The sequence below is a fragment of the Microtus oregoni genome, unplaced genomic scaffold (genome assembly GCF_018167655.1).
Source record: "Microtus oregoni isolate MIOR12 unplaced genomic scaffold, Mior012 000010F_ref0000083, whole genome shotgun sequence".
NCBI lineage: Eukaryota > Metazoa > Chordata > Mammalia > Rodentia > Cricetidae > Microtus > Microtus oregoni.
This window is the reverse complement of record NW_024543069.1, coordinates 17,279,150-17,423,328: the sequence shown is the minus strand read 5'-3', so window position 1 is coordinate 17,423,328 and position 144,179 is coordinate 17,279,150.

The following is a 144,179-nucleotide window of genomic DNA, read 5'->3' as shown; positions in this document are numbered from 1 at the left end:
TGCACATATACATATCTAGAAAGCTTATATCATAATAGATTTATATATTTGAAACATCCTTACTGTTATTTATCCTTCTCTATGTCTCTCCTGTACCCTACTCTTCATAGCTTTTTTCACTTAAACTTCCCACCCATTATCCCATTGCCCTACATATCGCTCATGTTCTATTTCCCCTCCCTTGAGATTGTTTTCCTGCCCCTCCCCACAAGTGATCCTTCTCTAATTTCCTGGGTTTAGTAGGTAATTTAATCAAACACACAAATCTGAAAATCCACACATAAGTGGGAATATGCAGTGCTTATCTTTCTGGTTCTGGGTTACCTCACTTGTTTTATTTTTCTTTATAACTGAATAAAATTCCATTGTATATGGTAGCACATTGTTTATCCACTCATCAGTTGATGGATGTCTTTACTATTTCATTGCTCCAGCTATTGTTAATAGAGCAGATATGAACATGAATGAGCATTTGTCTCTATAGTGGGAAATAGTGTCTTTTGAGTACAGTATAGTTGGGCCGTATCAAAGATTTATTTTGAGATTTTTAGGAAACCACATGCACATTGATTTCCATAGTGGTTATGCCAATTTGCAATTCCAGAAACATTGCATGGAGGGTCCCAACTCCTCACATCCTGGCCAGCATTTGCAATCTTTCTTAATCTTAGCCATTATGATGAAGAGGATAATAAGCCTGTTAACAACTTTTTAAAACAACTTTAAAGCTTCTTCTTCTGAGAACTCTAGTTCCATCACCACTTTTCAATTGAGATGTTTGTTTTCTTGGTATTTAGTTTCTTGCATTCTTTCTACATTCTAGACACTTTACACTAATCCTCTTTTAAGTGTGCAGCTGGTAGAGACAATTTTCCAGTTATGCCGGCTGCTTTATTGTTAAGTGCTTGAACTTTCCTTGGGAAAATGCAGCAGATAAGGAACTCATGGCAGACTATACCATCCAAGTCCAATTTGGTGAGCCAATGAGTTCTTCTGGGATTCCTTAGGGGAATGTGGGTGAGGTATTACTTGTAGGAGCAGAAATTATTCAAAAAGCAACTGTGTCATTAAATCCCATTCCAGTATGGGTGATGACTCACACAGTTGGGAACCTGGAGCCCACTATGCAGCTCTAGGCTGCTCAACAGTTTGGAGAGAGTCCTTTTCAGGGGCCTTGGCTAGTCTGAGTCTCTGGAGCCCATATATATATATATATATATATATATATATATATATGTACTAATATTGTAGCAGGGTGATACCCTTAGAGCCAAATGAAGGCATACCTCCCATTAAGGGGTTGAAGAGGAAGGACTGTTAAAGGTAAAACCACAATTACTTAATATTTCTGTGGATTTGCAACTCTGTGATAAACTGCCTCACTCCCCTTGCATACACACATCAGTAAGTGAACTACAAAACCAGAGTAATCAGTTAATCATTTCACAACAGTTACACCATTCTGGAAAGGACACAAGATGTCAGGAACTTATCTTTCAGGAATTTATGTCAGAGGAAAAAGCCTACTAAAATGGGTACCTGGTACAAAATGGAGTTTCCTTAGCCATCACATTCCCCACTGGCTCTAAATCATATGAGTCAAAACAGTGATTTGATCTGAGCTGGGCTGGTTTCTGCTTCTTCCAAGCACCTTATCTGTTCTCAGCCTTCTTTGTAGATCACTTTTCTTCTCTCTGAAAGACATCCAGCTTCTTTTTGCTTATTCTGGCAGGGCGGGGCCTAGTGAATCTGGTCAGTTTTAGGAACTTCCTGAAGCTTTTTTGAGTTGTTTACCTTTATGCTTAAGTTGTTTCCTGCAGGAGGGAATGTTTTGATCTTAAAGGAAGCTTTTATATAGCACCCTTTCATCAGCTTCCTCTGCAGCATAGAAGTTATCTAATCTCTTGAAGTCCACCTGTGGGCTGTTGGTACTATTTTCTGGGCAACTAGGGTCCCAGTCAGCAAGTTCCTCCTTGAGTTTTTTATCCTGTCGCATGTTCCTTACTCTTTCTTCTTGTACTTGCAGAGTTTTGGGTCTGCAATGAGATCGTTGTCCACTTTGAATTGATTTGTGTGCAAGGGAAGAGAGGACGATCAAGTTTTGTTGTTTTATGTGTATGTATTCAGTTTTTCCAACATCATTTGCTAAACATGCCATCTGACCATTATTTTTAAGGATCAAGCTTTTAGAGATCATAATTACTAACAAATCAGTGTGAATTTTAATATTTGAGAACAGTGAACTGGATGACATAGTAAATGATTTGTTTGAGGCATAATTTTTACGAAAGTGAAGACAAACCTTAAATTTTTCTTATGCAGCAGAAATGTCTTCATAGGCTGGAATGTGTGACAGTGATATTTATAAATTATGAACGGATAGAGGTATATTAGTCTAGTGGAAATTTTCATAGGGGGAATCAAATCAGAGAGTATTATATAATTTAAAATCAAAATTAGTGACAGAGACTGAAAAGGGTGAATTCTGAAGTCTTGGTGAATTTTATAAGGCCTCAAAACAGAAATTTGTCAATCTGAGCATACAAAACATTTTCATTACAAATGTATTCCATGTTTCTTTTTATTAGATACATTGCTACTTCATTTTAAATCTAACTAAATTTTCAACATAAACTCATTTCATGTAAACTCACTGAGGTTATTCAATTACTTTAAATACATTGTAGTTTGTAATGAAACAGATTTCATTTGCTGCCTTCTTGAAATAATGATCAATGAAATCTAACTAAGTACAATATAAAACCTCTTTGAAGTAAGCAAAGACTGATGCATGTTTGCGTGTGTGTGTGTGTGTGTGCGTGTTTGTATCTGTGTGTCTGTGTGTGTATACACAAAAGTGTCACATATTTACTCAAAGTGGAGAGTTCAGATTTAAAGAATTCAAAGTTCTTGGGATATGTATAGTACAGTAGTAGACTATCTGCCTAAAAATACAAGATTGTGTGTTCTATTCATAGATCTGCAAAAGCAAGAGAATAAATGAGCAAATAAAATTCTTTGATCTTTAAAAAGAAAATATGACTTTTCAAGTATGCTCTCTTGGAAAACTGGCCAGAATAACAACATTTACCACCATTTAAGCAATAGTGGTATGTTCATAAGAGAAATACCTATAATCTTTGGGTAAACAAAAAGAATTGCCCTTATCTTCCTAGGTCATAACCAACAAAAGCCCATTGCTTGTATTGACATATTTGTCAACATCTTTCTTTGGATGGGAAATACCATGTGAGCATTACAGAGATGTTTGAGTGAATCTCGCTGTGGAAAGAGAAGATACCAAAGAACGCAATTCTTTGACTGTTGCTCTAAGGTAAAAAAATTACAGAAAAATAGTATACTAAGTAGATCAGTTTAGACCCTTTATGATTTTCATAACTCCTTTGCCCTATAATGAAAATCTTGTGAAGTTACTGACAAGGATTGAAATTAGGAGATTTTATTTCAAAACTAAATAAACAGATGTGCAATGATTAAAACACTGGAAAATTCTTTTTGAATTCCATCCTTCTAGCTTTGCCTTAGATGTGGGACTTGTGACAAACCAGGAATGGCTATGCTCCATAAAGGCTACAGCCTTGGAGCTCCCTGTCCAACTTGTAGGCAGCTCCACTGGAGAGTCTCCTCTTCTTTGACATTTAATGTTTTATAACATTAAGAGTGGCCTTGCAACCTTGGAAACCCTTGATCCCTTTATGTTTCCTTAGTTTCCCAAATACTTTAGGGAGGAAATTATTTATTTTTACTTTTAATATTTATATCTTTTATGAGTATGAGAGTTTAGTCTGCATGTTTGGATGCACATGAATATCACATGCATGCCTGCTGTATGTGAAGGTCAGAACAGCATGTCAGGTCCCTTGGAACTGAAGTTATAGATGGTTATAACCAATCATGCAGATGCTGGGAACCTAACTAAGGTCTTCTGCAATAGTAAACGATGCTTTTAACCGCTGAGCCATCTCTCAAGCTCCTAAGAAGAAATGTTTTATTTGAAAGGAAATAGCTATTCAATACGATGTCATGAATAAGTCTAAGAAAATGCCCATGAAATAAAGAGCTCATGTCTTTGGCCAAAGGTCACATGATAGGCTTATAAATAGGCCTCTCTAAGTGAGTCTTAGCATATCTGAAGATCTGGAATCAAATTGATTGCACTTTCGTTAGAGATCTTGATGTAAAAGTACCCAGAGAAATAATATCTGAGTTCCTGGTTCACAAGAATAAAAAATGAGATGAAAAATATTCATGAGATAAGTCACTACATTCTTTTGTAATTTGTTAATGAAACCAGCAACTAAAATAAAAGAATTATCTGCTGAACTGTTCACAAAATATCCATCTACCTGCAGAACTGTAGGAAAACATTAATAGTAATTTTATGACTAGGTCTTTTCCTTGCAACTTGTCTTAAATGTAAAGTCAAATTACTTAATACAAAGGTATAAGTTAATGTTAACATAGTGCTTTTGCTATGGATTACTTCCTCAGATTAAAAATAGAAACATGTTGATCAATTTCATATTTTTAGGTGGATGGACATCAGCTTCAGGTCAAAGTGAGCCATCAACTGTGGTAGATTTTTGTCATCTTTATGGGACTGTGCCTGTACTTTCAAATGCACTGAACAGCTGCTCTCAACATCAGAGAGTTTGAGCTTGACACCAACTTTGCCACTTCATAACTTGGCAGATTTGGGCAAGTCAACTGTCTGCACATTCCTTTTGTCACATATAATGAAAGAGGACTAAATCATAAATTTAAATGAGATATACAAAGAACAGTCAGCACGGGTGGTGAAATCCATGGCCAGAAGAAAATAATATTTAATTTCATATTTTCATGGAATTTTCTCAAGGAAATTTTATCTCTCTTGTTTTTGCAATTGTTTGATTCTCTGAAGGGTGATTGGGTGTCCTGCCAGTCACAGAGGGAGCATCTGTGCACTCACAAGGAAGATGCACACGGTCCAGTCTAGTGCTCCCTCACAAAGATGCATCAAAGTCACACGGACACAAAGTGTGGAAGCACCATGTCCAATGAGGAAGTGACAGCCTAGTGTAGCTATTGAGTGTTTGAAATGATGCCAGTCCTGATTGGGAGGACCTGCAATTGCAGACCATTTCTTAGCTATCAGACAGCATTAAGAGAACGCAAAATGTCTTCTTAAATATTTTTGTAATGTTAATACATGAAAAAAAATGGTTTTTCAACACATTTGTGTTAAATAAAATGTGTTATTACAACTACCTTCATTAAATTTTTAAAAGTGTGGTAACTAGAAGTTTTATACTTAAACATATGACTCACTTTATTATTTCAGAAAATCTTCCCGTGGCTCTAAAGTTGCTTAAGAAAAGTAACTGCATGTCTTCCTCCTTTCCTTCTTCGCCTCCACCTGTAGTAAACCCCAGGTTTTCACGTTTGTCAAGTGTTTGGGTTAGAAGTAACTGTTAATTTATCTCTAGATAAAGTGAGATTTTTGTTTCCTTTTTTGTTTGTAGCACCTTGCGTTGACTTCATGTTCAGGGCCCCGCTTGAATGGATGACTTCCGGTCAGGCTCTCTCTTCCGTCTTTACACTTTGTTCGGGGCTGGTTCCCACCTGACAAACGGTGGAACAGTGAAGCTCTTTCAGCACAAGCTTCGGGGTTTTTTAAATACTTTTTTTTTTTTCTGCTTTATTTTCTGTGTTTCTCACGCACAGTCACACCCCTGAGTAGTTTTCTGAAAGTCATCTAAGAACAGCAGGTGTGTCTGGTGCTTTTGTGGTTTCATCTCTTTTGGGAAGTCGCTCCATAGCCACGGGCTTTGTTTTCAGTCACACTGGGTGCTCTTTTCGTTCATCATAGTCTGGGAATCCCGTCTTGGGGCCTTCTGGGGTTCCCCTTCCCGTGCGGGCACTGTTTGAATCATCTCTTCTGATCACCAGCTCGAGCCAGGACTTCCTCTTTCAGGTCCGTGTCTTCCTTGTGATGCGGCACATTTCCCAAAGGCTCCAAGAAGAGGCCAGGGACCCCAAGTGTTGGTCGTTATTGTTTGTTTTAAGATTCATTTTTATTCATGTGTAGATGTCTTTTTGGTATGCATCCGTGCGCACACTCACGAATATCAGAACAGGGCTTCTAATCTCTTGAAGCTTGGGTTGCAGACAATTGTAAATTATTAATGTTGATACTGGGGACCTGAACTCAGATTTCCCTGAAGAGAAGCAAAAGCGCTTAACCTGAGTCATCTCTGGCACCCTGAGTGAGGGGTATGGTTTTGAGACATGTTGCATTTGCAGATAGCTGTCATGCTTGTTGGAGCATGCCTAGATGAAATGGCACTGAATTTCCTTTTTTTAATTTGAAGCATTTGTGTAGAATTTTTTTTATAGTAATGATACTATTGAAACTTCCAATCATTGTAATTCCTTAGACTTTTTCTGATATTTCCCTCTTGCTCTGGAAGTTTCTGTTTTTCATTTTATTGCCAGTGTAAGAAATTCCAATATGATGTGGATTGGGTCCACTTTCAAATAAAGGCCAGTCTTTTTGTCTGATTATGATTTTTAACCATTCCGTGCTTGTAATCTCCTTTCCTCTTATGACACTTCCATGACTCTTCTCTGAACACTGCCCAGACTCCACACCACCCCCAGTTTTTCTTCCTAGGTCCAGTTTACATAGCAATGAGTATCTGATTATGTCCTCAAGCCCAGTTTATAGTTTATTCTCTCTTCAGTTTGTCTTAATCTACTGATTGTCCCAGTTAATTTATTTCAATTGTTATTTATTTATTTCTGAAGACCCTTCTTTTAAAAAAAAATCTGCTTAAAATATTTTGATAGTCTTTTTCCTAAACCATGATTTAAAATTTTCTCTTTTATCTACCCTATGTAGGTTTATATGTCAAATATATTTTATATTCAGTATCGAATGATTTCAACATCTGAACTCATTGATGTGACCACTGACTTCTATGTACTTGTCTGTGTGTGATAGAAATCACAAAAGTTTAGATTCGTAAATTCCCTATGAGAACTCTGTGGACCAGATGGGGAGAGCATTTACAGGGTCATTAACCTATCAGTATAATGAGATTTTGTTGGGGAGACATGTTGGGGTGACATAAACATGATTCCAGGCTTTTATCTCCTGGTTTGTTCTTATTAGGCTCCTTTCCTCCACGTTAGCTAAAACATCAATTAGACACCGCTTTAGTCACAGCTATTAAGAGGAAATTTTGGGATCCACGGGAGCCTTTCATGGAAAGTCTTTAACACAGTTGTGATGCACCAGGACACTGTTAGAAGTGTCCAGTCTGTCCTGGATTTTTCTCATGATCTAGCACATGTTGGAACCATCACAGTCCATGTTCATCAGTGGTTTTCTTCATGGTTCTTTAAAACAGTAATGTTTGTTTCTACTACATGGTTTTCCTGCTTGTCTTACCTCATTAGAGAAAACTTGTAAAGACCCAGCATAGATACGTGGGAATTTCTTGGTCAGTTCTGAATTTGCCCTCTTTATCTTAGTTTCTTCTTCATTGCACTCTGACCTTTTGGCAAAGCTGATTTTCAGTTTCTGCTTTGTTCTTTCTGTGTCAGAAAAAGCTTGCAACCCTCACCTAGGTGGCAGAAATTCACAAGTATAATGAAACTGGGGATTCCCAGATTTAAAAAAGAAGAAACTTCAAAAAAAAAATGAAAGGAAAACTTACCAAAAGAAGTATGTTCAGGGCTACTCAACCTTTGCTGCCAAGGTACTCAACAGAAAATCACAGGGGGCAGTGCAAACAAGTAAATATGCATAAACAATTACCGAAATATCTACTTTCTCCTTACTTGTTGAGCCCCTCCCCCAAAGATATATCAAAGCTTTAAGATCAAATACACACATTAGCAACTCATTGTATATATTATATCCGTTAAAATAAAATAAAAAAAAAATCCCCTGCCAATGTTCTGAAAGCCAGAGTACTTGAAGATACATTTCATGCCAAAGCCAGTTCAGGAATTCTGCAGATTAAAGGACAAAGGTAAGCTGTAGCATGGCGTGAGAGGCCATCCAGAGCCCCATAGTCTTTGAATGGTTTCGGGCTATGAACAAGAAGCTTCAGACAGACTGTGCAAACAATGTAGCCTTGTGATTTGCGTGCCTCCTGAGAAGCAATTTGAATGGCATATATTTAAGACAATCCATTCATGTTTGAATACACTGATGCAATTTGTATCTCCTGGATGTCAGGTTGAACAAAGAGGTTAACAGAATAGTGGCTCTTACTCTCATCTTATATAAAAATCATGGATGCTCTTGATTTCATCTAACAGAAGTATGTTAGGTGATAAAATAGCATGTCCTCACTTTGCAGGTGATGGAATACACGATTGCAAGCTTCTATATAGAGTGATTTAGAAATCTATATTCAAAAAGATTAGGCATATTCGTAATTTTACCCTTGTTAACTTTTCAATGAGATAGGGAGCCTACCTCATTTAGATACTGTCATTAATAAGCCTTATTTAAATACCTAACTTATTTAGTTATTGCACAACAGCCTCCTAGAAATGATGACTTATAGCCTCTGAGTTGTAAGTAATATGATGTTTTTCATCTGCTTATATGAATGCATAAAATATTTTCAATAATTTTAAAGACACCTAAAATTTTCTCACTTTTGTATTTTCTTTTCATTGTTACCAGTTTTTTTGGGGCGGACTATACCATTGACTATGTTGTAGATTCAAACTAAAAACAACAAAAAAAGATATAGCGACTAATTCATTTCTTTATGTTTATTTAAAATATAGTAGCTAAAAACAAACTTTTTACTATTTGGGAGTTCTTTGAAATTCTGTTTTAAAATTCTCAAATTTACAAAATTTTACTTTTAATATTTTATGAAATTTATATACTATGTAGTAGATAAGAGTAATAATTTATTATGCATTAGTATTCTGTAATTCTGTTTTTGATACCATCAGAGAAGTGCTGGAACGACTGGAAAATCGGCACCACGCCATGTAGCTTGGGCAGAGTTGCTGCTAACCTCAGAGTGTAGTGTTACTGACCTTGGTGCTGACTGGGAGCCATGCGCAGGCTTGGGCTTCATTAAGCATAAAATATCCTCCCAAAATATATTTCAAGTCTAGAAACAAAGCATCCAGTACTGCTAAGATCTTGATCAAAATTTTCCCAAAGCCATGTCTTCTGGTTTTTAAAGTTTATCTTATTTATTTATTCTTATCAAAACCTGTTGTACAAACAGTCCCAATTCAAAGGCAGAGAAATAAAGTAGTTTACATAGGTGAAGAGAGGAATCACTGGGGGCTAACTCTGGAAAATGATGACAAGAAATATTTCAGTATTAAAGATCCAACAATGTGCATAAAATGGATGAATTTAAAACCAGAAACAAATCTCAGTGACTCCATGTTTAGTTATCATTCACCCTACTGTCAAGAAAAGAGATTCCTGTCATTTTTGCATGATCCTGCTTGGATCTAGGAGGGAGACCTCCCCATAATTGGCCATTATGGACTTCATTTGTGCAGCATATGGATCAGAAAATTGTCTTTCAAAATGTTTATTTCTATTATTTTCAGTTATGTATATATGTGTAGTTATGGATACATGCACATGTATGCTGGTGCCTGGGGAGGCCAGAGATGTCAGATTCCTCTGGAGCTGAAACTGCACATGGTTGTGAGCCACCGACATGTGTGTGGTATCAAGAAAATTCTGTCCACCTGCTCCTATCACACCAGGCTTTTGTGCTTCGTGCAGTTGCTTAAACCATATAATATATTAAGATAGGAGCAACTGTGCATCTATTCTGAATTCATTATCCCCTCAAATGACAGACAGGGCTGCATAATCAACCAGGGGACATATTTAGTTCCTCCTGGGGTCCTACCAGATTGCTTGCAGCAATTCAGATGCAGTTTTTAGTGACCAAGATATAGCTTTATGAAAAGTTTAGCAGCAAAATCATCTCTAGGAGATGTGGGTTTTGTTTTCTACCCGCAAGATTCAGGAAAACCAAGTATGTACTCAGAGAAAGACAATGCTGATTTTTGTACTAACACACATATTTAACTGTTTAATGGGTTGTATTTATCATCTCAATAAATATTAAAGTTTATTTCTGAAAGGTAGATGAAGCATCATAATGAACTTATAAATATAAACCAAACACTACAATGTTTTTTTTTCCAGCTGAAATCTCATATGTATGAAAAGAAAATTCAGTGGTAGCACTGAAGATTTCATGAAATATTTATGGGAGTCAGGTTTTGTGGAGACTATCAAAATGTTTGAGTTATGTAAATTAGGCAGCACAATAGTTAAAAATATGTGTGTGCATTTAAACTTCCTGGAAAATTTTGGCTACAAATAAATATGGATTTTTCCAAAATTCAACCACGAGTCAGTTCCAATATTTATAGTCTGTCACTGCATTCAAAGTACAGTACCTATGCTTAGAAAACTATAAAATGTGTTTAGCTTCAGTTAGAACTATAGCAAACTTTACAGCTTAACAAATCCAAGTGATCGCTAGATTTGTTAACACAAGTACTTTAAGCCTTTGCATTAAGAATAAAATAGAGCAAGGGAGGTGGCATTAAGCACACAGACAGTGGCTCTCCCTGTGTGAGGACCTGAGTTGGAATCCATAGCATTCAAATAAAGAGCTGGGAGTAGCTGTGTGTGCCTCTAAGCCCAGAATTGAAAGATAAGAGACAGGTGGCCATGACACACACCTCTAATCCCAGTACCCACACTAACTTGCCATAGAAACCAAGCAACAGTGGTGCACTCCTTTAATCCCAGAACTTAATCCCAGAACAGAGAGGATTATAAACGGGAGGAGACAGTTCTCAGTCTCATTCTGAGGTTTCCTAGAGGTAGGGTCACTGTTTTCAGACTGAGGTCAAGCTAAGTGTCAGTGGCTGACTGCTTTGCTTTTCTAGTCTTCAGGTTGAACCCCAATAACTGTCTCTTAGATTTTATTAATCACACTTCACTTTGTGCCCAACTTTTGGAGTACAAATTTATGAAGAAGCCTTTTGTGTGATGCTTTTTAGCCACTGGCACAAGCCAGAGTTGGACTCAAACTTAGATCTCTGGGTTTGGGAGAAAACTAGTGTTTTCAGTTTCGATTCACCCTGGCTTAGCTTCCATATAAAGATGGAAAATACATAAATAATCTGAGTATCATATGTTATTGTGTTGTCTTTGAATTGTTTGACTGCCGAGGAAGGAACAATAGCTGCTAAAAGAAATTTTATTATAAATGCTGCTGGATTAATCCAACCTATATAATTTGAAAATTCCTTGACTTCAAAATTTAAGTCAAAGATATATTACTTTGGAGAAGAGGTTTTGCTTTTGTTTAGACAGGAAGTGAGAGCCTGTGAATTCATTCTGGGTTAAGAAAAATAAGATTGGATCAACAAAGACCCTCTGAAACGTTTCCAATGGGAATAGATGGCCTAGATTATACAACATTTCAGATTACCTCTGTTGCGGTTTCTTCTGAGTTCTGCATCCAGAAAAGCTTTAAGACTACTGATTAAGACGATCCAGCCTCACAGAATACTCCAGTCAGGACTTAACCATAATCCTAAATTTTCTTTGGCTCCCCATAAGATTATCAGCAACCACAGTCAGCAGGAAGTAGCCTCAAAAACCATGTCCACATTCCCCTAAAATGGATTATGGATGTTTGTCTTTGTTTAGTGTGTTGGTTACAGTTGTTATGGATAATGGTTAAGAAAAAAGCTAAACAAAAAAAAAAGAATTTATTCAAGGCTCTTGATTTGAAAAGAAAAAAGGGAGATAAATATATCGTAGGATAAAATTGTAGATTATTGAATCTACTCTGAAAAGAAAATGCGAGGATATGGATATGATCTTGCTTTGAAAAGAAAAAAAAGCACATCGATGTGATAGGATAAAAGGATCGGTCATTGAACTTACCCTGAAAAGGAAAAACGGGAGGATCTAGATATGATAAGATACAAAGGTAGACTGTTGAATCTACTTTTAAAAAAGCAGTTACCAGTTTTAAATGTTTTTACATTGGATTGGACTTTTGTGTATTGTATAGAAATTTTGTATATTGATACAGATTTGAGATTAATTTTTTAGAACATATTGTATGTATTTTTCTACGCTTGTTCAAGGTATTATACTTATATCATTCCTTTAACAATGTAATGCAAACATCTAGTCCTTAAAATTATTATTATCAACTATTTACAATAATAAGGAAATATAGGGTTAATAATTAACTACCTATTACAATCAAACTTGTAGTCACATTAGGTATGTTTTTAAGGTCAAAGAGATATATTTTAGATAGACAAGGCATCTTCAAATAATTCAGAGTTCTACTGAATATGGTATTTAATATGTTTTAGTAACATAGGCTTTTCATGACAATGAGACATGTATGCTCCTGGCAGCACTAATCTACATCAGAGAATATAATGTAGCATGACTAATAAAAACCCAGAGACAGATATTGGGGTTCCCAACCTAAAGGTCAGAAAAACAAAACAGCCAGCCACTGAATCTTTCTTCTACTTCAGTCTGAAATGGAGATCCTGCCTTCAGGAATCTCTGAATAAGACTGTGTCTGACAACTGTCTCCTCCCTTCTTATATTTCTCTCTAGGATTGGGATTAAAGCCATACACCACTACAGTACAGTTTATATGGCAAACTATAGATTAAAGGTGTGTGTGAACACTGTCTGGGCTATAAGGCTGACTAGTAGGGCTGTTTTACTCTCTGCTTTTCAGGCAAGCTTTATTAACTAAAAGACAAATGAAATATAACTGCATTTCTGTTTTTTGTCTAAAATGAAAGGAGGTTATGACTAATATAAGGTAACTATACACAAAAATTACAATAACTTTATGCACTATACACAGGCAATAAATATAACAGGAATGTCTAGTCCATTTGCATTTGACAAATTCAGAGAAAATACTCTATTTCTATCCTCTCTTGGTGAGTATAAAGTCTTGCACTTAATTTACTTTCTATCATAACTTGCTTTCTGTGTCAGGTAAACAAAAAAGAATTATAACTATCTAGTCTTCAACTCCCTCAGAGATCCAGCAGTTCCTTAACTATTTTAGACAGTGCATAAGGCTAGAGTCGGTAAATAACTCAAAATTCTGAAAGAAAAAGCTTGTATTTGCACCGCTATAATGAAAGATATCAAATGTATCAAAGATCACAATGTAATAACTGAAATTTTGAAACAGGAAAAACACTTTAAGAGAAAGACATAGACTTGGATTTTCTGAATAAGATTCTAGATCTTCAAGAAATAAAGCCAACAAATCTGACAAATAGAACCTTATGAAAAAAAGAAGCAAGCAAAAAACTTCTCCATGGAGAAGGAAAGTTAATCATGTAAAGTTCTACAAAATAAGAGTAACCTTTGTCAGCTGCACAGCTGTCAAAGGATGATATTTATAATATAAAAGAACTCACAAAACTGAACAATAAATAAATATAATCTATATATTAGTGTTGTGAACAAGAATTCCTGAAAAGAAGCTGTATCTTCGGACTTCACTAATTAAAGCTATAGGGATTGTGGACTGTTTGGAATGCTGCAGGTCCAGAAGCCCAATTTCAATTTCTCTTGGTGTATCTTTCACCCCCACAAAGAGCCATTCCTTGTCCAGAGGTGTCAGATATAACATCCTCATGAACAGACAAAAAGATTTAAAATAAATTGTTTTAACAAAACCATTTTGTTTGTCAATCAAAAGGCTAAGAATGAAATAAGATAGCATTTGAGGTGCATGGTTGGAGTTTCCCATCTTATTAATATCACCTATATAACATTCCCACCAGTGTATTTTTAAAATGCCTTGATTCATAACTTTCTTTATTCTGTTACTATAAAACTCCATAAAATTACTTTCACATTGGAAAATATGGAGGTGGAATAGCCTAAATCTATTTTCCTGAACCAACATCATTTGAATTTTGGTTCTAGAATAAGCCATTTCAGTACTGTAAATGGACATATTTTTCTTTCCCAAAATTCATATAACAAATTCTTCATTGTAAGACGGGAGAAATAATTTGAAAAGCAATACTACTTTATGATTTCTCTTTGCCTTTATATTTGGGTATATAAAGTGTTACCGCTGGACTTCCGATGTATAGTTTATTGTTATGCCCAAATCTACAAAGTTCCCACAAAAGCCAACAAGGACACTGAGTCCCATATGTAAAAGCAAAGAGCCTTTATTTTCATCAAGTTTGCAAATTCGGTCTCTCTGCATGCCTATCGCGGTGGTCGGGTAATCTCAGCTTGTGGTTCTTCCTGTGACCAGGTATTGCTTCAGGGTAAACTACTGAGACTCAGGTCTCTTATTAAATTTATGGATGGCCAAGTTCTACTCTGGCAGTTTAGAAGTAAAGAACTTGTTTTGGGCGACCTGCCCACACTTAGCTTATTATGGCTGGTCCCTACATTTACCTTTTAGTGGAGTGGTTTGCTAGACCTTGAATTAAATCTTTCTTTCCTTCTTTCCTTTCCATTGTTTTCTCTCTCTCCCTCCCTCTTTGCTTCTTCCCTCCCTCTCTTCCTCCCTCCCTCCCTCCCTTCCTTTAGCAAGACCTCACAGTGGCTCTACCATTGCAGCAAAAGCTAAAAGTTTCTCCAAAGTTCTATACTGTGGCTTAATATTTGTATCGCTTCATACTGCGGTGGAGGTTCACAGCAAGCTGTGATCTGCATGAGATCCAATTAGGAAGCCAGTTCATTTTTTACAATTAAGAACCAGTTGAGAGTTAGCTGATGAATACAAACGATTTGCTTAACCAAATAAAATACTCACAGGGCAACAATCACTTATAAGATTTTTGTCCTTTCTGTTTAATATTCATGAGTGGTGATCCATGTAAATGTTCTCTTTGAAGGCTCAAGAAATACTAATTAAATGGAAGTTTGGGTCTTGTATCTGCAGAAACTGTTTTCTGACAGATGTCATTGTAAAGATGCTTACCCAGAATGAATGTTCCGACGCCTACTCAATGTACTAGCCAGCACTGCTTTCCCAGAAACTCAATCTCTGACTGCGTTTTCCATGCTGACAAGCAGAGTACCTTGAACAAATTCAACAAAGCCCATCTGGTATCAGAAAATATTTGCTTGTTCGGAGCAGAGATTTAATATCAATGAGGGGTTAGGATTTACAGTCTTGCAGCTGACTATTCTCCATCTCCAACCAAACTATGCATAAGATAAGCGTTGTTTGGTCTCTGGCCCCAGTTTCTAACACAGAGGTTCTAAAGTCCTCGTGAATTCTGAGATGAATTGGGTCCTAGGATCATTCTGTTGCTATAATGGATTGTCTTGATCCTTGCTTCTTTACACAGAAGTTTCTAAGACTGACTCTCTAGAGTGACATCTGTCTCGATGCCTGCTGGCTGAGAGCCACTAAAGTATTCTCAGCTTGTGGAATGATCACTGAAAGATCAAGGATGAATTAGAAGGCTAGAACTTTCAGTCCTATACAAAGATCTGTAGGGAGTGGAGAGGGCTGAAGACATACCACTTATAGCCAATTATTTAACCAGCCATGCCTCTATAAAAGCCATAATTAAGAAGCCTCTGACAAAGCCCTGAGATAGATTTATTAATCCACAAGGTTTGTGCTGGGAGTTAGCGTTCTTTAATTACATAAGAACACAAGCTTCTGTTTATGACCCATCTTGACCTCGTTCTATATATCTGTTTGTTTACTCATTTGATTGACTTATAATATTCTTCATAAGCCAATTAATATAAGTAAAATATCTTCCTGAGTTCCGTGAGCTGTTATAGCAAATTATCAAACAGGAAGTGGGGATCATATGAATCCTTACTTTGCAGCCAAGTCAGACAGTTGTATAAATAACCCTGGGACTTGCTACTTTGTAACTGGGAAAGAAGTGGACTCCAGATTTGTGTTACCAAGCCTGTAATGTTTGAAGTCTCCAAAAACTTAAGAAGATTACTATCACTTAATTGAATTAAGTGATAGGACAATTTATTGATGGTCAACATGTTGCGGAACCAATAGTTGTATGAAAGACCTAAATATTCAGTGTATCAGTGTCATAAGTGTTGTGTCAATAAAGTTTTTTTTCCTTAGTTGGTTATGTATAAACAGATGAGGAGAGAGAGAGAGAGAGAGAGAGAGAGAGAGAGAAGCCTAAAGCCTAAATAAGAGCAAATGAAAATCATAGAGACTGGAAGGATCCAGAATGTTTAATGCAGGTTGCCTAGTTTCAAAAATAATTTATCTTCCTAGGCAAAAATAGTCTCAATTAGTGACTAAACACAAATATGAGTTTAGATGTTAGACAGTGTGGAATTTCTTAGATGAAGTGGGTAGCATGCTACAGAATGCTGATCAGAGATCTGGAGAGTGAGACATTTATTTTAAGAAAATAAAATTACTGGCCCCAGGCAAGATTTGAGGCAGCAATTCAGCAATTTTGAGATTGTGTTGCAAAAAGAAATGGACTCTTGCAGATTTAAATTTTAGAGTCCTGGATGTCATTTAATCACCAGGCTTGGTTGGCAGTTAGATAAATGGGCTCAGTAGGAAGGTTTTAAGAATGTAAGGAAGAAAGTAGAGATGCCAAAGGGGCAGAAAGAAAATATCAGGTAGAGACCAAAGAAGGCAGGGTGTAAGAAAGATGATGGACGCTTAGTCTAAGTCTCAGGAAGATCTCAGGAAGGTTTCTGTTAACAGCCTTTGAAGACACTCGTACACATAAAGAATCAGCATGAAGTACAGAGGAGGGGTGGGCACCAGTTACAATCTCCAAATGCTACAGATTTAAAGATGTGCTCATATCTATCTGTAGCAACTTATTTCATTCCATCCACTCTTGATGGGCACAGCAGGTAAATTTCATATAAAAGATGATATGAATGGTGCCCATATTGCCATATTGTATGGATCTTTCTGGTGTTTTATGACCTGTATTCTCTAGTGTGTTGACAGCAATCCCTTTTTGCCCTCCCAGGGTATGTGGCATCTGATAAATGTCATGGTTTCAGACCTTGGAATTTTTGTGTCTGACAAGCATTTAAGCCTGTTAGTCACCCAAATAGACCTGATTATCAGTCATCTTAAAAACTGGGACTCTTTCTCCACAAATAGCTGACTCTTGTTGGTCATTGTAACCGACTTCAGTCATCTTGGATAATTTGTTTTTGCAGTTTTCATCTGATAGGAGAGGCATTAAGCACGAAAACCTACTTCATAGGGATTAGAAGTCTAGAAGAATGTTTCAAAAAAATGACCTGAGGAAATCAACAAATCTCCAGGCAAGAGGAGCAGAGGAGAATGGGGTTCAAATAGGGGGAGAAATTGTTCTCTGGAGATCAGGCCCCACAAATGTAATCAAAAGCAGTCTAGGCACAGAGGACCTGTCTCTGAATGCGTTTTTAGTGCGTTTTTACCCTGCCTTCTCCTCTTTACTCTTACCTTTCAATGTATGTTTTGTTGTTGTTGTTGTTTTGTTTTTTAACAACTATCATGATTTGTCCTTTATTATGAGAGCTAACAGGATTCTGGTGTAGTTCAAAACTGGGCTGCTCAATGTGGTAACCACTAGTAACATGTAACTGCTAAGCTCTTGAAATGTGGGCTAGTTTAAGAGGAGATGTGGAATTATATGAAGCATACATTAGAGTTCCAGACCTCATACAAAAGAAATTTAAAAATCACATGTGTGATAGTTTAAATTGAGTATGTTAAGATAATACTCTGGTAGGTTGCATTAGATAAAACCTCACGAAACACCCCTTCCTCCTAACATGGCCTACTCTGTTGACTCTACTGGGCTAATCCTTGGATGTCTTTTTGTTTCAGAAGTTTTTTTCTAGGTGCTCCAGTCTTTGCTGAAACCTCCCTGTTATTTCCTAAATACAGAAATTGTGCTTAGAGAACTCATAGAAAGGGGGCATTTGGGTTTAGTCTTTAATGATTATGGAATGATAGGATGAAAGGGGAAGGGAGCAGGTCTTCCACTAAGTTCCTCACTCCTAGGTGTCAGAGTCCACTTTCTCCCTTTCTGTATTCTCCATAAAACAGTATAGGGCATGATCTATCAATGTATGTGGCTGATGAACCTAATGCTTTGACTGAGGGGAGAGCAGCTTTCATGGAAGTGGATGTAGCCATGGGACTTAGAAACAAGGCTTTCTTTAGGAAACACGTGCATCCATCTCACAGCGGTGTAGAAAATCACCATACTAACATTTGTCTGTAACTTGATGACAGCAAATTTTGAGCTTCTGTGATGGTTACACAAGATATTAGACATCTTATGATAGTTTCTAGAACGTCTTAAGCAATTTTGTTTTGTGTGTCCTTGGTTTTATCTTACACGTGATATGATTTTTCTTAATGGGCAGAAGAGAGATAAAAAGACTTCAAACAAATCCTCTTCTCTGCTCCAATGCTTATATTCCTTAAGGCAGACAGGAAGCAATCCCCTTTCTAGATATTCTGATATCTAGATAACACTCCATCCCCCTTCCCAATCTTGTACTTTTCAGTTCCTTCTTATTTCCTGTCTCTAACTCCCATCAAGCAACGTTAAGACAGACAGAAAAATGATGCTATCCAGATATAAAAGTAGAACTTATAAAATTAAAAATAAATAGATTATTAGATAAATAAAAAGTTAATAAATAAATAAGCAAACAAAAGAAACCATTCTGTTCTGCTCTCTCCGTGCAACTTGTTGTCCTTCAGGCCACTCGAGTACACGAATTCACTGCACTCCTTCTCTCATAGAACATTTTTAGCATCTTAACATTTAAGATTTCCCAGAAAGGGCCATTCAGCCACCAGATGCCCAGATGCTTGCACAGTTGCTCCAAGCACTTCAACAAGTTTTTGCATGAAAACACCATTTGATCTTTGAAGACTCCTCATGGGGACAAGCAGTGCCTGCTGAAGAATCAGAAGCTCCTGCTTCTAGAACACTTAATCCTTCTGAACAGGAAGAGGAGTGTCTACTTATGAATACTTGTGGAGACTCAACAGTGATGTTTTAAATTCAGCTGATGTATAAGATACATCCTAAGATAGTGAGGGACGTGAGAACGGCTCATTGTCAAACCGTAGATCAATAATTTCTCATGATGAAAAGTAAATAAAAAATGAAGTCTCAAAAATAAAGTTTCTTACATATCAACCAATTAAATAATACAAGACAAACATGAGGTTGAGTCAAGACATTTTATTAGAATCCCTGCAGGTGTCTTCAGTTTATCTACCATGTGTTTTCTGATGGCTTCACTGAAGAGAAGAATGTCTTAAATTACATTTGTGATATATCCAATAGTATTTATGCATATATAAGTTTGTATTTTGTGGGAAATGTCAGTGTAATTGATATATAGTAATATAAGTTAGTTTTAAAATGCAGAGATCAATTTTAAATGGGTAACAAAATACCTTTTCCCCACAAAACCTACATATTTTCATCATTATATTTTCCCCCATTGTCTTGGTTTAGCGTTTTCCATGCATTTGTACTGTTGGCAAAGGCGTGTTCCAATGTGTCACTTTTCAAGATCAAATGGGACTTTTCTTTAAAGACTAAATATTATGAATTCAGTTGACTGGGAATATATTTACAATGTAAAGCTTTGTAATTATAAGATATACCTGCACCTCTCGAGAAACCAATTGGGCATTAATAAAGAGAATCATACTTCATTTATTTTCAGCTGGAAGCAAGATCAACTCCTTCATACATAGCAACTTTTGAGGCTACAACCTAGCCACAGAGCCCTGGATTTTGACTGTTTCGGGGAGCTGCCATGTTGAAGCTTACTGCTTGTCTGTTCTCATGTCCTAGTAGTCATGGAGTAGCCACAGTTCAAATATCTGAATTGAGCTCTCAGGTGGAGTTAATTGACCCAAAGTGATACCCAGTTAGCTTCCTATTAGGTCTAAGTTACAGGAAGTTGTTGCCTGGTCTGTTGCAATTTGGTAGTGTTAGTTTTTATGACATTTCCTGCAGCATTTTTTCCCCCATAGGTAAAATCCTTGTTCCTGTGCTCCAGTTGCATCTGCTCAGTACCTGCCTTGTATAGGTAATACTCAGTACCTGCCTTGTATAGGAGCTGCTCAATACCTGTCTTATATAGGAGCTGCTCAGTACCTGCCTTGTTGATATGGCAGTGCCTCTTCTGTCTGTCTCTCCAGTGCCTATGTGTGCTAGCTACTTCCTGCCTATGAGAACTCTAGGTGGCCTCCCATCTCCTCTTTTCTGCTCCTCCATCAGTTATGCAGGATAAATGCGAGCTACTCTCTAGATCCTCTGATAGGGTAGATTTATGTATTTCTGATCTCCCGAAGCTTCAAAAATGACCACTATCTCCAAGATTTGTCTCACAGAGCATTCATTGCCAATGATACTGTGCAGCTACAAAAACTGGCTGTCTTGTATCAGGAACAGGGCAGTCTTCTGATGCATATTCTTTCCCTAATACTTTTCTCTTGGGATTAAGCAAAATATTGGGCTTCACTTGAACCATATTCTTGCTTTATTCCTTTTGTCTGTCCTGCTTTGCTTCTCTGGAAGACGTTCTCCTCAAGTGGAAGCAGTCAGATGTCCACAAATCCCTGCTCAAGCTGTCGTTTCTACGTGGGCTGCGTAACCAAACCCAGAGTTTTTGCAAAGTCGTCATTTTCTTGGCAGCGTCCCAGAAGATAGAGACTCTCAGCATCTTACTTCCTAGAAAACACAAGTGAACCACCACCACCACCACCACCACCACCACCACCACCACCACCATAGCAACACAAGTACAGTATCTGCTCTATCTGGAAAGGCTTCTTGGTAGAGATGTTATTTTATTTTCCTTACCCATTTGACCATCTTAGACATGCTCTGAGCTTCTCTCATTTTATCCATCCAACTCCAGTGCTTGTAGCGGCGTAAACGAATGCAGACAGAGTGTAAATATATATATATATAGCTTTAATGTAGAAATAGACTTACAGAACCACCGTTCCCGCGGAGACCAGGAAAGCAGAAGCAAACGCTCGGAGCTTGCTTGCCAAATTTATAGGCAGACATTAGCCCGAGGCGAACACGCCCCCTAAGGGGCGGGACTTATCCCTACATCTCCCCTTTTTGTCTAAATAAGACAGAACTAAACCAAATACAACTACATACAATAACAACAACAAATAATAAATATAACAAACAATATTGAGAACAAAAGCTTTGCTAAACATTCTATCTCAAGAAGTCCAAATAATGTAAAGAGTAACTACAATTATATAATCTTCAACTCAGTCAAAGATCTGAGAAGGGAATAAACACTACTCAACAAACGAGATATATCCAAAATGTGCAACAATTGACAGAGACAACTGACTACCTGGGCAATCACCCAAAGTCTCGTTTGCAACGTTGAGTCAACCAATTTTGGCTAAGGCCTAACATAACTGACATACCATTATTAAAGGCAAGGAACTTTTCAAAACTATCTTACCCTGTCTTGGCAGGATATGACAGTCCTGTTTTATCCATTGATGCACGCTCTGTATCTGTGTCAGTGGTTGAGGTATGGGCATTTCTTTCCCCAAAGGCCAGTTCTGCCAAATAGAAAGGCTCCAGATGGAGTGTTTTTGGTGCTCAACATTCTCTCGGGAATAGAGCGGTGTTGCCAGGAGCAATTGTGTCTCACTATCACGAAACTCTGAGTTAGATTAAAGGCCATTTTCTACAGCTCTTTGAAGAGGTTGAAGATTATCTATCTATACTGAGTATAATCTCTATATATCTAAAGAACCTGATTAGTCTAATTATAAATGACAAACTTAGATGACAATTAGTCTATATAATTCTCAATATCTATCTAACTTAAAGAATAAGACAATAAACAACTGTGAAACAAATGAGGACAATGACCTCCAAATATAAACAATGTACAAATATACATTGCAGTAGGTAAATATATATCAATACACAAATATTATATAAGTATCTTAATCAGAGGTAGAAATGTACACTGCAATATGGTAAATATATACAATATATATATCAATACAATATATGTCAATACATAAAAATGTTTTAAACAGAGGTAGAAACATGCATGCGTACAATAGTCCATATAATTTAACTTTGTTTCATTATACAAGAATTGATACCAATATATTTGTCTAAAAGCAGTAACTCACAATTATAAATCTATTATCCCATCATTCCCTCTTTTTTTTTTTTTTTTCAAAATGATCCTTGAGCTTATAAAATTCCTCTCCCAACCCTCAATCATATACTAATTATAATCAACCCCTAAATGATGTCCCTAAACCCAAGGGCAAACTTTACTGGGAGAGGGGACGTCGTTCTCTAGAATTACTTCCTGCTGTCATAGGGGCGACGTTCTTTCTGGGGGATCCTGTGAAAGTAAAATGATGGTTAAATTTCAAGATAATGTCTTTTAAAATTGCAAATAGTCTCTGAGTATTTTCGTGCAGGTCTGGCCAAAATGTTGTATAAGATGTGCACCATTTCAGCTAACCAAGTTGGAACTGTCTTGTGCAGCTGGTATCAAAAGCAGGTCTTGTAGTAGCGCTATCCGTATCATGACGTCATATCAACCAGGTGGAGTTGTTGTTATGGGGCCCCATCTTCTTCCTGGAAACTTAAAATGTCACTTCAGGAAAAACTCATTGTTCATTATGAAAAACTTAAACATTAATCATATAGACATATATATATATATATTCAATGAAAGACATGATAGATATATTCAATGAAAAGTATGATAGATATGAAGAGAAGCAAAGATGTTTTCTAAACTCATATTTCTTTCTGTCCCATATCATGGCTCTTGACATGAGACAGAAACTCCAGAAACTCTGGGTTTTTCTCTTACTAACAGGCTTGGAATTGGAGAGGGACTGAGCCAGAGTCCAACTTCAAAACCAGCTTTATAAATTTAGAAATATGGTTTAATATTACTTACACAACCCATTCAGTTGTCTTGATATTTCCTATTGGGCAGGTATTTTTCCATCTGTCAGTATCCAAACATCCAGGGTCCCTTGAATTTCTCAAAGATGAGTGTTTTCCTGTGGAGATAAGAACAGAACCCTGCCCCCATTCTATATGTTTTTCTTACCACCTGTATGAATATCATCGTTGTGGATGAGTTGTCATTTCTCCTTTCCAAGAGGTTTCTCCTCTTCAAATCGAAACTTTATTAATTTTGATGGTATCCACAATTTTTCTTCTCCTGTGGAAACAAGAGCAAAACCCCTTCCCCAACGTAGCACATCTCCTGGCTTCCACTGAGAGGTCAGCACATCTTTGAAATAAATCGGTTGATTTAGTTCAGCAGACTTTTCCATTATCCAATGTCTTTCTGCTGCTGTCGTTCCTTTCTCATTAGCGTTAAGAAAATTCAAGGTTAGTAAAGCATTATGTAATCTATTTCTGGGGGTATTTTCAGTCCCTTTCTGTTTGTTCAGCATATCCTTTATAGTACGATTTGATCTTTCTATAACTGCCTGACCTGTAGGATTATTTGGTATACCTGTAATGTGTTTTATATTATAATAATCAAAAAAGCATTTCATTTTCTTAGATACATATGCTGGACCATTATCTGTCTTTATTTGCGCAGGTATACCCATGATGGCCATAACTTCCAATAAATGTGTGATTACTGAATCAGCCTTTTCTGAGCTCAGGGCAGTAGCCCATTGAAAACCTGAATACGTGTCTATGGTGTGGTGTACATATTTTAATTTGCCAAATTCTGCAAAGTGGAACACATCCATCTGCCAGATTTCATTCCTTTGGGTGCCCTTTGGATTAGCCCCTGCAGGCAGTGGCGTTTGGTTATAGAAAGAGCAAGTAGGGCATTTCTTTACAATCTCCTTAGCTTGTTGCCATGTAATTGAAAACTCTTTCTTCAAACCTTTGCTATTAACATGATGTTTTTTATGAAATTCAGAGGCTTGTAGCACACTACCAATCAATAATTGATCAATTTCTGCATTACCTTGTGCTAGAGGACCTGGCAGACCCGTATGGGATCGGATGTGTGTTATGTACATAGGGCAAAGCCTGTTCCTGATCAAATCTTGAACCTGGAGGAACAATGAGGTTAGTTCAGTATCATCAGGTATAAATTCAGCAGTTTCAATATGTAAAATAACTCTTTCTGCGTATTGTGAATCTGTAACTATATTAATAGGTTCTTTAAAATCCCTTAGCACCATAAGAATGGCATATAATTCCGCCTTCTGGACAGAATTATACGGACTTTGTTCCACCTTATCCAAGTCTTCTGATTTGTAACCTGCCTTCCCTGATTTATTGGCATCAGTATAGAATGTACGGGCTCCAGTTATTGGAGCATCACGGACGATTCGAGGAAGAATCCAAGAAGTTCTCTTTATGAAGTTAAGCCGCTTGCTTTTTGGATAGTTGTTATTAATGTCTCCCAAAAAATTAGCACAAGCTCTTTGCCATGGTTCATTATCTTCCCATAATTTCTTTAGTTCATCAGCAGTGAAAGGCACTATAATTTCTGCTGGGTCTATGCCTGCTAGTTGACGAAGTCTCAGCTTGCCTTTTATAATTAACTCAGAGACTTTTTCCACATAAGTTTTCAGTTTCTTACTTGGTTTATGTGGTAAAAAGATCCATTCCAAAATAATATCATCTCTCTGCATTAAATTTCCTGTAGGAGAAATTTTTGATGGTAGTATGACGAGAATACAATCGAGCTCTGGATTCACCCTGTCCACATGTGCCTGTTGTAATTTTTCCTCAATCATTGTCAGTTCCTTTTCTGCTTCAGCTGTTAATTCTCTGGGACTGTTTAAATCTTTATCACCATCCAAGGTTTTGTTCAAATGAATTATTAAATCAGGTGTTATTCCAATAGCTGGTCGTAGACTGGAAATGTCTCCTAACAGTCTTTGAAAGTCATTAAGAGTCCGTAGGCGATCTCTCCTAATTTGTGCTTTTTGTGTCTTAATTTTTTGCAAACCTATTTTATAACCTAAATAATTAACAGAATCTCCCTTCTGAATCTTTTCAGGAGCTAATTGCAATCCCCATTTAGGTAAAAGTATCTTTATTTCTTCAAACAGTCTGTTCAAGGTATCCATGTTTGAATCGGATAACAAGATGTCGTCCATGTAATGGTATACTATAGATTTGGGAAATTTCTTGCGTATTATTTGCAATGGTTGGTTCACAAAATATTGGCACAGGGAGGGGCTATTTAACATACCCTGGGGGAGAACGGTCCAGTGGTACCTCCTCGAAGGTTGAGAATTGTTATAACTAGGCACTGTGAAGGCAAATTTTTCTCTATCTTCTTTTTGCAAAGGTATAGTGAAAAAACAATCCTTTAAATCAATAACTATGAGAGGCCATCCTTTTGGTAATAAAGAGGGCAAAGGAATTCCAGATTGCAGAGGGCCCATAGGTTGAATAACCTTGTTGATGGCCCTGAGATCTGTCACCATTCTCCATTTACCTGATTTTTTCTTAACCACAAATACAGGAGAATTCCAAGGGCTGGTAGATTCTTCTATATGTCCAGCATCTAATTGTTCTTGTACCAGCTGTTCTAAAGCCTGTAACTTTTCCTCAGCTAAAGGCCATTGCTTTGTCCATATTGGTTTCTCAGTCAACCATTTTAGAGGCAAGGCTGTTGGTATCTCTGAAGGGACATCAATTGCTTGTTCTTTTACAGCCCGAATGGCCGGTTTTCTCAGTTTGTAATATCTTTTAATATTATTCTCAGAAATATAGGCTCTAGATTTAGCAGGAATGTTAATTTCAGTATTCCATTGTTGTAATAGGTCACGACCCCATAAATTCATTGCGATATTGGCTACATATGGCTTTAATTTTCCTATTTGTCCCTCTGGCCCTATACATTCAACCCATCTCGTGCTCTGCCTTACTCGAGATAGGGTTCCAATTCCCAGGAGCTGAACATTTACATTTTGAAGAGGCCAATACGGATGCCAAGATTCTGGGGTAATGATACTTACATCAGCACCTGTGTCCAGCAGGCCAGTAATAAAAATGCCATTTACACACACTCTCAGTTTAGGTCTTTGATCATTTATAGAAGTTTGCCAAAACACACGTAACTTATCTTTCTGATCATTATTGCTTGTAACAGTAGGCATGGGGCTTCCTAATTGTCCTGATGAGGCACGTTCTCTGCAGAAACTGGATATGACTGAACCATGTTTGCCATGGGGGCCTGTGAGGCCCCCCCTCTCACGTTTCCCGGCTGTATCAGGTTGCCTTGTCTATCTCTTGTAGACCTGCATTCATTCGTCCAATGTCTGCCCTTTCCACATCTTCTACATAAACCTGAAGGCTGAGTCCTCCTATTTCTGTTATTTCTAGAAGATGCATTATTATTATTATTTCTGAAAGATGCATTATTATTATTATTATTATTATTATTTCTGAAAACCCGTTGTTTACAATTCCTTTTAATATGACCCATTTTTCCACAATTAAAACATTTGGTATTCTGGTGTCTCCTTTTACCATTGGAAATTGCTTCTTCTACCCATGCTTCAGTGCCATAATCAAATGTATCAACATTGAGTGTATGCAAGACCCATTCTTCCAACGGCGCTGATCTGAGCTTTAAAGGACCCAAAATCCTTTTGCATTCCACATTTGCATTTTCATAAGCCAAAGACTCAATCATTATACGTCTTGCTTCTGGGTCAGATATTCCTATTTGTACAGCCTTAGTTAATCTTTGTAAAAAGTCACTAAAGGGTTCTCTCTGACCCTGTTTAACTCTGACAAATGATTCCATTCTCTGTCCTGGGTCTTGTACCCTGTCCCAAGCCCTTAAGGCTGCTGTAGTACACATGGAGAGTGTGTTTTCATCCAAATTAGCTTGTTCCTGAGGATCGGAAAAGGGCCCTTCACCTAGAATTTGATCTAGGGAAATGTCAATTCCCTTTGCTTTTTCCTGCTGTTCTAAGCGTCTAGCCTCTTGCCTGAATAAGCATTTCCATTTCAATTGTGGTCCACTCTCGAGTACCGCAGAGCTCAGCTGGAGCCAGTCTGAGGGGGTTGCTCTGCTTGTCGTGGCCCAAGATCTTAGCATCTCTTTAACAAAAGAGGCTTGCATCCCAAAAGTCATGACAGCCTGTTTTATTTCCTTGAGATCATTCATACGCACAGGCTCCCATGTATCCTCCTTGATGACCCTAGGGTTTTTGGAACCAATCACCTTCTCTGTTGTTATTACGGGAAAGGCAGGTAGAGCTGTAGGTAGAGCTTTGTGGAAATTGTCCCGGAGAGACTTACCCACAGATGTAGTTAAAATTTTCCTTTCTACCCTTTGCTCTTCTTCATCAGAATTTAGAAATTCCTCAATCTTTTCAATTCTATTCACCATTGCCTTCTGCAATGTCTGAATCTCCTGTCCAGAATTATGTTCCAAAGCCTTCATTGAGGATTCTAATGTATGAAGTTTGTCCGTTAGAGATAACATCTCATCTTTGGACATAATTTTTATGGCATAAACCGTGCCTTCTTGTATTGACAATCTTTCCGTCAATCTGTCATAAGCTTTAGACAAAATCCGATTGTCACATTCAGCAGTTTTGATTCTCTCAGTTAATGTTTCCTTTCCAACAGAAAGGGACTGAATCTTATGGTCCAGATCAGCTGTTCCCTCTTCCATACTAATGAATTTCTCCTTAACATCAGCCTGAAGAACTTCAACCTGATTCTTGAGAAGATTGTTATCAGCCTGGAGAACTTCAAACTGATTCTTGATAAGATTGTTATCAGCCTGGAGAACTTCAAACTGATTCTTGAGAAGATTGTTGTCATTCTCAATTGTTTTTAAGCGTTCAATCTCTACCTTAAGAATCCTGGATTCGTCTCGTAAAGACTTTATCATATTTCTATTATCAAACCATTTGGTGCCAATGAAAACTACGACTCCCAGAAGGATCCATATATGTGGGGTGATAGACACCTCTTGTAAAATCTCCCACATGGTACAATTAAAAAAATCATTGAATTCTTGAACAGTAATGTGTTCAGACATTTTATTTATAAAAGAAAATTTTTTTTACCTGCAAAGATCGGTTCCTGACAGTGGTGGTCTCTGTGTTTTTGGAGCCTGTCCTAGAACTAGCTCTTGTAGACCAGGCTGGCCTTGAACTCACAGAGATCCGCCTGTCTCTGCCTCCCAAGTGCTGGGATTGAAGGCGTGCACTACCAAGGCCTGGCCGGCCTCAAACTTGTGATCCTCCTGCCTCTGCCTCCTTCAGCAAATCCTACCGCGTGCGCCACCACAACCGGCCAAGTCACTTTGTAACAGACCAAATCTGACACTGTGGCAGCTTTTGTTGCAAAACCGCAAGTACTTGAGCTTCTGCTAATTCAGGCAGTGGGGTTCCGCTGCAAAACTTAGCCAAGGCAGGCAGAATGGGCCTGTGTCGCCGAGTGTGTCTCGGACTCGGCACTGGGGCCGGAGTCACGAACTGAAAAACAGCACCCGGGAGGGTGCTGTGTTAGCTAGCGGCTACCCGCTTGAGTCGGGGGCAAAATAGCCCGACGTTGGACGCCAAAATGTAGCGGCGTAAACGAATGCAGACAGAGTGTAAATATATATATATATAGCTTTAATGTAGAAATAGACTTACAGAACCACCGTTCCCGCGGAGACCAGGAAAGCAGAAGCAAACGCTCGGAGCTTGCTTGCCAAATTTATAGGCAGACATTAGCCCGAGGCGAACACGCCCCCTAAGGGGCGGGACTTATCCCTACAAGTGCTTACTTTTTAAAGCCATCTAGCACAGTATATTCCTTTCTACTTCTGATTAGTTTCCAAATATCTTCCTGGACTGAGGGCCAAAAGTATTAGATGTCTTAGCTTCCAACAACTAATGTAGTATCTAAAACTGGGTCCATAAAGATTTTGAGGCTCAAAAGACTGAGTCTTCTGTGAGCCTAATTTCTTCTTATTATGAAGCAGGCAGGCAGCACGTTATTTTAGAGAAAGAATTCACACCATAGCGCAAGCCCTTCCAAGTTGCACTGCGGAGTCAAGTCTTTTCTTGAGAGGTAAACAACCTGTTCCTGAAGCATATTGAGGGACCTTAGGTCTTTCTGGCAGGAGCTGCAGAGATGAACATGAAACTGGGCCTTTTCAAGGTAAAGAAAGTCTTCAGTCCTCAGCTCATGGGTGGTGGCCATTCTTCTGAGAGTAGCCAGTTCCTCCTCTATATTCCAAACTGCATTTCCATTCTGTCAGCTTTGTCTCCTCCTTACCTGCTGGTGACTGTAGCTCTCTTAGTTCTCACACCGTAGGCTCCTTCTTTGAAATATTAAGGCTTGCTAACACTCCCTTAAACCACAGTGCCATGTCATTGGTTGGTTTACCCCACCAGCCTCGTAAGAAGTTATGCCCAGTGACTGCTTCATTTTTTCCAATTCATTTCTTGTTTGTCATTTTGCTGTCTTCCTTACCTGGCTTGGGCTTTATGACACGTGGTGTTCAAGAATAGCAAGCATCATAACCTCGGAAGTGGAATGGCTTTTTTATTGATAATCTTATCCCACATACTATTTTCTGTTTCTTGACTCCCACTGAGCTATCCTAATCTTCACATCTACCAGTCCTCAGCTCCTTTTCCCGGGAGGCTGCTTATTATTTGGGTTATATGTAGTTTTCAATTCTAGTTAATTTTTTTGTTAGTTTTTGTTTTTCCACTGAAGCTGTCATCAATGAAGTATCTTGGTGCAGCTCTCCAGCCTGGGAATGTCTGTCTAGGAATCTGATGATTTAAGCGCTGTATCAGCCACAGGTAGCTAGGGATAGAGAGCCTGCCATACACAGTAGAAAATGGGTATCACCTGAACTGTAGTTGTTAAGGCTCTCATAGATGACTGATTGACATGAGACTAGACAGGTGATATATTCCAGGAATTGGAAAGGCAGAAAAAGAATAGCAACTACATGTGAAGAATCAGATGTTTTAGTTCACCAAGGCACTGGAGAAGGATAGTTAAAAATATTATGCCAATTAATGGTGAATTAAGTAGGAAGCTTTACATGACTTCCTGTTGAGAAAGACTAGAAATGTTTGAAGAATTGCTTGTAAGGGTAAAGGATTGTTTGAAAAGTTATTTATGGTTAGTTTAGTGCCTTAACTGGAAGGAAAGAGACCACTAAATTTAAAGAGGAACGTCTGAATTGGTTCATTAAAAACCCTTGGAATATCCAGCTCTTCTGGTCTTTTTCCTACTATAAAAACAACTACATTCTCATTATTAAATAAATGACATGACATTGTTAGATAGCAGCTCAGAAGCTATCTTCCAGAGCCTCACAAACTTACCCTCTCAGGGTCTGCCTCCATCTTCTTGCTTAGCCATCAGACAACAACACAATTTGTATCTTTAATGTACTAGGCCTGCTAAGAGAAGGAAGAGACAGTTGTAGGACCCAGAAAACATGGACTATGAGGAGGTGCTAGTATGGGGGACTAGGTCTCGAAATGTTGACTCAAAGGAGAAAGAATACAAATGGCACAAAGGAGGAATTGATTGTTACAAATTTATCCTTATAGTCTCAAGAGATAACATATGCAATACACTTGAAAGAACAGATATGTTAGGTATTGGCTTCTGCTATAAATACAAGAGAGATACCTTAGTTTTTAACTATGATATTGGGACAATGAGGTTTGCACAAGTAATATAAAATTGGATTTACATTTTGTTCTCTATGTAAAAATTCAGTCAAGTGAATTTTTTATGCATGAATACTGAATCTAAAATCCTCAAGAAAAAAAAAGAAAATTCTTTGTGACATTGACCTTTGCAGGTATTTCTTGACACCAAGAAGAAGGAAAAAAAGTGAAAAAATACAAGCAGTTCAGTTTTTACATTAATCTAAAAAGAATATGCATAGAAAGTGAAATAACATACTAAATAAGGACCCACAGAATACAATATATACAAGTCTTAGGTCCGATAAAGAATTTGAATTCAAAGCAAAAAATCCTAACATCCAAAAATAAGAATTAAAAGCAAAGGAAATAGATTTGGATTGTTGGGATAGTGGGGAGGATCATATAGGAGTTGCAGAAGGGGAAGTTGTAATTAGGATATACTGTACAAAATATTTTCAGTAAAAGAAAAATAGAAAAAAGGATAAAATCAATAAAAGAGAAACAAATGTGCAAGCTTAGGACTGGGCAGTAGTCATATAAAAGAGTCACAGTTGCAAATAACTATGGAAAGGAAATCAGAGCCACAGGGAGATATCATCTTACCCCCACTAAGTTTCTGTTAATTATAATGAAAAGAACAGTAGCAGTATGTGCTCCACAGGTTTTGGAGGTAATGTTTCTACACGGAAGGAGCTTCAGGTGTGTGTGATAGTCACCAAGGATAATTCGTAAAAAAAAAAAAGTAGAAGAATTATCCTAGGATCCTCTGGTTATGTATTTGATGGAATTGAAATTGGGTTCTCAAAAAGATCACTGCCATCTTATGCTGACTGCAGTATTTTTGATAACAAGCAAGAGACACAGGCAAATTAAATGTCCGGTAGTGAATAAATGGAAAAGAAAATATAATATATACAATGTGGAAAAGGGAAAGAAAATACAATATATATAATACATATACAATGTACAACATATGCAATATATATAAATACAATGTAGCTTAGTGGTAGACCATTTTCCCAGCATGTGTGAGACTTGGAGCTCAGACTTGATCACTGTCATGTAGTTAATTTGCTTTTTGAAACCTGAAAAAATGATGACCATTAATGAGTTAAAAACTTCTATGTATATAGTGCTTAGGTAAACAAATGTTATTAGAGAGGACCTATAAGAACACAGCACTAACATTACAATGAAAGATATGCTAGTGATAGGGACTTCAGCATCACTAAGCAACTCGGTAGTTTCATTTAACATGGGACCATACTAATGGCAGACTCCTTCCAGCAACAGAGATGATTGTATCCTGAATGAATCAAGGCACAAGGCCAGTCTGAGGTGGATATGATATTATCAGTGGTGACAACCAGAAGCTTGACTGGTGAATTATTATGCATCTCTAGGGACAAGACAAAGAGACAGAGAATAAAACAATACTTGGAGTACGTACTCCTAAAATCATATCCCCAATCCCCAACAACAACAAACCCAAGATTTGGGGCTGGTGAGTTAGTTCACTTAGTAAAGTACTTGATCTGTAAAGATGAAGAAGTGAGATAAATCCCCAAATCCTTAAACTACTATTACTCTTGTTAGAATACTAAGCTATGATGATGATGATACATGTATGTATTTGCAATCCCCAAAATTGTGAGATAGGGATGGGGATCTTTTGGGCTCACTGGCTGGACAAGCCTTCTCTCTGAGTCTCAAGAGAATGAGAGACTCTGTCTCTGAAAACAAGGCTGCTGCTGAAGGATGAGAGCTGAGGATGACCTCTGACCTCCACATGACTGTACACATACGTGCATGTACACCTGCATACATATGTTTACCTAGGCAGACACACTACACACACACAGAGAGAGAGAGAGAGAGAGAGAGAGAGAGAGAGAGAGAGAGAGAAAGAGAGAGAGAGAGAGAATGAATCATATTTCAGTGATCAAGAGATGCAAGCTTGAACCAGTCTCAGTAAAAAGTCATTTTTGGCCTGGCGGTGGTAGCACACGCCTTTAATCCCAGCACTCGGGAGGCAGAGGCAGGCGGATCTCTGTGAGTTCGAGGCCAGCCTGGTCTACAAGAGCTAGTTCCAGGACAGGAACCAAAACCTACGGAGAAACCCTGTCTCGAAAAATCAAAAAAAAAAAAAAGTCATTTTTGCTGTTGTTGGCATATTTTAAAACTGGATCCAATTTCTTGCCCAAAAGGTATTGACTAAAGGAGAAACTGGTTGTTCATAAAGAAGAACCCTACATGTAGATATGGTAAATTATTCTCTCAGTTATTCTTCAAAGCTGACTTAGGCAAATGTATACTTACAGAAAGGGAAAATATAGGCATTTTCATGATGCTTGAGCTTGGGATAGGAATTAACTAACTTTAACATCCAGGGACACAAATATTACATTAGCCTTGATGGTAGAGCAGGGGCTTAAGGATGTTTAAACATTCCATCTGACCCCAGGGTTGATTCCAACAATAGGAACAGGTGCTTACTGGAATATTCATCAGTCCCTTAAATGAACCATTTAGTAAATACACAAGGCACTTACACGAACTCCAGTACTGAGTGCCAGATCTGGAGAGAAAATGCTATTTAAATGAAATGGTTGGAGATGCGGCCCACACCATCAATACTTCATGTGGATATAATATCACAACCAAGGAAAAAAGATAGAGATTCGTATTCTCTGGGCAACAGCGGTTTCTGTAGCGCAGAAACAGTCTGGAGAAGCCTGTTTACCACCACTCCCAAGCCTTGCAATAGGCTGTATGAACTGGTTCCTCAATTCAAATGATCATGTCTAAATCAGTTTAAAATATATCTTTCCTTTTGTTTGTGTTAACATTAATTTGAGGATTAAATTAAATTGCGGTATTTTCTTAAAATCCTTTTTTGTTGTTGAATTCTCTTCCTGCAATGGTTGGGAGACTGAGGGAAAGTTCATGCTGTTTTCATATCCACGTTGCTAAGGTGATTTTGCAGAATGAAAACACACTGGCAACTCTCCATGAATCTGTTTAGGAAGCATGAATGCATTTCCTATGAAAGGAATGCCCTCCTCCAGTTGCAAGTGGTTCAGCTTCAGCCTGTCTGCATCCATCTGGGGAGGGGGCACAGCCGCTCTCCAGCGAACCATGAGGCCACTAGCAAATATGACGTAAAAATGCTTGTAGCTATTGATATGAAATCACTCCCAGCAGCAACAACTACCATCTGTTCAATAGTCCCGATCAACTACTTAAGAGAAAACGCATACGAATAGCCGTCAATCAAAGGAAGCATATGAGACCAAGATAAGGTCGTTAGAGCAAGCCTTAAATTCTTAATAAGTCAAATCATTTAGAAAAATGCTTGGCTCTCTTCTGCACAAGTGAGGCGGTGAAAAGTGAACTCTTTTCTATTCAACAAAACAATCAATTCCTTATCTACAATAACTGGGACTTCTTGGTGTTACGATGTGGAATGGGCTACAGAGGATAGCAGTCAGTGGGTATGAAGGAATAGCATGAGGAAATGGACAAAGGCTAGAATACTTACTGGGCCACTGCTTCCCCCACACCGTTTGCAGAACTCTTCTTAAAGCCTCCGAATGATCTCTCTCTCTACCGCATCTGAAAGAGAAATTACGATTCACCGCTATTATTTTGTGGGGCACCTGGAAAGAGAAAAAATAATACTACACTGTAAGGAAAACTCTTCTCTCATCGATATAAGAGGACTCAGTCTGGTGAAGGGTTTATGAGTGGCGGGCAACTCAGTGCTTAACTGTCTAAGTGTTCTTCTTTCCATTAGCTAGACAGAGTAAATAATAGCCTCTGTCTTGCCTCATTGTCTATAATAGAACAATGAAAGTATGAAAATCATAATCAACATATTTAATCTGTTAATGTGGGTTCAGTGAATAATTAATATTATATGAAAATTTGTTGTTATTTTAGACATGAATATAGCAGTTTCAATCCTTCAATGACTATGCAGAGAAAATTACCACATTAAATTTTGATGCCCTGCAATTTCTGTTTCTTGCTAATATCAAAACAAACCTTGTTTTTGTGTGGTTTTTGACAAAAAAATTTCTAGCAAGAACGCATCCCCTGGCCCCAGTTCTTTAAATTAATTAAAGGAGCTCCATGTAGGTAAAAGAACTCTGACAACCAAAAATTTAGATTGCTTCCTTAAATTATTATGTTTGCTAGAAGTTCATAAATTTTATTACTAGCTTACAATCCCAATTTTGACAGAAATCCCAATTTTGACAGCCTTTATCCTTCACGTTTTTCTCTTTAAATCACTCTCTCACTGATCTTCTTTCTTCTTCTTTTTTTTTTTGCTGTTGAAAATATTTTTTCTTGTAATATATTCTGACCACTGTTTCCTCTTCCCATCTCCTCCCAGATTCTCCTCATCTCCCCACCCACTCAACACCACATCTTCTTTCTTGATTTATAGGACCAACAGAAAAGTAAAAGCAAACATTCTGGAGTTCAAACCAAACCTAAGCAAATGAAACAAAGAAAAAAAAACATAAGAATTACATACATATGGACACAAAGGTATACAGAGAAATACCAGCAATCCTTGTTGTTCAGAGTCAGTAACTCAGCTATAATAAGAGAAGGCAGTCTTCGCTGTTTCTTAGTTAAGACTTTTGTAGTGTAAGGAGTGCTGAGAAATTAATTTGGCAATCTAAATTAGTATGCATTACTGCAACAATTACCTCCAATTTATTTTGGAGAAGCTAAGCGAGGACTGACTCATTTCTCCAGCCTCCTATGAGTAATCTCATTCAAAGTAAACAGCATAAATTATTCAGCGCAGTTTGCATAGAAACTAACTTCTTGCTGAATGGCAAATGTCAAAGTACATTAATAGAGATGGTCTGAATTGGTTTTCTGGTGACTTCAAGATCTCACCAAACATTACTTCAATATTTAGTTTCTTCCTGTATTATTTTTCAGGGAACTACCGTACATTTTAGTGTTACAAGGAAACTGGAGAGTCATCCAACCCAATCCAGACAGAATCACGGAGACAAGGGCAATTCTGTAATCATGAAGTTTTGGTATTTAGGGCTTTCATTGACCTTTGTATCAATCAGTGTTTTTAAACATTCAACAGTTAAATCTCTTGATACTTAGACATCACTCAGTATAATCATGAGTAAGCTGTGGTTAAGGAATAAACCTTCCTGTAACAGAGGAAGAGGGGTTGAGGGAGTGTAATAACAGGTAGTGGGCCATTTCCTCTATTGGTAATGTCCTGACATCTGCAGTGAACGTGACATTTGGGTACATTATATGTATATATTATATATTTTCCATCTTTATGTGCCAGTTTTTGCAGGACCCAGGGCAGGTACACACCTACCAAGACAGATTTTATAGACCAACTGGAAGGTAGGCCTGAGTCTCAGTTTACCCTAAAGCAATACCTGGTTCTAAGAAAGACCATAAACCAAGACTACCCATGCTCCACCCAGGAAGAGATGTCCCTTAGTCCAGTGAATACCCATCCCCTTTTCACCAGAGAGGAAATTTGCAACATACCAACCATTATAGATAGGATCACCTGTCAGCACACACCCATCACTTTTCACCATGACACCTCTAGACAGTCAGGTGTTCTAACCCTTAGGAAACCCTCACCCCTATCTTTGCTACTATAAAAACCCAACCCAAAGTGAGCTCAGGGCTCTCTGATCACTTCAATACATTGAACACACTGAGAGTCCGAGTTTCAGACTCGTGTAAGAATAAAGGTTCTTTGCTTTTACATACAGGACTCGGTCTTCTAGTTGATTTTGAGAGAACTCCATGATCTGGGATGACAGTTTTTCCTTACAGTATAAGCATATAGTTGAAAAGTCATGAAGAGAAGCTAAAGTGTATTTTCTCTTACTTGCAAGAGTCTTTCAATTTAATTCTATTATCTGCATTGTAGAAGAGATGCAAGATTTTTAGATGTCAGTATTAGTTATTTAGCTATGCTTATATGTAACAAGGAAATTGACTTAAAATAATTTTCATTAGATAATGATGTTACTTGAAATCTTCAATAATTTAGTCTGTTGTATTCAGTCTTAAAAAGCTGCCGTAATTAAAAATGAAAATGGAACACTCAGTACCACTTAACATTTAAAAATAATGTGCAGTGCATGATGGGTTTACTTTTTTTCAAAAATAATAACAAAAATATTCCTGTTTTTCTCCTTTTGAATAAACTCACGTTAAAATGCATTGGAAGATCAGAATTTGCAATAGTAAAATGTCAGGAATAAAACTCCACTAACAAGCATGGAGCACACACAAAAGCAAGGATAGATAGGAAAAATCTAAGAAATTAAACTTTTGGAAGAAACCAAATCAGTGGTCTAATTTGACTTATAAGCAATTATAAGCTTTTAAGATAGTTCAGTTGAAGCCGGGAGGTGGTGGCACACGCCTTTAATCCCAGCACTTGGGAGACAGAGGCAGGCAGATCTCTGTGAGTTCGAGACCAGCCTGGTCTACAAGAGCTAGTTCCAGGACAGGCTCCAAAGCCACAGAGAAACCCCGTCTCAAAAGACCAAAAAAAAAAAAAAAAAAAAAAAGATAGTTTAGTTGAATATACTTAAAACTATCAATTTGGCAGTTAAGATTTGTCTTTTTATATATAGAATAATATTTACTGTTTATCATTAATTTAGAGGTCTATTTTGTTTGATTTCTTATTAAATGTCTTATTTTTGAGGGTTTTGTACTTAGGAAAATGTGTATTTAGAATTATTACCTAATTTTATTACTTTTTCTTATTAATTTTAATAATTTTATGTCAAGTACTTTGTCAACTTCAAATTATTTTTACCTACTGCTTTGAATTTTCTTACTTTAATTCCTGGCATTTTGTGTTAGTACACTGACTTTGAAAGGGTGAAAGATGCTTTTTTTTTTTTGGTTTTTCGAGACAGGGTTTCTCTGTGGCTTTGGAGTCTGTCCTGGAACTAGCTCTGTAGACCAGGCTGGTCTCGAACTCACAGAGATCCGCCTACCTCTGCCTCCCGAGTGCTGGCTTTTTATATACTAATTTCCCATAATATCTACCTATTCAACAATCATAGGTCTCTAATTATATATATTTAAGTCCTTCTCGAGATCTTTTGTTAGTTTCCTTAATTGTCTCTTGGTTAAATAAACTTCATCCTTTACTAAATCCCTCTGTAACCACTCCTGCGTAGTCTTAATATTTAAAGAACAGCTTATTGAATATGACCTCTCCCCACAACCTTCCTTCACTTTTGGAAAACGTTGCACTGGCTTTTTACTTTGAGTGCTGCTGACAAGAAGTCAGATGCCAGCTTGACTTTCTTCCCTTGTAAACAACATTTTGTTTCTGCCTGGAAACCCAGAGGGATTTTGCTTCTAACTTTTAAAGTTCAATAATTTTACAGAAAAATGTCTCACAGTTGACTGTTATGGATTGACTCTTGTAAAAATAAAAGCTAGATCTACTCAATATATAGATACATTTTTTTTGACTTTCATGGAGTGTCGCAAGCCGCCACAGTTTTTGGGGTGACTTTTGCCAGACTCCTAGCTGTGGTGGGTTCGAATGTTCCAGGGTTGGGGCATGAGGACTAGGTTGGGGCATTAGGACTATATATTATGAATATCATATTCATAATATCAACCTGAAGTGTTGGGGACAGGAGGATATAAAGTTCAAGGTTATTTTTAGGCTATTATATTTATTTATCAAGCTGTAGACTAACCTGGACCACATGAAACTAAGTCTCAAAAATCATAAACAGAGGTTATTTTGAGAAGAGAAATTACAATAATTTAATCATTGTTAAGTCTTATTCTATAGGACTTTAACAACAATAAAATCTAAAAGGTTTGAACAACTAAAATAGATCTACAAAAGACCATGAGACTGAAGAAGTAATTAGAAGTCTCCCTACAAGGAAGAATTCAGAGCTGTGGCTGCTGAAATGTCTCAGTAATCCAGAGTACTTACTGCTTTTATGAAAAGTCTGGGTTTGGTTTCCAGCACTTGCGCAGTGGCTCACAATCTTAAGTAAGTCTATTTCCATGGGATCCAACACCCCCTTCAGGACTCCATGGGCGTCTCACACACATGGTGCACACAAAGACAGGCAGGCAAAACACTCATATACATAAAAGAATAATAAATAAATGTTTAAAAATAAAAAGGGACATCTGGAATGGGATAGACTTTACTGCTGAAGGAAAAGCTATCATCAAGAGTGTATTATAATGATACGTGAGGTAATGAGGTAATGAGGTCACAGTGGGGGAGGGATGGGATAGCAGAGCAAGAAAAGAGATAATTTGATATATGTAGCCATCCGGGGTTAGGAAGAAACCTGTGCTAGGGAAATTTCCAGGAATCCACAAGGATGACCCCAGCTAAGATCCCTAGCAATAGAGGAGAGGGTGCCTGGACTGACCTTCCCCTGTAATCAGATTGGTGACTACTTCCATTGTCATCATAGAACCTTCATCCAGTAACTGATGGAAGCATCTGCAGAAATCCACATCCAATCACCAGGTGGACCTACTGGGAGCCTAGTTAAAAAAAGAGGCAGGAGGAATTATATGTGCAAGGTAGGGGAGCAAAGATCATGACGGGGAAACATACAGAGGCAGTTGACCCGAACTTGAGAGCATTCAGGCACTCTAGGCCTACTACTGGGGGATTCTGCATGGGGGCCAATCCAGTCCCTCTACATGTAAGCAACAGTTTTATAGCCTGGTCTGTTTGTGGGACTTTTGACAGTAGGACCAGGATTGTGTATACGCTGGCTTTTCTCTTTTTAGAATTCTTTTATTTATTTATTTTTTCATTTTAAATACCAACCACACTTTCCCCTCCCTCCCCTTCACCCATGCCTCCCAATTTACCCCATCTTCTGCTCCGAAAGGGTAAGGCCTTCCATGGGGAGTCAACAAAGACTGGCATATCAAGTTGAGGCAGAACCAAGTCCCTTCCACTATATCGAGGCTGAGCAAGGCATTTTACCATATGGAATGTGTTGTAATCTGCTGGCCTGGTCTGTTACCTGGGTACCCTGTCCCTTTAAACAGACAAATTCCGTCTACTCCCTCTTCCACTGAGGCAAGTAGATCTCCCTTTGCCTTTCCAATCTCTCTCTCTCTCTCTCTCTCTCTCTCTCTCTCTCTCTCTCTCTGTCTCTATCTCTCTATCTCTGTCTCTCTCTCTCCTTCTTCTGGAGAGGCAGCTTCTACCTCTTTCTCTTCTCTCCTCCTTCTCCCTTTCCGTCTCTTCCCCCTTCTCTTTCCCCTCCAAAAATATAAACCAATGAAATGGAGTAGACAACTCAGACACAAAACTACATACAGTTAAAGTCACCAAACCTTTTTACAAAAATGTAAAAATACAAAACAAAACAAACAAAAAAAATCACACACAAAATCTTCGACAGCAAGGAATGCTGGTGATAAATTTTGATTTCCCGGTTATTGAATATCTGCCATCGCTGATGTAATAAACCAACCGAACCGAATTAATAAATACAGGTTTAACCTGAGCAAAGTGTTCCCAGGAGAAGAGGAGAAAACGAAGGGGGAAAACTATTGGGACCACGAGGGGTGCACCCACCCACTGAGACAGTGGGGCTGATCTATTGGGAGCTCACCAAGGCCAGCTGGACTGTGACTGAAAAAGCATGGGATAAAACTGGACTCTCTGAACATGGCGAACAATGAGGGCTGATGAGACGCAAAGGACAATGGCATGGGTTTTTTTTTTTTTTTATTGCGAAAAGAAGAAAAAAAAACATAAACAAAAAACAAGTTTCCACCTCCTCCCAGCCTCCCATTTCCCTTCCCCCTCCTCCCACCCTTCTCCCCCTCCTCCCACCCTTCTCCCCCTCCCCCCACTCCTCTCCCCCTCCCTCTCCAGTCCACAGAGCAGTCCAGGTTCCCTGCCCTGTGTTAAGTCCTAGGTCCTCCCCCCTCCGTCCATATCTAGGAAGGTGAACATCCAAACTGGCTAGGCTCCCACAAAGCCAGCACATTAAGTAGGATCAAAACCCGTGCCATGGGGGTTTTGATCCTAGGACTTACCACAGGGTAGAAAACCCTGACTGCTCTTTGGACTGGAGAGGGAGGGGGAAAGGACTGGGGGGGAGGGAGAGAAGGGTGGGAGGAGGGGGAGAAGGGTGGGAGGAGAGGGAGGGAAATGGGAGGCTGGGAGGAGGTGGAAACTTGTTTTTTTTTTTCTCCTTTTCTCAATAAAAAAAAAAGAAAAAAAAAGGAAAACCATTAGATAGGGACTTTTAATGCCCTCTGGGGTTGTATTCCAGTCAGGAATGAGTTAACTCCAGGGGAGGGGCTGCACCTGACACTCTGAGGGCTGGGTTTGGAATAGGCAGCTCCAGGGTAGATGCAGCTCCAGGGTGATGAGGGTGAGGTCTAGTATGCTCCACACCCTCCATGCTGGAGATTGCAAACATCCCAGCCTTTTTGGGTGTACTTGGATGCCGTAGGTCTTTCGTTTAAACAGCGAAGAAACTGAGTATTCACATGTAGAAAAGTAAGTGGGCTGGCCACTTACCTTTCTCTAGACTGGTCTTTCCTTGGAACAGTGTGTTTTACCCTCTCTGAAAAGTGGATGGGTACTGGGGTAGGGGGGAAGGTGGAAAAACGGGAGGAGGGGAAGGAGTGGGAACTGGGATTGTTGTGTAAAATAAAAAAGATAGCTTTTTATTTAATACAAATTAAAATTAAGAATTATAAAATTTAAAAAAGCATTGCAAGTGCATGACAGGCTGGGAAAGTGGCTCCATAGGTAAAGTACAGTTTTTAGAGGCACAAGGACCTGAATTTGGACTGACAACCACTCCATCAAGGCCAAGGGTAGCGGTATAGGGCATAACTCCAGCATGGGAAAGGCAGAGAAAGACAGATCGACAGTACTTGTTGGTCAGTCAGTCTTGCTGAAACAATCAGCTCAGGGTTCAGTGCGAGAACCTGTTTCATAATGTAAGGGGGAAAGTTAGAGATGAAGGCATCTGACATTGACCTCTGACCTCCACATATACAGGCACTGGAAAGTTCATCTTTACACACACACACACACACACACACACACACACATGCATACACTACAAACACAAACATATACATAAAAAAGTAGATCAGTAGATCACAAACAATCAATCCAATTCCCCCAGATGACAAGGAAAAACGTTAAGGTTCAGAACACTGGACCTGTGTTTCGTTGATCTGTCTAGCTCCCACAGAGCACTGGTAAGTGTCTCCAAATCCTAGCTGCTTGACCCACACTTCCTCCTTTCTACCTAGATCCTGTGCTCGTACAGTTCCCGTAACTCATTTCTCTGATAGATAAGCAGTTCCTACACCACCAACTACAGGCTTATACTCACACTCTGCAAATTTTCTCCAAATATATAAACCTTAGTGTGAAAAGAGAAGTAACATGAAGGTCTAAGACAACATGTATCCTCCAAAAGTTACTAATTTTATAATAGTAAATCCCAATAGGAATTAACTCAAAGAACTTTCAGACAAGGAGTTCTAAAGAATGTGATAGTTATGTTCAAAGAGCTCAAGGAAGATAAAGTAAGTTATTCTGAGAATGAAAGACTCAATGAGCCTAATTAAGAATAAAATTCAGTGCAAAATGTCGCCAATAGAATGGATTGTGTAGAAAATAGAACCTTGCAGCTCTAAGACAAATAGAAGAACTGCATCATTTAGCAAAAGATGTTGAGAAATTAAAATACATATATGTGAGCAGGAAGTGATAGAACTTTGGGACACCTTTGCGCATAAGAACAAGGAGAAGAACACAAAAAGTTGAGTATGTTTTCAACAAAATTGTAGGAGAACCTTATACCTAGGGAAGCAGATGTTCACCCTAGTATAAGGGCTGTAAAGAACACCAAATGCACAGGACCATAACAGAAACTCCCAATAGCATACTACAGCTAAAAATCAAAAACACAGCATAAACAAAGGGTATTGAAAGCTACAAGAGAAAAAGACCAAGTCAGTTAGAGAGGGAGACCATGCGCTGTGTTATTTCACAGAAACACTTTAAGCCCGAAGTGTCTATTAAGAAAGATTCTAAACTCCGAAAGACTAACCCAGAAAAAAATACCTATTAAAATTAAGGAGAAATAAAATCCTTCATGATAAAATGAGATTAAAGGGCTTTATTACAAATATATCAACTTTACAAAGTCTATTGCAAGGAACATGAAAGTCTGAAGGGAAAGACAATATGCCCATAAGTCATAGGGGATAAATAAACAATAGTAGGACAGCTGATGAAAACGGTTTAAGAAAACTGTAAACAGCCTCGGGTGGGCTACTTAGTCGAGGGGTTGTAACGCACCCTGCAGTCAGTTATTCCAGGGTCCCGGAGAGGCACTATCTGAAAAGACATGAGCAAGAGAGAGGAAGAAGGCCAGGCAGATTTGTCGAAGCCTTCGTTTATTAGAGTCAGGGTTACAGCTTATATAGGATAAGGAATTTTGTGGGGGAGGCACAGGGGCCTGGGCTCTTGCCACGTGGTTCACGTTGGTGACGTAGGCCAGGAGGTTACGTTCGGTCAGGTCAAGTAGGCCAGGAAGTCACGAGTTGACACACCTAGTTCTCTAGATAGTTTGGAATGTGGGGCGGGTTCCACTAACAGATAGCTCTCTATTAACAGATAATTGGGTGTGGGGTAGGCTCTGTCAATAGAAGGGTTTCTCAATACAGTTGGGGGTGTGGGGTTCTCTGCAGACGCCCCAGGGCGATGTTCCTGTAATAATTTTGGGGGAAAAAACGGCTCCTGACAGAAAACATTATAGAAAAAAAATCAACAAAATGTCAGAAATTAACACACACATTTTAATAATAACTCTGAGTATTAATGTTCTCATTTCTTCAATTAGGAGCCACAAATGCGTAGATTTGAACAGAAAGAAGGATCCATCTTTTTGCTGCTTCCAAGACATTCTCTATACTATCATTAAGAGATAGATCTAAGAACAAAAGGATGGACAAGGTATTCCAAATAAACTGATCTAGGAAGCAAACAGATGTAGGTTTTCTAATATCTGACAAAATGGACTTCAAACCAAAACTATTCAGAAGAAACAGGGAAAGACAAGGGGGAGATTGCATTTTTAAACATTTTTTCACCAATACCAGATGTATACAAGTTCAGAAAATAAATACTGTTAGGTTGAAGGGCACAGACTGACCACAACGTAATGATAGTGGGTGACTTCAATGCTACATCTTCACCCATAGACGAGTCAGACAAACAATAACTGGATACAGAAACTCTGGTGTTAAATAACATCACAAATCAAATCTAAACATTAAAGAATATACTTTCTTCTTAGAATCCCAAGGAAATTTCTAAAAATTTAACTACATATTAAGACACAAAACAAGTTTTAATGAGGAAATATTAAAATAACAGCTTGTATTCTACATGACTACAATAGAACATATTTAAATATCAACAACAACAAAAACTACAGAGCACAGTTAAAATCACAGAGATTAAATAACATAGTATTAAATGATACTTGGGTCTTTGAAGACCCCAGAGGGATTTTTTTCAATTCTTAGAATTGAAAGAAAATTAAAATACAATATGCCCAAATCTACAGAATACAAAGAGGCAACTCCCAGAGGGAGGTTACAGCCCTTGGAACCTAACCAAATCTTCTGAGACAGTTCTAATTAATAACTAATAATATGTCTGAAGGCCTGGGAAAATAAGAGGAAACAAAATCTTGGAACTATAGATAGAAAATAACCAAATTCAGGACTGAAATTAATAAAATAGTAACCAACAAACATAGCAACAAGACAAACAATCAATAATTTAAGAGTTAGTTCTTTGAAAAGATAAACCAAATTGACAAAACCACAGTTGAATTAACAAAAATAAATCCAGAGAGATCCAAATGAATAAAAAAGGAACTATTACAACAGGTACCAGAAAAATTCAGAAAATCATGAGAACATATTTTAAAAACCTGTTACACAAAATTCAAAAATCTACAAAACATGAATGAGTTCTTAGGAGCATACAACATGCCACAGCTAAATCAAGATGAAATAAACAATTTAAAATAGCTTCAGCCAGTAATGATACTGAGGGAATAATACAAAATCTACCAATGACCAAAGCCCCAGAACCAGTTCGATTACTGAGGAAATCTACCAGAACTTCAAAGAAAAGTTGACACCAATACTATTCAAATTATTCCATGAACTAGAATGAGAAGGCTTTTAAATTCCTTTTATGAAACATTATCCCAATATCAAAATCAGATTTAAAAACTTACAGACCTTCTTATTTAGCTTCTCTAGGAACATGAATTATAAGCTCAATGTCCTTTATTTATGGCTAGAAACCAAATATGAGTGAGTACATCCCATGTTCCTCTTTTTGGGTCTGGCTTACCTCACTCAGGATAGTGTTTTCTATTTCCATCCATTTGTATGCAAAATTCAAGAAGTCCTTGTTTTTTACTGCTGAGTAATACTCTAATATGTATATATTCCATACTTTCTTCATCCGTTCTTCCATTGAAGGGCATCTAGGTTGTTTCCAAGTTCTGGCTATTACAAACAATGCTGCCATGAACATAGTTGAGCATATACTTTTGTTGTATGATAGGGCCTCTCTTGGGTATATTCCCAAGAGTGGTATTGCTGGATCCAGGGGTAGGTTGATCCCGAATTTCCTGAGAAACCGAAACACTGCTTTCCAGAGTGGTTGCACAAGTTTGCATTCCCACCAGCAATGGGTGAGTGTACCCCTTTCTCCACAACCTCTCCAGCAAAGGCTATCATTGGTGTTTTTATTTTAGCCATTCTGACAGGTGTAAGGTGGTATCTTAAAGTTGTCTTGATTTGCATTTCCCTGATCGCTAAGGAAGTTGAGCATGACCTTAAGTGTCTTTTGGCCATTTGAAGTTCTTTTGTTGAGAATTCTCTGTTCAGCTCAGTGCCCCATTTTATAATTGGGTTGATTAGCCTTTTGCGGTCTAGTTTCTTGAGTTCTTTATATATTTTGGAGATCAAACCTTTGTCAATTGCAGGGTTGGTGAAGATCTTCTCCCAGTCAGTGGGTTGCCTTTTTGTCTTAGTGACAGTGTCCTTTGCTTTACAGAAGCTTCTCAGCCTCAGGAAGTCCCATTTATTCAATGATGCCCTTAGTGTCTGTGCTGCTGGGGTTATACGTAGGAAGTGGTCTCCTGTGCCCATGTGCTGTAGAGTACTTCCCACTTTCTCTTCTATCAGGTTCAGTGTGTTCGGACTGATATTGGGGTCTTTAATCCATTTGGACTTGAGTTTTGTGCATGGTGATAGATATGGATCTATTTTCATTCTTCTACAGATTGACATCCAGTTTTGCCAGCACAATTTGTTGAAGATGCTCTCTTTTTTCCATTGTATACTTTTAGCTCCTTTATCGAAAATCAGGTGTTCATAGGTTTGTGGGTTAATGTCAGGGTCTTCTATTCGATTCCATTGGTCGACTTCTAAATAAGAAGGTGAATCCAAAGACAAACACATAGGCATCCTCAGGAATATTAACCTTCATCAGGCGATGAAAGGAGACAGAGACAGAGACCCACATGGGAGCACCAGACAGAAATCTCAAGGTCCAAATCAGGAGCAGAAGGAGACGGAGCACGAGCAAGGAACTCAGGACCACGAGGGGTGCACCCACACACTAAGACAATGGGGATGTTCTATTGGGATCTCACCAAGGCCAGCTGGCCTAGGTCTGAAAAAGCATGGGATAAATCCGGACTAGCTGAACATAGCGGACAATGAGGAATACTGAGATTTCAAGAACAATTGCAGTGGGTTTTTGATCCTACTGCACGTACTGGCTTTGTGAGAGCCTAGGCAGTTTGGATGCTCACCTTATGAGACCTGGATAGAGGTGGGCAGTCCTTGGGCTTCCCACAGGTCAGGGAACCCTGATTGCTCTTCGAGCAGATGAGGGAGGGGGACTTGATCGGGGAAGGGGGAGGGAAATGGGAAGCGGTTGTGGGGACGAGGCAGAAATCCTTAATAAATAAATAAATTTAAATAAAAAAAAGTTACAGACTGATTTCTTTGATGAACATAAATGTATAAATTTTCAATAAAGTACTGGCAAACAAAAATGAAGTCCACATAAAAAGATCTATTTTCCCGGACCAAGTTGGTTTCATTCAGAGATGTGGGAATGTTTTGGCATAGGTATATTAGTAAATGTCATCTAAAGTATAAGTAAACTAAAAGATGGTAATCATAAGACCGTTTCATTAAAGGCAGAAAAAGTTTTTCACAAAATCAACTTCCCTTCATAATAAAAATTAAATGAAAGAATGGGATGGAGAGCACATAATTCCATATTAAAAGGCTACATGTAAACCTTGTAGCCAAAACCATGTTAAATGGAGAAAAACTCAGAGTACCTGCTAAGAGGAGGAACAAGGTAAGAGTGTTTATTCTCTGTACTCTTATTCAATATGATGTTTGATAGCTTATCAAGAGCAAGAGAACAAGAGAAGGCAATAAGAATTGGAGAGTTGGCTTGATGATAGAATGTTTGCTGTTGCTGAGGGCTCAGGTTTGGTTCTTAGCACACCCATGGTAGCTCATAACTACCTATAGCTTTGGTTTTTAGGGACCCAACACTCTCTTCTCTCTTGCCTACCCAACATACACACACACATATCAACAACTACATCTAAGATTCACAGAACTGCATGGAAAAGGGGCCAGAAAGATTGTTAGGGCCAGGAGACCAGGGCTCTGTTAAGAGATAGTGGCTCGGAGTTGTACCTATGGAATTTTAATAATAAGATCACCTAAATAAGACCTGTACAATGACAACATCAGTTGACATCCCATTGTAGATGGGGAAATCTTTCAAGATCCCATGTCTAGATGAAGAGCTTTTGAGAATTAATGACTGTTAAGAGAGAGAGAAAAAATCAGGTTTTGCCAGGGATGATCCCTGATAGTTTATACCATCTCAAAGTGGTTAGTTCTAAATATAAATACATATAAGCAACACTAAATGGTCCATAAAATTGTGTTTTTATATGCATATGTACATACATTTATATGCACAAATATACATATACATGTAACAATAATAAAAAAGAAGTTATTAAATGGAGAGGGAGTTGGGGGAACATGGGAGGAGTAAAGGAAGGAAAATATGGAGTGGAAATTATGTAAATAACGTACTTATATATGAAATTCTTAAAAACTGAAATCAAAAACCATATAAAATTACACAGAGTTTTAAATAAAATTTAGACTAAAATACAAACAATTATTGAGTCATTCACTCTTTTGCAAATATGTTACAAAATTGTTTACAGATACCTATTAAATCTTTATATCACTCATTTTCTATTATGGCCTTTCAGTACAGCAAACGTCTACATGAGAATGGGTAGGACTATGAGAAACATCTAAATTTCTAAAATGTGAAAAGATTTTTATGTTTGCTTTATGGCTTCCTTAGTGCAGAAAATTAGAATTTAACAAATTTGTGTACAAAATATTTATTCAGACAGGAATTGTGGAAGAGCCTGACCACCGTTTCTGTTGTAGTCTGTCTACGGATTGATTTATTCAAACTGTTTTTTTTCCCTCAGAACAAACAGTAGTTAAAAGAAAAAATATTCATTGGATAGTACTTGTTTTTTAACTCTTTTTTTTCTTATTAGATCCATGACATTGAAAATTTTATTCTCTGCTGTTAAGTTCAAATATTTTCACACAGAGGAACATAAGACTATCTTTGTCTTTTGGTTGTCTTGGAGATTAATAATATATGAAGAGTGATACACGAGTTAAATATATGCATGCCTGCTTACCTTTTCTGCTCCTATACTTCGGCTGCAGTGAATTTCAAAGAAAGCCCCTTTGGCCAACATGAGTCTCTGAGTCAGAGCCCTCAACAGTAATGGGACATCACTTCAAAGCTCTGAAATGGAGAAGCCACCAGATGAATAGTCCCCAGTTCAGAGAGTTCGGTGCCTTAATGTTTATTCTTCGAAGTTAAAAGGAAACTATGCAGGGGAGACTGTACACCAAGAAATTATATTTATGATATGTATCCAGGCAGGATGAGTCAACCATCCAGTGACAATGTCATGCTGTGAAAATCACCTGACCTTTGGCAGACTTTTTTCTAAGACACATAGAATAAACACACTTCAAGGGTGGACAGGATTCTACCTCTGACATTAATGGTGTGTGCTTCTGGGTTCATGACACAACTTTGTCTCTACACACCCTGACTGGATGCATATCATTCTACATATCTCTTCTTTAACAAATCTATAAAATGGTAACAGGTTGTGGGTAGCTACCATGATTCTTCCTTCCTCAAGGAAATAATGTATTGGTCCTGGCTTTGTTTCACAAAAGTTTGAGTGACAGTCTCAAAACATGACACTCTTTTATCTGTTTTGATGAAATCAGCATGACCTTTAAAAACATTTCCAAGCATTTAAGAAACACTGATTTAGAGATGTCCAGTTAGAGCCGTTTCTTGTCCCTTTTGCCTCTTGTTTCTGGTTTGGCAATGAGACTTTACTTGGCTAATTACCTCTGAACTGTACTTTGACAAATGTGTATCAACAAAGTAACTTAAAACCTGATCGTGGCACAGAGGCGCAGCGGCGGCGGCACCAGACGCGGCTGAGCTGCGGCCAGACCCAAGCGGCTGGGACAGGCGTGCAATAAGGAGAGCAGATCGCCCTACTACAATTGAATCAAAGAGGTAGGCCTTTGGTTGGCCAGGTCACTGGCACAAGGGGAGCCTGGTCCTGTCCTGAAGATCCTTTGGAGGGGTGAGAGGGTTCTTGGCCTGCAGCAGGAACCACGAAAGGGAGTGAGGGCATTTTGTAAGCAGAGCCCTTGGCCAGCAGGGAAACCTGATCCGGTTTCTAAAGGATCCATTGGATAGGATCAATAGGAGGAGATGGGCAGGCGCCAAGGCAAGAACTCACCCAATAATCCGAAAAACAACATGAAAACATCAGAACCCAATGATCTTACAACAGAAGTATTTGAACAACCTAACACAGAAGAAGTGGAAAAAATCGACTTTATGAAGATAATAGAGTCCCTTAAACAACATGTAAAAAATGCCCTTATAGAAATGGATGAGAAGTATAACAAAAAGTTTGAAGAAATGAGTAAATACGTACATGATACCCTGGGAAACCAAGAAAAAACCATCAAACAGGTAATGGAAACAGTTCAAGAATTGAAAACTGAAATGAAGGCAAAGAAGAAAATACAAACTGAGGACCAGCTGGATATGGAAAATCTAGACCAACGAGCAGAGTCTACAGAAACAAGCATAATCAATAGAATACAAGAGCTAGAAGAAAGACTCTCAGATGCTGAGGACACCATAGAGAAAATAAACGAACAGATCAAAGAAAACAGCAAAGCCAACAAATTCTCAACACAAAACATTCAGGAACTATGGGACACAATAAAAAAAACCAAACCTAAGAATAATAGGAATAGAAGAAGGAGAAGAGTCACAGCTCAAAGGCTCAGAAAATATTTTCAACAAAATTATGGAAGAAAACTTTCCCAACTTAAAGAAAGATATTCATTTAAATATTCAAGAAGCATACAGAACACCAAACAGACTGGATCAAAGAAAAACATCTCCTCACCATATAATAATCAAAACACAAAATATACAGGTTAAAGAAAGAATATTAAGAGCTGCAAAAGAAAAAGGGCAAGTAACTTATAAAGGTAAACCGATCAGACTTACACCTGACTTCTCGATGGAAACTATGAAAGCCAGAAGGTCCTGGATAGAGGTTCTGCAGAAGCTAAGAGACCATGGATGCAAACCCAAACTACTATACCCAGCCAAGCTATCGTTCACTATCAACGGAGAAAACAAGACATTCCAGGATAAGAACAAATTTAAACAATACGTAGCCACAAATCCAGCCCTACAGAAAGTATTAGAAGGAAAATCGCAACCCAAGGAATCCAACACTGCCAACACTGCCTACAATAACCCAGGCATCTAATGACCCTTCACGAGCACATCTCAAAGAAAGGAGACACACAATCTCTACTACCAAAAGCAATAAGAATAACCGGAGTAAACAACCACTGGTCATTAATATCACTTAATATTAATGGGCTCAATTCACCTATAAAAAGGCACAGGCTAAAAGATTGGATACGAAAACAGGATCCAACATTCTGCTGTTTGCAAGAAACACATCTCAACCACAAAGACAGGCACCTACTCAGAGTAAAGGGTTGGGAAAAGGTGTTTCAAGCAAATGGTCCTAAGAAAAAAGCAGGTGTGGCCATACTAATTTCTAACAAAACTGACTTCAAGCTAAAATCAATCAGAAGAGACCGAGACAGTCACTTTATACTCATAACAGGAACAATTCATCAGGAGGACGTCTCAATCCTGAATATATACGCCCCCAATATAAAAGCACCTACTTATGTAAAAGAAATATTACTAGAACTCAAGGCAGACATCAAACCACACACACTAGTAGTAGGAGACTTCAACACACCTCTCTCTCCAAGGGACAGGTCAATCAGACAGAAACCTAATAGAGAATTAAGAGAATTATTGGAGGTAATGAAGCAAATGGACTTAACAGACATCTATAGAACATTCCACCCAAATAGGAAAGAATATACCTTCTTCTCTGCAGCTCATGGAACCTTCTCAAAAATTGACCACATACTCGGAAACAAAGGAAACCTCCACAGATACAAAAAAATATCAGTGTCCACCTGTGTCTTATCAGATCATCACGGATTAAAGTTAGAAGGCAACAACCACGCTGCCCCCAAAAAACCGACAAACTCATGGAAACTGAACAGTCAACTACTGAACCACACCTGGGTCAAGGAAGAAATCAAGAAAGAAATTAAAGTCTTCCTTGAATTTAATGAAAATAAAGGGACAACATACTCAAACCTATGGGACACAATGAAAGCAGTGCTAAGAGGAAAGTTCATAGCACTAAGTGCCCACTTAAAGAAAACGGAGAATGCATACATTGGGGACTTAAAAACACACCTGAAAGCTCTAGAAAAAAAAGAAGCAGACGCGCCCAGGAGAAGTAGAAGACTGGAAATAATAAAACTGAGGGCTGAAATCAACAAAATAGAAACACAGAAAACAGTCCAAAGAATCAATGAAACAAAAAGCTGGTTCTTGGAGAAAATCAACAAGATCGACAAACCCCTATCCAAACTAATTAAACGACAGAGAGAGAACACGCAAATAAATAAGATCAGAAATGAAAAGGGGGACATAACCACAGACACAGAGGAAATTCAGAGAATCATTAGATCTTACTACAAAAGCCTGTATGCCACAAAACTGGAAAATACAAAAGAAATGGACATTTTTTTAAATAAGTATCATATACCAAAGCTAAACCAAGACCAGGTGAATGATCTAAATAGACCGGTTTCTCGCGAAGAATTGGAAATGGTTATCAAAAATCTCCCTTCGAAAAAAAGCCCAGGACCAGATGGTTTCAATGCAGAATTCTACCAGAACTTCCAAGAAGAATTAATACCTATACTCCTTAAGGTATTTCACAATATAGAATCAGAAGAGTCATTGCCAAATTCCTTTTATGAAGCTACAGTTACCCTGATACCAAAACCACAAAAAGACCCAACCAAGAAAGAGAATTACAGACCGATCTCACTCATGAACATCGACGCAAAAATCTTCAATAAAATACTGGCAAACCGAATCCAAGAACACATAAGAAAAATTATCCATTATGATCAAGTAGGCTTCATCCCAGAGATGCAGGGCTGGTTCAACATACGCAAATCTATCAATGTAATCCACCATATAAATAAACTGAAAGAAAAAAACCATATGATCATTTCACTAGATGCGGAAAAAGCATTCGACAAAATTCAACACCCCTTTATGATAAAGGTCTTGGAGAGAATAGGGATACAAGGGGCCTACCTAAATATAATAAAAGCTATTTACAGCAAGCCAACAGCTAACATTAAATTAAATGGAGAAAAACTCAAAGCCATCCCACTAAAATCAGGAACACGACAAGGATGTCCACTCTCGCCATACCTCTTCAATATAGTGCTTGAAATTCTAGCAATAGCAATAAGACAACATAAGGAGATCAAGGGGATTCGTATTGGAAAGGAAGAAGTTAAGCTTTCGTTATTTGCAGATGATATGATAGTGTACATAAGCGACCCCAAAAATTCTACCAAAGAACTCCTACAGCTGATAAACAGCTTTAGTAACGTGGCAGGATACAAGATCAACTCCAAAAAATCAGTTGCCTTCCTTTACACCAAGGATAAGGAAGCAGAGAGGGAAATCAGAGAAGCATCACCTTTCACGATAGCCACAAATAGCATAAAATACCTTGGGGTAACCCTGACCAAGGAAGTGAAAGATCTACTTGACAAGAACTATAAGTCTTTGAAGAAAGAAATTGAAGAAGACACCAGAAAATGGAAAGACCTCCCTTACTCTTGGATTGGGAGGACCAACATAGTAAAAATGGCAATTCTACCAAAAGCAATCTATAGATTCAATGCAATCCCCATCAAAATCCCATCAAAATTCTTCACAGATCTGGAGAAGACAATAATCAACTTTATATGGAAAAACAAAAAACCCAGGATAGCCAAAACAATCTTATACAATAAAGGTTTGTCTGGAGGCATTACCATCCCTGACTTCAAACTCTATTACAGAGCTACAGTATTGAAAACAGCTTGGTATTGGCATAAAAACAGAGAAGTCGACCAATGGAATCGAATAGAAGACCCTGACATTAACCCACAAACCTATGAACACCTGATCTTCGATAAAGGAGCTAAAAGTATACAATGGAAAAAAGAGAGCATCTTCAACAAATGGTGCTGGCAAAACTGGATGTCAATCTGTAGAAGAATGAAAATAGATCCATATCTATCACCATGCACAAAACTCAAATCCAAATGGATTAAAGACCTCAATATCAGTCCGAACACACTGAACCTGATAGAAGAGAAAGTGGGAAGTACTCTACAGCACATGGGCACAGGAGACCACTTCCTATGTATAACCCCAGCAGCACAGACACTAAGGGCATCATTGAATAAATGGGACTTCCTGAGGCTGAGAAGCTTCTGTAAAGCAAAGGACACTGTCACTAAGACAAAAAGACAACCCACTGACTGGGAGAAGATCTTCACCAACCCTGCAATTGACAAAGGTTTGATCTCCAAAATATATAAAGAACTCAAGAAACTAGACCGTAAAAGGCTAATCAACCCAATTATAAAATGGGGCACTGATCTGAACAGAGAATTCTCAACAGAAGAACTTCAAATGGCCAAAAGACACTTAAGGTCATGCTCAACTTCCTTAGCGATCAGGGAAATGCAAATCAAGACAACTTTAAGATACCACCTTACACCTGTCAGAATGGCTAAAATAAAAAACACCAATGATAGCCTTTGCTGGAGAGGTTGTGGAGAAAGGGGTACACTCACCCATTGCTGGTGGGAATGCAAACTTGTGCAACCACTCTGGAAAGCAGTGTTTCGGTTTCTCAGGAAATTCGGGATCAACCTACCCCTGGATCCAGCAATACCACTCTTGGGAATATACCCAAGAGAGGCCCTATCATACAACAAAAGTATATGCTCAACTATGTTCATGGCAGCATTGTTTGTAATAGCCAGAACCTGGAAACAACCTAGATGCCCTTCAACGGAAGAATGGATGAAGAAAGTATGGAATATATACATATTAGAGTATTACTCAGCAGTAAAAAACAAGGACTTCTTGAATTTTGCATACAAATGGATGGAAATAGAAAACACTATCCTGAGTGAGGTAAGCCAGACCCAAAAAGAGGAACATGGTATGTACTCACTCATATTTGGTTTCTAGCCATAAATAAAGGACATTGAGCCTATAATTCATGTTCCTAGAGAAGCTAAATAAGGTGAATCCAAAGACAAACACATAGGCATCCTCAGGAATATTAACCTTCATCAGGCGATGAAAGGAGACAGAGACAGAGACCCACACGGGAGCACCGGACAGAAATCTCAAGGTCCAAATCAGGAGCAGAAGGAGACGGAGCACGAGCAAGGAACTCAGGACCATGAGGGGTGCACCCACACACTAAGACAATGGGGATGTTCTATTGGGATCTCACCAAGGCCAGCTGGCCTAGGTCTGAAAAAACATGGGATAAATCCGGACTAGCTGAACATAGCGGACAATGAGGAATACTGAGAATTCAAGAACAATTGCAGTGGGTTTTTGATCCTACTGCACGTACTGGCTTTGTGGGAGCCTAGGCAGTTTGAATGCTCACCTTATGAGACCTGGATAGAGGTGGGCAGTCCTTGGGCTTCCCACAGGTCAGGGAACCCTGATTGCTCTTCGAGCAGATGAGGGGGGGGGACTTGATCGGGGGAGGGGGAGGGAAATGGGAAGCGGTTGTGGGGACGAGGCAGAAATCCTTAATAAATAAATTAAAAAAAATAAAAAAATAAATAAATAAAAAAAAAAACCTGATGGTGACACAGCATCTGCAAATACTCAGCAGCGAGAAAGCGGGGGATTTATTTAATGAATAAAAGGGAGTGATTAATTGCAAAGTCAATGGAAACATGACAGGGAAAAGGAAGGAGGAATTGTGGTGGAGCTGGTCTGGGTAGACTCTTTCCTGAATACAGGATTTGACAGTTCAGAATAACTGATTCATATTCCCAATGTGTTCAATGAACTCCTAAATCGAGGACACAGAAAACAGAATGATAACCAGGAGAGAAAAGCCAGATGGATAATAAAGCTATTTCCTAAGAATTTCTGGGAATAACTACAGATTATAAACTAAATTCAAGCCAGGAATGCTGAATTGGACACACAGTTTAAGACAGTTGGAGATATATTTGGCTAGTTGTCAGTATGTAGTAATGTTATAAATTATGATTCAATAAGCAACTCTCAAGATGTGATCAGGTACATAAGACACTGTAAACATTATCCATGAGAAAAATGACCGTAGAGCAGAGGGGGAAGTCCCCCAGAGCATCAGCTAGGTCTGGTACTTTTAATATGAGAGGAGAAAGAACAAAAGCATGAAAAATGTCTCACTGTAGTACAGGCCAAGGAACGACTCTTTAAAGATGAAAACCACTCAGAAGACAAGGCCTGTTCTTTACAAGATTGGTTTGCAGGGGAATTTCTCCTACCTTTAACCACCAGCTTAAAGAACTATTGGGCAATGAAGGCTTTCCTTGAGAGGTGCGGGCCTCTAAAGGATTTATATTCGACTTGAAAATTTTTGTGGATCTTACAGGGAACTGAAGTTATCTGTGTCTAATCTAGAAGATAAATCAGTTATAAAAAATTATAAGTGATTAGGAGAATTTGGGCCAGGATTTAAGAGGGAAGACTTCAAGAAAAAAGCTGTAGTCAAACATATTAGATGCTATAGAGATGATCAATTGAATAAAAAAAAATGTGACATAAATGACTAGATTTGGCTCTTTATAGCATACTGATGATCTCTAAAATAGTAAATGAAGCAGAAGGATGTGACTATTGCAGGTCACGAAGTTTATTAATGGAATATATGTGAAGCAACAGTAACATGAATAGTAGCTTATTTTTTTTATTTATTATTATTATTTTTTTTTTGGTTTTTCGAGACAGGGTTTCTCTGTGGTTTTTGGAGCCTGTCCTGGAACTAGCTCTTGTAGACCAGGCTGGTCTCGAACTCACAGAGATCCGCCTGCCTCTGCCTCCCGAGTGCTGGGATTAAAGGCGTGTGCCACCACCGCCCGGTCTGAATAGTAGCTTAAAAGGTCCCAGTGGAAAGAAAAAGTTCATCATCAGACTAAGGGGAGACTTCAGCACTCTCGTTGAGGAAGAGAAATAATCAGTGAGGAAGACATTAATAATGGACCAAGATCTGGAAGAGATGTTTGGAACCCAAACAAGAGTGGTTGGGTGTAGTGGGTACGGACCAGTGTCAATATGCATAATGATGATGTCTGGAGGAGGAAATCTGAATAAATTAATCACCTAGAGTGTTAATTTTGTTTGGATATAAAAGTGAAAGCTGGGTGGGAGTGTTAAAACATAAATTGGTTACCTTGGCAAAGGGAAAAATGTCTGAGACAAAATAAAGGGACTGCCAACAGTCCCAAGGATTGAATCAAGGTTAGAAATGTTCTGTGAATAAGCCCAAGCAGTACAGTTATGTAATTTTTCTCTGACTGTGTTTGGCAGCTTAGTGATTTCTGTTGAGCAAGCAGATGGTTGGATTAATCATAGGTTAGGGACTGGGACTCAGACGATCTGGAAGGAGAGGCATTATGGTACTGAAGCACTCAGGCAAAAATTTGTTGATTGGTAATCTAGGCAATGTAGACAGAGAAGAGATGGGGTTGCTAATTAGGATGGTCAAAGTAAAACCTATGAATGAAATACAAGGGTGGGTGGGAAGGAAGAAGTTTGTTCTTGAAGATCAGATGTATAAATGTGTTTTTGAGAATAAATAGTAGAGAAAGATCAACTACAGTCTAATGTTAGTGCCTGTGTACTAGGCTAAATGGAACCACGGACTCTGTTATTAGTTTTCACTAGGCTAAGATGTATATCTATGGTTTATATAAATACACATTTACTTAAGTGACAAATATGGAATGTGATATCATATAAAAAGTGTTATTAAATTTTTCTTAAGAATCAGACTAACAAAAAATCCAGTGCTGGGCTGGGGCATGTGAAACCTCCTCTTCAATTGTTGGTCAAGATGTCCAAGAGACTCTGAAAACAGTTTAGGATAATGTTGTTGACCAAGGCACACCGTTATTGCCGAAGACATCATATACTTCAGAGAGAGTACTTGGAGGAATCAGGCGAGAACTAACCTGGACCCCTCCTCAGTGAGGACTAGGTCTCATTGAAGGAGGCTGGTAATATACTGGAAGGAACTGTGCAAGCCGCTGAGGTAGAAAATCTTGCATAGCTCTGTCCCGGACTACCCAGGTGTAATGCCTTTGATTAACAACATGACCAAAATAGCAAGATATCCCTAAAGGTGCAAGACTTGACTCTAAAGTACTTATATACATAGAGAAGAGTAGCTCTACTGCTATCAAAGAAGTTTACTGCAAACTGAGATTGCTCATTTGGTTCTCAGCCTCCCAGACCCAAATAATCCTATAGAAACTATATTAATTACAACACTGCTTGGCCAATGGCATATTTCTAGATAGCTCTTACATCTTAAATTAATCCAGTTTTACTAATTTGTATATCACCACGTAACTTCCTGGAAAGGTTCCAGCGGCAGCATCTTTCTCCTTCGGTTGTTGTGTGGAATCTCCCTGACTCCGCCTACTCTCTGTATACAGCTCTTTCAGCCTGGCTATATTCTGCTCTGACATAGGCCAAAACAGATTTATTCATTCACCAATAAAAACAATACATATACAGAAGGACATCCCACATTAGTTTACTTTATCAGCACGTAGAAACCAATATAGAATATAAACAACTGATCAAAATGCAGAGAACCACTGAAGGCACAATGCTCAACTTCAACTGGTCCATCTACAACAACAACAACAACCCTATACCTGAGGCTCTGGGGATGTCATGGAGGGGGGGGGGGGCAGAAATACCGTGAAAGGCAGAGGACTACGATAAGACTTCTTTTGAGAACGTGCTTTTCTATATGACAGAGAAGCTGTTCCAGGAAATCTCAACAAAACGAATATCTAAACAAGATCTAAAAAATGACAGCAACTGACATGCTAACATAAATTGGGGGTGGTTTTCATAAGCCTTCAATTCTGGAAGAATTACTAAAGACAAGTAATGGCTGCTGAGAGAGAGAGAATATCAATCTTCTTCAGGCACCAGACCCCTGACCTTAGACATTCCAGAGATCACCCTTAAACACATATGAGTAACTCTAATGGACTCAGTAGATTATATTTATATACATATAAATACTATATATATATGCGCACACACTCATATATATATGAAGGACATGAGAGGAGCTGGATGGAGGGAGGCATGATTTAAAGTACATATCTATGAAATGCTCAAAAAATATTATCACCTGTTCCTTTTGATCATTTTAATGTACCTACAAGGAAACTACTTTATATATAAGACTTATATTATTATATAATATTTATATCACATATAAATTATATATAAACATACAGTATATATAATATTCTTATATACGCAATTAATTTGTATAATGCTAGAAAAAAGTATGTACTCAATTCATATATCTGTGGGACTCAATTGATCAGTTGGTTCCTACTGCCCCTCTGGACTTGTCTCACTGTGCCCCTTCATGCATGCAGAGGTGGACTGGGTAGGAAGGAGGTCTCGATGTGAAGTGGAGCAGAGCAGAGCAGAGAGAGAATGAGGTGACTGTTGACCTCCATACCATTACTTCCAGTACTTCTGTGGTATTATTTTTGAGTGTGGAGATTTCCCTAGTATAATGAGAATGACCTTCTATGGCTTTAAGTCACAACAACGTAGGAAAGGGGCTTCTGAGAAATGTAGCTCGCACATAAAAGAGTTCAGCATGGTTCCTAAGGGAGAATGCCTTGAATTAGAGTCGTGTAAGAAGTTGTTTTGAACAGAAGTCATTCTGAAGAGGAGCAAATTTTAAAAAGACACATTGCCAAATGTTAGAAACCCTTTGGGCAGAAGAGGGCATTTGCTTCTAAATTCTCCGGTTTTTTTTTTATAGCAATACATCAGTGTTATTACAGATATTGGAACATTGTTTTTTGAGTATAGGATGAATTTTCCCAAATACTGGATCATTTGAGTTTTTAACTGTCCACTAAAATTAGGAGGCAGTAATATCCCAAATCCCATTCAGTAGTGCTCTGTCCTTTCCATCTACTACCTGAGTAATCGCTGGCCTCAAATTTCACACTTAGGAAGTCATCATTTCCTTTCGCCAATCAATGGATGTAATCCATGGTAACAAATCTAGACTTTCCTCTAAGGGCTAGCTCATTTCTAGGCATATAACTGCTGAGGTCTAAAGATGTTTCTTTAAATGCTACTAAATACAAATATCATGATGCTATTTGGAAACTGCAGAACTGTAGAAAATTAGAAACGGGAAAGAATTTCATGCCCACCTGATCAGGTTTTGTCCTTCACAGGTTACAATGAGCAGCTTTGAAGTTGAAGGAATTGGTAGCACTCGTACTCAAACTCAATCTCAGGACCCATCAGGTGATTTAAGTTTTGAGTGAAGACAACACACTAGGAAATACCGTGATCCTCAGACTAGAAGACTGTAAGCATATTTGAACTGAGGAACGTGGTCCTTCTTTCTCTTGTTGATGGCTCAGACATGAAAAGGTGATGTGAATGCTGTCATTTTAGGAGAAATCTAATCAGTAGATATCTTGCAGTGAAGGGAAGGTGACTTGTGCCTGAAGGACACAGTAGGCAAAGGAAGGAAAGACGAAGAGAAGCACAGAAGGGCAAGCTATAGTGGATAGTGGTACTTCGAAGAAAACCTTATTATGGGAAACCCTGTGGAGGATTAAATCTCAAAAGACAGTACCTCCATGACCATGCACCATAGAAACTTGGCAGGAGTTTGATTTTTGTCCTATAGAGAAAAATGAAATATTTTAAGAATAATTAACTTGGTTTATGTAATAGAAAGATTTTCTTGTTGTAGGGAATGAATTCAGGAAGGCCATCTTTGTCTCTAGGAAACATATTAGGAGCTATCAAAATAATAGGAAAGAAGGTAATCAGTGATGAGGGTGGAGGGGCAGAGAAATTTGGCATGGATTTCACATGTTGGGACAAAAACTTAAAAGCTAACCTCCGCATGTAAGAGAAAACATGCAACATTTGTCATTTCTTATATGTGTTATCCCACAGAAGAGGCCTGTTTCTAACTCCATGAATGGATAAATTGTTAAAGGAGAGTATAAAAACACAAAGGAGATTGATCTATTTGTTACTTTTAAAATATCATCAATCACTTGCTCAGTAAAGAAAGAAAGTATGGAAAAGAATTTTTTTATACCACCCACTTAAATCCGTATTAAATGTAGCTTTATGATACCCTAGGCCAGGAGTTCACAGAGTGTAAGAATGACATTGCAATAATCCCTGTGTAGTCTTAATTGCATATTCACTACATATTGTGGAATAGTAATTATTTAAAGTAGTTTCTGTCAGAAAAGTGTCTTTCTGACTCAATATCATAATTGGTTTTATTCAAACATTAATTTCCACAGAGCTATAATACTCATAATTAACACTATCAGGGCCAAGACAACATCATGGCTATGCATATCCAGCACTGCTGTTTCTTCTCATATTACTTAATTTTTTATAGCCATTGATTCTAACAACATTTAAAGTAGCAAAATTGATATTGTACTCCATAGAAAAACCAGTCCATTAGTGACATATTTAAATAATAGCATGTTGGCCATAAAGTTACTGTTTGACTAATTTGAGATGACATTTTGATTGTTTTAAGAAGCCATGAGTGCTGTGCATATATACGTATATACATGTGGAGGCAGTACCATGTTGTAGAATATTCCCTCAATGCGCCTTCATTGGTTTGAATAGGCTAGCTAGTCAATGGGCTTCAGGGACCTGTCTATCTCTACCTCTTTCATAATTACGGGGGAATGTTACAGAGATATGATGGGCATGTCTGGCTTTCCATGTAAATTCTGAGGATTCGAACTTGGGTCTTTCTGCTGCACTTTGCCAAGTGAATCATAACCCCAGTCCCTAAATATCACGATTACTGTGGTTTTTCACTTTAACACTACCTAAATAGGTTCATGTAAACAGGAAAAGAAGAATGCGTTTGAGAGTTACCTTAAATCAGAATGGAATCAATTTATTTTTCAAATTATTTGAGTTACATTTGTATTTAAAACTGGCTAGTCACATGTCAGGGTAAAAGGAAGATACATTAGACATTTAAATGAATTCAGTAATCAAAATGTCACAGGACCTGTTTAGGCTCCTCATAACACATTGCTTAAAATTTGACCATGGACTGAATCTTGCACATTTTACCACTTTATAGAAAAAGATAAAAAGAAAATATGTACAATTTGATTTTGGTGGTTGGAAGAAGAGAGCATTCAATCAAAGATGCTTTGACATATTACCAAGTCAAGATGCAACTAAATCTAAAACCACACCAAAAGCTATTTCAAGTAATAAATAAATCTTTTACTAGTATCAGTATATAACTAATTTTAATTTTCTAAATTAAAATTATCTAATTTTTCCTAAATTAAAATAATCTAAATTTCTAAATTAAAATTATCTAAAGAAGAAAATGCTCAATATTTTAATCTAATTAAAATTTGCTTATAAATCCTTCATAGATTTTACTAAATATTAACATTAGTAGAATAAGCAAGATTCTGAAAGATTGTTTAGAAAAAACTATATCATCATTCACAACATAAAAACACAGGGACATGTATTATTTTTACTATCTCAGAAAGTCAAAAATGATTGCCAGGAGTTCTTTTCTCCTCTTTTCTTTTTTTTTTTAATCAGAACAGAATCTTTTAGAACTAGAAATAAATGCTGCTCTCCACACACAAACTCTTCCCAGAATAAAAGTATCCATGGAAACCCTTACCTGTTTGAAGTTCTAATATGCATATACAAGGTTATTTTCTTTTACATTTTATTCCAGCAAAAAAAAAAACCGTGAAGAGACTTAAAAGCACTGAACTGCTAGAGACATTTGAGGCTTTTGTGGACTTACATAAGAATTTTCAACACAAAGCCATTATAATTTAGTAGTTTCTATTTGGTGCAAGACTAAATGATTGCATAGAATATATTCATTAGCAGTTATAACAAGAATTATTAAGTGTTCTATTGTATCTATGTGAATAATTTTATTATTTTGTTTAGATGCCATAGTGGATGTACATATAGGATAATTAAATTTTATATATTCTTAATCCAACAAAATATATATAATAAAGAAAACAAAATTCCTTCTTAAAGCTTCCTAAAAATTGAATTACCCCTGGATAAAGTATGAAACAAAAGTCAAAAAGCATAAATAAATAAAAGAATTAAGAACCCCAGCAAAGACAAGGGCACTGTGACAGTGTATTTGTTGTAAATTTAATTAGATTTTAAGTAACCATGGAAACGCATCTCTACATTTCCAGAAAGTTTTAACTGAGGAGGGTAGACCCATTATGAATGTGGGTTCCACATAGGATTGAATTCCTATGCTGTGTACACAGTAGAAAGCAAATTGAGTACTGGCATTGATCTCCCTCCCTTTCCCCCCTCCCCAGCCTTCCTTCTCTCTCTCTCTCTCTCTCTCTCTCTCTCTCTCTCTCTCTCTCCCCTGACTTTATAAACAATGTGGACATCTGATTTTCTTTCCTATTGTCACGTCTTCACCAAAACAAAGGACTGTGGATCCCTGAGCTTTAAACTAAAACAAGCCAGTGAACAACTTCTTGTCTAATGTTAGGTCACAACAAGAGGAAGAGGGACTACCATAGAAAACTGGCACCAGTGAGTGCAGCTGTTGCTGTGGTAAACCTGACTTTGTGGCTCTTAGTCATATGGAATGTGTTTGCAGGGGGAAAATCAAAGCATTTGAAGCTGTGAACCCTAAAAAGTCCTAAAGCACTATATACCGAGCATTAAGAAAAAAGTCATGCTGGTCGTTGTCTGAAGAGTCAGCTGATAAAGTTTTAGAGGGAATAAAGTACTTTTCTGGGAATACAGTTAGAGGTTATTCATAGCACATTCTTGCAAAGAATATGTCTAATTTTGTTGTGTACTCATGACCTGGGTGAAGTTGAATTTAAAACGTTTCAGTTAATTTTGTCTGGTAGATGAAATTCAATGACACGATAAAATGTGGTCCATTCTGTGGTTATTGCTGATTGTTCCTATTCAGGTTTGCAGTGAGATAGACAGCAAGGAAAGCAGAAATACAATGAAAATGCAATATCTATGAACAAAGGCATCCGTTTAAAGTTGTGACAGTGTGCTGCTGTTGTTAAAGGGATTACACCCATTAAACAGAAACATGCTCTTCTGAACTGGGAAAATAAGAAAGGATCCCCAGTAGCAAGGCAAGGATGCATCTTCAGGAGGCCCCCATCTACAGGAGGCTCCAACTTATGAAGATACAAACCCATGTATTAAGAGAGCCAGAACCGAGAATGCAGCTGAAGGAATTCTTTATTCAAAAATAGGCACATAGAACTAATTGTGCCTGTAATTTGAAGAGACCGGACTGTATCATGAGATGGAAGCAGAACTTGACAGCACCATTTGTGCCCTGATATTGGCTATGAAGTTAGGAAAGATGAGAGACAGAGAGGATAACAGAAGCTTGTATCGAAATTTTAGAGACCGTCAAAGGACAGTCAGTGTGTGGCGGGGTCAGAATCCCTCCAAAGCCATTGCAAAAAATAAAGTGAACCTTAATTTGTAATGGTAACCCTAAAATATTGTAGGTGCAATGACTATGAAATGACAGTTAAGGAAAGATGCATGAGCAGAATTGAGCCACCCAAAGAGAGAGACTGTATTGCTATAGGCAACAGAGCTGGAGAAATCAGAGTCCCCAAGGCCTCTGGAGCTCAGAGCATCAAACATGAGCATCATCATGAGCATCAAACATCTGACACAGAGCTGCAGGGTTTGATGCTAACCTTGTTGGATTAAGTTTTGCATTGAACTAATCTTTCTTTGCTATGCCTATTGTGTGAAGCTTTCCTAAAAATGCATGACACATATGTCTCTGGAGTCAGAAAGGAAACCTATGATAGCCCTAAGTAAAGATTCTATTACTAAAGTCCAACTTGGTGAACTATTGAGTTTTATTGGATTACTTACAGAACTATAGGTGAAGATTACGCACAGGAACAAGGATGACTCAAGTGTAGCTGTATAACCAAAAAGTTCACCCCAGCATCAGCAGTGACTCATGAAAGTCACGTCCCTGGAGCTCTCTGCACAACTGGCGAGCAGCTCAAAAGGTCCAAGGGTCTCCTCTCCTCAGCTTGGCTTGTGCCCTCACCCAAAGTTCTTTACTGTTTCTGTATCTTTGGAGAGAGGCCTTGTGAATGTTATAAATGTTTGATTTGCCAGGTATGTGAGGTTTGTTTACTCTGTGTCTAAAGGACCTCCCAATTCCTTCCTGGAAGGAATGTTTTAATATAGAGAAAATTGATACACAGCAATGCCTCCTCTTCTTTTTTGTTTGTTGGTTTTCAGCACAAAGATATTTACTCTGTGCCACAATACATTGGAAGTATGTAACTTGCTTTATTATCTAGTTATTGTGTGTATATATATGTGTGATGGACTGAATTCATTCTACATTATGATGTGAAAATAAATCTCTAGGGGCTAGAAGTGGATAGTTATGATTTAAAGCAATGTTTCGGTTGTCAAGTAGATAACAGGTAGATATATGATTTTTTTTTATAGTCAAATTGACTGGATTCAGAATCACCATGGTAACGCAATTTCCAGAAAGGTTTAACTAAGGACAGAGGACTCACTGCTCTTCCTTTAAATTGCTGGCAACTCAGTCACATCAAAATGAGAAATAACTAAAACATCCCTGGAATGTATTATTAATCTTCTATTTATGGTAAATTTATGGAATGAGAAAACTGATACATAATAAAGGGCCACTCACATGAAAAGGAATCAAGGATATTTGTTTAGTTTGCTTTAGTTGCTTTTAGTTTTGAGAGTCAAAGGCGGACAGAAGACTGGGGAAGCTGTCGAGGGAGCAGGCCAAGGCATTAAGTTCACATGAACTGAGGCTGTAGGTGGAAATTTTTAAGGCTGGCTAACTATGAGTGCAGGTTCTTATGAGGACAGTTAGTGCAGCAGACTTGGCTTTTCTCGGTTCCTCGCAGTTTAGAAGTAGAGTAGGTGCAGAAGCAGAAATCAAAGAAGCTATGATTATTCAGGTCCTGACCGCTTGGGTCTGGTTGCCGCAGAGGCTGTGTCTTGGCTTCCTGGACTGTATGATGATTGTGCCCAGGAGATCTGTTTTCATATATGGTCTTCTGTTGTCCATTTGCATATCTGGACTCTCAGAATAAAAGGGTAGTTAAGTGATTTAATCCATTGGCTGCACACGTTGAGACCTACAACAAATTCAAAAGAGAAGCTCAAATTGGTGGACTGAGTCCAGGAAAATGACTATTAACGAATAGAAATTGCAACAGAAAGAAGAGACCATCAAAGAAATGTATGGATTACAGTTTGAGAATGACAACAGAGGTGAGGTAAACAAAGCAAGTTGATATTTAAGGTTTTCTTTTTTCCTGTCTTTCTTTAGAAAAGATGAGTTCCCATACGAATCCATAGATTTATCACAGCATTCCCAATACACTTGCTTCTCCGTGTTGAGAAATAGTCAAGCAGGTAGCAATGGGACTTTTACATCTTGAGTCAGTGTTTGGGTAGCAGGGCTCCTCTTTAAATAATGAGCCTTGAACGCTGGCTTTGTAGATCAATGGCATGTGGGTAAGGGCAGAAGCTCATCCACCATGGAACACGGAGCATCTTTCCTTTCCGGTGCATAGGGCTCATCCGGGAGAGAATAGGACTGGTCCTGCAATCTGGATCCCTCTCTTATCCCACACCCATCTGTGTTCTATTGGCAGCTGACAATTTGCATACTGTAATCTGTGTCTTGCATATATATATATATATATATATATATATATATATATTTGGACAAACCATAGAGTGTCGTGGAGATTTATCGATTTTACTTTTGTATAGGAAGAATCAAAAAGCTACAAGTGACAAGTGGGATCAGAAACTGAATGTGAGAAAGAAGGGTCTCCAGCTAAAGGCCACAGTGCTGTCTTGCCTGACTCCTCTCTGGCTCCAGCACCCTCTAAATAAAGAAGTCGCTGTGTGTGCTGGCCCAGCCCCACCCTCCACAGGGAAGCGGAGTGGAACATTCTCTTAGTTGTACTTTATTTCCAAAGCAGCCCTTTACTTCTCACTTTTGGTGAAATTCTATATGTGTGCATATACACAAGTGTGCATGCACGACTGTTCTAACTAGTAGGAAATGGTTGGAACTCCTGGCACACAGAAAGCACAAAGTATTGCTTGTTTATACAGTCACAGCATTTGTCCTCTTTCTATATCTCAACTTAAGAATATTTTTATTAGACTTCCCTGGTCATATGTTCTAAATACCAATAATTATACTAGAAACTCTCGTTTCCTTTGTTCTGTTTTCATCTAAGCAATGGGAAAGCTGTTCCAAACCTCTCTCTAGCTGATCACAACTTATTAAGGTGAAATTTCCTAAAACCACCCTACCTTTGACCACACAGCTAAAATAGCGAATATAATGCACAAGAGATTTTTACACAGGTCATGATTTTGACATAACAATTCCCAATGCACACGGGAAAAGGGTGGCTCTTCCAGTGCTAATTTTCTAGTCAGACTTATCCCAAATATTCTCGTTTTTTGCCAGTGTCAAGGACCAGCCCTGACATAAATCATTTTTTACTAGCATGGAGGCATGGGATAAATGAAGACACAATTCACACAATAGTATTGGGAGGGAGTTTTAGGGATCATTCAAATCCTGAAATCACCTGCGTTTATTTTACAAACAGTGTTTATACCAGCATTAACTGAGGGGAAAGGTAACAAAAGCATCATTTGCTTTCTGTTTCCTAGGCAGCGGGGGAACGACTTAAGTCACTTCCTGCTTATGTCCATTTGGTCACTTAGGCTGAAAACACTTCTTGCTCAGGTGACCTCATCATTACAATAGAAGGAGTCACATTAGCATATCCCGACCACTTTCAGGATGGATCTGGGTTTGCTTACTATCCTAAGGTCGCCAAGGGACCTAGGCAACCACCTTTTGTGTCGAAGGTGCTGGATGTACCAGTTAGTCTCACAGCTCCTCTGAACACAGGCAAATGTGGGAAATGGCCTGCATTCTCGGCTCCCACATTCCATCCTCCTGTTAAGCCTACTATAAAGAACTTTGATTCATAGTATTTATGGGCACGGGGATATAATGACATAACAGAAAAGGTGATGAACAGCCATGTATCCTGTGTGCTTTGTGGAAACATGACCCATAGAGAGAAGTATTTAAAATAATTGATCCCTCAGTGGCTGGATACAAGGTATTAATGAAATCATGGAGATTTTTCTTCATTTGTAAAGAAGGAAAAATAATTCTTGCATCTCTACAGTTTTGTAAGGAGTTAATAGCCTGATAACGACAGTCAGTAAAGACTGAAAAAGATATGCAAGGCAGAATATGTAAGGATGTTGTCATTCGTTTACTTCTTAGTATAGAAAAAATAACTTCCTCAAATATTGTTTATCCTTTTAGGATTTTATAGCTGTATTATTAATGCATCTGTGCAATGCACCACTCTATACATTACTACAATTGTCTATAGGGTGTCTTGTGTGCATGGTTTTTGGTCTGTGGATAAATTTTAGTGAGTTGGCCAGTTTGTGTAAACAGACTTCACAAATAAAGGCAATTGATTTATTGTCTTAGTAAAGACATCAATACTTTATGCCAAGTAAAGCTCCTTTTTACTTCTGAATATCCGTGAATATTGTCACCAACCGAAGATGCTTCTACCAAATGCTTGAGCATCCATAACAGCATGCTGCTTTCTGCCATTCTGCTGGTTAGTCTGTGAGTCTCAGCGGGGTCATGAGAGGTTCCAGCTTCACGGAGTGCAATCAATAAAATTTCCCAAGACACGTGTTCAAAATGGCTCCACGGTGGTTTAAACGCTCAGTTGACTCTTTCTTGAAATTCTAAACAGTTTTTGAAGACTGTTCCCTAGATACGCATTTTGAAGTGGGTCTTGCAAATTACTTAGCCATTTCTGCCTATAATTTTTCCCTTTTTTCTTTTCAGTAGAGATAAGGCAGTCTTTTAAGATGAGAGTGTTAGGAAAAAGAGTTCTGAGGCCTGAAGAAAGCAATCGAATCCCCGGATACAAGTGAGCTCAGGTTGCTGATAATTTGCCTATATACACAGCTGATTGCAATGAACAGAGCAAATGTCTTGAGAACTAAATTACAGACCTCTGCCCTAGGTTTAAAGTTGGCTTCTGGGTGACATTTATAAGATGCCAATAGCAGTAGCCCCAGGAAAACTTTGAACACTCAACTGGTTTTGAAATTACAACCCACAGATGGCGGGTCAATCCTTGAAGCTTTAATTTAACCAGGTTTATTACTTCCTAAGACAAAACAGTTTGGTGTTGTCTAGAACATTTTTAGACAGTGTCTCATCGTCCTATGTTCAAAGTATCGTTAGGTTAATTATTTAAATTTTGAATTTTTCTGTGACATTCAAGAAAATGCATAAGTACTACTATGTATTTTAGGACTTTGATATTATAAAACAGTAAGCCATTCAGTAACACTTGCCAAATGTCTGGTAAACAGGATTATATACATTCTGTTCAGACTCTACATTTTCCTTGGCTAAGTTTTTCACTTTTTAGATTGTTATTCTCTGAGAAGTTTGGCACAACTTTCTTAAATTTTCTCCGCCTCCCCCCCCCCCCCCAATCTCTTTACTGTCCAGCCCAGTTCAAACAGGCATTTAGAGTCATTAAAAAAAAATCCACGTTCCGTTAAGGTCTTCAGTATATGCAAGCTTCTTGATGCAGATGCACACTTCTGTGTGTACATCTTTGATGTGATCTTCTAAAGAGGATGCTTTAATATCCCAATACCATTTCTCCTTTGACAACTATACTTTTTCCTCATTCATGACTATTTTTGTAGCTTGTTTTTCTTCTTTTCTATTGGTTTTCGATTTCCAGCTTGTGTCAAGTGGCTCAGTTTCCATTGCTATCATAACGTAGGAAACATGTTTTTCTCGCCACTTGGTTTCAATATCATGGAGGCTCACTTCCTGAGGGTCAGTACACTTTGGTGTGTCAAACAAACATTCCGGTTCCCCTTTATCATACAGCATTGCTGCCTCAGTCTGATCATCTATATTTTTTATTGGCTTCATCCTGAAAATGAGAGTTTTTGTGTGTTATTTGTGAATTCGTAGGTTATGATTCTGAACTGTCAGAGACAGCAGCATAACACTGATATAAGAGATGCTGTACACTACAGATTTTTGTTAATAATGAGAAAGCAATGTTTAGTTTAGAAATTCTAGCCTTAATGAAAGATGTTATTGAACTCAAACTGTCCTTATAATTAAATACTTGTTAAATTTTTTTAATCTTCTTTATGTGAGTAAATGGAACACAGCGATAATACATCAAAGTACCAGTTCCCTGAGGCCCATCTACGTCTGCATTTTCCTTTTGCTTGAAGATAATTACAGTAATCACTAGGACAAAGGTTATCTCATTTACACAGGGGTTCCTCCTGTTCTGTTAAATGACATGTTCCTACTAATAGGGATTACATTTTGCACAGAAGTGTGAATAAAATATGAAATAAGGGGAATTGTTTTGTAATATATTTTCTTGGATAAAAAGGTTATTAGTGTTCCTGTCATAGAAATGTAACATCATGAAGTGTCTGCAAAACTCTAATCTCTTTCATTCAGATCCCACTGATGGCAGTATATTACTTGTCTAAACATCAAAACTCAATGATTATCCAATACTGAATTGGAGTTATTGTGATTATTATGGACAAGTATTTAAAATGTTCTGATGTATTCTGACTTCCCATGCCGTTAACAGCTAAAGTTTTATCAAAATATAGAAGCCTGTTGATTTGTAGAGAAATTCTTTAAAGTGTGATTTTTGTTAAACTAATTTTTAAGAGGGAGCTGAGTGTGATTTCTAACAGATACAAAAAGAATATTAGTAATCAATGCAAAACTGAATTATATTCTCTTTAAATGTTAAATATTTTTGAAGATAGCACCAGATCCCCAGATTTCTCACTGCAAGGAGCCTACTGTAACAACAGTGGGGGCCTGTACCCCCAAAGGTATGTGACGTTTGCTTTAACCAAGAAGACAGGTGAGAAAGAGAAACAAGGGATGTTGAAAAAGTTAAAAGGAAACAGACAAACTTTAACCTTCTGCTTAAAAATCAAGCTGGCCAAATTTTAAAAAACAAGGGCATAATGGAGAGTTAAGCAAGGGAGAGCTGGATTTGTACATGGAACAAGCAAGACATTTTTCTTCTTTTTTGTGAGGTCCCCAAATAGCCTTACATATGCAATGAATCATGTAGTAGACAAGTAATCACTAATAAAAAACAAGGCAGCTCTGGTTCTCAGAACTCCTGCAGTGAATTTGGAGGTGGGAAGGGGTTTGCTTACCTAATTAGTAGTGTATCGATTTGGCTTATATTGGCTTGTGGTTCACAGGATTGCTAGAAATTCAATTTAATTTTAATGTAATCATAGATTTGGCACATGCTAGCCAATATCCAATGAAGGAGCTAAAGCATCATTAACTAACATATTTGTGATTGCCTAGTAAATTTGAGCTTCCTGCTTACTCAGAAAAGTCACATAACACCAGGACAAAAGTTGTGGTCTAGTAGAGACTTGGTACCCCCAAGCTGAAAGTGCTTTTTTTGTCTAAATCTTATGAACTTGCTAACTTGCCAAAGTCTAAGGGTTTGACTCCCAGTGTTCTAAGAAAATAGAAAAAAAAAAAACTAAAGAAAATTAGAGAAAAGGAAAGAACAAAGCAGCAGTAAGAGCCTGGCCATGATAAACGTTAGAAAGGAGTTAGAGGGACTGACCTCTCTGAAGATATCCATACCGTGATTGGTATTTACTACTACAAAGTTTATTAATGTCTCAAGAGTGCTAAATATGTGGGCCTAGGAACTTAGATATTTGAAAAGAGGAAGAACGCACCTGTCTTATAAAAAGCTTGGTTAACTTTACTTTGAAAACACTTATAATTTCATCCAACAAGAAAATGAATAAATAGATTATAGTTTATTCATGCAATTGAAGTGGAGCTAAAAGAACCATTTTCCCATTCTCTAGGCTGATAGTTTCCTTGCTATGCAGAAACATGTTAGTTATGAGGTCCTGATCATGAGTTCTGGGTCTACTTCCTGTGCTATTGGAATTTTATTCATACAGTTCTTGCCTATACTTTTATTTTGAAATACATTACCTATGTTTTTCTCCAGCAGCTTCAGGTTTTAAATTAAGATCACTGATGCGCTTTGAACTGAGTTTTGTGCACCGTGAGAGTTGGGTTCGATTCTAGATATGTTGAGTATCTTTGTGACTATTATAAGTAGGGGTGCTTTTCTGATTAATCTGATTTCCTCCTTTATTGCTTGTATGCCTTTCATTTATTTTATTTGACGAATTGTTCTGCCTAAAATTCCTAGTATTACATTAAATAATATTAGAGAGAATGGGCATGTGTGCCTTCATTTTCGTGGAAAATTTATTGTTTTCCCCTTTCAGAATATGGTTGCCCACGGGATGGCTACAGGAATTACAGAAAGTTTTAAGTCCCAGGGTCGGACAACTACAACTCTAGCTGTACTGAAGCTCAGAACTTTAGAGTCTAGGTCCAACAACCTTAACAATTGCCATTACAGACTGAGGTACTAGGCACACAAAGCCTGTATAAGAACCAATTCTAGAAGGTTCTGATTGCTCCAGTTGCCTGCTGCTACTACCTCCTGTTGGTGGAAACTAAGACTTATTATTATACCTGCAGCTGCTGGGTCATGGGTAATAGAAGTCCAGCGTGACAGATAGACTATCAAGTACCTAGTGCCATGCCTCTAGCTTCTAAAGCCTGAAACAACAGATATTTAACAATTCATTATGAATTTTCTTCTTTGTTTTCAATTCACCAATTTATGTTTTCTATCTTTCACTTTTAAATCATTTTCTGTTTTATTTTCAGTGTAAAATGTTAACTTGAGTCAGAAGCTTTATAATTCAGCCGTTTAACCATTTTAATTTTGTGTTTATTTACTTTGAATTACATGGGATAGGTGTCCCTATGTGCGCACACACTTGTACGATGAGTACCAGAAGGATAGGAAGGGGATGCAAGACACTGGAACTCCAGTTAGAGGTCTATGTTGGTTTTGTTTGATTTCTCCTGTAGCTTTCTGAGAATCCCCATAATAATGTACAGGGATTTTAAATATTGTATGTGGAAAAGGTTTTGATTTTAGAGCAAGAATGCCAATTGTTCATTGTCTTGAGAACTAAAGAATAAAACTCTGGGTGTTTTCAGGATTTGGTTTAGAAAAAATACAAAATAAATATTTTTATAAGAATTATGCATTTTTAAAGTTTAGATAATTAGTATATCTAATTATGGGATCTGTTCATTGTTTTTTTAGATTTCTTGAAATAAGTTCAGAAAGTAGGGTATTTTAGAGAATACTACTTTCTTTACTGAATTAACAGCTTGTACTTTAGTACAACCAAAAGCTTGATTTTTAATAAGTTTCACGATGTCTCTATCTAGAAGAGAACACACAGTTCATGCTGACAAATTCCACTTAACTTATTATTACAAAACTAATGGATTTTAGTACTTTGCATTTTTTTTTTTACTACTCTGGGACAAAGAGTCACACAGTTTAATCAAGCTTTATGTTGTTTATTAGAAACACATTAGACCGGCTAACACTGTAATCAGCCATTTTATGGTCGTTCTCCTTCAGTTTCAGAGTTCCTGCTTAAGATGATGTCCAGCTTTCCATTGTCAGATCCTCATCAAGATCTTGTTTCTTTCTCTGAATTGAAATATGTCTAAAAGGCCCACCTTTGAATCAGAAGTTCTCTTGAGAAGTCAACTGCAGAATCAGCATTTCCCTTTCAATAGATGTTAACCATAGTCTGTCATGGTAACATTATAGACACTTTTTACTAACATTGTCCCCCTTAATTCCAATGAACCAGGAGGTTTTGTTATTGTTGCCTGTGTTCATGGATCTTGATGAATGTTTGCCCGGGTTCATGGATCTTGATGAATGTAAACGTCTTCTGTCTCTCTTTTTTTTTCCTGCCCGCCGGCGCCCCCACTGCTGCCTCAGTCCCCTGTAAACGTCTTCTGAATTCCTTCTTTTAACCAAATATTAATATGTTTTACAGACTCTGTTTTATAAATCAGCTGGTTCTATGTTTTCATAGCATCTTATTTTCCATAGACCTTAGCACAACTTACATTAACAACTTACCATTGCAATTGTCCAATCCACATATGAATTTGAATATGGTAAACATCTTATTTTCCACAGACCTTAGCACAACTTACATTAACAACTTACCATTGCAATTGTCCAATCCACATATGAATTTGAATATGGTAAACAAGAGCCACATGAGGGAAGAGTTTAGTTTATTAGGACTCAGTTGCACCTCTCCCATCACGGCAATATCTGGCATCTGGCAGTCAAAGAATGACTCCTTGTGCTCAACTTATCTTCCAAAGGAGCATTTGCATCATTAGCATGAACTGTCCTTGGAAGCCATAACATATTTCCCCTTGTGCTTTTTGGTGCCAGTCTTTATCACAGTTTACCTTCTTCTGACATATTGTTGTCATCTCTTTATTATGTTGTGAATGTCACTGTCATTTTCTACTTTCAAAGTATAGAAAATGATTTCCAGGCAAGAATTTATGTATCTCATGGAAAATAATATAATCATATGATTTTGTTCCCTATTTTAAGTGAAATTTAGGTTCTGATCTCTTAACTATATATCTCCCAGTCTTAATTTCTTTCTATATGACATTTTCAACAAGCAAAACTAAAAACCAAGCAAGCTAAACCTCTCTTGTAATTAAGAGTTAATAAATGAGATACATTGTTATGTTAACTAGATTATAATTTAAAAGACCTACACATAAGATATGTGAAACATAGATCCATGTGTTAAAATAGATAAAATATATTCCATTTTTTGTAACAATCCTGATAGAAACAGTGAAGAATAACTTTGATTTAAATTAAAATATTTCTTTCCTCCAGTTTTATCCTCACATAATTAAAATTATCATAGACGAAGTGAGTTCATGGAAATATTTTCTTAGACAGTGGGCATTAAATTTAATGTTTTTCTGCATTTTTATGAAATTTTCAATATTTGACTTTTTCATTTGACAGTCTGTTCAGAAGGATTTAACTTTTATGCCAAGTCATCATCACCAATAGAATAAAGAGTTCTCACTGCCTTCTAGGAAATCGCCTGAGAGACTATGACTTGCACATATATTTTAGTCCTACAGAAACGTTAACTTCAGTTATGAGATTCTGCCTGCTTAGGCTTATTTCCAGATTCCTTGGAGACACTGTAGTACAGCTGCAAAGAGGACCTTACCCATGACTGCTGCTGAGACCCCTTCTCAAGAGCTTGAGCTCCAGTAGTAGCCACTCCAGAGAATTAGTGCTCTCAACAAGCCTAAGAGAACTCCAGGTGAACCCACCATTCAGGAGCTCTTCTCAGTCAGTAGAAGAGGAGGATCCTGTGCCCAGTTACTGAATAGAAGCCTGTGATTTAGACTAACAGAAACATATGACTGGTTCACATTAAAGACTTGAGAAGTGCATATATGTAAGACTTGGGATTGGAGGAAGTAGGAGCCCTGAATGTGTTGGGCTGTGACTGGCAGAATTGTGATCCATGTACAATTATGTCCTTCCCTCTTCTGGCTATAGAAACAAATATAGAAAACTATAGAAAGAATTCATTCAATTTTTAGTTAGTTGAGACGGCTTGTCTTTCATACTTGCCCCTGGTGCTTCAAAATCAAGCCTAATACTCAATTTGCCATTTTTTATCATTAATAGAGCAGACTGAACTTGTATTAAAAACAGACAAGACCCAGGGACTTCAGCAATGGCAACAGCAGCTAAGAAATGACTGAAGAAGTCCAGAGGGATAGAACTGACAGGGTTAGCAGGGACAGCATCTGTCAAACGGTGACACTGTGAAGGACCATAGACATTTTGAGAAGGCAAGAAAAGGCAGAGAAACTTGGCTTGCAGAAGAAAAGAATCTAAAAAGCAGCAAAAGGTGAGGGCAGAGAACACCTGTCTGCACATTCCCGTCACTAAGAGACTCTGAGTGAGCTGCCATAGTTAAATAGCCTAGGCTGAAGAGTTTTACATTTAGACACTAGATGTTGAGACTCTGAGTCATTAGTCACCAATTTCTGCCTTCAGTAACTAGAATAAGCCTCTGGCTTTGAAATCGTGGAGAGCTGATGGAATAGTCACGAGGGACTCGACTTATAAGCCAGTGGTATCATGTGATACCCTGAAGTTCAGATCAGTCAATCCTCATCTGCCTGTAATCTCCATCTGGACTTCATAAAGGAACTCCAACTGATATTTATGATAATATGAACATGTAAGAAATACTTAATCAATCCTTAGCAAGGTTTCCCAACCGTACAAAGAAAATTCCAGATAGAAAGAACATACTCAATGTTATAAAACAGTTATACCTTCTCTCTGTGGGGCGGAGATGTAGGTGTGTGTGTGTGCTCTAGTAGCCATGTGGAGGTCAGAGGACAATTTACTGGAGTTGGCTCCCTCCTTCAACCATTTAAGTCCTGGGGATAGAACTCAGGCTACCAGGCTTGCAGCAAGATTCTTGACTTTTTGAGTTCTCCTACGCATTGCTAGGGAAGGTTCAGGATCTTCTTAGAGAACTTTTAGAGACATTGAGATCTGAGAGTTGACTCCTCTGTTTAAGGAGAAATATATTTTTCACAGAAGAATCATTGCAAACTGATGCCACGTTATAACCACCCAGGGAGTTTTAAAGAGTCCTGAGGTCCAGGTTCCATTATAGCCTAAATAAATCATCATCTTTTGGACTGAGGCTCAGACATTACTATTTTATAAAAGCTCTCCAAGGTACTGTCTAGATTGAGAGTAATGCTTGGAACAATAATCAAAGGACAGAAATTTCATGTAGCAGCAAAACCAGAGGATGACTAAGAACATCTGTCTCTCTTCTCTCCTAAGTCTTTTTGAAAATAGAAAAAAGTAGATGATGACAGTGATGATGATAAAGTACGTCAGTTATGAAAAAGAATTAACATCACAGCCCCATATATTTTAAAGCACTTACAAAAAAGTAGATGTAGTTAATTGACCATGGAATCATCCCAGGGAAAATTACAGTGTAAGATATTAAATAACTACAAGTTCAACTTTAGTCAAGAGCAGCATGAAATGTAACATTCTGAAAATATGGGATGAAGAATTTATTCCTAGATTCCATTTATTAAATAGTGACTGTGAGCAAACACTTCAAGACAAGGGCTGGGTTTGAGCTACCCCAGAACTATACTAAATACACAGAGAGAAGCACAGAGGAAGGAAGAGATAAGGATTTGATTTACACCAGAAAAATGAATCTAAGGCACCAGGCTCACCATAATTTTCCTTGGCATGATTTCTTCCAAATCCTTGGTGTTATGAGCCACAGGGCAAAGCAACCCACCAGTTTCACTTTCGTTCATTATGCTCTCTGTTCTTGCCTCTGATGCCTAATGATCATAAGCAAACCATTAGGACATTTTTTTGTCCCTTGATGAATATGGTCAGTTCTTCTCCCCTGCTATAAATTTATTCAAGATTCAAAGAACACTTTGATTTAGGAAGCTTAGAATTGAACAAAAATCACAATGAAAACCAAAACACATTACTGACAAAATTAAAAATACCGTTTAGAGAATGATTAACCTCATAGAGAATAAATTAACCAGAAAGAGAATCAGTTGGAGACTCAGGTATAACTTAGCACACTTATTAGCACCTGTAATTTTAAGAAGCTCGAAATATATTTAAGAAAAGACAGCATCTTCAACAAATGGTGCTGGTCAAGTTGGATGGTTGTATGTAGATGAATCCAAATAGACCCATACTTATTACTTTGCACAAAACTCAAGTCCAAGTGGATCAACGGACTAGCTTAAAGCAGGATACGCTGAACCTGGTAGAAGAGAAAGTAAGAAATAGCCTTGAAATTAGTATAGGAAGACTTACTGAAGAGACTATCATTATCACAATTGCTAAGATCAACATTTAATAAATATTACCCCCTAAAACTTAAGAGTTTCTGTGTGGCAAAGGAAACCATCATTTGGACAGATGGTAGGTTACAGAATGGCAAGAGTTGTTTTTTTTTAAACTACTTATCAGATAGAGGTTTAATATCAAAAAATGTAAAAAAACTAAAAAATACTTGACATAAAAAGGCTGTGATCAAAAAATGATGTCCAGATATAAACAGAGTTCTTAGAGGAAACACAAAGGGTTGAGAAACACTCAAAGAAATGGTCAACATCCTATATCGTTAGAAAAATTCAAGACAAAACTGCAGCCTATTATATGGAAAAAGATCTTCACTAACCCCACATCAGACAGAGAACTGATCTCTAAAATATATAAAGAACTCAAGAAACTATACATTAAATTACCAAATAATCCAATCAAAAAAATAGGGTACAGACCTAAACAGAGAATTCTCAAAAGAAGACTTTCAAATGACCAAAAGACACTTTAGGAAATGCTCAGCATACTTAATCATCAGGTAAATGCAAATCAAAATCACTCTGAGACACCACCTTACAGAGTCAGAATGGATAAGATTAGAAATACCAAGGATAGCTTGAGAAAATCAGCATGGCAGTTTCTCAGAAAGTTGGAAATCAATCTACCCTCAGGACCCAGCAATACCTTTCTTGGGCATATACCCAAAGGATGCACACTCATACCACAAGAACATTTGCTCAACTGTCTTCATTGCACCATTATTTATAACAGCCAGAACCTGGAAGCAGCCTAGATGCCCCTCAACTGAAGAATGGATAAAGAAAATGTGTTTTCTTCCTTGCTTCCATTTCAGTTTTCAATTCTTGAACTGTTTCCATTACCTGTTTGATCGTTCTTTCTTGGTTTCCCAGGGTATTATGTATGTATTTACTCATTTCTTCAAATTTTTGGTTATACTTCTCATCCATTTCTATAAGGGCATTTTTCACATGTTGTTTAAGGGACTCTATTGCTTTCATAAAGTCAATTTTTTCCACTTCTTCTGTGTTAGGGTGTTGAAGACCTTCTGTTGTAAGATCATTGGGTTCTGGTGTTTTCATGCTGTTTTTCAGATTATTGGGTGAATTCTTGCCTTGGCGCCTGCCCATCTCCTCCTATCGATAGCGGACAATGAGGACTACTGAGAACTCAAGAACAATGGCAATGGGTTTCTGATCCTACTGCATGTACTGGCTTTGTGGGAGCCTAGGCAGTTTGGATGCTCAACTTACTAGACCTGGATGGAGGTGGGGGTTCCTTGGACTTCCCACAGGACAGGGAACCCTGATTGCTTTGCGGACTGAGGAAGGGGGGGACTTAATTGTGGGAGGGGGAGGGAAATGGGAGGCGGTGGCAGGGAAGAGACAGAAATCTTTAATAAATAAATAAATTAAGAAAAAAGAAAATGTGGTACATTTACACAATAGAGTAATATTCAGCAGTAAAAAACAATGATATCTTGAAATTAGCATGCAAATGGATGGAACTAGGAAAAAAACCCATCCTCAATAATGTAACCCAGACCCAGATAGACAAATATGATATGTACTAACTCATAAGTGGATATTAAACTTAAAGCAAAGGATAACTAACCTATGTTCCACAACCCCAGAGAAGCAAGGTAGCCAGGAGAACCCTGAGAGATACATGGATCCCCCATTCCTAACTCAGAAGCTATTTTAACAACTGCTTACCAAGAAAAATTTACTTTTATTCTACTGAGTCTCACTGAATAAACAAACCACACTTAAAGGCAGGTCCTGAACCCAGAAGTAGACAGTAAACACAAAACAAACTAAACTCGGTGTGTTTTGGAAGTTTTTTTTTTTCCCTCACAATTCTTTGTCTGGGTATTTTTCCTCATCCTCTTTTTATTTTGGGGGGCCTTTCTGTATGTGCCTCTGTCTATCAGTATGGTTTTTTGTTTTTGTTTTTTTATTCTGGGATGAGTATTTTCTCTTTTCATTTTTGCTAGATCAGTAGTATCCATTTGGGATGATTTTGTTTCCAGGGCATATGTGACAATGTCTATAGACAGTTTTGTTGTCTCAAGTAGGGGACAGGGTACTACTGACATCTTGTGGGTCCAGATCAGAGATGCTGCTACTAAACATCTAAAAGTTGATATGGCATTCCCCCTAAAAAATCACACATCCCCAAATCTTGCCAATTTGAGGTTGAGAAACCCTCATTTACAGTGAAAATGATCACTGCCTTGAGATAGAAAAGTGGATTTGAAAGTCCCCACTAAAGCAGAGAGGAAGTACCCAGCAACCCTGTTTTGCCATGTCCAGGTTCATAAGAATCAGTCACAAGTTCAAGTATCTTGAACAAGGTTCAATTCAAACAGACTTTAGAATGATTTATTTTCTCATTATAAAGCAGTCTGAGCTAAACAATTACACCCCAGCGAATAGGAAGACAGAAAATGGGCTCGTGAACACAGCCCTGAGATTTTTCTCTGAGGTCAGTTACACACCACACCGTCCTTGTACTTAGCATGTGCAAACAGGTGAACCAAAAGTTCCTAACCATAACTTGAGGAGGAGAGCGTTGGGAGCAGTGAGACCCTAGATCCTGAATTTCTTGTAATCCCCTGATCTGAGTGCCTACAGCTGTTCTGAGCATGAGACCTTCAGGAGTTCCTGATGGCAGGAGAGTGGTTTCTGGTGGGTTTGGCTGGGGCATGGCTATCTCTATATAATCTGCCCCTAAACACAATAAAGGGGACATTCTTGGGGAATTCAAGGATGACCCATGTCGCTGTCTCTCTGTCTGTGTGTGTCTGTGTGTTTTAACCTCCAGCCCCCTTGCCCGAAGCTCGCAAACTGGGTGCCAGCGCACTGAGCGCAGACACGGGGAGGGGGGGGGGGGCGCGGTGCGCGGCAGGAGAGAATGATACTTCATCTTATATATTTATAAATTGCATGATGTGTTAACTGTCGAATTATTAGTAACTAGTATTTGTTTAGGACTAACTAAATGTATTTGGGCATTTTATATAGATTATTACATCCTGTGTGTGGTTGTATAAAATAGGAACTGATCTACCTGCTTTATTCGTCTTTAGAACTGAGATCTTAAAGGATTAACCCATGCACACCCATACTTGGCAAATGATCTCCACGGTGGATAATCCTTAATATGGCATTTCATTGTTGTGGGAGAAGATAACCAATTCTTATTATATTTAGGAGTTGGTCTTTGAGGAAAAAATGAGATTGATGGCCAGAGACCAAAGCATTCAAGGATATATAAAAAAGAATATTTTTTTCCTTTAGAGATTTATTTATTTTTATCTTATGTGCACGTGTATTTTTTTTTCCCTGCATGTTTGTCTGTACCACATAAGGAGAGTGCCTGGTAAAATCCAGAAGAGGGAGGTGGAGTTCCTGGACTTGAAGTTACAAATGGTGATTAGCCACCACATGGGTTCTGAGAACCAAACTCAGGTCTTCTGTGGGAACAGCAGGGGTTTTTAAGCATGGAGTGACCTGTCTAGTTCCCTAAAACAGGGCGTTGTTCTCTTGTTTGCACAGATCTGAAACCATGGTGCAAGCCGTGGCAATACAGTGCAGATCAGCACGTACTAGCTTAGAAGATTCTTTTAGTTAGGAATGCAACCTGGCAGGACAGGTCACACATACCCCAACATCACAAGAATTTAGATAGGATTGGAGTATCCTTCTAGCGTAGCTCTCCACACTACAGAGATAAGTGAAATCCAGAAAAAAACAAGGGAAGAATTGTTGAAGACTTGACAATGAGCTACTTTGTAAGCTTCAGAGCTTAGAATCAAGGCTGTACTTATTATCAGACATTTCTGACGTTCTTATGTATATCTTTACAAAGATTACATGCTGCTAGCAATAAATACCACCTTATGCTTGCAGAAATCCACACATTTTCAAATTGCTTAAACCTGTCATGTTTCCTATAAACCTCATATTCACTTTAATATCTGTTTATTGATACAGAATTGTGAACGTCACAGAGCCTAGGTGACTTACTAAAAATCTTACATCTATTAGTGACAGAGTGGGATGAAAACTTTCGTGTTTCAATTCCTATTTCAGTAAATGTTGAAACAATATCCTCAGCTTTATTTGACTTGGAGAAACAGTGCAGAAGGTGAAAAACAAATGCTGGCTGGAGGCCCCTGGAGCATGATTTCCAGGCCATGCTGGTCCATGCTTATCTGAGAAACAGATACCTTCGCTCCTTTGATGTTCTTTTATCTACAAAAGGAGGGAATTGGATTAGGTGGAATCTATACTCTCATCTAGCTTGAATAGCAGTCTTACTAACATTAAGTCATGCGACTTAGGAATACGTTACAAGTCAGAGTCCAACAAAGGTAAAACTATTTTGTAATCTTAGAGTGTTTTTTAAGTAATATTAGCAAATTTAGACCTTGCTTGTGTTCGGATTTTGTATGGGAAGGGCAAACGAATTGACTTGCAGCTCTGGTCTGTGCTTTGGTATTTTGGGTGCGATTGTATTGTGGCTCCTGTCTGTTGAGACGTGGTTAGAGGCTGGAATGGAAGATGCAGCAAGGATGAAGGTGGGCTCTGTAACCCAGTTAGTGAACCTAAAAGTAAATAATTAACTTAGCTGAAAGTAGGCAAAGACTATGAATAGACATTTCTCTACAGAGAGCATACATACACCAACAGCCAAATGGAAAGGTGCCCAACATAACTAACCATTGAGAAAACCTAAATCAAGTGTAAAAATAAGTTATGAGCTCATGCCCATTGGGATACTACTGGTTTTTTTTGTTATTTTTTTTAATTTATTTAATTATTAAAGATTTCTGTCTCTTCCCCACGACCGCCTCCCATTTCCCTCCCCCTCCCCCAATTAAGTCCCCCCCCTCAGACTGAAAAGCAATCAGGGTTCCCTGTCCTGTGGGAAGTCCAAGGGACCCCCACCTCCATCCAGGTCTAGTAAGTTGAGCATCCAAACTGCCTAGGCTCCCACAAAGCTTTGATACTACTGTTTAAAAGTGACAACAAAATAGAAAATAACAAGTATTGGCACAATTATTAAAAAAAATAATGGGAGAAACCAAGTACATTGTGTTGAGGATGTAAAAATGTAGAGCAGCACTCAATGGTGTTATGATGATTTCTCAAAAATTAAAAATGCTATTAATTCATTATCCAGCAAGTCCACTTCTGAATATTAACCAAAAAATGACTGGTAACATTTTTTTTTTGTAGAGGTCCTCTGTGCAGCCGTGTTCTTTTAATTTAAGTGTCACGCAAAGGAAAGGAGAAGGATGTGTAGGAGGAGGAAAGGAAGTAACTAAAAGGGGAAGAAAGAAGGAGGAGGGAGAGGAAGAAAGAAAGAGAATAAAGGGGATAAATTTGGGCACATGTTGGGCTGTATATAAACCTTGAGGAGATTATGCTAAATGAAATATGCTGATCACAAAAATCAAAACTATTTAGTTTCTTTTATATGGGTCCTCTGTATCCTGAGGGTGGCCATTAGGCTGTAGCATTTCTACCAATCAAAAGATTGATTGTAATATATCCAATAGTTTATGTACTTATATTTTGTTTGAAAAGGAATTTCTAGCTTTCACTGGCATGCCTTCATAAAGCTTCAGTTTTCATCGAATTAATAATTCCAGGTCTTTCATATAGGAAATATTGACAGAATAGAATAAGCAAAGTTTGGAAATTGGGTAGCCTATACTCAATCTTGTTTACTTCAGTCTCTGAAACTGTGAATAAACCATTTGGCTTTGCTAAGGCTTTCTCAGGGGTGAATGGACATGCTAACACTGCCTGATGACACTCTTAGGAAGAAATAAGACAACATCTACAAGGTGATTTCCAGGACAACCCTGAGAAAACAGGTTTTTTTGACAAAAATACTGCTATTATTAATATTAGATGAGTCAAGGTGTTAATGCATAATACTTTTCATAGCTTCATAAGTACATAAAATCTCCTCTGTGTAATATAATCTCCTCTAGATAGATTATAGTTCTGAGGAAATGAATGAGAAAATAATCTAAATGAATGATTTTGACACACTCTGCCATGACAGACGTAATGATAAGCAGATCATTGTCAATAATGATATTAACGGGCCGTGGTGGCGCACGCCTTTAATCCCAGCACTCGGGAGGCAGAGGCAGGCAGATCTCTGTGAGTTCGAGACCAGCCTGGTCTACAAGAGCTAGTTCCAGGACAGGCTCCAAAACCACAGAGAAACCCTGTCTCGAAAAACCAAAAAAAAAAAAAAAAAAAAAAAAAAAAAAAAAAAAAAAAAAAACTATTGAGCAGAACTCACCAGATGAAATTCTTGGGAACTGGACTGTAGCAACATCAGATGAGAGCAATATATATTGTTACTCTTGATGGAGCAGTTTGGTTCCTCCTTCCCTCGTTATAAGCTTCCAGGTTCCAAATATTAATGAGACTTTTTTGTGTATCTTCAACTTGTTAAAGTCCTTGACCTTTGATATTTTGGGACTTGCAACCCTGTAGTTCATGCTAAAGATATATAGTAAATAATAGAAAGTAGAAAAAAACTTACGAAGTTTTTGGATGAAATACTATGCAGGTTCTGGATCTAAGTGAGAGGCAGACATTTCACAGAGGAGTAAGGAAATGTGTAGTCATGAGCAGTTGCAAAATCTGAATTTTGGGCATGGAAGCAATTTAAGATCTATCATCTAGTGAGAAAGAACAGAGTACCATTGAAACAAAAGGCACTGTTCCACACGTGTTAAATCTCTTTACTGAAATATCTATGCACAGGAGTGGGTAGTGACATTTTATTTTTTTTAAGAATAAGATAAATTATTTAATATTTTTTTATTTATATAAGGCAAGTCCTGCCACAAATAGAGAGGATAAATGACCTTTTCTGGTTCCTCCTAATCCCATGTTTCTATAACTCAAAAAAGTTATTGCCGACATTCTGCCAATAGTAATGCTAAATTCATGAATCTTTTAAATATAGGTAGGTTTTTAGGCAATAATATAGACATGGTTGAAAGCCTTAGGCCTTATGTACTCAAGAGAAAATTGTGTTCCATGAATTTTTAATAAACTAAACAGTGCTATTTCTTTGTAGAAATAAGGTATGCTAAATAAGAGTGACAGGAATTCCAAGGGGAAGCCCTGGAAAGAGACAATGTTTGGCATGTTGATCTTCCAGCAGAGTTGGTGGAGAAAGTGTGGTGACTTATTATCAGAGGCGAGATTTTATCATCCCCAAACTAAAGCAGCTTATATTTTACTATATCTTGCAAAAATTTACATCAGAATTTGCAAGTCCTAACTGTGCATACTTTTAAAGGTTTAATTAACTAACAATTGTTTTGCTATTGTTTCTCTTCCTAATAGTCAAATACAGAAAATATAGATCATACTTAAGAGAAAGAGTTTACTTTGTACCAGATATGCTAAATTGCTGTGGTCACATTCTAAATGTAATTCTAAAGGTGAGATTCTAAATGGAGAAGGGACAGAAATTCAGAGACTTGTACAAATGGGAAGGACAAGACAGCTTCGCCTTTCCCCATCCAATCTTGTTTCTGCCTCTGCCTCCCTTGCCCTCCCTTTTCCTCCTCCTAGCTTCCTCCTGCTTGTATGATCTCTGTCTGATTAGCTGATTCTCTCAAATTCATCTCTACAGCAGATATTTAGTTTTGCATTTTAAATGTTTAAAAGCAAACTACCCTTTTAATCTAAATGTTTAATATATTTGAAAGAGGGGGAAAGTAGGGAGGAATAGGAACAGGTGGAGGATGGGGGGCGGTGAGACAGACACACTTCCCTGTAAAAGCTTCACAAGGACTTGCAGGAGTATGGAAAAGGGTCAGGGAGAAGCAAGAGGAGCTGCAGAGGGGTATTTATGGCACATATATAAGAATAATCCACAAGTATTTTCAACTATGGAATTTTGAGGGAGAAGTTGCTCTGCTAGAATCACTGCTGCTGACTTGGGGGAAAATGAGCAAATAAGACATGGACCTATTCTTTGTCTAAAACGTTAAGCTTAAGGCCTAAGTGACAATCTATAGCAAGAGAGTCCACTGAGAAAAGCACCTCCAGATTCTGGTAATTGAGACTATGGGGGTGGGTGGGGCATGTTCATTAGAAGGGATAAGTAAGGAAGATTTCATTTTATTCATAGAGCTATTATAACATGTGTGTGTATGTGTGTGTGTGAACACATACCTCACCCCATATCTATCTATCTATCTATCTATCTATCTATCTATCTATCTATCTGAACACTACCCCCCCATTATATATAAATTCCAGATTATACAAAGCTCCATAGTGAGCTCAATGCAAGTTTCATCTACAGAAGACCTGATCTCAAACAAACAAACAAACAATCAAATAAACAAAACAACAAAGATATGATACCTGGGATATACTAATATCATTATTTATTGTTTTCTAAGTCTACTCAGAGAAATATTCTGATTTTACCAATGTATTGCCATTATTTAAGTGTTTTTGTCATATCAGAAAATTAAAAATATAGATTATTAAGGTCTTGCTGTTATTTTAATGTAATTTTTTTGGACGGGGAAATTGGCTCATCAAATACAATCAGCTATTTTCATTTGTCCAGGACTGATGAATTTCTTGGAAGGCAGAAGTTTCTGTACTAAAACCAGGACAGTTGGTTTCTTTGACATCTAACGTGAGAGAGAAAAGATTTTTTTTTTTTTGATTTTTTGAGACAGGGTTTCTCCGTAGCTTTTGGTTCCTGTCCTGGAACTAGCTCTTGTAGACCAGGCTGGCATCTAATATTTACTGAATGTCTTTAAATTTAAACATTCTGTATGACACATGAATATGTAATGGGTGGTTTCCAGGAAATAGGAAGATGAGAATACATTGAAGTAGCTATCAAGAGCACACATCCTCCTGCAGAGTTAGAGGTGGTGGCATATGGTCCATGATGGTCCTGTACTCTGAAGTCTTACTACATAGCCACTGTTCTTTTTAGATACCAGGATTGGTATAAAGTAAGTGCTAATGATTGCTGGTCTCTGTCCTTTGCCATACAAGGAAATAAGGAAACATCAAAATGCAAATGATCACAACTTCTATGAGCACATTCTCAACTGAGCTTCAAAGGGGGTAGTTTTAGGCTTCACACTGAGCTGGTATGTGATGTTCTTGTTTGTTCTCTGGGTCACAGATATGTAACTTCTTATTTTGTACATGAACTCACTTCTTCATATACACATGTATATACTTCTCAGTATATACAGTTTTTACATGGTATTATGCCTTTTAACCCATTGTCACAATTAAAAATTAATCCTCTAACTGTCATTTGTGATTCTATGGCACAAACTGATGCTTAACACAATGTCTTAAAAGAAAAGAAAGTTTTTTTTTTTTTTGGAAATTAAGCTCTGTATGATTTGAGGATACAAGTTTCAAAAAAGTTAAAAGAAGACAGCATGGCACATAAAAGTTGTTTCTATGTGCTTATTTCAATTACAGTGTTCTTATTTCAGTTACAATGTACTCTGAACTCATTCCCTCACACATACTAGGCAAGATCTCTACCACTGAGCTATTCTTCTAGTTCATACTCTATACTTCAATGCAGCTGTTTCTCATAGATTACTAGACTAGATTAAAGGCTCCACATATCACTGCAGTGAACAGTTTCTTCGTTGGGCACTGTAGTATCTTGGAATAGATGATTCTGTGATGTGTAGAACGGGACGATGTATTGCAAGAGGTTTAGTAGCAACTTAGTCTTTATATATCTGTAGCAATAAATACCCAAGAAGCACAGTCTAAAAAGTGTTTCTGAATCCTGTTACTAGTTCTTAAGAGACAGCAGCAAAATCACTTCTCATTGTTAATCACTATTGTAATTTGCTTTTCTGCCTAGGGAAACAAAACTGTGGTAAAATGGAGGTCTATTGCTTTTCCCTCCAATTTGGTGCTGGCACCAGAGTCTGGAGGACAAGGTTATAATGACATGTCCAGTACCTTAGTAAATATGAGCTTTAGTGACGCGACAACAGCTCCACTTCCTGCCTCTTTCAGGATAAAACTAATCTTGACAAGAAGAAAGCAAATCTGTGTAAGACATAGGACATCACTGTGCCTTAGGAATGATACTAAAACTACAAACAAATGAGAACATTAGAAGACGAATATTCCTTCTCTAGCTGTAGGTACAAAACAGAACTTGGTAAAGCAAACCCAGAGGGATTCTCAAGACTTCCTACACACTAACAACCCTCTAGGCAAAGACAGTAACTGCTGCCTTGATATCTTTTGTATCTTCTCAATAGAAATTGATGTTAAAAGTTACCAATGATGATTCTTTCTTCCTTTGTCAGAATTCCATTGCTTTTATTACTCAGAATCTCTTAAAACTGTTATTGCTACGCAAGTCATTTCCTTTCTACTGGGATGAGACTCTCGGCTCCTGCTCTCAATTGCTTAACAACTCAGTTGCTCATATTGTCACGACACTTCCTTCAGTATGTTCTGACAAATGCATTTGTAGTTTGGGCCCCTCTTCCCACGATGCTGGGCAAGGGAGTGCCCGCCTGCTTTTATGACAAGATGAATTGCCCTATCTAGGGTTAATCTGTTAGTAGGGTCTTGAAGGTGTTATTAATTTTGACAAATATGGATGAGCATGTTGAAACACTAAGATGTAAGTAACCTGCACACGTTACAGAATTGGGGCACAATTTGCATTCAGACCCAAACTTTGACCCAAAATTCATGTTCTGTTGTTCTACATTGTCACTATTTCATTGTCCTCCTAGTTATGAAAGTAACAAGAGTCTTTCACTCACATCTGTGCACTTATATATTTAGGCAACAATTTTACATATAGCACACAAATGCACACCCACATGCATTTTCTGCAATAGCCTGCTCATTAGTTGGTAGGCAGTACAACAATATTGAATTCTAATGCATAAAGGGAAAGCAGAAACTAAAAGAATTCAAACTGTCAGATAATATTTGGAAAGCCAATCTATTTATTATTTATTCATGCATCCATATATCTATTCATTAATTCAACACAAGCATATTAAGCCAAGTGTGTGGTAATTGAAGTGTTACTGATTGGCATAGCCTCTTGTTTTCATTGTAAAACTATGGGCTTATGAGAAAACCCAGGAGGAGCCTCAAACGGGTCATGAAATCACCTGTTGCTTAGCAACAGGATTTAGTCTGAGAAATATGTCTTTAGATGATTTTTTTTCATTGTGTGAGCATCTTATATTATACTTACACAAGGAGGATTGATATAGCCTACTATACACCTAAGCGATGTATGTGGCAGGATGCATATATGTATATGTGTTTATACGTGTGGGCATGTGCATGTTGGATGTATGCTATCGTCTATTGCTTCAAGGGAAATGTAGATTAAGACAACACGAGATTAAATCAAATGATGCAGTTTCACAGTGGGATAAACAAAAGCTGTGTAGCCGCTGTGGGTTTGTTATTGCATTCTATTTTATAAGAAATATTTCTCATATGAGTGGGAGTAAACTCTAAAATGTCAATGCAGAACTCAGTATAGTAAGTGCGTAAAGATGTCACACGCCCATTTATTATCAAGTGTTATGTGTTGTACATAACTAACACATGCTACAGATTTATATGCCAGAAACACAGTGAGCTTGTTTTCTATCAGTGTTCCCACGCACAAAAGTAACATGAGAGAAGATGTTAGGCTAGCCACAAGGTCACTAGGCAATAGGAAGCTTTTAGCTCCCTTTTAATTTTATGGGACCATCATTGTGTCTGCAGCACACTGGCAGATCCCTATCGGACAGAGCATGGGAGGAAAATGAAAGATAAGCAAACCTGTCTAACACTCAGGAGAAGAGGGGAAGACATTTTGTGACACCTTAGAGATAGGGATAGTATTGTTACACCAATTTAGTTACTGCATCCAGCATAGCCATCTCTATGACTTGGAGAGTAGTTATATGGCCATTGAGGAATTTTTTTTAGCTACAGTATCACATGTTCTCTGCTTGGTTCAGGTTATTTTGTTATAGGAAAAGAAAATCAGATCTAGATTAAGAGTCAACCAGAAACATCCACTTACCTTATTTGACCTTTATTTAACATCATTGGCTTTCATGATGAATCCATGTAACTTTATAAGAGATCTGACTTAATATAAAACAATTAGAATGAAAGAGAAAATGCTTCAAGATAATGCTGCTGACACGAGAAATCTGGACAGGATTCAAAACACCTGGGAAATGAAAGTTGAAAACAATTGAAAAATGAGATTATATAAAATAAAATGTATACTCAAAGCAAAGCAATCTGCAGTGGAGAGAGAAGCCATACTAAGGCAGAAAACACTTGCCAATAGTTTTTCTGACTGCAGATGAATATTCAGAATATACAAGTAACCCAAAATAAGTAAAATCAGAAAATAATAATTGGATTAAAAGTAGGTAAATGGAGCTTTGGAAACTGCAGATTTTCACATCTCCCTCCTTTCCTCTGATTCCCCAGTCTCGTTCCTAGCTGTGTGGCAGAACACCTGCTGCAGTCTCTCTTTTCCCCACATTGCCCCCATCACTAGTGGATTAATTAGATCTTATCCTCCAACCTTCCTTCCCCAACTCATCCCATTTTCCCAGCCCTCAATACCAAGAGAAATTTTCTGGGAACTTCCAAGTTACTACCTGAGAAGCAGGTAAGCTACTTGCAGTTCTTACCTCTCCCTCCTATTCCAAGGCTCACATGTTTGGGCCTCGTCAGAGAAGCAAGGAGGCCAACAAAGAAGGCAGGTGAACTTCGTAACTTCATTTTCCCCACCTTTCCTCCAAATCCAATACTGAATCTCATCCCCACCTGTAGCTGTTCTTTCCAATGGGACTTTCTTTGGATCACTAGCCTCCAAATAATGACATAGAGACTTATTTTTAATTATGAAAGTTTGACCTTAGTGTAGGCTTATCCCACTTGCTCTTATAACTTAAATTAACCTGTTTCTTTTAATCTGCATTCTGTCACGTGGCTTTTTACCTCTCCTCCATTCTGTATGTCCAACTTCCTCAGTGTCTCGCTGGTGTCCTTCCTATGCCAGATTCTAACACCTCAGTTCCTGTCTAAGTTCCAAAATGATCATCCACCACAATCAAGTAGGCTTCATCTCAGAGAGACAGTGATGATTCAACATCTGTAAATCAACAAAGGTAATACAGCCTATACACAAAATGAAACACAAACACATGCACACACACAGAGAGAGACACACACACAACAACAATAACACAAGATCATCTCATTAAATTCAGAATAAGCCTTTAACAAAATCTGACACCCCTTCATGATTAAAATCCTGGGACTCTTAGTGGTATAAAGGACACATCTAAACATAATAAAGGCCATTTACAGCAAGACTGTAGCAAACATCAACTTAAATGGAGAAAAATTGCAAAGCAATTCCACAAAATCATGAATGAGGAAGGTTGTCCACTATCTCTACACCTTCCTTGTAGTACTTGAAGTCTTAGGTAGAGAAACTAAACAACTTAAGGAGATCCAGGAGACACAGATTGGAAAAGAAGTCAAAGAATTTTTATTTGTTGATTGAATGATAACATGCAGATGGAACTCTAAAAATTCCACTGGAGAACTCCTACAGATGATAAACACTTTCAGCGAAGTAGTTAGATAAAAATTAACTCAGAAAAATCAGTAACCCACCTAAATATAAATGATAAATTAAAATAAGTCAGGGAAACATCACCTTTCAAAGTTGCCTCAAATAATATAAAATATTTGGGGTAACTCTAACCAAGCATGTGAAACACTTGGATGATAAAATCAATAAGAAATTAAAGAAAGAAATCAAAGAAGATAGTAGAAGATGGAATGATCTCCCATGTCTGTGGGTTGTTAGAAATAATATAGTAAAAATGGTTGTTCCACTGAAAGCAATCTAATTCAATGCATCTAAATTTTAAAACAATTCTCAGATCTTGAAATAATTTTCAGCATCATACAGAAAAAAAAATCTAGGACAGCCAAAACAATCCTGAAAAATAAAGACTACTAGAGATCTTCAATTTTACTATGGAGATATAGCAATAAAAACAACATGATACTGGGACAAAATAGACACGCTCATCAGTGGAATCTACTGAAGACCCAGACATATATGCACACACCGGACTATTGATGAAGAAGTCAGAAGAGATATATACACAGGAAAAAAGGATAGCACCGCCGGGCGATGGTGGCACACACCTTTAATCCCAGCACTCGGGAGGCAGAGGCAGGTGGATCTCTGTAAGTTCGAGGCCAGCCTGGTCTACAGAGCTAGTTCCAGGACAGGCTCCAAAGCCACAGAGAAACCCTGTCTTGAAAAACCAAAAATAAATAAATAAATAAATAAATAAATAAATAAATAAAGGATAGCACCTTCAACAAATGGTAGTAATCAAACTGCTTGGCTGCATGTGAAAGAGCTCAAATAGATCAATACATACACCCTGCACAAAACAAAACCCCAAATGAATCAAAGTCCCCCATATAAAACCATATACACTGAACATGAAATAAGAAAACGTAGAGTTTAACCTAGAACTCAGTGGCACAGGAAAAGACTTTCTGAACAGAACACAATGAACACACCAGATCAACTAGTAATAAATTGGACCTCGTGAAATTAAGAACTAACAAAACTAGATTTCAAGAAAATAAAAATCCCTATTAAAACATGGGGTACAGATCTAAACAAAGAATTCTGAATAGAGAAAACTCAAATGCCAGGGAAACACTTAAGAAATGTCCAACACTTTTAGACACCAGGGAAACGCAGTTGAAAAGTACTTGGATATTTTATCTTACACTCTCCAGAGTGGCTAAGATGAGTTAAACAAGGCTCAGCTCATCCTGTCAAGGATGTGGGAAAAGGCGAATGAAACCCACGCATTGCTGGTGGGAGTGCAAAGTTGTAGATCTATTTTGGAAAGTAATGTGGTGGGTCCTCAGGAAAGTGGGAAATGATTTACTTCAAGATGCACCTGTACCATTCTTGGGCATACCCAAAGGGAACTTCACCCTCCCAAAGAGACATCCGTTCACTTGTTCAACCATGTTTATTGTGCTCTATTCATGATAGAAAGAAATTAAAAACAGCTTAGATGTTCCTCAAAAGATGAATGAGTAAAAAAATGTGGTACATTTATACAATGGGATATTCTTCAACTATTAAAAACAAAACTCATGAATTCTTTTTTTATTGAGAAAAAGAAAAAAAAGTTTCTGCCTCCTCCCAGCCTCCCATTTCCCTCCCCCTCCTCCCACCCTTCTTCCCCTCCCCCCACTCCTCTCCCCCTCCCTCTCCAGTCCAAAGAGCAGTCAAAGTTCCCTGCCCTGTGGAAAGTCCAAGGTCCTCTCCCCTCCGTCCATGTCTAGGAAGGTGAACATCCAAACTGGCTAGGCTCCCACAAAGCCAGAACATGAAGTAGGATCAAAACCCCATGCCATTGTCCTTGGCTTCTCATCAGCCCTCATTGTTCATCACGTTCAGAGAGTCTGGTTTTATCCCATGCTTTTTCAGTCACAGTCCAACTGGCCTTGGTGAGCTCCCAATATATCAGCCCCACTGTCTCAGTGGGTGGGTGCACCCCTCGTGGTCCTGACTTCCTTGCTCTTGTTCTCCCTCCTTCTGCTCCTCATTGGAACCTTGGGAGCTCAGTCCAGTGCTCCAGTGTGGGTCTCTGTCTCTATCTCCATCCATCACCAGGTGAAGGTTCTATGGTGATACGCAAAAAACTCATGAATTCTCAGGTAAATGGGTAGAACTATAAAAAAAATCTTGAATGAAGTAACTCAAACCCAGAAAGACAGATGTGTTCACTTTCATGTAGATATTAATTATTAAGTCAATGATAACCAAGCTATAGCCCATAGAACCACAGAAGTAAGGTATAGAGTAAGGGACTAGGGTGTCCAGGTAGATCTTTCTAAAAAGGGGAAATAGAACAGGTAATTATGTAGTTATGGGATGGGTACTGGAAAAGAAGGATTGATTGAATTGGGAAGGGAAGATGATGGGGATGAGGAATGGAATACAAGGAGAGACAGCTAGAATTAAGAATCATTTTGTATTAAGAAAGCCTAACACAGGAGGAGCTTCTTAAAACATATTCATATATGAAAGCATCTAAAGGAAATAGTCAAATAAAAGGAGAGAAGCCCCAGCTGGAATTCTCTTGTCACCAAATGAAGCTTCCAGTATTGGCAATGGTTAAACCTAATTGTGTTTTTAACCAAAGGATTCCCATGGGAATTCCCACACAACTCAGGCTGTTGCCAAGATTTTAGCTGCTCTCCACATACTGATAGCAAGGCCCCACTCCTGAACACAGCACCTATCAACTCATTGAACATGGAGGAGTCAAACTGGTGCCTACGTAGAGCCTTTTCCATCACTTGATTGTGTCTTTGGTACAGGAATATACTCTGCACATTATGAAAGCAGAAGCAATACCAACCAAATCATAAAAGCCTCCATCTGTAATGTGTTTGAAAGAACCAGGTCTTACCAGGTTACGGTTACCTGATAGGGTCAGTGAGAAATTAATCTTAACCACGCTTGGGTTGGAGGGGTCACAGCAAGATTGAGTCTGTGACAAATTTATTGCAAATAAATTTAGTCGAAACAGAATACAATGGAGGTTGCTAGGATCAATATAATTTTAATTGCCAGGATCCAATGACACTTGCAAGCTATACAGGGTATACAAGATTAATGTCCAGGACTAATTGTCCTGTCAAACTTCTATATGCTTTAATGACTTCTAGAGAATTCAGAGAAACACAGGAAGCCTGAAAGCTTTACTGTCTGAGGTAGTGCCTGGGTTTCTCAGGAACCGAAAGACATACAGTAGCCCAGAAGCCATGGATTTTAACCTGAAAATCCTATGACGTGCATACCTCTCAAGGCAGCTAGAACAGGTCAACCCCATGATTCCCTGCAGGTCTTCTCTCTGCAGGATATGCTAGGACAACAAACAGTATGGCAAAGCTTGTGGCAGCAATGAACCAATACCAGATTTGACTTAAGGTTTCACGAGATGGGACCCATACATGACACAGCTTGGGTGACCAAGAACCTGACACTAGGTAGCCCAGAGACCTAGGGCAAAAACCCAATATGACTGTTTTACTTAATAATAAAATAATTAGCAAGAAAATGACTCCCAGTGGCATTCTACTCTACTCATAGATCAGTGACTTCTCAGCCACCATCAGAGAAGCTTCCTCCTAGGGCAGATGGGAACAAATACAGAGACACATATCCAGACATCAGCTGAGAATGAGAGACCTAGTCACACTCCTCCAGAAATGGATTGTCTCCATCGAATGTCTCCCTTTAGGGCTCAGGGAATACTGTAGAAGAGGAAGCAAAAAGCATATAAGAGGCAGAGGAGATAGAGGAGGATACCAAGGAAACATGACCCTCTAAGCTAAAAGGATTGATGCACATATAAGTTCATAGAGACTGAGGAAGCATTCACAGGACCTGCTCAGATCTGCACTAGGTAGGTTTCTAGAGGTGAAAGGAGAAGTGGATACATAACCCCATCCCTAACCCAGACGCTCTCTCTCTTGAAGATGAAAATTAAGTTTTATCCAGGTTGTTTCACTGGGGAAAACAAACTACTCTTAAGGATTGGTCTCATGCCCAGCAGTAAGTGGCCAACAAAAAATGAGTTCAGTGGTATCTTTGGGGTTGCTTGTCTTATAATGTTGTGTCAGGGCTTTTAAAAATGCTTTTATCTTATTTTTTAACTTTAATTTTATTTATCTATATAGTTTCTCTCTTTTTATCCTGTATGTACTTTGGGTATATAGTATGGCTTCCAGTTTAATGTTTTATGGGATTCTTGCGCATAAAATGAGTGTGTCTTTGCATCTATATCTGCTTCTTGTGCATTTTCTTGGGCTCTTTCCCTTCTTTTTGTCCGATTTGTCCTATTCCAATGTGTAAGTTTGTGTTTTAATGAGACGGAAAACAGGGTGGATGCAAATGAGAGAGAGGGTGAGGAGGTTGTGGGAAGTGTAGAGAGAGGAGAATCTATAACCAGGATGTATTATATGAGGGAGAATGTATTTTAAAGGAAAGGAAAAAAAAAGAATAAAAAAAGCAAAAGATAGGCAGATAGACATCTGTCAAATGAAGAAATACTAATAGCCAATAAGAATATAAAATAAATATTATTATTTGTGAAGTCAGATCTGTAATGGATTTGATCACATCTCAGAATCATGATTTTGATCATGATCAAAAATGATAGTAATAAGTACTAGAGGAGGATGTGAAAATAATAAATACATTCTATTGATGGGACTATAAGTTAGAGCATCTATTAGCTACCAAGGGGGGCAAAGGTGAAAAATAAAAGTACCATTTGATCCACATTTTACACTTCTAAGTACCATCCGAAGGATAAGAGATATCTGTGTGCCTGTGTCCATTGCACTCTCTTTATTATTGTTCTATTTCTGAGAGGAGACACATGACCAAGGCCAACTTATAAAGGAAGGCATTTAAGCATTTAATTGCAGCTTACTTACAGTTTCAAATGGAGAGAAAGAGAGAGAAAGAATCAGTCATGGGTTTTTGAAACTTCAAAGCGCACCCCCAATGACACACCTCCTCCAACAACGCCATACATCTTAATCCTTCCTAAATACTTTCACCAACTGGAGACCAAGCATTTAAATATATGAGCCTATTGCAACTACCATAGTAACAAAGAGAGAGAATCAGCCTAGGTACCCATCAGCTATCTGGCAGAAGACTAATGAAATACTGAGTATATATGAGTATTGCTCATCCTTTAAGGAAATATTTGTAGCAACATGGATTGAACTGAAGGGCTTTGTGCTTAACAAAATCAGCCAGATACAGAATAAAGGTTCTCTCTTATGTGTTGAAACCAAAATAAGTTGACTTGAAAATTAGATAGTGGTTAGTAGGGTTGGGATGGATGGTAAAAAGTAGGTGCAAAAAACTGTACTTGACTGATCCTGGCTTATGTGTGTATGGAAATTCCACTCTAAGCCTATTAATATGAAATTATAATAACATATTAATATTTAAAAGGGGAGAATTTGAGTTATTATTTAGACTATTATTTAAGAGACATGTAGAGATGACATTCACATTCTGAAATGTTATTTTAGGAGCTATTTGGACAAATGGGAATATTTATAGCTCATAAAACAAAGAGTCACTGATTCTTGTGGTGTGCTATGTAAACAAGCCGCAACACAGTCTACATGAGACCTTTATTGCAATGATATAAAAAATAGCTCGCATGACTAATATCTAACGTTTTTGTAAGTCCTAAATATTCAGGGAGTTTATATGCATGAGACTACCATAAAGTCAATGAGGCAATATGATCTACTTACTTTGGCCTGGGATTTAATAATAAAATACAACCAACAATTCCTATTCTTTTTTTCAGTAGCACATTAATGAAGTTTAATCAATTATCTGTAAGTTTTATAAAATAATGAAACATCTGCAAAGTTTTGTAATTTAGGAGACTTCTTTCACTTATAATTTCTTTTCTTTTCTTTCTTTTTTTTTTTTTTTTTGGATTTTTCAAGACAGGGTTTCTCCGTAGCTTTTTGGTTCATGTCCTGGAACTAGCTCTTGTAGACCAGGCTGGCCTCGAACTCACAGAGATCCGCCTGCCTCTGCCTTCTGAGTGCTGGGATTAAAGGCGTGCGCCACCACCACCTGGCTTTTTTTTTTTTTCACCCATAATTTCATCCTTTGAAAATGATGGCATGTGGGGCTGGAGAGATGGCTCAGTGCTTAAGAGCATTGCCTGCTCATCCAATGGTCCCGAGTTCAATTCCCAGCAACCACATGGTGGCTCACAACCATTTGTAATGAGGTCTGGTGCCCTCTTCTGGATGGGAGTAGAACAGGTGAGAGGACAGAAAGTTGATGCATCAATACATGGTCTCCACAGAAGACAGGTGAGCCTTTCAAATCAAGGCTAGATGACTTAGCTTATCTGGACTCAACATGCTAGGATCATTTTGGAAATGAATTTTCCCCCAGATTTCATAAATTGATTAATGCAAATGAGGCATCATTGCTGCAAATAGTCCAGTTTTCATTGGTAAAACATTTCAGGTGTTGGTGACCACTCAATACCGACTACCACACAGGCTCTCTGGCCCCTGCAAAGTACTCCTCGCTTAAGGATTCCCAGGAGTCCCTGAACAGGTTCCTGCAGGGAAACCCTTTTTGCTCCCAACCTGCCTGCACTGGGTTCTGTGTGTCTGCTACCCTCCACCTATGCAAGACATTGCCATCCACTTGGTTGTCTAAAATCACAGTTTTCTTTCCTGATTTTTTTGGGGGAAGGGGGTTGCGATAGGGTTTCTATGTAGTTTTGGAGCCTGTCCTGGAACTAGCTCTTGTAGACCAGTCTGGCCTTGAACTCACAAAGATCCACCTGCCTTTGCCTCCCTAGTGCTGGGATTAAAGGCGTGCGCCACCACCGCCCAGCCAGAGTTTTCATTTCTTCATAACTTTTTAGAAGTGTTTAAGGCTGGCTAAAGCTAAACTCAGTGTTGGCAGAGACAGTTCCTTCTGGAGTTCTGAGGGGAGACTGTTGCTTTGTCTTTTACAGTTGAGGTCACATGCATACCTTGGCTCAGAGACCCTTCCTCCATATTTCATGTAGATCACTGCACCCTCCACTTTCATTATGCCATTACCGAAGGTTTTTCTGATTCGAATATTTTTACTTTAACCATTCAAAGGTCCTTTTGGTCACATAGATCCTTTTGGAAAAGTCAGGTCATCTCCCCGACTCAAGAAGCTGAACACCTGCAGATAACCTTTACTGTTTAAGATAATATTTGTGAAGGAGGCAGAGGCAGGTGGATCTGGGGTTTGAGGCCAGCCTGGACTACACATTTTATTTTTTAGCAGAGGCAGGCGGATCTCTGTGAGTTCGAGACCAGCCTGGTCTACAAGAGCTCGTTCCAGGACAAGCTCCAAACCACAGAGAAACCTTGTCTCGAAAAAGCATAAAAAAAAAAGAGAGAAATTTCAGTTTCTAGGGGTTACAGTGTGGAAATATTTGAAGGGCTGTTAATTAACATGAAGCTGCTGACCTATCAGTACAAAATACCATTTGCCAGAACTCTCACAACATATAAGAACCCTAGAGGTGGAGATAGAGAGAGAGAGAGAGAGGGAGAGAGAGAGAGAGAGAGAGAGAGATCAATCCACTACATCATATCTCAGAAACACTACCTGCCCAGTCACCGTGAGAACTGCAGCTACTATGTTTGTTCCTCTAGGCAAGAATTCTAATGCCACTGCAGGAATGGGGCGGGGTTGATCATGTACCATCTTCTCTATCTACGGCACTGTATTTCTGAATTGGAGAGTCCCACATAAAACTTCCCCCTTTTAGGACCTCTGTTCTGTAGGGGATTCCAGCTACATACAGGTACAGTCAATCTTTCAGTAGTTGCATGCCCAACTTAGATTTTCCAGTGACTTTCAGATTTAATTCACTAATTCAAGAGTTTATTCATCTATCTTAATTTATTCCTGGAAAAAAACCCGAGTATAAGTGAAAAGCCATGGAATTGCATTAAGCATAGTGTTGTGAAACTTAATGGAATACATTCTAATGTTTTCCATCCAAACAACGTAACTCTTCAGCTACAGAAAGAATAGGACACTCACAGCCTTCTTGTTAATATGTACAATGTAGGAGGAAACAGTCCTGCAGTTGAGATGGAATTTGGATGCACAGAAGGAAGCCCCTACAAAATGGCAAATAGCACTATAAGGGTAATTCTTATAAGTCCTCAAAAGAGCATATCGCACTCCAATCTAGAAGATATTTTAAATTTAATTAGTCAATAAAACAATAGATATGCATTAATTTATTAATTATGATTAATTTGGTTGGTGTGCCTACTGGGTCTGTTGTAGGATCATTTGATTAGTGTAATTGGATCCCAAATGTGGTAAAAATCACATCTGAACCCTAAAGATTAATATCAGTCCTTATATTTATTTATATGGTAGAATTTATTTTAGGGGAAAACTGGCAATATTAAAATATATCAAAACTTTTCAAAAATCAATACCTTGTTACATGTGAAACACTACATCTACTGAATACTTATGCCAAGTCAATGCATGCAGAAGTCTATAATCATACCTCTCACTTATATCAAGCTCAGCAAATCAAGACAAAGAATCCAAAGTCCCTTCAAGAGAGTATTCACTGTTCTAGTAGAGACATCAGAAAACATGAATACTAAAGAGAAAATTCAAAAAATTATGTTTGTCAGAAGATACTGCTGAATAATTTATTTTTTACCCCAATATGGGTTTTAAACATTGTAATATTACAAATAGAAGCATTTGTAATGCCCCTTTATGGCCCTGCTTAGGCCATCCCAGGCCTAACTATTCTTCTAACAAACACCTCAGCAGTGCTAAAGACATTCTAGACTTGTGCTTAAATATATTTAAGTTTAATGCTTAAATATATTTACCCACATTGTTACTGGGGAAATGGTGCCTGGGTCAGGAATCTGTGTGATTGCTAATCTTGATTGGCAACTTCATATGCCAGGGAAGAGGGAACCTCAACTGAGAAATTGCCTCTATCAGATCGATCCATTGGTCTGCTTGTGGGTCAATTTCTTGATTGCTGATTGTGTGAGGACCCAGCCCAATAAGGGCAGTGCCATATCTGTTCAAGTGGACCTGGGTTGCATGAGAAAAGCAGCGGAGCCACTAAATGGTTCAAGGGAGTGTGCCAGAAAGCAGTGCTTTCTTGGGGTTTCTGGTTCTGCTCCATGTCAGGTTCCAGCTTGATTTCCTTCCCTGACTTCCCTCAACAAAGGACTTTGTGGTGTGAAAGTGTAAGCCAAAGAAACCCTTTCTTTGCACACATTGGTTATTTTATCATAGCGACCAAGAGGAACAAGCAAGCTGGAACAAGAGGGTCGGAAGTAATTTGTTGTTGGCCTTAAGACTCTGGACAGAAATCCCTATGTGTTTCTCTAAAATAAGAAAACAACATGGGCTTAAAAAAAAACACTGCAGGAAATTCCTAGTGCTTTCTAGACTGGAATCTGAAAGAACATAACAACCAAAATAATATCTTCCTGTGCCCTTCCTATCTGACCCAAACTCTGCTGCCAGGGCATTCGGGACTGCACCCTATCTCCAGGGCACAGAGCTGCAGGGAAGGTCCTAAGAAGGCTAGCTTTGGTGGTGACCATATCTCCTTAATTTTACTAAGAATGAAAGGTAGCTAAATTTAAACTGGCATCCTTCCCGTTACCTTTCCTGAAAGTCCTCCAAAAATATTTTCATAGTCTATCACAATACTTTTAAAATCTGTTTTCTGGACACACAAATATTAACTTTTGTTTTAATAAAACATGATACCAAAAGTTACCTGGGTCTCAAGAGCAAATATGCAATATTTGTTATTTATTTTTATTTAAGGTAGATGACAAAACTGACTTTTCCCCTTTCTTTTTGTTTTTAGTCTTGAAAAGTCTCCCACAGGCTTTGAACATTTTAAAGCTTTCTGGTTGAAATGAAATGACTTGAGTTCTGTTTAAACAGTATTAAAATTTTAAATAATTTGTATGCTGTTTCCCAGGTTACAGAATAAAATGCTGCTGTGATTTTGTTCCCCTTTCCTGAAAGAGACTAAACTGCTAGCCTCGTTTCTAGTTCTGTTTACCTGACGAGTCTGTTCTATTGAGAGCCAACCTATCACCAACTGCAGAATGCCGGAGCAAGATAACGGGCCTGGAACAATGCAAATGGAAAGAATATAGCATTTCTGACATCTTAAATTAATTTCTGAGAAAAGAAATATGACTAAAGTGTTCTATGGACCAAAACAGCATCAATTCTTAGAAAATTAGTAGGAGAACCATCTGTGCTGAGGAGAATAATATTGTTTGGCTTTTATGATGGCGTAGGTGAGCAATTCAGAGTCCTTTTAAGATTATTGGACAATCTAGACTTTTACATTTTTTTTTTTACTGACATTAACTTCGATGGAAAATGCAATCATTTGCCCGGATTTCTCAATTGCCTGGTGTCACATGAAAAGCAACCTATTCTGAGGTTCAGTCATGGATACAATGTTTCCCGGGTCCTGTTACATCTTCTGATACATTCTGCATGGCCAGGGCACTGATGCTAGACCGTGAGCTTTCCCTGCATGGGCCCATGGTTTCTTTACCTCCTGCTTCTGAAACCCTCATTTGCTTCACTTTTCTTTGTTGCTGTTTTTTTTCCTGTCACCTTGTGCAGGGAAGGTCGTTGCTAACTCTATTCAGTGGCTCTTGTTGCCATGGTGAGGAAAATAGTACAATTCCACAGTTAATACAGAGTATCAGGATAAGGAGAATATTTCTTCCAAGCTTACATGATTTCCATTTCATTGCAGTGGCACTAAAGAGCATTGACAGACCTGCAGAAGCAAAATCTTAAGTTAGATATAGTTCATAAGGCCATGCTATTCACTCAGAATCCACTGCTTCCCTTTGAGGACTTATTTAAAATGCTTACATTGGAGGAATGTTTTAAAGGGGATTCATGCAGTCTTTTTTTTCTGAAATTAAAAGAAACTGACATTCTGTAGATTTCCATCTTCAAACCAGAACAGTCACAGAAAAAAAAATAGTGTTGCAAAGGACCTCATTAAATCATGTTTTGGAAACAGTGTGAACTGTGGTTTTTCTAAAGGAACATGTCTTCATCTAGCTGTCCTGTGCAGCCCCTCTATTTCACTATTACAACAGGTAATGCACATGTCCTTCCTCTCCTCTCTATTACGCTTAACTGTACTCAGTCCTCCTAGTCACCGGCTTCCCTTCACTTGTACAGCAAGGAATTCGGAAGAGCAAGTGTGCCAAGAATTTTTACAGACAGAGGGAAAAGCTGATATCCACCCATGGAGCGGAGAGTCTTTGCCACATGATATGTTTTTCTCAGGAGGAACTGCATTGAAAATGGGCCAGGTGCTTCAAAACACCACAGTTTTGAAATGCCGTCATCTTTCACCAAAATGGAAACAAATGAAATGCCTTCTTAGGAGAAAGGATTTTTTTTTCTGTATTCCAGGCTAGGCTCGTACTATCCTTCCACCCCAGACTCTCAAGTGCTAGGATGCCACCTCACTTGGCCACAATGCTTCCTTTGACTGCATTCTCTACTTACTGATGTGAATTTAGTGTGGCATAATTCAACGAGCATTCGATTGTTTCAGTTACAGCTAAACATGTTGCTAAAAGGCCTAGACTGAAGAAGAAAGAAATATTTGAAAATGACAAATATCTAACGTTATACTTTAACTCCCTTTTAGGATGCAAGATCCTTTGTGAACACCAAGATTGTTAGGATTACAAATAAAGTGTAATGAAAAGTTTAAGTGACACGACCTATGCTGGAATCTGCATGCTATGTAAGGAGTCTCCTGTCCAACTGTAGTTCACTAACAAAAACAAGAGAGAAAGTCCAATGCATGCAAGGGGGTCTGCAAGAAAGGAAGTTGCCTTTCAAAATGAACAGTAGAATCAGAAACCCATTGCCATTGTTCTTGAGTTCTCAGTAGTCCTCATTGTCCGCTATGTTCAGAGAGTCCGGTTTTATCCCAGGCTTTTCCAGACCCAGGCCAGCTGGTCTTGGTGTGTTCCCAGTAGAACATTCTCATTGCCTCAGTGTGTGGGTGCACTTTGCTTTGTGGGAGCCTAGGCAGTTTGGATGCTCAACTTACTAGACCTGGATGGAGGTGGGGGTTCCTTGGACTTCCCACAGGACAGGGAACCCTGATTGCTTTTCGGGCTGGGGGGGGGGACTTAATTGGGGGAGGGGGAGGGAAATGGGAGGCGGTGGCGGGGAAGAGACAGAAATCTTTAATAAATAAATAAATTTAAAAATAAATGAACAGTAGATATTCTGACAAGCGTTGTTTTAGAAACAATATTATTAAGATGAATATGTGGGAGAAATAATAATTGCAGAGGGACCCTGATATGGATTTTACTCTTTCTACAATTTATCTTGTATAATCCTTAAATCAGCCAGAGGTGGTTGAAAAAACACGCACTTATTTTATTTACAAATAAGGAGAGAAGGTAAATGTTTTTATTAAGTTCTTAGAAAAGTACTTTCAATTTCATTCCTTCTATAGGATCTCAGGGCTTATTTGCTTGCTGCTGATAAGAGAAGCAGACATTTCCAGTAGTTTGGAAAAATAGCCTTTGGGAGAAGCAAGTTACTAAATTGGGGGTGGTGGTAAATAACTTATTGCTTGGTTTTGTTTTTATGAATAATTCTTTGACTACAGAATTTTATTTTCTCAGGTGGCTGTTGTTTAAGTATGTGTCCAGTCCATGTCAGGATCCCATAACATTCCAAGTATTTAACTTTTGTAGACAGTTACAGCATTTATTTGCATCTCTTAATACAAATCTGGCCCTGTTAATAAATTATATCAAATTAAGTGAGCAGACAGACTAGAGAGAGGAAAAAGGGGAGAGAGGACACTCCTTCTTAATTGCATAAAGCCCAAGTGTTGTGCACATTCAGAGTGGTCAAGGCAACCACAGGAAAGGTTGCTATAAGAGAGGTTCAACACCAACCCAGCTCAATCCAGAAACTTTGTAGACGAGCCCAAAGACTTGCACTGGTCCCAAGCAGGTGAAGATGGCCACTGTTGGACTCTGTGTCTGAAGTCTGGGGATTTCACTGACTTTATGAGATTATGGGCTTGCTATTGATTCCTTTTTTCATACCAGCATATATTCCAACAAAAGTCGTCATTTTCTTTGACTCAGTCAGTAACAGTGTGAAGTCACACTCCAGAATAAATAGAAGCAGAATCTTACAAATTTCATCACCACCTTCTAGAGAAATGTTGTAATCGTCAACCCTTTGCTCTCTAGTCTTTCATTGAGGAATCTGTGTGTGCAGATACTATTTAGTATGCATCAAGTGGCAAAGTAGGAAAGTTTTTTTTTTATTGTACCTGCGCAGGGCTAGTATTTGAAGGGGAGTAGGAAAGTTTTTAAATTTATTTTGTATGTTTTGATCATTAGCATTAAAAATTAACAACCAAAAGTTTATCAAAATCGTAAGTCAAGAAAATCCAGAAACATTTTCCAGATTTCAAAGTACTAATCCTTTCCAATGCGCCCCACTCTTGGAGTGTTGTATGGTTGAATGGACTTAGTTAACACCTAAGCACACCTTACAGTAAGGTCTGGAGTGAATCTCTATTGCATGTGGCAGAGGCAAGAAATGCTACGAGAAAGGAGTCTCTTTGACTCCATCAAACTCAATATACTTAAATAAAGTATTTTAGTAATATCCATTAATGTCATGGTTTTTTGGAGCATTCTCGAGTCCATGTTAGAGCAAGGCCTCTTCTACTTACTCTCCTGACCCACCAATCAGAGATCTGAGCACAGCACTTGAGCAGAGAGGAATTTCCGAAATGTCTAGCAGAAGAGAAGGAAAGAATCAAGAAAAAAAAAAAAACCTTTGCCAGAGAGAGCTCAGCCAGGTAGCCAGGTAGACTTGGAGCAAAATCAAGTACAGTAGAAGATGCTGCTATGTAGGTGTGCCCGGAAGATAACAGTAACCAGCTTTCCTACTACCTACGTAGTGCTAGCTTCGGCACCACATATACTAAAATCCTACTACCTACATACCTTCTACCTACCCTCATACTTCCTTCCTCCTTCTTTTCCTCCTCCCTCCCTCCCCATTTCCTTCCCTCCTCTCTCTTTCCCCATTTTCCACCTTTTCTTCTTGCCACCCTTCCTTTCTTTGACAGACTCCCATAGGGAGTTATGAACTAGTTACTTATCAGATATTTTTAAAGAGATTTGTGAACTTGTTTTCAGAATTTTCTATGCTTGCAAATATCTTTCTATCTCTACATTTAAATGACAATTGACAATAAAGCTATGGATTCTAAGTAAATTTTAATCAAAACAGAATTGTATATTCTAGTTAATTTAGTGTTGTTGACAGGAAATCTGAAGTCAGTTTCTTTGTCTTTTTTTTGATAATATCTTTTCTGTGGGGAATCTTTTTATTAGTGGGTGGTAGTACATAGAAATGGGTTACATTATGAATCTCATACAAGACTAGAATATACTTTGATGCTATTCTCCTTCTCTCTGTCTCCCAGGTTCTCTCCCTTTGTCTCCTTTATTTGCTCTAATATCATTCCCTCCATTGTCATTTTTTTAATTTATTTGGTCTATCTTGTTTAATTTTGAGACAGGGTTTCATTTTACAGCCTTGGCTGCCCTGGAACTAACTTTGTAGACCAAGGTGTCGTGGCACTCAGAAATCTGTCTGCTTCTGATTCTGAGAGCTGGGACTAATGTTTGTGCCACCAAGTCACCAAAATTGGCACCATTTTATTTTGTTTGATGTGGTGATTTTTGTTCCATCCATTTTCTCATAAGAGGTAGTGTTTTATTCTTCATGGCTCAATGATACTTCACTATGTGTATGTGTGCATGTGTGTGTGTGATACCTTATTATCTAGTAATATGTTGACAGACAACTCAGATGATTCCATAAGATGGTGATTGGGAATAATAGTCATATGAGAAATATGGATACTCAGGTGTCCTATTCACATGCTGACTTGGATTCTTGGATTCCTTCTGCTATATACTGAAAAATAGTAGGTCACTGTATAGCTCTCTCTTTTTTTTTAGATATTACAGAGAGCCTGCTTGAGCATTTCCATCAGGACTGACTAATTTATGTTTCCAGTGGCCACAAATAAGGGCTCCTTGTTCTTCATGTAGCTGTGTATAAGGGCTCCATTTTCTTTTTCTTCACTTCTCTTACGCCATACTTAAAATCGTGTTTTGCGCCTTGTGCTTGCAGCCCAGACCACCTTTAAATATCGAGACAGGTATCACTCAGTTCTTCCAACTGCCTTAACCTCACTTGGCAGATCAGGCAGGCCTTAAACTGTGTCAGTTGCCTACAGGTGTCTTCTAAGAAGCTGGGAATTAGAGGCTTGCACTGCCAGGCCCAGCTATCTTCTAATCTCCCCAGGGTGAGAGAGAATGTCAGTGGAGTTTCTATTTTAATTTCCTTAGTAGATAAAGATGTATAATATCTTAAAATTTTAATTATTAGCTCATTGTGATTCTTCATATTTGCTCCTATTCTTTTCATTACAGATTACTTTGGATATTTGGGGGTGGGGTCTTTGGTCCTCCATATGAATTTTAGGGTTATATTTTGTAGTTACCTAAAGAACATCATAAGTACTTGAATAAGGATTGTAGTAATTTGTAATTGCTTTTTTTCATGTGAACATTTTCTCAGTATAAATTTATTTAAACCATGAACAAGGAGAGCCTCTCCATATTCTGTTGTGTTCTTCAGTGTTTCATGGTTGTAGGTGTCATAGGAGAGATATTTTTCCTCTGTGGAGCCTCCTTTCTTGGGCTTATTCTTAGGTTGGTTTGTTGACTGCTCGGCTTCTGTGTGTGATTGTATTGGTGGATGGGTTTAGTGTTTTCCTTCTCAGTGTTATGTGTTAGTGTACTGAAAATCCTATGACTTTTGTACTTAGATTTTATAGGTTTGGTTGCTGGTTTTCTAAACTAATGTACATATTTTGTGTGGGGATTTCAGAGTTTTCCCAAGACCACATGTCAATATGCATCATTTGACTTCTTTCTTTCCTGTTTCTGCCATTTTAATTTTCTCTTCCTTCATAGAATCGGCTAAAATTTCAAGTATGTCATTGAATGAGTGATGGCCGTAGCCACTCTTTTTTACCCCTGGTTCTAGATTCTCTCTAGAGAATGGGGAAAATGGGAAGTTAAAATTTACATTGCTCTATTTGGACACAGTTGTTAGACCATATCTTCCAACTTTTCAATACGAGGTGTTGGTGAAAATGAAGGTGACTGGGGCTCAAAACACTCCAGATGGGCACGGAGCCTGTGTGATCCTCTGGAGAGCATTCTGACACCGAGCAAATGGGGGTAACATGCACGTCCACATGATCCCACAGCTCTGCCTTTAGGTGTAAACCTCCCCATACCTTTAAGAGATACCTACTCGTGGATATATACATGTATGAGAGAATCCACAGTAGATTCTAGGATGCTTGTGCAGCACAGTGACTACAGGTCAAATTGATTTCACACTTCTATGATATGAAAAAATATACTTATAATTGATCACTGTAGTTATAGTAGTAGATATGCATAAGAAGAAACAAACATTGCACCCTAAAACCAAACTGCAAATTATCCATACACATCTCCACGTTAATGCGCGCGCACACACACACACACATACACACACATACACAAACACCTTTTTTAATTATTGGCATCATTTTCCTTTCTCATTCATTTTAGCAGATTCTATTTTAAACTTCTTGAAACCAAGACCTCAATTTATATATTTTTTAATTTTTTTGTTTATTTTATTTTTTTTAGTTGTTGCAAAAAATAAAAATAAAAAATTTCTCATTTCCCTCCCCCTCCTCGCACACATCGCCCCTCCCCCCTCCCCCCCACTCCATTCCCCCTCCCTCTCGAGAATGAAGAGCAGTCCAGATTCCCTGCCCTGCGGGAAGTCCAAGGTCCTCCCACTTCTATCCAGGACCAGGAAGGTGAGCATCCCAACAGGCTAGGCTCCCACAAAGCCAGTTCATGTATTAGGATCGAAACCTAGTGCCATTGTCCTTGGCTTCTCATCAGCCTTCATTGTCTGCCACGTTCAGAAAGTCCGGTTTCATCCCATGCTTATTCAGTCCCAGTCCCGCTGGCCTTGGTGAGCTCCCAATAGATCAGTTCCACTGTCACAGTGGGTGGGTGCACCCCTCGTGGTCCTGACTTCCTTGCTCATTGTTTTCCCTCCTTCTGCTCCTCATTTGGATCTTAAGAGCTCAGTCCGGTGCTCCAATTTGGGTCTCTGTCTCTATCTCGATCCATCGCCAGATGAAGGTTCTAAGGTGATATGCAAGATATTCATTCATCAGTATGGCTATAGGACAGGGTCGTTTCAGGTTCCCTCTCCTCAGCTGCTCAAGGTACTAACTGGGGACATCTCCCTGGACACCTGCGAGCCCCTCTAGAGTCCAGTCTCTTGCCAACCCTAAGATGGCTCCCTTAATTAGGCTATATATTTCTCTGCTCCGTGTCCACCCTTTCTTTATCCCAACCATCCCATTCCCCCAAGCTCCCCCCATTCTCCCCTTTTCACGTTTCTCACCCCATTTCCCCTTAGTCCCATGCCACCTCATCCCCAAGTTCCCAGGTTTTGCCCTGTAATCTTGTCTACTTCCCATATCCAGGCTGATGACTATATGTTTTTCTTTGGGTTCACCTTCTTATTTAGCTTCTCTAGGATCACAAATTATATGCTCAATGTCCTTTATTTATGGCTAGAAACCAATTATGAGTGAGTACATCCCATGTTCATCTTTTTGGGACTGGGATACCTCACTCAGGATAGTGTTTTCTATTTCCATCCATTTGCATGCAAAATTCACCAAGTCATTGTTTTTTACCGCAGCGTAGTACTCTAATGTGTAGATATTCCATACTTTCTTCATCCATTCTTCCATTGAATGGCATCTAGGTTGTTTCCAGGTTCTGGCTATTACAAATAATGCTGCTATGAACATAGTTAACAAATGTTTTTGTCATATGATAGGGCATCTCTTGGGTATATTCCCAAGAGTGGTATTACTGGATCTTGGGGTAGGTTGATCCCGAATTTCCTTAGAAACCGCCACATTGATTTCCAAAGTGGTTTCACAAGATTGCATTCCCACCAGCAATGGATGAGTGTGCCCCTTACTCCACAACCTCTCCAGCAAAGGCTATCATTGGTGTTTTTGATTTTAGCCATTCTGACAGGTGTAAGATGGTATCTCAAAGTTGTTTTAATTTGCATTTCCCTGATCACCAAGGAGGATGAGCATGACCTTAAGTGTCTTTTGTCCATTTGAAGTTCTTCTGTTGAGAATTCTCTGTTCAGTTCAGTGCCCCATTTTTTAATTGGGTTAGTTCGCATTTTAAAGTCTAGTTTCTTGAGTTCTTTATATATTTTGGAGATCAGACCTTTGTCTGTTGCAGGGTTGGTGAAGATCTTCTCCCAGTCAGTGGGTTGCCTTTTTGAATGAAAATAGATTTATATCTATCGCCATGCACAAAAATCAAGTCCAAATGGATTAAAGACCTCAATTTCAAGCTGAACACACCGAACCTGATAGAAGAGAAAGTAGGAAGTATTCTACAACATATGGGCACAGGAGACCACTTCTTACGCATATCCCCAGCAGCAGAGACATTAAGGACAACATTGAATAAATGGGACCTCCTGAAACTGAGAAGCTTCTGTAAATCAATTTATATTTTTAATACCTTTTTCTTTTATATTTATTTTCAGAGTATACTGCCATACCAATTTCTTTCATTGCTTGTTTCTTTGCATGTTTAATATTATTATCATCACTATTTGAGAAAAGTTCTTGTGCCTCAGGCTGACTTGAAACTGACTACATAGTCAAAGATGACTTTAAATTCTTTTTTTTTTAAATTAACCTTTCTTTCCTTTTTTTTTTTTACATATCAACCACAGTTTCCCCTACCTCCTCTCCTCCCTTCATCCTGACTTCCATCTACTCCTCTCCCCATCCACCCACTCCTTCTCTATCTCCATTTAGAAAGGGGCAGACCTCCCATGGACTTGAACATAGTATAGCACATCAAGTTGAGGTAAGCCCCAGTTCCTCACCCTGTATAAAGGCGAGGCAAGGTAATCCAGTATGGGGGAAAAAGTTCCCAAAAGCTTGCAAGATCCTTTTATCTTTTCCTCCTGTGTCCAGAGATTACAAGTGTGTGTCACCACACACCTTTGCTTTTATTAAGGTTTTTTTGGCTTACAATTCTAAATAATAGTAAAAGGTTTGCTATTATTACGCTTTGAAAATAGCTATGTTCCCATTAAAATGACCAAGTTCCCAAGTATGTTGAGAATTGACCAATTATTTAAGAAGTCACGCTTTAGGTCCACTACGTCAGTTTAGGTTGTGCCATGGTGGTTGATGACCAGCACAATGTCACAAGCGACAATATGCCACTTGTGAGAGGCAGGAGCAACCGGCTTCCATTTTAGGTGTGATCCTGTGCTCCCTCCTCTGGATTCCTTCTGCTTACTCTGAGAGAACACAGCTGTGGTGGAGAGCAAACCGTAGGACAGATATGTGGGGCAAAAAAATCATATCTTCTGGGCTTCAGCTGTGTTAGGCATCTTGGCAACCTGGTCCCAGCCTGATCGATGGCAACAGTTCTCAATCAATAAGTCATGACCTCTTTGGGGGTCAAATGACTCTTTCACTGAGGTCATTTAAGACCATCTTATATATCAGATATTTACATTATGATTCATAAAATTGGCAAAATTACACTTATGGAGTAGCAACAAAAATAACTTTATGGTTGAAGGTTACCACACTAATGAGCTAAGTACACAGAAAATAAAAGCTGCCCTAATGGCCAGAATACACAGTTTGAAATTAAATTGGGGAAATGAGTAGCTCATTAAAGTAAGTACTAACAATAACAATAAAGAGATTGGCATTATGCAATAAAATTACATAAATAATTAGGCAGTAACACTAACAAGAAAAGTGAAAAACAACATAAATGTAAGTCCCGTATCATTACTGAAGGACATAGATTTAAAGGGGGATTTTATACTATACTTTTATGAGGGCATGCTAATATAAGGATATAGCTTTTCCAAATTATATAGCTTATACCTTCCTTCAAAAATCAGAATGAAATAGATTCATAATGGGATTTTATCGGGTACATTGAAATAGAATACAAATACATAAGAAAGAAAAAAGGTTTAAGGACAGATGAGAAAGTCTTAAGGAAAGAATGGTAGTAAGTAGAAGGGACAAGTCCTCCGTTGGGAAATATGAAATGAACAGCCATCTGTGAAGAATCAGCCAGGTAAACCAGTGGTATGGAACAGAAAGTGTGATGTGGAGTCCTCTGAATGAAATGTTTAGTTTGTAATGAAGTCAACTTCAAACAAGTAGGAAAAGAACAACCCACTTGTTAAGCTGTTTTCAACAATTTTAGAGAATGTGCATGCACTGTTTCAAACAACATCAAATTTTATTGGTGGAAAAATATTTTTAACTTTATTATGTTTCTGCGACAAAAGTCTTCTCATAAGAGATAGAAAACCCAGAAGATGGTAAAGGATGAGGGATCAATTTTTAATTTATATTCAACACATACAAGACCCAAATCCACAAGACATTAACAACTCTAATACATTATTCAGAAAACACTCAACAGAAAAATATTCCCAGCGCATTCTCTGTTGGATAAAGCAAATGAGAGGGCACTTGAGAAAAGTATGTGAGCATACAAATTTACATTGGAAATATGAGAAACGCAAGGTGTCTTTCAAAAGCGTAGACAGTGATTTATATTGTCAAATGTCGCCGAGATATGCATAAATATTAGGAGACTTGGCGGTATTTTGAAGGGCAGCATGACAGAGTGTGTGTAAAACCTAAACGACTTCCTCCCAATGTTTTCAACATTTACATTTGCAGAAAGCAATCTCACAGAATTATCACTGCATTTCCTCAAGGATGTTCATGCAATGGTCCTTTCTATAATATTTGTTTGCTGCAGGGAAAAAATAACAAACACCCTCATTGCCCAGCCACAAGAAATGGACTTAATGAAGTAGCTGTCATTAAGTGAAAAAAAAAATGTGACCCAAGTTCCACCAGAAAGTGAAAAAGCATGGTGTAAGAATATTCGTTTATAAAATTACACTCCTAATATTTACAAATGCATACAATGTTAACTGGCTCATGAGAAGTTCAGGTCTAGAATGTGTCTTCCTAACACAGTCTACTGAGGAGAGATCTTCGGTCATTCACCCATAGTCATACAATTGTTAAGAATCAGAACTATTATTTAAGCCCCTGTCTAAAATACCTAGAGAAATGCTTTTTTTGTTCATTAGGCCCATCCATATGAGCCACCTCAATGGCATTACTTGCTTGTTTATTATCTAATATAGTGGAGCTATTTGTGTCGTGTGCATATTTGGACTCTACAGATGCTTTACAAATGAATGGTTCATAAGACGAACAAGAATTCCTGGAAAGAAGCTATGATTAAAAAAACTGATAACTGATCAGAGCTTCAGTTTTATAAAGGACTTGGGATGTTGCAAAGACCACCAAGAAATTATTGCCATTCACTTTTAGCTTCCTTAATAGCTGCTTATTTCTTCCTCTGTACGACTTTATGACTTTGGGTAAAACTTCACAAATGGACTCCCTAGTATCAAGCTTACTAAATAGCCAAGAGCTGTCAGCATCTAAGGCCCACAGCACTTTCTCCACTTTGCTGTGTCCAAATTACCAATGTATTTGCAAATATGCCATTTATGAATTTCTGCTCAAGCATTCTATTACTATAAGGCATTCATAAAATTACTACCTCGTTGAGCCATAGTTTTTGGGGAAACCAAAATATGTGATTTCAGACCAAGGTCATTTATTTTTTTTTATGGTCATTCATTTTTGCCACCAAGATCCAACATCTCTCTCTTTCTCCCTCCCCCCCTCTTTCCAGGTTTTCAAGACAGGGTCTCTCTGTTGCTCTGGAGTCTGTCCTGGATCTAGCTCTTGTAGTGCAGGTTGGCCTTGGACTCACAGAGATCCTCCTGCCTCTTATCTCTTTAAATCCCTTGAAGTAGAGCGGTTCACCCATTTGGCAGACAAACACCCTTCCAAGGCTCAGCTTGCCTTTTATGCTATGCAAATCTTTACCTGCACTTAAAATAAGCAGAGGTTGCAGGAATTTTCTTGCCAATATTTGTATTTTCCACAAAATTTATTAAAGTTTAAATTTTTTCCAACTATTTTCACTGTCTCAGCATTATTTTATCTCAAGACACTTCAGGGATTTCCTTTCCCTTATGGATCTATTCAATGTCTACCTTTGCCTTTTTTAAAAATTTCACATTCTTGCACATCAAGAAGCATTCCCCTTGGATTCTGAGCTTTCTTCTTGACAGGAACTGTGGCATAATCAGAAAAAATAGAGGAAGCTCCTCCATGCATGTCTGAAATGAATTTGACAAAGCTTTCTAATACCTGAAGCCCACTGGCCATTTTAAAATCCATTTTTTATTGGCAGTAAAACTTATTTCTTCTTGATTTGTTTTTAAGTAAATAGCCCACTGAGCATTTGAAATGCTTGCTGGCTATCAAATTCAGAAATAATTGCACTATGCTTCTCCAGAAAGACTAATAAGGTACTTCTTTTAGAAGAATGTGCTCTTCATGGATGTTTTATAAAAAATACTGTTGGAAATAATATTGAACATAAGTGAAATAAAAATTTTGTTTAAAGCATGACTAGTTTCTAGTCATGTTAATCAATGGATGATTGATTTTAACTTTGAATCTTTAAAACCCATGATGTTTTTTTTATTAAAAATGACATATTCTGATTGCTTTTAAATAAATTTAAAACTAGGACACATATGCTGTGTTAAAAATCACTTTTCTAAATCATTTTATTATGTAAATTTCATAAATATTCTGCTAATTTGATTGTATGTAATTTTACAATTTGATAGAAGGGAAGAGATTGAGTATTATAGCACAGTATACTTGGCATTGGTGTTCAAATATAACAAATGATGTTAATCCTGGACTCTACTTGCCATGGCTATTATTTTGATATCATTGGTAAGTTTTGTCATAGTAAATGATGTTTTTATAACACAGATCTCAGTTGAGTTTAATTAGCAGAAAAGGCTTGACACCCATGATTAATAAGTACACAACTATGTTGGTTCACTTAGGTTTCTGAACCAGTTCTGATTTGCTAGAATAATTGAAGCAGTAAATGCTTGTTTTAATCCAATGAAATTTTTCAGCAGGAGCAATCTAAGTAAGCTTTAGCTTTATATAAGACAGCGGTATCATTTGCTTCTGAATAATGTTCACCTACCAGTGTATTATTCCAGGAAATTACCATAAAGACATTTCCAGAATCATTGACACTATAGTCAGACACTTTCTGCATCTTACGTTATTTACTTCAAAAGTCTTTATTCTTGCAGTCTACTAATTTTCATAAAAAATAAACATAAATAAAAGCCTAAGACAAGGATACATATGTATATGGTTTTATTAGTTTATTTTGATTTGGTTGGGCTTTGGACACACAACAATGAAGAAAAATTTAATTCTTGGCAACCAGAATTGTCCTGAGCAATAGTTCCTGTTATAGCATGTTCATGATTTTACTTACATTAAAGACATGTTTTAGAGACATTACTTTACTCTGGGATCATTTTTTCTTCTGTTCCAGAGTTAGCAATAAAGTATTCAACCTAATAGATGTGTAGATCTGTTCAACAGAGCGAAGGCAACAGGCTGAAAATCAGAAGATTTGGGTCTTAGGTCCACGAAGCATGGAAAATTCTCCCTCGTAGTAAATTGAGTAGATAAAGAGTGTTCTTCCTGTTTTGTTTCTCACCATTTCCCTACAAAAGTATTCAGTGCATTACATATGCTAAGTACTGAATGAATTATTGAGTGGAAGACACAAAATAATGGTTTGTGTGGTTCTACTATGGGGACAATGCTGCAAATCATAGTTCATAGACAGTGAAACAACTTTTCCTTTTTAACCTTTTCTTTATTATATACTGATGAACAGTAGAGCTTCTCCTATGGAATTCTAGGAGTACTCACTGCTTGAAATTCACAAAGATGTTTGTAAAGTTAAAAGCACAGTATTGGTGAGAGTTGATACTAGGGCACCCAAATGTATGTATAATTCTAGATCATCTTATATTTCCTTGCATTTGGAGACATCGGTGAAGGAGATTTTGCTAAAGAAAGATGACTAGAGATGATAGTCTGGGAGAGCAGATGCTTGAAGGGCTAAAAATGCAAATACAATGGTGACAAATTTACTTTGTTGTGATCAGATGAAAACATTTGTTCACTGAGCAAATCTGTGCAAGAGCTTCCAGTGTCAACACTGAAACGTATATACAGCAAACAAATGTTTTAGGCTGGCAGGAGAAGGTGTCAAAAACACTTCAATGAGTAGAAATGCCAGTTCTGCTACTAATGTTCCCAGCAAGAGTCATCACAAAACAGAAACTAAGAAACAAATGACAGAAACTCTGGCTTCTGTCTCCCAGAAGTGAAGGTTCTAACTTGGGATTCTATTTTGTTTCAGTCCAGAATTTACATTTGAATTATGGACTTGAGATTTATCTCGCAGGCAAAATCTTTTCTCAGTCCCTTTGGCTGGTGACCCTTGCCATTCTCTAAGTTATACCACATTTGATGACCCAGAACAGTGTTTGATAGAAGGAGCCAAACCATTTGTGTGAAGTAATTGTTAGGTTGTTTCCATGTCGATTGAAGAACCAGGTCTTTACATGTCAAGTTTTCTATTTTCTTTTTTTTTTTTGTTAAATTCTACACTTCAAAAGCAGAAGTCATTTCTCATATAGTTATGTTGTCTCTCTCAAGTTGTGACAGGTTCTTTTGTTGTTGTTTTGTAGGTATCAAATAATACATGTTGATTTTGAGAGCTCAAAAACATAGAATGTGAAAGCTAAAAAGTTCAGGCAGTTAATTATCATGTTTAATGTTCTGAGGCAAAAATGCCTCCCAGCCTCTGCCACGTTTTATGGATATGGCTACTTATCTGACTCCTTAGTGTTTATGGCCTTTTGTAGATATGAATCTCGACTGAGACCCTGAGGTATATGGTCCAGGGCACTTCAGTGAAAGTCCAAGACAAGACTAGAGCTATCATGGGATTATTTGAGAAACACTTTATCTACATATATTGTTCACATGATCATATATTGTTTATAGCAAACCAAATAGATGCATTTTGGCTTTCAAAGCCTCCAAAAATTATCATGGGAAGACAGGAATGCATATAAATAGTATAATATTCACATATAAGCAATAATGACCTCACTAAAAGGCTAACATGAATGAAAAGGGTTTAGTGTGAAGCTTTAAAGCATCATAACCAAATGTGATCACTACTTCAGTGTGAAACATTCCCAAACCATCCTTCAAAACAGAACTAAGAGCTGACAAATCTAAGAAAATGATTCTAAGCTAAACCTTTGTCTCTTCTCTTGATGCTCATAATTCACATAACTTATGCTTGGTGGGTGGGGACAATTAATAGAAAGCAGGGAAAGAGTGGGTGCATGAATGCATGAGACATAAGGAGCCAGGGAAAGGGAGAGTCAGAAAAAGGAGACTGAAATCAGTCTCATTTGAAAACATGGATTTGTCAACCTCACTCACCAGCCTCTCCAAACGACTAGCCACACTCTGTCCCCAAATCTGCCTACTATAACTCTGAAACACTGCTTGCTCCAATACTGAATAGCCACACTGTGAGACATCCCCCTGTCTAGGACCTCCACAGTGGGAAAAAATCCCAGGCCCCTCCCCCAACTCCTTAAACATTTCTAGCAAGCCAGCAGTAGAGTTTCCTACAGGTAGGCTCCCCTCAAAACCCAAGCCCATCCAAAGGACCCTTCAAGCTACTAAATGCACCCCGCCTAAGAGCTGAGAGCTTGCAACAATAATGAGGGGATAAAAAGCTTGCTACAATACTAAGGGTATCAAGAGCTTGCTACAACACTGAGGGGTACAAGAGAGAGGAACAAGAGAGTGAACCAGAAGAGAAGACCAAAAGAACAGGCGGAGAGAGACCTCAGAGGCTTCCTGAGATGCAGACATTGACAGTACAGAGCAGACCAAGAAAAACTCCCAAACACTCAGACAGTCACCACAAGAATTGGACCAAGACACAAAGACACTGCTGGGCTCATCTGAAGGAAGAGATGGGTAGGCACTAATGCAAGAATTCATCCAACGACCTAAAAAGCAACATGATAACACCAGAACCCAGTGGTCACACAACAGGAAGACTTGACCATCCTAACCCGGAAGAATAAGAAGAAAACTACTTGAAACATAACTTTATGAAAATGATAGACACCTTTAAAGAGGAAATAAAAATCTCCCTTAAAGAAATGGAGGAAAAGACAAACAAAAACTTGGAAGAAAAAAAAAAACTTGGAAGATAGTAATAAATTCCCCTAAGAAACCCAAGAAAACCAAGAAAAAAATAATCAAACAGGTGAAGGAAACAGTTCAAGACTTGAAACTGAAATAGAGGTAATAAAGAGAACACAAACTGGGTATTTAAACAAAATTCTGGGAGGAAGAAAGCAGAGTCAGAGGACACCATGGATCTGCTGCCGGAGATGGACTTGCTTTGCCAGTAAGCCATTGCCACTTGGAGATGCACAGATTAATAAAAATGGGCTAAATTAAGCCAATAAGAGGCTCGAGCTAATGGGCCAAGCAGTAATTTAAATAGTTCAGTTTCTGTGTGATTATTTCTAAGCTTAGCTAGCCAGGTGGCCAGGACAAACAAGCAGGCCCTTCTCCTTGCAACTGTGTGTAATTCTGATAGGTCTACCTTTATATGATTAGTGCTAAGCACTGAATAAAGTATAGAACAAGGCATCTACTTATGAATTTACCGCATAGCAACAACAGCTTTTGTAAAATCTTGTGGTCAAGTGCTCCTGTCCCTTGTAGATATTGTTCTGATAAGTAATAGCTTCACCTGTTCTTCAGGTGATCTTAGAGAAAACTTTTTGTTCTCTTTTATGTGTCTCCAATTATTATATGGGGCCAGATTCAGACTGTTATGATTTATTGGTATCAGTTTCTGTCAGTGAGTAGATGAGAAAATCATTTCCGCTCACTGGTTTGCCAATTAAACAATTTTGGGCAAAGTCCAAGTAGGAGATCAAAGGTCTGCTTATAGAAACTTCGTATAGATGATGAAAAACCTAATTAAAAATTTTAGTTTCAGTTATTTAAGTTGATTTTAAAAACCACTAACTTTAAGGGTCACATGATGAGCAATGTATTCCTCGTCTCCCATTTTCCAAAGATGTAGATGATACCTTGGACTGAATCTGTGAAACATATTGTCTCCCCCTTTCCTGGCGAATCCACGTTTCACTGCCAACCTTGTTACGTTGGGAAAGATGCTGCTTTTGAACATTGGCAGTAGAGCCGGCGCTATCTGTATGATTAGCAAGTATTCCGCCTGTGAGCTGTATCCCCTGAGCAAAAGAGGTTCTCTGAAAATTAACCAATAACCACAAAATTAGTCCTAGGAAAGGGACCATCATAACCTAATTTTTAACTGTTTAGAAATTAAAACATCTGATAGTCAAGAGCTACCATGAATCGCATGTCATAAATATAGACAGCCCCAAATTTCTAACTAACTTGGCTCATCTGGCTCCCTCTTTGTTTCCATATTAGTAAGGCTTTCTCCTTCAAATCCTGAATAAGTCAGTTTTTTTTTAATAGCCTCTGCCTTCTTTCCAAATAAATGTCTTGCTTTTCCCAGCATTTACTCCATGAGACTGTGGCTGGATTTCAAGAGGAAAGTAACAAATACGAGTTAGATGCATTCCATTGTGAGTTGATGGTTGCTAGAAATGTCCATGTTTTTGTTGCTCATGCAATTATGAATCTTTTTGTTTTGCTTTGTTTTTGTTTTTTAATTTTCGAGAACAGAGTTTTTTTTCATCAAAGTCCTGGCTGTTCTGGAACTCACGTTGTAGGCCAGGCTGGCCCTGAACTCACAGATACCCCCCTGACTTTTGCCTCCCACGTGCTGGTTTTAAAGGAATATACACCACCTCCAGGATTAATTATAAATCATGATGAACCTAATTTTGTAATTACCAGTAGTTTATCATGTCCAGATAAGCAGATAATATTTTCAAGTTGAAGTGGTGGTACTTTTTAGTTACTGTCTTCTTGTTTTAGTATCCAAAACAAATGTGGAAAATACCAGTTATGTGTGTGAGCTCCCTGCTGCTTCCTACTAAACATATTTTCCTTATGGGATATGTAGAAAAACCATGCATTCAAAATAATCTATTGAGAATTTTGCTTAAATTGATGTCAACTGCATTATCTCATTTTTCATGAAATATTTGCTTATGTTATGATTGTTGCTTAGTAACAACAGAATTAATTCCAATGTCATTATTTTTACCATGAAGAATTCAGCATTCAAATGCATCTTTCCACGTTTTTACAATTTTCTTCAGGGCGGCATTTCATATTCATGAAATACAGACTATGAGTTATAGCAATGCTTTATTTGCTCCAGAGTTACAAAAGTCCTCCAAGCTATCCTACGTGACCAAAAATAGTGTAAAAAGGAGTAATTAGGACACAAGAGAAATCATTATCAACAGCAGAATATCTGTGAAGCACCAGGCAGTGACCACTTTGCTCCACATGTATTTCTTTCCATCTCATGATAGGTACTATGTAGAGCAAAAACCTTTGTATGACAACCACCGGCATAGGATTTGTGTGTGACTTAACATATCGACTGGACTTGAAAAAACTTAAGGGTCAAAGAAGACTATTCAATTCTGCTGTATACAGGTTAATCTCTAACTATCCTCTCACAGTACAAATTCTGCTTCTCATTTCGTGGCTTTCACACTGGGGAAACTCAGGCTGAGGTTTTTCCTTTGTTACTCTTGTTTTCTCAGGGGATCATCCTCCCGATTTCAATTGTAACACTTAGATTTCTGAGACCAGTTGTCTCTGCTAACTATTTTTGATGTTATTTATATATTTGGGTGCTTGTGAACGCCTTTTCTTCTTGCCTTCAGTTCCTTAGTATCGGGCTAACAGGATTGTGCTATCCCACGTCTCATCTGTCAATCTTTTAGAAAGAAACATAAAAACAAGCATTTTTTTCCTTACTCGGCAAAATTACACTTAAAATTTTACGTTTTATGTTATAAAACCAAACAGCTAGCAACATGTTTTATTTTGTGTATTTTGAGTATATTGTCAAAAAAGAGGGCCTGGAATGAAAGAAGAATTGATACTACAAAATGGCAAAGTGAAAGTAATAAGTTCTTTCTACAATGGGCCCCTCTAGAAAGGTGTACATGTTGGCTCATACTCAGCTGAATACATACAGAAAATGACAACTCTCCAATCTAGGAAGTCTAACAAAACAGCAGACCTGGAATTCTTCTGGAACCTGGCTTGGGAGATAAGTCACTTTGATTTACAACCATCGTATTAAATTCATTCATTTTAAATAAATCATCTAGAAAAAAAATAATTTCACTGCAACCCACAACTTAGTATTTTACAGCTAAGAATTTGATAGGCTAGCCTTTATTGCTATAGAAAACTTTAGAAGTGGTCGAAATTGGAAAGATCTGGCTTTTTTCATCTTCTCATAGCAGGACATAGATTGATAGAAAAATGAGCACAGCTCAGAAGCACCCCAGTAATGGGATGCACCTTATTCCTTTAGAAGGAGGTCAAAATCCAATGATATGATAGCTGAAATTGTACTGTGGTCCGCATCCAAAGCTATGGTGGTACCATTTAAGGGATGACTTGCTCGGGTATCAGAGGCAATGACTATCTGTGACTCTTGATGCTATAATGCCCTTTGCTGTTAACATACTTGAAGCTGGAGATCAATTGTTTCCCTTATAGCAAAGACTAAATTGCTCATTCCTACATGTGCATAAAAAGGATGGGTTGATACATTGTGGTTTTAGTATTCCTCTACTTTATATGTTTTTTTTCTAGTGGATAATGGAAAGAAAATAAGATATCTGGCTTATCATTTTTTTGGGAAGAAAGTGGGTCTCTTTTCCCAAGGTACGTTACCTACATTGTAATTTTCATGAAAACATATTCAAAATTCACATCAAGGAATCTTCTGTGCCACTACCCTTCTTTGGGATATCTCACACCAATGGTTGTGTATTTTGATTGACTATTGACCTTCCTTGCTCATCTTGAGGGGTTGGTCCAGCCACTGAGACAGCATGCCTGATCTAATCACCAAATCCAGCTGGACCGGCACTAAATGAGCATGTGATCAAACTGGAGTCTCTGAATGTGGCTGCCAATGGGGGCTGACTGAGAAGCCATCGATAATAGCACTGGGACCTATTTCTACTGTATGTGCTGGCTTTTTGAGACCCTAGTCTATTTGGATGTGCACCTTACTAGGCCTGGATGGAGGGGGGAGGGCCTTGGACTTCCCACAGGGTAGGGTACCCTGCCCTCTCTTAAGGAGTGAGGGGGAAGGAAGAAGGGGAGTGGGGGAGTGGGAGGGGAATGGGAGGAGGGAAGAAAGTGTAAATTTTTGAATGGAAAGATAAATTAAACAAAAAATGACCTTTCCTTAAAAGGTCTTGTTTCTCTGCTGAAGTCATTCTTTTAAAAGAACCACAACAGAGGAGAAAAATTCATGCAATGCTCTTGTGTGGTTATTTGACAAGAAAAATATCTCACAGTCTTCTCCTCCGGGATTCTAAACATAAGAGGAAAATAAAATAAGCTGTTTGTATTTGGATAATGTTTAAATAGCAGCAAGTTAACCTTTTGGTCGAGGCTCGGTTTGTCTCTGCTGATAGCACTGGGAGAATTAACTTCTGGGTTAATTGTGAAATAGCAAGCCCTGAGTTTTCTGTATTCTAAGCTCACACACCACCTAAGCTTGTCAGAACCAGTAGGCATTTAGGGGGTTATTTGGAAGGCTGTATCAAATTTTTCTATCTTTTGTTTCTTTTGTCTGAAATTATGGATGGCCTTATTTTTTACTTTGGAGATGAGCCACTGCCATTCACACCTTGTCTTGTATTGGCAGGTTCCAGGTTTACATAGAGTCTAAGAAGGGTTAAGTTTCCACTTCCTGGGGTGTTGGTGCAGAGAAACTGCATGGTACAGCTGGCTGTGTGTTCTTCAAAAGAACACTTCAGTTCTCTAGCCCAAAGTTCTTATTTAAAATGAGAAGAGCAGACCAGATCAATTCAAAGGTATTTTAAGGCCTAACCACTGGAAAATTATTCACAGCAACTCAAAATGAGAAAATGTGTTCTCATTTTGTTCTGGTTCTATTTACTCAGTAGGAAGAATAAGGGAGTTCTTCATTATTCAAAACAAACAAGTTTATACAAATCCTTTTCCCCATTTATCCAAATAGATTTTCAACTATTTTCTCTTAATCCTGTGTTTATCTTGATTTGCTTTCCTCAATTAAAGTCATATAATCATATTTATTTCCAAAGCAGTTTTTCAATATCTTCCATTGCTCTCTGTCCTTTGGATGTTTGTGCAGAGTGGCTTGCACATCTGTCAAGATATACGGAATGCTAATATCAGCTGAGACATGTAGGTTGAAAACTGAAATAATGGTAATTATGGGATAAATACACACTGACCAAATGAGGAAAAAAATACTCTGGATTAGATTTCTGGTTAAGTTCATTTAGAAGCTTCCTTCCTTCCTTCCTTCCTTCCTTCCTTCCTTCCTTCCTTTTGTCCTTCCTTCCTTCCTTTTGTCTTTCCTTCCTTCTTTCCTTCCTTCCTTCTTTCCTTCCTTCCTTTTGTCTTTCCTTCCTTCTTTCCTTCCTTCCTTCTTTCCTTCCTTCCTTTTGTCTTTCCTTCTTTTCTTCCTTCCTTCCTTCTTTCCTTCCTTCCTTTTTTCCTTCCTTCCTTTCTTTTTTTTCCTTTCTTTCTTCCTTCCTTCCTTCCTTCCTCCCTCCTTCCCCCCCTCTTCCTTTCTTTCTTTATTGTTATGTTTGTTGTTGAGAAAACAATGGATGTACTCTGAAAGAACTTCTGGTGGATCCTATAAAAACATAATGTATGTCTTTGCAAAAAGGAAATGTAAATAAACAATCTAAAAATTTTCTTTAAGCTCCAATTTAGTTATCTGTAGGATAAAAATAATGCTGCTACCTTCTTTGAAGAATTGTTACAAGGATAAGCACAAGTGTTACAGCAGAAGAGTCTTCTACTTGGCATGCGTTATTTGTAATGGCTTGGAAGCATCACTAACTGACCTTGATACAAACTGCTGTTGTTGCTTTATATCCATTTTGAATAACATTGTTGGGTGAGAATTCTTATGCATGTCTTATCTGTAGAAAACCATTGAGAACTAGAGAAGTTGAGCTACTGACAGTAACATCTCCCAACAAAATGTGGATAAGGTAGGTATATAACCCATCTCTACAAGGGCTTAAGCATGAGGTTTTTCCTACTGTACCTTTACACTTAATACTGTTATATTTCATGGCCTCTAATTTGACTGCAGAGCTATTGAGTTGTTTAAGTTTTACAACTTTGAGTTGGGAATTTTATGTGGTAGAATCTTAGTATTGATTTTTAGGTCTAGAAAACTAACTAAACGTTATTTAGATTTTAAAAGTCTACTGAGTTTCGTTCAGTACTGTTCTTAGTGTGGTACAGTGACTATCAATTTCAAAGTGCTTCCTTGCATGGTCCTCCTCCCACTATTCAGTGTTTGGTCATTTCCATTTCCTTGTGATCCAACCACTTACCCTCATTTAGACATATCTCTTCTTTCTTTGCACTATTGTTTAAAGCAATTGTTAGCACACCAGCTCCTGGCTGTTTCAAAAGAATTAAATCACCTCCAAAAGGGCCATTACTCATTGACTATAATGAAACAAACAAAACAAACACACAAAAAAGATAAGCTTGCAAGCATGTCTAGGTGTAATAAATGTTTACATTTTTCTTCTTCCCTTTTTATTTTCTGCCTCTATTGGATTTGAAAAAAAAGTTACCATATTGTTGTATTTAAATGCTCTAATTCAATGTATATATTAAAATGAAACTGATTTCAACAAATATTTATTGAATGCCTCTTTTAAAAGGTCTTTATTATCTTACTCAGGACACAGATTCATAAACACATGCAAAATAAACTTCACTATAACCAATGTCCTCCCCGTAGTCTGATTATTAAGTCCTGCAATGATGCTTCCTTTGCCTTGGCTTGTTCTTTCTCCCATACTTGGTGTTCTCTTAGACCTCTGATATCTTACCAACAGCATTTTAAATTTTTCTCTAATTTTTAAATTAAAATTAATTAGATAATTTCCCTGATTCCTTGTTTCCCTACCTAACTCTCCAAATTCATGGCCTTTTTGTCTTGTGCTTTTGGAGTATACCCATAAAATGAATAATATTCTGCCCTTGTGGCACATCTGTTCTTATTGGAGGGTGATGGGGGCAAGTAAGTGCAAATAAGATGTTGGAAGGTGGTGTTTGAGGCAAGAAGAAAAGAGGAACGGGTGTGTATCAGAATGGTTAGGATAGGCTTCATTAAAGCTTTTTTCCCCAAAATTTCAAGGTGATTACAAAATTATCCATAGGGTATCTGGAAGACCAGGTTCTCAGGAAAGATAGCTGTATCAAGGATGGTGGGTTAAGATGTCCCAGGAAAGCCAGTGTAGTTGAAATAGAGAAAGTAACATATACCAACCACTATACAAAACCGTAGAGGGAAGGACTGACCATGCAGGTCTTCTTACACAACTAGGAAATCAGTTCTCATTCTTGAGTTTCGTGGAAGGCATTGCTGTGCTGTGCACAAAATGAGGTTTGACCTAATTCACTTTTCATGCATTTCTTCTCTCTGCTGCACTGAGGATAAAACGAAGAAACAGGCCTGGAGACAAGAGGTGATGGAACAAAGCAGAAGTCGGTGACAGCGGTGGTTAAGGCGCTCTGCCTTCGTGCAAAGTTAATTCCAATCACTCAGTTAAAAATCACCCTGTTGCTGTCTGTCTTGAATGCAGTCACATTTCTGAGTCCGTGGCTTAAGAGTAGATACACAGTAAATGTTTCATAAGTGTGCTGGCTATTCTTGGTGGTCAACTTCATGACATCTAAAATTAACTAAAACCCAAAAATGGAGGGCACCCCTGTCTGGGATGTGTACTTAGTTTGAAGAGGGAAGATCTACTTCTAATCCAGATTTTTGAGGTGGGAAGACACACCTTTAAGCTGGATCTTGACATAAGTAGACATACTTGTAACTGAGAGTTTTTGAGCTGGAAAAACCCACCTCTAATCAAGGCCACACCTTCTGCTGTAAGCCCATGGAAGGACATGAAAGAAGAAAGCTTATGCTTTTCCCCTCTTTGTTCTTGCCATACTAGCAAGTCCATTCCTCCTCTGGCATTAAATCTACTTCTTTAGTCTTCCAGTATATACTGCAGACCAGCTGAGACACTGAGCCTCCCGGACTGAATAAATCACTGGATTCTTGGACCTTCCAATCCTAGGAAGTTACTTTTGGACTAGCTGAACCCCAGCCTGTAAGTCACTCTAATAAATCCCCTTACTGGAGAGATCCATTCTATAACTTTCCATACTCTAAAGAACCTTGAATAATACTGTAAGTATATTTTTCTGTGAATGGAATGGGTCATTAGGAATGATATTAGCTAATTTTTACCTATTCTGTGATCTCACAGTTGTGCCCATATAGCATATGTGACCATCACTATGGTCCTATAGCATCTCCTGATCTTACTGATGAAGAAATTGATACTTGCACATATTATCCAAGCCTGGCCAGTGGTAGAGCCTTACTGAGAATCTGAGCAGAGTGATTTCCAAGGGTCTGCTCCCAACACTGCAAAGCTGCCTTGAAGAAATGTGAATCATAATTTACTGTAATTCGGGGCTTCGTGTTTGTGAGGTTCTGTACTTGGCATCTGATCATTTCGCAGCCGAGAAACATGATGAGCAAGGTGTATACGGCAATGAGATAAAACGGACTTCCTTTGTGAAATTAAATCACCTATATAAAGAAAATCTAAAAGAGCCCATAAAAAGAATTAAATTGCTAGTGATAGCAGTCAGAATTGTGTCTTTTATTTTCCTTCAGTTCCAGGATATGCTCGAGTGGAAAATGTTCCCTGAGCAATTTATCTAAAGCGCTGGAGTGACTTTCTGGCAAAGTAAGATAAAACATCTCCTGTGTATTCTGTTTGAATGCATAGGATTGCTACACTTAAGCTTAGCGATGTCGTAGTTTTTCCAACTTAGTTGGCCATGCATATTTTGAGATATGTGACTGAAAAATCCAATTATACACCTCTGGGAAAGTCACACAGAATAGCAAAGGAAGGGCTTTATTTAGAAGTACAGAACTACATATCTTTACCCTGAAAAATGAAAAAAAAAAGGTAATACCTTAGGACTGAGGATTAATGAGCCATGGCAAAACTTAGTGAATGAGAAACGTGACAAAATAGGCAGAGCATAGGAAAGGAGGATGTGAAAATTATCATTGCTGTTTCTGGGCTGTGTAAAATTGTCATCAAATTAAAGACCGAGAGATAACGCAGATACGGCTAACATAGAGCACTGCAGCAGGATCACGGATAATCGGCACATGCTGGTGTACTCTGGTGTCACAGGTCCGCCATCATTTTTCTAGGGTTTACAGGCTAGCGAATTTTATAAAATTCCTAGAAAATAAGCATTTTACTCAAAGCTAATGGATACTGGCACAAAGGGATATGCAGAGTGCTTGAGAATTTTGATATTTTAAAAAATTTCAAATACATGTGTAATATACCTCCTGATACCATTTAAACTAAACCCTGAAAATATGTCTCGAGAATACATTGTTGCTCATTGTTTTGTCTTGTCCGACTTGCATCTAAAATGGGAGAAATGAATAGCTCAGAATGCTTTTCTGCGTTGTTTTACATCCTCCCAAATGACTCAGCAAAACAGTAATGAAGACAGTCTAATATCACATGTTTTAACTTATCAGAGGAAGCAAGTCTTTCTTAAGAAGCCCACCATCAGCAGCAATCTGGCGCAATCAGATCACAACATTCATGACAATGGATCTCAGAACCATTGCCACCTAGGAATTATGAAAGGTGATGGTCACAAGCTGCCTGATTAAAAGGGTTTCATCAAGAGAAGATGTTTTCAGCAGGTTTTAGGTATGGCTTTCAGACATGATTATAAAACCCAAATATTCTTGAGTATGTGATCTGTACTAATAAATATTTAAAGTTGTAGATGGCATAATTTGAGCTCAACCCAGGATTAGGATATGGAAGAGAATGAGAAGCTTGTTTGTAAATTTTCCTGGAAGGTAAAACCTCCCTGCAGTCCTTGTGTTCTCTTAAGATGCGAATGCCCCATGGAGAATAGAGTAGGGGAGAAAACACAGCTTTTTTTTTTTTTTTTTTTTTTTTTAGTAATGCAAGTCACATTTTAATATCGTTTCAAAACCACTCCCCAATATAACTACAAATTTAATCAGGAAAAATATAAGAAATACCATAACCATCAGTACAGTGCCTTATAGCATTTTTTCCTGAATTCTTTGCTTACTAAAAGTCTACTCTTGCAAATTTTATCAGCTGACCACGAGGACTTTATTCCCTGTGCAATTTTGTCAGCAGCTTTATTTATAATAAGCTGCTGGGGGAAACTACATAAAGCATAAAATGCTCAAATAGAACATTTCTGTAGGGCATGTCTAACTTGCAGCCTAACACATCTGTAGGTGACAGTGTCATATCACAGTGTCAAAATGTTGGACACCTGGTACCTTTGTTGTCTCAGACAGTAAGCAAAGAATTTAGCAGAAAACACAGCTTTAACACAGGCCTCTTCTGAGGCCACCTGGGCCTAGTGAGAATGTCAAGCGATAAGAACAGCGTAAGGTAGGATGGAGATGGAGAATCTGGGATCTGAGAAGGGTACCACACACTGAGTGGTGGGATGAATTTGAGGCATTGTTAGAGGCATATTGAAAAACCATTAACAGATGCCATTACTGAGTGACGTGGTGAGACTTGTATTTGTAAGATCTCTCAGCTTTTAATGTATTGTAATGTAGAAGTGCGGCTTACTTACTGATGGCGAGAAGTGAGAAGACAGAAACCAGGGTAATTGTGTCAAGTTTCTGTACTTTGGATTGAAATTGTTTACCAGGACCAAGAGTTGCTACCCTACTGGCAGAGATTAGGGGTTCAATTTCAGTTTGATTCTTGGGATGCAGGTCAGACATTGAAATGAAGTCATCTAGAAGGACATCTTAAGTTTGGATTTCCCCATAGAACTACAGATGAAAATCAGGGATCATAAGCCAAAGAACTGTGTTTAGTATGTATGTGTGTATGTATGTGTGTATGCCTGTGTGTATATATGTATGTATTTGGTAGTACTCTAGGCACTGTACATTCTAGATAGTTGCTCTACCATTGAGCTACATTCTTAGCTTCTAAAAAGTTTGACAGGAAGAAATTTTTCCCGGAAGTGAATTCTTCAGGTGAAAATTTGTAAGTCTGAGCCCTTGATGTTTAGAAAATGGGAAGGAAATGTGAGTCTGTAGCAGGTAATGAAATAGGAGGAGAGCTAAGAAAATATCTATAAACACTTAGAGCAGCGGCTCTCAACCTGTGGGTCGTGACCCCTTTGGGGGTTGAATGACCCTTTCACAGGGCTCACCCAAGACTGTACTGCATATCAGGTATTTACATTATGATTCACAATGGTAGCAAAATTACAGTTATGAGGTAGCAATGATATAACTTTATGGTTGGAGATGAACCCAACATGTATTTTAATAAATAAAGCTTTCCCAAAGATCAGAAAGCAAAACAGCCCCACTGGTCAGCTTTACAGACCAGGCAGTGGTGATACGCACCTTTAATTCCAGTAGAAACACTAGCTTGTCATAGAAACCATACAGTACAGGTGCATGCCTTTAATCCAAACCCTAGAGAGGAATATAAGACTGGAGAAGACAGCTCTCAGATCAGTCTCATTCCAAGGATTCCTGGAGGCAGAATCACAATTTCAGACTGAGGTAAATGTCAGTGGTTGGCTGTTTAGCTTTTCTGATTTTTTTCTCATTTTTAATTGAATTATTTTGCATTTTGATGTCAAGTTTCTTGAGTTCTTTATATATTTTGGAGATCAGCCCTATGTCAGATGTGGGTTTGGTGAGGATTTTTATCCATTCTGTAGGTTGTCATTTTATCTTATTTAACCTGTCCTTTGACTTACAGAAGCTTTTCAGTTTCAGAAAGTCTCATTTATTGATTGTTGCTCGCAGTGTCTGTGTTATTGGTGCTATATTTAAGAAGTGGTCTCTTGTGCCAATGAATTCAAGTCTACTTCCCACTTTCTCTTCTATCAGGTTCAATGAAACTGGATGTATGTTGAGGTTCTTGATACATTTGTACTTGAGTTTTGTGCACAGAAATAGATTACTTTAAATTTTTTGGTTAGAATTTTATTATTTTTAAAAATTGGGCATATGAAATAATGTTTTCATTATGACATTTTCATAAAGATATATTATTGTACAATGCATATATAAGGTCCTACCAACAACCCTTCTGGGACCTTCTTCACCTACCATTTCTTTTGAGTTCATATTAAATACACTTGATATAGGATCTATATTCTGCCCATGAGAGAAAATGTATAACATTTTGTCTTTTTCCACACTCATTATCTTCTTTTCCCTTGTGGATGTGTTCCTTCATTCTCATATTTCTGTTTTAATTTCATGCCTCATATATGTGTGTATTTATTCATAAATCTATAGTCTATCTTTGCAAGAAAATGTGAAATATAGCTTTCTGAGACTGACTCACTTCCTCTCATTTTCCAAGTAATTATGTAATTGCCTCTTTATAGTTAGACATAACTCCCCTGTGTGCAAATACTGCCTTTTATTTATCTGCATGGATTTTTCCAGTATCGCTGAGGATTGTTAACTTAGCTTCTTGGGGGCATAGTACTCAGAGGCAGTACATCTGGGTTATATGATAATTCAAGTTTTAGCTTTTGAAGGAACTGCACTGGTTTACTGTGAAATATTATCTAAAGGTGTGTTACACTTGTTTATGCTGTGGGACATTTGTCTAATGATGCAAAGATGGGTTGCATTCTTTTATGTTGCATTTCTTTAACTTGTGAAGCTGTGTTACTTTGCCTGCCTAAAACACCTGATTGGTCGAGGAAAGAGCTGAATGTCCAATAACAAAGCAGGAGAATGGACAGGCGGTGCTGGCAGACAGAATAAATAGAAAAAGAAATCTGGGAGGAAGGATCTAGGAATAAGAAAACAAGGAGGAGGATGCCAGGAGTCAGCCATCCAGCAACAGTCAGTCACTGAATAAGAGTGAAAGTAAGATATACAGAAGAAAAGAGAAAAAAAAGCTCAGAGACAAAAGGTAGATGGGATAATATAAGTTAAGGAAAGCTGGACAGAAATAAGCCAAGTTAAGGCTGGGCATGCATAAGTAAAAATAAGGCTCTGTTTGTGACTATTTGGGAGCTGGATGACAGGTCCCCCAAAGAGCCAAAGAGTGAAAACAACGAACAACAGTTGTTTTTATATGCGCTGTGTAATGATCTCTTTCTCTCTGCATCTTTGCCTGCATTTGTTTATATGTGTTTTCTTGATGCTAAAGTGATTCTGACTTCAGAGAATTGTTATCTTAATGTAGCTTTAATTTGTATTATCCTGATGGCTAAAAATGCTGACTACTTTGCAAATATTCAATGACCATCAGCACATTTTCTTTTGTGAACTGTTTATATATATTCTGATTTGATGACGTTTGTAATGTTTAATTTTTGAGTTATTCTAGGTTCTAGCTATTTATTACTTGTTAGTATGAAGGGATGGAAAGATTTGTTCCCATTTTTATAGTTTCCTTTTATGTGCAGAAACTTTTAAATTTATTTAAAATCATTAGTATACCATAGTGCTATGTTACATCTGTGTATAAATTTAATATTTATTTATGCAAATGAGATCCTTTCTATGTGGATTTTCCAATTTATTTACCCTTAGAATTTTCCCCTTTAAGACTATTTTAGGTCATCTGTGGGTATACACCTTGACATAAAGTATCCTGAGGGAATTCCTCACAGGGCTTGTAATTAGCCAAAGTTCTTACTTTGTGGTTTAGCAGATCAACCCTCTGTGACATTTAAGTGGAACTTTAGTGTGTGAATGTACACCACATTTTATGTGTGATTTTATTCCATTTATTTATTTTTGCATGTATATTTGCATATAGAGGCCAGAATTAGTTCTCTTCTCCTACCAGATGAGTTTCAGAAACCAAATTCAGGTTGTCAGGCTTGGTAGCAAGCACCTTTACTGTTTAACCATCTTGCTTGCCCCCTTAGTTGTGTTTTTTAACATACACAGAATATTCCAAAAGAATCTATCATTATTATTAGCTCTTTTAAAGGGATAAAACAGCTTTTTGGGAAGGCATGGATTAAGCAAATTGAAACCAATAACTTTAGAATATCGTACACATAAATATTAAGCCCATATATGGAGTGTCTAGCTCATGTTAACATGTATGTATTCACAACTACATTAGCCAAAAACCTACTCCTCACTTGGTTTAAATAGCCCAATTGACAGGATTATGACCTTATGTTGTGAACTGTATTGTGAAATCTGACTTTTAATGTAATGTAAATTTTATGTTACATTATACCATGGTACTTTCTAATATTCCCTAGAGCAGACAAAAAAATAAATGTAAGCCTTCACTGGCATTTCATTTGTTTTCACAGAGTTATGAATATTTCACCAACTGAATCCCTGAGCTATTCTATAACCTCGGAGTTTTCTTAATTAAATCACATTAGAATTAGAGGGTTTGGAACATTGTGGGAGATAGAGGTTGGTAGTGAGAGACTTACTAATACACAGAAATGTTTTGTCTGGTCTGCCTGTTAAAATATAAATTTCAAAAAATATACACAGTACTAGAGCCTTCAACAGCGAGTGAGCTGGCTCTACTGGGCTCAGTGTGCCCAGTGACTCTTCATCATCATATCTTGTCCTTATTCATTGCTAGGACCATTGGCACACGCTCCAACGTTACTGCTGTCACGTTGGCTTGAAGTGATTTCAGAGGTGTCAGATTGGAAATTCAGTCATCTCTCCTCGGGTTTCCCTGGGTGGTGGTGCTTAAGAGATGCTGTGAGACATAGGGTCCAATCCAGTTTAGTTTCTATCACCTGGACCTTCAAGATGTCCAGAGATGGTGAGCGCAAGCAGACACTCTCTGATTACTGTATAACTCTTCGACTCTCTCCTTTACCATTCACTTAGCAAGTGTCCCATGGTCTCAAGATTAGCTAAAAACAGAAAAAGAAGAAAGAAAGAAAGAAAGAAAGAAAGGAAGAAAGAAAAGAAGGAAGGAAAGAAGGAAAGAGAGGGGGGGGCTTGGGTAACTCATGCGTTTCTTTCACATTCTTCTATGTATCTTCTCTGTCATTGATGTTTTAGACTCAAAAGTCAAGACTTCGCTTGACCTGATATCATTTCTCCTGCAGCATCCATTTCCAGTGGGACATTGAGTACTCTGTGTCCTATTGCTTCTTATTGTTTGACTGAGGAATACAATTAAAAACACAGAGAGAAAATAGTGAGCACTATGTAAAAACAGCCCTGCAATGCATGCAGTTCCATTTTGGTTGTTTCTATTATAGTTAATCTTTGTTAATCAAAGCTGCAGTGAAAATAATTCTGGTTAATTAAAACTAATCCTTTTAGTATTTGGAAGGCATTAAAAGCGTCCATTTAAAAGCTTTCTGCCTTCTCCCACCTGCAGTCAAAGCTGCCCAGTACTGAGGACAGATTTCCTGTATGTGGCCGAGTTGCTTTATCTTATATTTCTTGCATGCAAAAATGAAAAGTATTTGTAATTAGCACATCAGGAACTCAGGCTGTGCAGAAGCCTAATATTATGTATATATTTAATTTTTTCATTACTCAGTGACTTTAATAACTTAAATCTGTCCCTGTAATTTGCTGTAGTTTCAATGAGTGCACTGCTAACTTAGTGAGAATGTATTCAACTCTACAGTAGAATAAAATGTCAAAGCATATCCACAAACATCAATTTCATTGGTCAAAAGTGTTTTTAATTTGAAGTTTTACAGTTTTTCAGATCCCTGCCTTGGAATTTATAACATTCAGCTAAGAAAAAAAAATGTAATCAGAAGAGAGTGTGAGAGGTGATATTATTTTCATGTAGCTTTTGAAATCCGTTAATCAAGTCCTTGGTACGTTCTTCGCTCTTCCCGTTCAAGCAGAGAATGGCGGCACAGCAACTATTTATAAATACTGATAACATATTTCTTTAGGAGGATCGTCGTGAGAATTCATTAGGAAAATTCACTAACAGAAAAGCAGAACAAACATGCTGCCAAAGAATGTGGTGTTGGAAGCCTGGTGGGAGCAGGTGCCACCAGGTACAGAGTTTTCACAGGCAGGGAAGGTCCTTCAGAGAGCACAGGGTGAGTAAGCATGGGGTGTGAACCAGGTACAGAAGACTTGAACATGGGCAGAAAACCCACAGTCCAGGCTATAGCCTGTTTTGGAAATGGACAGGCCAGAAGAGCTTACAGAGGCAAAAGCAGGATACAGGAAAGCAAACTTAGATGGTATCACAAGGAGGGAAGGGAAGCCCCAGAGTAAACCAGGACTGTAGAGTGAATGACAAGCATCCAATGCACACTTCCCTCCGTAGATCCAGAAACAGATCCAGAGTGGGACCACACTGTCACAGAAATGCTCTGTTGCTCGAATCCATAAAGAATTAGAGACAAAATTAAACAAGTTTTGGTACTTCAATAATTAATAACTACCTTATAATTACAACTCACAAGTTTTTTTAAATACATATTTGCCTGTTTTTTTAAAAAGTTCTAACTAAAAATTCTGATAACTGTTTTGTTTTTGTTTTTGTTGGTTTTTAATGAACCATTGAGTAATAAGAGAATCCTGGGAGGAAGAATAGCTAATTCAAAATAAAAGTTGAGGAAAAAGGGGGCTTATTGAAATAGAATAAACCTAATCACAGCAGTCATATAAATATACTTACATATACAGTTTTGGATATCTTATGAATCACCTGAGACTAATCTCCATCACAATTCCATTAAATATTCCGAGTCATTTAAAATAATCGAACACATATTATTAACTTACTGTTTTAAAGTCATTCATTAGTACAGTACATTTATGGTGATTATATTGGAGACTATAGTGGGAGCCACATAAATTGACATATTTGTTTGGGGAGCCTGTGGAGAGTAATGAGGTGAGGCCCAAACACTACACAGAAGATGGTGGTTCTCTCAGCTTTTGCCTCTTTGTATGAGCCTTTCTCTCTTCCCTCCTCATTGCGTCGTTTGGGATTCCCCTCTGATAATCATAACCTTGTATTTATTATTTTTCTTTCTAAGATGGCATGCTAAAGAACCAAGAAGACAAGTGTCAGAAAACCCAAGCCTGTTTTATTACAATCGTGTTATTTAAAAGAAGAGATTAATTTGGGTTGTCATTTCTTGGATACCTGTTAACACTTCTGACAAACCTGGTTGTTTATTTATGATTGGTGGCATCTTTTACTTCTGGTTTTCTGTCGGGAGGAGGTCCATGTGGGCAGGGTCTGCCTTCTTTGAGGGTCCATGCTCAGTTCTTGTCACCGCATCTAAATAATAATGGGCTTATGCATACGTGTGGACAGAAAGCCATCTTAGGTATGCATTAACCACTTATTCATTCACGGCCTCTGCATGAAAGGCAGTGGTCTGACCGTGGGATAAAAGCTGTGCATGAGGTGATGTTTTACCAACATAAAATTTACATTCTAGAACCACTTACAGACAGAAACAAATAGATATATATGAACATAATTTCAGACCCTGGTGAGTGCTGTATTTCACAGGTATAATGCCTTTGGTTTGATTGCCCAAACAAACAAATAAATGAAATGTTCTAAAAATGTGTTGTAAGACATCCAAACTCTAATTGAAACTACTACTGAATTCTCTTAGAAAGAAGCACAGAGATTATAGGTTTCATGGGAAGTTTTTTGACTCCATTTTTACTTTCATTTTCTCCTTTCTCTGGTGTGATTAATCAGCTACTCCATCACATCAACTCTGCTAGTTTGGCCTGCATCAGCTCATCAGTTCCTGTTTTCTCTTGCAAGGTAAGCTGCACCCCCATCGCTGTCTTGATGTCTTGAGACACTCACTCTGAGCTTCTTGAAGGTAGTCAAGATACCTTATCAGCTCCCTTTAATTTCTTCTCTATGTCTATCACCTGTCCCCACAACAGTAGCATTGATAGTCCTCAACAGAGGAGCAAGGCCACCTTGGCCTCAAAGGCTGAAGACTGAGAAGAGGGCTTGAAGAATCATTCATTAATTCCTGTTCTCTCTTCAACAGTCAGTTTTCACTAAGAACCCCCTAATTACCTGGAGATCAATCAGATCAACTTAAATTTAAATTGGAAATACCAAGAGATCAACTGGATGATGGTATCTGCAGAGACATCTTGTCATAAATATTTTTATTCATGCCAAAACATTTGGAAAATCAAATTAATATTGTTATGGCATTAACTGTGCAAAACAATACTTAGCTGTGAAATTGTTGAGTTTTCAGCTGATGGGGGAATCATCATTCTAAAGAACCTATACCTCTTATTCTTAGTGTCTTCATTTTTCATTTCCTGATGGTCTTATTTAAACATTTTTGTTGTTTTAAAGTCTTGTTTTCCTCTATTTTAAATTTTATTTTAATCCACTTACCTTTCATAAAATAGTTGTTATCCTAGTATTTAATTTGTATTTTATTTTGATTTTGAGACACAATCTTCCTATATAGCCCCTGCTTGTCTGGACATGAGAAGTGTAGACCAGGCTGGCTTTTAACTCTGGGATCCACCTGCTTCTGCTTGCGAGTTTTGGGATTAAAGGCAGGTATCACAATGTCGGATTTGATTAGTTTTTTTAAAGTATAAATGCAATTCTTTGCTTTAAAAAGTTTTAAACAGTCACATTTCAGTAAGGCATATATTTCTGGAACCAAAGACAGCAAGAAGAAGTATTAAATAAACTGAATGTTTTAATGATTCATGCAATCATATTTCTGCTCTTCATAATATACACCAAACTGCTTGCTGAACTTTAAATTCAGTGCTATAATTGTGCCTTTTAAACCTCTTATTTGTTAAAAAAAATACTAGTTATTTGAGTCAGATTTTGTTTTTCTCATACTCTCACTCTATTCAAAGATGCAACTCATTACAGGCTTGCTAAGTTTTGTTCAATATGAGCACGCCTGTGAGAAAGGTCATATTAACAAACCAAGTCTTAAAAAAACTTAAATTAACTGCTTTGCTAATAACTTTAGTTTAGTATAAAATATAAATATATGAAAAACATAATTGCGAGAAACATCACCATAGAGATGAAATACCTATTTTATGGTTTTTTCACGCTGTATTTATGTACATACAGAAATTAGCTGTCATTGACTAATCAGAATCACACTTTGTGTGGCCTCTGGCATCAGGCTTTCACGCTTAGAATCTTGTGATTGGCATTTCCTACATCAATATAATTTAAAGCATTAGTTTGGAAATGCAATAAGAGATCTGGAAAAATGACAGCTTGGGAGTCTGCTTCCAAGGGCTATAAAGGAAGAAGATGGGCACAAATTACAGGGAGAATAAAGATTTCCCTGAATGGGTGTTTGACCTAAGATGTTGTGATGGTTAACTTTGTGTCTTGGTTTTGGAATCCAAGCATTTGGAAGAAGATTGGTGAGTGATGTTGAGGGTGTTTCTGGATGACAACTTTTGACTATGGACAATGAGTGAATCAAATTTTCATCTTTACTATGGTTGGCTGTAAGCAGAATTGCTCTGTGTCGTGGCAGCTGCTCCCCAACATCCATTCAGAGGCTTACTATTAATTATAAATGTCCAGTTGATAACTCAGGCTGGTTACTAGCTAACTCTTACATTTTAAATTAACCCACATTTATCTATACCCTCTGCTACATGACTTTATCTTCTTTCAGCAAGGAATGTTCATTTTGCTTCTCTTTGTATCTCTCGTGACTCCTGAGTCTTTGCCCTTCTTCCTTCCAGTGTCCTCTATCGGGCTGCATAGCCTATACCTCTTGCTACTTGTCAGTCAGCTCTTTTAATAAACCAATAAGAAGGGGCCTTGACAAAGACACATCTTCACAATGTACAAAACATATTCCATAACAGATGACCTCATCTAACCAAATGCAGACAAAAATAGAAGAGAAAGCAAGAGTAGCCTTAGGCTCTTACTTGTAGAGTTGAACATGGATACCTGATTTCCTGGTCTTAGACTCAACATGAACATTGACTCTTCTTGGGATTAAGCACATTATTTCTCCTACTCACACTTTCTCTGATGGCTTTTGGGTTTACAGACCTCAAACTTGAACTAGAATCATACTTAGAACCCTCATGTGTCCCAATTTGCTGCTGGGGAATCTTAGTATTTTCCAGCTCAAAGATCAGATGACTACATAAGCAAATTCACACACTCAAGCACACGCACACATCCCCTCCAGAGCTGTTTTCATCTTGGTGAGGGACCCCAACTGATAAAAACACACTTACAAATGAAAAACAAAAATGAATGAGTTATCTGTGCATCAAGGTAGCAGGTAAAATGATCATAGAGGAGAGCCAGGTCTATCTGTCTGAATACCCAATAAAATCCCATTATGAATCTATTTCATTCTGATTCTTTTATTGATTTTTATTAGGTCTACATTTTTCTCTGCTCCCCTCCCTGCCTCTCCCCTCCCTCAAGGTCCCCATGCTACCAATTTACTCAGGAGATCTTGTCTTTTTCTACTTCCCATGTAGATTGGATCTATGTAAGTCTCTCTTAGTGTCCTCACTGTTGTCTAAGCTCTCTGGGACTGTGATTTGTAGGTGTTTTTCTTTGTTTTATGTTTAAAAACCACTTATGAGTGAGTACATGTGATAATTGTCTTTCTGTGTCTGGGTAACCTCACTCAAAATAATGTTTTCTAGCTCCATCCATTTTCCTGCAAAATTCAAGATGTTGTTCCTTTTTTCTGCTGTGTAGTATTCTATTGTGTAAATGTACCAGATTTTCCTTATATATAAGAGAAAGTGAGAAGTACACTTGAACGCACTGGCACAGGAGACCACTTCCTAAATATAACCCTAGCAGCACAGACACTGAGAGAAACAATTAATAAACGGGATCTCCTGAAACTGAGAAGCTTCTGTAAAGCAAAGGACACGGTCAAGAAGACAAAACGACAGCCTACAGCATGGGAAAAGATCTTCACTAACCCCACATCAGACAGAGGTCTGATCTCCAAAAGATAAAAGTATTTATTCAAGAAGACATAGTTATTTAACAATGAAGCAAAATGACAGCTTATTCAGAAGGATTAAAAACCCTCTGAATTTATTTGTCACAGCAGAGTTTATTCGCTGCACCACTGGTCTATTGATATAAACTGCACCTTGCTTCAGAGCCACTGGGAAATCATCTGTTACTCTTTGCTGTTTCTAGTGGGAGGTGAAAACACAGCTTTAAAAAGGCACCTCGTGATAAATGAAAGACAAAAGGTGAAAGAACGAAAACGAAACCTAGATATTTTTAACTCCAGAGCCTCCAAAAATTGTTCAAACTTTTTGCTTATTTAATATGTTTCATATTCTCTACAGTTGCTACTTTCCATATTTGATGCCAGTCATTTCTTATAATAATGAGGTTTTGAGAATGACAAAATGAAAACACCTATGCAAAAAAGTCATTCTGAATTTGTTCTCTTAAATTCTGAATAAAAGACTCTTTTTTTGTAGATTTAAAATATATTTCATTCAAGTACACCTGTGTTTATCCTGAATCTAGCATGAGCAGATCACTAAGCAAGAGCTGGTATCTAAAGGCAGCCTGGAAATCCTTACCTCAACACAGGGCTTCGTCTCTGTCCTTCTGATGTGTGAAAAGACAAGTTGTTGAACATGCTGGAAAAAGAAAACAGGAAAATGATTTAAAAAAAAGAGAAGGTACAAAAGGCAAATATGTTTTGAATGCAACTCGTTTGGAGATTTCACAGAATAAAAGGTCTTGTTGATGATTTGGAAAAATGAACTATGTTTTCCACTGCCAAGTTACATCATGGACCTGAAGGAAAAAGCTGAATGTGATCATTTTTGCTTGTGCTAAAAAAAAAAAAAAAGGTTAAAACAAGTTTCCTACTTATGTGATCTTTAAACATAATGACTTAGTGAATGGAACTAAACTCCAGGTGGCCTGCACTCTGCTGTAGAGATCCAAGAATTTGCACTGTGTGCTGTCCTCACAATCCATTCATAGGCTAGCTTGCTAAGAGAACTGGCAACCGTAGGGGACTAAAAATGATGACACTGGCAGATGGCACCCCAGTATCACACAATATGTGCCCAACACCTCTCTTCATTGTTTGTAGCTATCCATACAGACATCAAGGATACTGCTGTTATGCTTGAAGATCACAGGTGGTGTAAAGTTCTTTTTTCTTCATGATTTAATTTGTTGTTGCTAAAGGATTCTCCTCTTTTTTCCTTTCTTGCTTCTTACTGAGAATTGTAGCATCTGTCTCTAGGAATATAATATACTGTATCTTAGTTTACTGCTCCTGAGTCAAAATATCTTAGGAAAACACATTTGGAAGAGAAAAGATGGATATCAACTCATGGTTTGAAGATTTTCAGTATGTGATTAGTTGGCTCCATTTCTGAGCCGCTGGCGTCTGATAGAAGAGAGCTGCTTTTATCGTGGCTGCATGAAGGAGGGAGGGAAGGGGGCATGCGTGAATGAAGAAGGGAGTGGAGAGAGGGAGAGATAAGGACAAGATACAGTCCTTAAGGGCATTCTCCTAAGATTATCACTTCATTTAACAAAATCCTACCTCCTAAGTTTCTATCATTCCAACGTACACTATCAAATTATAAAGACCTCACTTACCAAACCCTTTATCTGTCAACCAAGCCTTTGTCACATGGAAGAGAGGAATACAGCATCAAGTATGACAACAGAGTAAAAATTCTTTCTCCTACCATCTAGTTTAAGAAATCAGATAATACAAGGGGCTCAAACCCCCAGAAGATTACTGTCCTGAAGCTATGATAATTATCTTTTTTTATAGTGTTGCCAATACCATGGATCATACATATAAGCAGGAGTTTAATTGCCAGTACTATAGCATTTCAAAGTCTCCAAACATGAGTCACTTTTTGGCTCTCATTATACACAGTTGTCTGATGTGGTATGTCCTTTTATAAATGTATTGATTTTATTGGTTGATGAATAAAGCTGTTTGGGCCAATGGCTTCACAGAGTAAAGCCAGATGGAAAATCAGAACAGAGAGAGAGAGAGAGAGAGAGAGACAGAGAGAGAGAGACAGAGAGAGAGAGAGAGAGAGAGAGAGAGAGAGAGAAGGCACAACCAAGGAGACACCATCTAGCTCTTGAAGGAGGACGTCAGACCCTTACCAGCAGGCCACAGCCTCATGGCAATACACAGATTAATAGAAATAGGTTAATTTAAGACGTAAGAATTAGTCAATAAGAAGCCTGAGCTAACAGGCCAAACAGTGTTGGAATTAATATAGTTTCTATATGATTATTCAGATCTGGGCTGCCAGGAAAGAATCTGCAGTCTCTGTTTACAGTTGTCCTTCTTTGTAAATACTGTTTTAAAAACAGAGTGTTTTTAGGAAAATGTTCACAAAACGATTTAATATTAGCAACATAATTAGCTCCACAACATCCAAACCTAGTACAGTTGCGCTTTATTCTCAGACTCAACCGACAAAAACACATCTTTCTTTAATGGGACTGTTTATTTAAACATAAGCTAAAATGTCTTCATGTCTTTCATTACATATTTCTATAAAATAGCTACTTATGAAAAGAACAATCCAGGATGAGATGCAATACTTGAAGCCCCATCAGAGGTCATAAGAGAATAACCTTACCTTTTTATGGTTAAATGATGGAAATCTTTTCATCCCCCTACTTGCACCTCCCCTACTGAAACCCTGCCCTGGTATCCCTGAGGTATGAATATTTGTCATTTGTTTTGGAAGCCTAGCTCTTAACAGCTGTGTGTGTCCACATGCAGCTTGAAAAGGCTTCCTCAAGGGTATACCTCTGAGAGCTTTTCCTCCCACGCTTACCATTTATTTAAGCCCACAAGGTCAGAGGGGTCTACACATTTGTTTAATATGAATACACAGAAAAAGGAGCCAGTGTTGCCCAATTGTCCTCCATAGCATCTTCAAAGGACGCTTATATGGCTAAGTATGATTATTCCAATTATTTGTTTTATATCTAAAATTCTCTATAAGAAGCACGAAATCAGAATTGTTACTCACTTCTTTCTTTCTCACTTCTGAGCCCTCATTCAGGTGGAGTGTAGTAATCAAATGTATATGCTCAAGATGATTTTAAATAAAAATATAATTTGATAATCATGACATCTATTGTTAAGAGCAGTAACTAAGAGGGTCTAGTGAGATAGTTAAGCAATTAGGAGTACCAGATGCTCTTCCAAAGGACCTGGCTTCAATTTCCAGCCCTCATATGGTGGTTCACAAGCATTTCTTAATCCACCCTAGGAGATCTCATACTCTCTTCTGGCATCTGTGGGCATTAGGCAGGCATATGGTACACAGACATACATATAAGCAAAATACCCATAAATGCAAAATAAAACCAAATATATTTTTAAAACCATGACTGATAATATCATAGAGGTAGATGTTTGTCTTCTGTCCTACTTCAAACACGAAGAAGTAACAGAGGCTGTTAATGTATGTATGGACTAGTTAAACAGGGGAGATAAGCTCTGGAAGACACACAAATTCTTGTGCATCATGTTTTGTAAGGGAATAATCTGAAGGCATTGAGTACTCCATATTTGGTATGCATTCCATAAAACATTAATGGTAGAATTTTACATGATCGGCTAGCTTGATAATTCGATTATCATTCACCTATAATTTAACTTAACCATCATCTACATGACAACCTTTGTTCTTTTACTGGAGATAGAAGATGACCAGTGTTCTCAGAGGAAGAAAGGAGAGAATCCAATACATGGCAGAAAATCTACCTAAGTGATGCAAACTCATTGTAGATAACCAAGTGTGTGTGTGTGTGTGTGTGTGTGTGTGTGTGTGTGCACGCAAGTGTGTGTGTGTGCGCATATGAAATAAAAAGACAATTATGATTAAGAATAATGGGAGGTTCATGATGATAAAATACTGCTCTGAGGAAGCAATGTTAATCATGATGTTACTTTTTCAGGACAACATCTATGGTTTCACCTATCTGCACCCTTGTTCTGAGATCTCATTACTAGAGATCAAGAGAGTGAATTAAAGACTCTTTATACACCACGCATACTATTTGAACATCTGTTTACCAACTTGTCAACTGTAAGTCTCAGATTGCATAATCTAAGACTGTTCAGTTCAGAATTTCATAGTCTATGGTGAAGAGAATACTCACTCCTGCATACTTTACTGTGAACCAGTTTTTTTAAGGCGTCCATTTGTGTTTTGCTTATTCCAAAACGTAGATTGTCAGCTCTATGAAGAAAGAAGCACCTATAACTCCATCTAACTACACTGCCTCAAGCAAGGCTTCTAGAAGAGGGCTTCACACAAGTCATGCACTTCTTTTAATGAGTTCGTCAAAAGAAGTTTCTAACATGAATGCTAACATCACCATAGATTAGCATCTCATAATTCCTATGAGTACATTTTTATTTCATCCTAATGCTTTGGGTATTAAGTTTTTTATTTCTTTTGCCTCACAATGTTCATTCTGCTTTAAAACTGAGAAGTTGGGAAATCTCCAAATGAAACAAGAAAAACACGTCTCGGAACTTTCCCAGACACAAAGTTGGTGATGAATAATAACACTAGCGCCAAGAATCAAGATGCATGCATCATTTGTTCTAGGCTTTTCATTTTTCTGTAACATTATCAAGGTGGCTTCTTTTATACTAAGCAGAAGAGAAGACTCCGGGAGGAGAGAAACTCCACAAATCAGATCATACTGTTGGATGCGTACTGGAAACAGCTGCCCCGGTGTAAATTTAACATAATGAGAGGTCCGGGCAACCCAGAGCAATCTGTCAAAAGGAACAGGTAAAGTCACTAGTGATTACTAAGAATACCGTTAAATTTAGAAAAAGTATTG